At 39.3% G+C, this 144,179-nt stretch overlaps 1 protein-coding gene across 1 annotated transcript; it reads right to left on the bottom strand.

Annotated features, from left to right (window-relative positions):
- Positions 1 to 49,361: 49,361 nt before the first annotated feature.
- On the bottom strand, positions 49,362 to 121,829 carry trps1 (trichorhinophalangeal syndrome I). Its single transcript, XM_059350349.1, has 11 exons — positions 121,790 to 121,829; positions 121,124 to 121,669; positions 120,696 to 120,811; positions 113,567 to 114,179; positions 112,211 to 112,425; positions 111,538 to 111,748; positions 111,186 to 111,423; positions 103,125 to 103,923; positions 101,206 to 101,217; positions 58,199 to 58,321; positions 49,362 to 53,361 (listed from the first exon to the last, which is right to left on the bottom strand). The coding sequence occupies exons 1-11, from the start codon at positions 121,827 to 121,829 to the stop codon at positions 51,748 to 51,750; spliced, it is 4,527 nt and encodes a 1,508-aa protein (XP_059206332.1). The 3' UTR covers positions 49,362 to 51,747.
- Positions 121,830 to 144,179: the final 22,350 nt, after the last annotated feature.

The following is a 144,179-nucleotide window of genomic DNA, read 5'->3' as shown; positions in this document are numbered from 1 at the left end:
GGAAGCGGTATGCAAATAATGCATTGTGTGTATCTGGGAGTTTTTCTGTATTTGTATTTCTGTGTGTGAGAGAGAGATAATCAGATGCCAACTGAGCTGTGAAAGTGATTGCCGTGGAGCACAGTGAAAGAGAGGGAACAATCAAAGAAACAGTGCTTATCACTCACACATCCACACACATACACAACACACAGTGGGACACAAGTAATACAGGAGTTTTGGATCTAAGATTGCAATTTGGAAGTTATTATGGTTTGCTACTTTTTCGGTTTTCTCATGACTATCAGATGTACTGTTATCTCTTTACCAAATATCAACAACATAATTGCAGAAGTAGGAGAAGTAGATCATGACTCATCAGCAGCAGCATCATAGCTACAACTTTATGTAATGTCATGTTTTGCTGGTGTACTTTTAATTCTGGTCTAAATTTGGCTGTCTTTCATTGTGCTGTTTGCACTTGTTTTTTTTTTTTTTGGTTTTTTTGTTTTTCCTACTCCCCATGTAGCTGAATTGTTCAAGATTGCATACATTGTAGCCTTGTTTCCAACCGGGAATTTCTATGAGCAGTTTAGATTTGCATGAGAAAAGCTTGATGGAAACACCAAAATTCAATACAACTTTATAAAATTCGCATACAAGCCTTTATGCTTGTTTGAGGTGTTTTTTGTATTTTTCCAAAAAACAATTGATGTCCTAAATTGGGGAGACGGAAACGCTTTGACCAAATATGTTCTGACATGGCAAACATGTAACTCACATGACTGATCAGCTGTTTACGCTCCAATTCCCTACAAAAATTCTCTCAATTTCTCTCATAGGTGGCCAAAGTTGCCCTTTTAGCAACCCCTTTTTTATTGTATTTTCCTCTCTAGCACAATCTCTACTTCTTCTACTGTTTACTGACAGATTAGCCCACAGCAATACATTACACTGCCGTCTTCTGACCAAAGTTTGTTATGCAGCTTTGTTTATTAGCTTTAAACCAGTTGACAAAAACGTCCCTAATGGGACATTTCAAAATTTTGGTTCAAAATTTGCTTCAACTTTAATAAAAATGCTGCTAGTGATCGATTCCCTTTAGAAAATGAACAAACAGACATGCTCTGCCTTGTAGAGATCATCCACTTTGATTTATGTTGCTGCTTGCAACTGGGGTTGCTGTGTTTTGGCGAACCAATCACGAATAAAACAGCGTTTCTGTAATACAACACATCTCACATCAAATTGGAGCACCTGGTTTGTAATATTTTTCACCTGCAGCTTTGGCAATACTTTAAAATCGAATACAGCTGCCATGTGCCAATAGTGGTACACTTTAGTCTTGGTTTTATGCGCTCTAATGAATTCATAGTTCTCCCCATTGTCTCCCATTCACATTTCTGTCTCTGTCTCCACACCAGCCTCTTACCTGGCTTTTAGTTTCTGTTTTTCCTTCAATCTTCCACTCCATTTATTCCACCACGTTTCTTCCCGTCCTTTGCTTCTACTCTTTGCTCTGATTCTGTCTCTTGGAGTGTGACCTCTTGTTTCCTACCTTTGACATGCGGGGATCTGACTTGACCCGTGCATAATTGCACATTCGTGTGTGGTGCTGAGTGTGTCTGTGTCACTATGTGTCACTGTGTGTGTGTCTAACATGGGTATCTTTGCATATAGATGTGTGTGCAGAGCTTCTAATTCCTTCTCTTTCTGTGTGTGCGTGTGGGCGTGCATGCACTTTAAATAACCCCCAGGGAGCTGCGATGTCATAGGTCCCACCCTTAACACCTCTCCTCTGTTCTTTCTTCCTCTCCTCGTTAAACACTGGTTTAGAGGTCCTCTATTTAGAGGAGATAACGAGCACAGGTCAATTAAGAGGGGAGATAACAAGGCAAAGTGTGATAGGGGGACAACACCTGGGGGCTGTCTCACACATTAATGAGACATCGCAGAGAGACTGACGAAGGGGGGCATGACATTTTAGTTACAGCTTCAAACCTTCTTCTATACAGCTAGTGTATGAAAATAGGCTTAGGCCACCTCTAAGTGTTGACCAGTGCCTACCAAACTTTTCTGAATTGTTACATGAATGCAAAATATCTAAAGAGTTGATATTTGCTGTCTAGCCTCTGAGCCTGTCGCTATCACAAAGACACAATAGCAGCCAGCACAGAGGAAGCTGGATGCTGTTGTGCAGGTGGGGATTATGAAATGCTACATGAAAAGCACCAACAGCACGAAGCAGCAGCAAACGATCACAGTCGTTACAGCATAGCTTTGGGGTGAGCAGTGCAGCAGCAAGCACAGCCGAGCGAACAGTTCATCACAGCGTGAATGCTTTAATATACCGCCCTACTGGAAAGACAATGTTGGATATACAGGTGCGCTGCATAGGGTGGAGTATGTCATTTGAATTTAATGCAGCGCTCGAGTTGTCCGCCTGTCTGCCCGTTTCCTTCACTTCATTTTTGCAGGACCGCTGGCTACGTCTACATCAGCTATGTTGAGAGTTGTTGAACCAAAAGGCACATATAGAAAACACATATCGACCTAAATAAGTTACAACAAGGGCAGTCACATAATTTCAACTCATATTTAACTGTAACTTGGTCAAAGTTGTGAAGACCCCTTTATAACCCCAACTGTTCAAAAACAAGTAAAAGAAATTGCTTTACAAAGACATTAAAAACAGTTAAATATTTCCTGTTGATATGCTTTGCCCTACACTCACACACATCTACGGACCAGCAAAGAAAAAGTGTTTTATCTTTTTACATTTTATCTTTTAAAGAGAGTTTTTATTTAGTTGAGGTCAATCGAAAACCTCCATATGCTGGACAACACGACAGGATTGTGTCTGATTTAGCCAAAATAAGCAAAAAAAGTCAGCTTAAGTTTAACTTACCATATGGTAGAGTGAGGTTGCATCATTTTTTGAAAGGGGAAAGACAGATAGTTGAATTCAGACATACGGATGAATACATCAGAAGAGGTGTTGCACTTCACTCCTCCACACTGCTCTGTTTCTGATTCAATACCTCGCACAGGAACAGTGAAAGTTCCCAGATAATCAGTTCTAGATAAGGAAAAATGCCAAAGCAGAAAGAAAGCGGTTTTGTCCAGTGTGGGCCTACGCTACCTTGATGGTCTGATCACACGTAATCACATATTGCTCCCAAGCTGTCCTCACATTGACATCTGTATCAACCGAGATCTTTTTTTCTTTACTGAGCTGTCTGGTACCCATTTCATGCCGGCCTCTCACAGCCATAGACTTTCACTGTGTGTAAAATCGCATTTTTCTCCATTTCAAACATCTGTGAAAATTGCCACATTTGATGACAACGATCCAATGTAACAGCCTCTGATGAAGAGTCTCAGTGTCAAGTGGCTTTTTCACGGAAACATATCAGTCAAACACAGAACACTGAGCGCAAAATATTCTCTGCGGCTGTCAAGACTTAGATCAGATTTACTCTGATCGCCACATCAAGTTTTCAAATCCCTGCCACTTTTAAGCAATATAGCTGAATATCAAGACACTGCATGACCAATCAGCACTGCATTTGTTGAGTGGCTATTAGAGCCGCTTCTCTGTGTGCCAAGTTTGGGGAGAAACTGGCAGGATGATTATGTCTAAACTGGTAGTGAGCTCTCCAATGCCCCCATATTGTTATTCTGGCCTAAAATGGAGGGTTGGCATAGTAACAGTCACGGAGGTAGCAGTTCCAGCAACCTCATCTAATACATGTAGTACAGTAATTGTCCTGTCTTTTATCCACACTAAAACAGTGGGTGGTGTTTTTAATTGTGTTTGGTGCACAGTTTGGTTCAGTAATCCTGCAGTGAGGACATGCTGTATAAGGTACCAGCACATGTTGAAAATCAGTGGCGATGTGTGCTTTATGATGATTACCTTTAAGTCGATGTGTATGTTCAGGGAACACTGTAAAGCTCATTATCGCATCATTAGTATAAGGCATAAAGCAAAGAATCAGGGTTATAAAAGATTAGCTAGACTGGTTTCATAGCAGGCAGCAGGTTCTAGGTTGGTTGAGAACAAATAATGGGCCTTATTCCCAAACATTTTTTCATTTTCGGGAGGAAAAAGGAATCTATCATCTTGTTCATATCCACATGAAAATCTTTACAGATTTCCTGGAACAAGTATGTAGTTTAAGGACACACTCTCTGGAGACCATGCTAGCCTTGATAATAGGCATCAGAGTATTTTGAAACTTAAATTGCATCTGAGCTGAAAAGTACTGTTTTTAAGTGTGCTTAAAAAAGCTACTGGATGGATTGCCATGACATGTTGTACCGACATTTATGTACCACAGAGGAAGAATCTTTTAGACATACTGATGTTCACTGTAGTGCAACATACAAGGTTCAAATGTGTGATTGTGAGTGTTATTTCCAAGTACTGGATGAATTGCTGAGAAAAGGGTGTGACGCGGTGCAGAAACATGAATTCAACAGTCACTAATTACAAAATACAAAAGTTTCAATGTGAACATTAAATGTATTGTCTTTGTATTTTTCGATTTAACATCAAAAAATATAGTCAAAAACGACTAGCAATTTATTTCACTCTTTGCAGCATCCCAACTTTTCTGGAACCAGGATGTGCTTCCAGCCCCTTCACGCATCCTTGGGTTTCTTGAAAGGCGCTATACAAATAAATTATTATTATTATTATTCACAAAGTCGAAAGTTAAATAATCATCTCCAGGTCAAAATTTCACAATCCTTTGGCATCCCTTTAGACTCTGAGTATTGTTGAATAACACTTGAAAATACTGTCATGGAAATTCTAACAGCACTTTTTCCAATAATAATAAAAAAATATTTAATATCTAGTTGTTAATTTCCTGACATCAATAATATTTTAGTTTGCCATTGTATGCACTAAAATCATAAAATAACCATAATATTACATTTTGGAAATAAAATGAACTCAAATGTTTTTAATTTGTGAATATTACACTCCCTAGTCAAATTAAATCTGTGAATTAATATTTCCTAAATGACTCCCAATATTCCTGTGTATGATTGGTGTAAACCTTGAGTGACTGTCAGGTTTTTAATGTGCAGCCACCATGTCTCTGTAACTGTCCTCCAAAGCACTTTGGTGTTATCGTTGTCATACTTAAATGTTCATACGGGGTTTATGAGACCAGCTTGTGCTCGTCGGCTAATACATCAGAAACAGGGAATTTCAGAGCTCATTATCTCTGCCGTTTCAAAAAGGCCATTTCACCGGTCTTCTCATGCCCACTGAGCTGTTCAGATATCACGACTCCTTGAAATAATTAATATTCAGATTTAAGTCTTTTTAATTGCTCTAACAGCTCAATTTCCACTGTTCAGATTCCTAAGCAACAGCCAAAACATCAGGGTGTGGTTTCTGGGGCCTTCTGGAGTCATTTATTTCTGGCTTTTTACACTTCTCACATGATTGCATGTTTAATTACCTTGAAACCAGGGTGAACATTTCACAAGCATTCTACTAAAGAAAACGGGGAACGACAGAGCACTGGGCTGCAGGTTTCAGACTTAGTGAGGGGAAGCCACTGATACGCTCAAATGTGTGTAAGATTGTGAGTGTGTGCATGGACATGTGTTAAGGGACTGAGATTTAAGACACTAGCCATTAAAAGTCTGTGTGGAAGTGTGTTTCAGGGGTCAATCCTGATGCCACACTGTATATAAGAGAGGGAGAGCCTATGTGTGTATGTCCTAATGTGTTGTTGCTCCCTGAGATACTTGATATTTAATGAGGGCAGGGACAATTTGAAAGAAAAGGCCATCTGGGCTCTGAGTGCTTGTGTTTTCCAGAGTTTTGTGTGTGTAATGTGTAAGTGGATGTTCGATGCATGTATGCGTTTGTATGTGTGTGTGTGTGTATCTGCAATTAAGTCCTATAATCATGAGCGCTTACTGTACATAACTAACTACTCAAGGCCAGTGTGGGATAAAGGATATTAGGTTGGTACAGTACAGTCATGGAAAAATTATTAGACCACCCTTTTTCTTCAACTTCTTGTTTATTTTAATGCCTGGTACAACTAAAGGTGCATTTGCTTGGGCAAATATATTGATAACAACAAAAAATAGCTCATAAGAGTTTAATTTAAGAGCTGATATCTAGCCATTTTCCATGGTAACAAAAATCATTATCAAGAAAACCATGGGAAAAAAATTCTACAATGCAGAAAACGCAGATGTAATTCCAGAGTTGGATAATGAAAATGAAAACAACTGTAAAACACACAATATCATGGCATTTATTAACCATAGGTATAAGTGCAGAAACAGAAAAAAAAATTCCATTACCTGACTCTCCAGAGTGTGATCCAAACTCATATTTTCACAATAAAATGGGTAAATACATTGCATTGTTCACCATGAGGACTCAGGCCATCCTCACACAAAGAGCATAGTGTGAAATTCATGCTGTTTGTGTAATATTATACATGTAAAATGTCCAAATACAACATGTGCCTTTATGTTAATAACTTTATAATTAAATAACATTGTTTTTTGTTGTTTTATAAAAAAAAAATAAAAATAAAATTTGTGTTTATGTGCATAGTGTGTACACACACACACACACACACACACACACACACACACACAAACACACACACAAACACACACACACACACACACACACACACAGAAGTCTATTGACCTATATAACAATGGCGTAAATCCACCATGTTGGAATCTTTGAAGTCAACTGTGCTCGGCTCACACTGCATTCAGCTGTCATTCTGGATCACTCACATATGCGCAAACACACACATGCACACCCATGCAAGCACACACACACACAAACACAGCAGAGGTGAAAATCACCCAATGTCCACATTCACAAAGTGCACACAGCACACATTTTGCAGAAGATGAAGAGAATGTGTTACTTCTTTGTGTGAGAGGAGACTACTAAGGCAGTTAAATTGGCAGAAGATTGAACATTTATTCATTCCATTTGCTCTTATGCAAGGGCAAAAACACACCAAGGCATATAGACAGAAATGTGAAATACAGGTCCTCGCCAACTGTGTACACATCAGTGATGAACATATACAGTAAATGTTCCAAAATAATTTTTTTTTCATAGCAATTATACAGAAATAGTGCCAACCCAGTTGTCTTTCTGAAAAACCTGAGGAACGCTGAAGAAATATAATATAGGCTACACATTTCATTACTAATACATAATCTGTCTCCCTGCTGTCTATATAACATGCGGAAAGTGTGCGCCGTATTGAAAAATAAATGGAGTGGGGTGATGCGTGGGTGCATCTGTCATGATTGTCCTTGAGCAATCAAAATTACTCAACACATAAACAGAACTTATGGCAACTCCAACAAGAATGTTTGAAAGATGTTTGACAGTGTATATCTAGCACATTGTATGAAGCTATTCACCAGGTTTTGCACATTCTTATAAAAAGAAGTTTAAATTCACTTCATAGGATTTTATTCATGTAAGGTCAATTGCCTCTTCCTTTTGATCAGACAGCTCATTGAAAGCCAATAGAATCAGATCTCAGCAGTACAAACAGCATACTGGAGAGCTTGTCCTTGGAAACAGGAGGAGGTGCAGCCATACCAATACCATACTGACTGTGAGGCCTTCAATTGCAACTTACATGACTTAACTTCTTTATATTTTTTTTCATTTTGTTTGTTCCTATTAGCCAAAGACAGGTAAAATGTGCCATGGAGGACAGAGTTTCTGTAGAATTATACATTCCAGTGATCCAAGACTAACCGGTTGTTGCTATCCTCTGCCTTTTGCTACTTCTTTTTCCTCTCTAAGATGTTAATTAAGTGGAATTCCACAGAATTTTTTTCCACATCTATAAACAAAGAAAGTCTTATCAGACCTACAGCTAAAAAGAGAGACAGGAATCCCTGCAATTAACACCAGAGCAACAAACAATGTGAGATGTAGAAGAAGCAGAATAGTAGGGCTGTAACTTTTTCCAATACGCAAGTTTGAAGTTGTTCACGAGTGAGGGTAGAACGGAGCATGACATGGACGGGCGGTTTGATGCGGCGTCAGCAGTGATGCGGACGTTGTACCGGACCGTCGTGGTGAAGAAGGAGCTGAGCCAGAAGGCAAAGCTCTTGATTTACCGGTCCATCTATGTTCCAACCTTCACCTATGATCATGAGCTTTGGGTAGTGACTGAAAGAACGAGATCGCTAATGCAAGCGGCTGAAATGAGCTTCCTACGTAGGGTGGCTGGGCTCAGCCTTAGAGATAGGGTGAGGAGCTCAGACATCTGGAGGATGTAGAGCCACTGCTCCTTCGCGTCAACAGGAGCCAGCTGAGGTGGTTTGGGCATCTGGTAAGGATGCCTCCCGGGCGCCTCCCGTTAGAGGTGTCCCGGGAATGTCCAACTGGTAGGAGGCCCCGGGGAAGACCCAGAACACAGTGGAGGGATTATATCTCTCTCCTGGCCAGGGAACACCTCGGGGTCCCCCAGGAGGAGCTGGACGTTGTGGCTGGGGAGAGGGACGTCTGGAATGCCCTGCTTAGACTGCTGCCCCCGCGACCCGGCCCTGCATAAGCGGAGAAAAATGGATGGATGGATGGATGGAAGTTTGAAGTTTCAAGTATGAAACGCAAACAAATGTGTTCCTAAAGTAATGCTCAATGCATTTGAATTAATTTGAACAAGTTAAATTTCTGTCCATCAGGAAACTACACAAGTCACAGAGAGCCGAGGCAGCTCAGATGCAAAATCAGAAAATTTTTAACTACTTAAAATTGTCTTTTTTTTTGGTATAATTCACATTTTGAATTCAGTTCTATTTTTTCTAATATTAACAACCAACTAATGTTCAAATTTCAAATAAAGGTGACAGCCCCTTAGTAGAGTACGGACTCACACCTCAGCTAAATAATGACCCCAATAATGTCTTTGAGCACATTTATATAAATGTAGGCAAAGTTTGGCTGGTGAAGCTGGAATAAAGGCTATTTATACCTTACAGGTACAAAGAAAAGCTTGAGAAGCAGGTGGCACAAGATAAAAAAAAAGTTCTCCAACCTAAATGACAGAATAGGTCGCGTGTCAGTACCACCCATTACGACACATATGTAATTATCGCGGCTTGTGGTATCGCAGCTCGTAGTATCGCAGCTCGTAGTATAGCGGCGCATTCTTAAAATAGCACACATTAAAAAACGCCATGAAAACATAAACATAAGGTCTGCGGTTGAAAAAAGGCTGCAGTTTCTGTGGATTTATGTTATAAAACCACTGACCTAGGTTTAAGACAAAAAATTTCCTGGTGAGGCGTTATAAAAGACAGTTTAAACAGTAAATAAATGTACATAAATTCCGGAATGAAGTAGTTACAAGGGTCACATGGCTACCGTAAGTTACATAAATGCAAATTACGTTCAAAAACATGATTCACGTCAATTAAGTTAAAAATCTTTTAATTTTTATTTCACACGGGATATCAACCGCTATTCCACCACCCCAGCCTCCTACTGAAGGCAAAAATCCACAGTTTTACGTCAGCAAGATATTGGTGGACGCATCGCAAGGGACAGTGTAATACATAAATATAGCTTGTTTTTCACTGCCTGTACACGCAACCTATATTGATGTTTTTTAGAGGAGAACAGCCTGGCTAAAACTAATATGGTCACCATAATACTTGATAAATGACTGAATGTTGAACCATTCTAGCATTCTCATTCCTTGGATGGTCACAAACACAGATCCGACCAAAACAGATACAGACTGAATTGAAAGAAACATAAAATAAAAACCCAACATACAAATGCACCACAATGTTTAGAGATGACAAGATTTTGCCAGTATATTTATTAATGTTGTGAGCTACTAATTTGAATAAATGGGAACAATTATTTGTGATCTTGAATTAGTGGAAAAGCTGCATGTGGAAAGAATAACTGAGGTATCACAGATGCAGTGGGAGTAGACATAACCTGGACATCTCAATAAATGTTTTACGACAGAATGCATTGCTACTGCAGTTCACACCTTATCAAAGGAAACAAAACCATAAGTCCTTCTAAACAGTTCTCAGTGTTACAAAGTCCATAAAAGTAGAGTTGAAATCTGTTACCAAGATCAAAAGATACAGAATGATTAAAAGGATAAAAGAGACTGAATGATAAAAAAGATTTGGTTTTTAGGCTCAACAGAGTTCAGTTGTTATAGAAATAAACACTGAGGTTCATTTAACTTTAAAGAAAACGTCTCCACAGTGGTCATCGAGTTCAGTGTCAAAACACATTTTACATGGCTTGCACAAGTGACCAAGGTTAATGTTCACATTTGCATCGGTTCAACTATGATTGGACGAAATATCTTCTGCTTATATTCTGCACAAAACCTCAAGGTTATACAGCCCACACAATATCATTATAATTAACTTCTGACCGATGATGAAAGATCAATAAAACTCCAAACTGACCTATGAATAATAAATGGACCCTTGGTTCATCTGATTCACTTCTATTTCAATTTGGGTTGCAAATCATCATTTAAAAACAAAGAGAAAAAGACAAAAGACTAAAACGAATGAACTAATAAAATTCATGTAAATGAGGATTATTATTAGGGTTGCAAGGGGGTAGAAAATTTCTGGCAAATTTCCAGTATATTTCCAGAAACTTTCAATGGGAAGTTAAGCTGAGGGGATTTTGGAAACATTAACAATTTAAAAAACATGAGATTTTAACTAATAAGTTTAATTATTTTATTGAACAATCAGTTATTTCATTGAACAACAAGAACATGAATGTTAAATATTAACTAGAAAATTTCCTCTGGGGAAATTCTCAAAGGGCCACGGAGGCTACTGCCGGTGTGTGTACACTATGATGAGATTCTTCAGAGATTTCAAACTATGCCCTTTAACCTCAAAATATGTGTGTGATTCGCCCCAAGCACTGGTCCTACAGCTATTGCTGTATGGGACCAGTGCTAGGTGCGATTGCCCCGAGGCCCTAATGAGTTAAATATTACTCATCCCCCCGACCCCACCCATTCAAAAATTAAGTAAAATGACCCCCCCACTCACCAAAAATCTCCAATACAACATGTAAATTGTCAAGGCAGTTTTGACAACTGCACTAAGTTAATGGGTGAGCTGGCCAAATAAGACGCACACAATACTCAGTTCTCCAGGTTTTATTAACACATCCGTACTCCTATACACCGCTCAGTCCCAGATGGTTATTTTACAAAGTAACAAAGTCCCGTTCAACGATGGACTTGTGGTTGTTTCACTTTCCAACATTGGCTCTTCAGCAAGAGGCAATGTGGCCCTAACCTTCCTGCCCTATAGATCACATCAGGACATAACTCACTTATTTACACGTTCCCCTCTCACATGGTGTAATCAGAGTTAAGTTAACAGTTTGAGTTCTCACAAGGCCTTGCTTCTTGAATACCAAGTAGGTTGCCACCTACTTCATGCCTCACCATGACAGGAAACACCAAATTTCCTTCACAAAATGCAGGGGGTGTGGTCTCAGTAGCCCTGCAGTAAACAGTGTGCCTTGTGCATGCGATTAAGGAATAGCAGATATTCAAATGTACTTGCATGAAATTTGATTATGCTAACATATTTCCCCAACTATACTAAAGTTCCCTGTTAAAGGGCCAACCTTCAATTTTGTAAATTCACAGTTTATTCCCGTTTATTCCCATAAATTCCTGTGAATTCCCATAATTTCCCTTTAATTCCCATGGAAGGTTTCCAACTTTGAAAAATCCCATAATTTGGCAACCCTATTATACATAAACAAGAGGATAATGGAATTATTCTGTTTAACAGCATCAACTTGGAAAATTTCGGAGTAGTGTTTGTGGTGGTTTAATTGCAGATATTTCTAACATTTTTTAACATTCTTTAATCTACAGATACAGTTAAACTTTCAAGGTTTTAATTTTCCAATCATGCGTTTATTTGGTAGAGTCTACTGAATCACACAGTGGCCCCAAATGTGCCATACAAAACGAATGGGACCACCTACGCTCAACCAACCAATATAATAAAAGTTGTTCAAAACCTGTAAAGAATAAAGGAAGCACAACCTGATCACTGCAGTTTTTCATCACCCATGAGTACTTGAAAGGCATTAAATTTGTAAACCTATACAGATAATAGTAATAGCCCCTCGCATTAAGCCATAGGTCTCCAACCAGCACAATGGAGAGGCTGCAGCCACTGTGGGCTCTTGTTTTTCCCATTGCCAGAATTTCAATTCTACCAGAAGGACCTTTCAGACCTTGTTTTCGAGCGAACAATATTGTTAGGTCAGCACCTCTAACCCAGGTGCAGTGTATGCATGACATCAGTGAACCCTGGTTGGGGCCCAAATATCTGAGCAAGGCTCTGGAATTGCTAGCTCTTCATTGTAACCCAGAGCTAGATGGCAATCAGAAAAGACCAGCTCGTGCTATGTGGCCATTCATTCAAACCCGAAGCTCAGGAGAAATACACTTTTTCTTCCCTGTTGAATTTTCTCTGTGGTTTATACTCACATTGTTCCCTCACCTGGGGCAAACTCCTGTATAATATCACCCATTGAGTTGAATGCTACTTGCAGGCCCTGGATTGTTGAATTTCGTTCTCAGTGGCTGGGCTCTCCTCTGAGCTTATCTAACTGGGTCAAATACAACTCTATGACACAACAGGTCAGGGTGATGGTGGGGTAACATATGTTGTACAAGCCTACAAATCTAGATCAGTTGCACATTTCCACTCATGGGTAACTGTCACTTCCCATTTAATTAAAAAAATGTTCAATTAACCAATTACCCATGACATTGTATTTAACCATGTGAGAAAAAGAGAAATCAGAACATATGATTAAACAGAGCCATTTCACAGTGTAATGTGTCTTGGTCGTTCTTGGTGGAGGAGAAATGTGGACACATTTCGGACTGACTTCAATTAATTGCAACAGAATCACAGCAATCACTGGATTTGTGAACTATGGCATCATTGGCATCACTATGGCATACCAGCTGGCGTCATTGACCAATTGCATATTATTCGGACCTAGTTGACCTTTCGAGGGCTATATCCAGATAGACCAACATAGAGCAAGTTATAAGAGAAGCTTTTATATTTATTGTGCTGCACAACCTTTTCTTCAGGGCCTTTGCTCTCTTCCCATCATATAGAGCTTTTCATGTCAAATCCATTTGCCCCAAGCAAAACAAGCCAAAACCAATAATTCACCTGCATTTCTTTTTAGTGTGACTGAGGATTTACCAACCAAAACATTTGTTGAAGGTCAACATGCCATAGCACCAGAGCCATCTGAGGAAGCAGGACCCCTCAACGAAAACAACGAGACAAGAAAACTCCTCTCAACTAAAGATGGTAAAGGAATACAATTGGTGACATGAATTCATCTTTTGACTATTTATACATTTTCACACCAATTTCTTACTGTCACCCTATGTATGAGTGTGCCTGTTGGTGAAAATGTCAGCTTCACTGGCATGCCATGTGGCCTGCACACAGAAAATATATCATGATTCCATAAACTGTGCCCTAATTTTTTTGTATTCAACATCCTTTAGGAAATTTATTTTTTAATTTGGAAAAAGAGAAATACCTTGGTAACACTTTCTATGAAGACTACATCTATAGTCTATATCACCAACACTACTTAATACGTAGATATAAGGGTTTACATATGAAAACTTTGGTTTTGGGATTTAATTACAGTTTAAGGAATAAAACAAAAAAAAGAGAGAAAAAGACAGTACATTTTTCAAGCTTTATTTCAATAGTCAATCAATTATCAACCCTTATATCTACGTATTAAGTAGTGTTGGTGATTGATTGAGCTCCAAATCTGTGAATCTTAAAAATATACATTTTGTGGACAAAATATGCACGTGGATTTCCTCCTACAGGTTGAAACTGAGCTTTACCGTTACATTCCTAATCTTAGTGTAATTCTCTATATTTGGTATCTGACGAAATGACTTATGATGCAGCATAGCTTCTTTTAAATGCATGAAAATGTGTTACACTTTACTTAACGCCAACAATGAAACATCATGATTAGCTATACTGCATTATAGATGCGTCTGTATGAACCTCACTTTACTTAAAGCATACATTGATCATTTATTTATACTTATGGCATCCTATGAGTCCTTATAACAATTGATTGTTGAGGTGTGTGTATAGAGGGGTATGAATAGTTGTAATGTATTATAAGCCTCATCAGTCAGCCTGTAGTTTATAACCAGTCAAGAGCACTCATAAGACACTTGGATTTATAAGTCATTATAAGCTATATTTATAACTGTTGATATAGTGCATCATGAAGCTTTATATGTGTTTATGAGTGCAGTCATAATGCATTATGATTGATTATAATGAGCATTATAATTCACTATGAATGTGCTCATAATGCACTATAGATGTAGTCTTCATAGAAAGTGTTACCAATACCTTCTATCTGCACATACATATACAATACCTGTGGTGCGACTACCATTTAATGTTAAATGGTGAATGAATCTGTAGGCTTGCCCATGTCAAGTTACTAGTATTGATGTGCCCTAGAACAGGATGATTAACCCCAAATCGCTCCAGTCAGCGGCCATTAAAAGACTGAGTCCACAGGGAAGCTCCGAGAGGTTAATATGTTTAGTATGAAGGTCAACGAGTGTGCTGCTGAAAAAAAGCATGCATGCTTTGATATTAATCCAGGGATTAATAAATTACTACAGCATACACACACACCAGTCAGCCCAGTGCTACCACAGCAGACCTTGTATTTAACCCGGAGCTGGGATTTACTTTGTACTGAGTAAGACCTGGAAATGCACATCATCAAACCTGGGCGACCCTGCTGATCCAGCCTTCGCTTAAATAGCCAGAATATAAAATACTCTCATAACAACTTTGTGTGTTAAACCTTCGGTTCTCTTTGCTTTTGTGGTGAAGAACTGAGGACCAAGGGGAGAGGGAAAATAATACAGAGCTGGATTTTGGGACAAACTGATTTATAATTTAATTCTACCACACAAGCAAATTTTTAAATTTAAAAACCAATTGAGGATACACACAAACTTTAAAGCAAGGACCTGATTTATCGGATTACAATTACACAAATACTGTAAAATTTCAGTTATAAAACATTTAGTTACAAAAAACAGGATACTGTTGAACAAACTGTTTTCAAAATATATCTAATTTTGCAAAAGGGTTTTAAATAACTTATATTCCCCACAGAAACACATAAAGTGGTGTCCTTGCTTTTTTGGTACATGAGCCAAACTAAAAACTCAAAGGGGTAGGGGTCAAATACATTTTTCCCAAAGATGGATTCTGTCATTTTAGGTATGAAGAATAGGTAATATCTTTATACAGTCTGCGCTGTTTAATGTGAGGGACAGCTTGAAAAGAAGACTTTTACTCATGCTTAACAAGCATGTCTGCTAAACCATCTTTTGCCTTTAATGCATTTTACTTCATATACCTTTTTTACTTCATATATTTTACTTCATAACTTCTAGGATTCTCCTGCTGCAACAGGGCATTGCAGTTGAAGAGGATTGTCTAAAAGGATTAAGCAAGCAGCATCTCTCAGTATTCCTTGAACAGAGTGCACCATGACATCTTGGATGGGTCACCAGCCAATCACAGAACCAACAGAGATTGACACAGATCGACTCACTTTCACGCCAAAGGGCAATTTGAAGCGTCTAGTTCACTTGAGTTGCATGCTATTGGAGTGTTTCCACGAAAACATGGTCTATCATGCAAACTCTATTTAGAAAGGACAAGAGGTCAACCTGGTCTTGTTTTATGGCAAGAACTGAAACACTACACTGCCCTCACCAGAGAATTTTAAATCCATCCATTTTTAAGAAAACACACTGTCTCACACATAAATAATGACTTCACAAGTTATCTTTCTCAGTTGTAAATGTGTTTACACCTGACAATTAGACAGGGGTGGAGTGTCAGATTTAACAACACATTTATTGTTGGCTCTACAGATATCCGTTAACATCTAAGGAACATGCGAGTTGCTGTGAGATGTGAACATTAATGTGACACACACATTGTCACACATTGACAAAACTCAAGTTCATCCTGTCCTGCCACACCACATCTGAAGCTCCAAATTAAAATGATGGAAAGAAAGAACATCGGATACCCACACACAATGGGAGTACATATAAAAAAGATGCATTGTAAAGCTTGCTCTATAAACAGTAGATGTAGTTGTATGCCTCCATCAACCATTCCAGTTGCAGTTTACACACATGTCTATGCAGACTCATATGTAGCAACGACAGTTAATAATGATTAAAATATGGATGCCACTAGGGGTGCAACCAATCATAAAACTCAAGGTTTGGATTCAGGTATCGGATGTTTTTTCGGATCGGCAAAATAAATAATAATAATAATAACAATATATATATATATATATATATCTTTGTAATTTATTTGGTCAAATTAAATACACAAAACTCAAACAAACTCAAGATGTCCATCTAATGTTTGATTTCAAGTATAAAGAAAGCAAAGCTGAATTTATATTATAGTGTCAACAATTCAGTATCCTACCAAATGTAAAATATGGTTACAAGTTATGATGTTGAATAGAAATGCTATCACTTCTGCATTTTATCCTACTAAACCTTTGTATTAAATTTTGTGAAAATTACTGCATGAGTTCTTCAGTTAATGTAAAAAATTACTGACCATGACCTTTGACCTTCCAATTATAATTTGTTGATCATTGAGTCCTAATTTGAAGATATTCCCTCAAGGCATTCCTGAGCTATCACGTTCAGTACGGAAACAGGACAGACAAGAGGTCACAATGATTTTGACTTTTAACCTCCACAATCTAATCTTTTCATCCTTGAGTCCAAGTGCACCATACTGCCAAATGTAAAGAAACTGACACACCATTTCTCCAGCCATGGCATCATTGCAGAGGCATAAAACAAAAGACTGGATGAGCACAACTGTGGTATGTACAATAATTTTGTGGTCCTTTCCTCCTCTCACTCATCCGTTTGGAGCACTCTTCTCCCAGGTCCAAACTAAGAGAGACTGAACAGATATGAGCTGAGTCAATACGAGTTTTAGAATTCAAACAGACTCAAGTCTCTTGTTTGAAGACAGTAAACTGGTGCACTTGGCTGAGAAGTCTTTTTCAGTTCGCTTCACACAAGGACAATGAAATATTCAGTTAATCCCAGGACTCTCAAATGCTATCATCCCTGTGGGTGAAGCATTGCTGATGTGATCATTATACATTTTCTGCTGACAGTGTGCCGGTCAACCAAAGCATTAGCACCAATGACAGTCACATCTTAGTGGGAATCAAATATTAGCCCCTTGTGACCAAAGCCGTGTGAACCAAACAACAACTGGGCTACTGATGGATCAACACTGCCATTCTCAGAGCACCACGCTCCAGCACGACCAAAAATAGCTTTAATGTGGCCAACAGATTACTTCCTCTGCGTGCGTGTGTGTGTGAAACATTAATTATGTAACAACCGGAGGTAGATGCATAATCAGGACCTCTGATGCCATGAAATAAATCTTATGCAAAAAGACAAGAATACAAATGCATATGCATGCACACGTCTGCACACACACAGACAAATTACAGTAGCTGCTGGCTCTAGCCTTGAAGATAAAAGATATTTATGACATTGGCCAGAGCAATGGAAATGGATTTGTAATTTGTGATACATTAGGAGTGAACAAAATAATTAAATTAAGCATATTTCAAATCAGAGCTACTCTCAAGTAACCTACTGTGTCTGTGTGCTATAACAATGTATGATTCATATTTTAACAAATAGCAACAGTAATATCCTAATCAGTGATTATCACCATCATAGCTACAGTAGACTGAGTAGGAACTTCTTGTACTAAAACCCATTAACTGTAAGGGGGTCACACCTCATATCCTCCCATCAACCTACCAGGATTAAAAAAAGTTATACAACATGTACCTGTATAATCACTTCTCCTGTGTTTCCTGAGAAAAACAAAATCCAAAACAGCCACTTATATTTTACACTTTTTGGTTGCATAATGGCACCCCCTAATTTTGCATGTGCATATGTAGACCTGTCAATCAAAGAAGTGATTAATAACTTAACTACTGCAGCTCTAATCAGACTGTTTACCTCTACTAGGCTTAATAAAATCTCCTGTGTAGGATCACTGTGCTTAGGACAGAGCAGAGGCAGCTCAGAAGGTCTTGGAAAAACAGCATTCATTTTTAAGCAGCTAAGGTCACAAAACAATTCATTACATAGAAGATCCCCCACTCAACTACAAAGAAACAAAAACAGGAGCAGTCACAGAAATAGCAGGGTGACAACATAGTTTCTGTAATAACAGAATCATGGAAGGATCTTTACCAACTTTTTTAATAATTCTCCCGGAATCTGAAGCTGAAATACAGTCTACGTAGTCCTGAAGTCCCACATTTAAAATCTTAGTTTTTCTACGTTAACAAAAAAAAAAATCTGTGTCAAGAGCAACAGGTTCTAATCTGGCTAGTGGCTCTTCTGTGTGTAGTTTGCATGTTCTCCCTGTGTCGGTGTGGGTTCTCTCCGGGTCCTCCAGCTTCCTCCCACAGTCCAAAGACATGCAGCTTAGGTTTAATTGGTGACTCTAAAATTGCCCATAGGAGTGAATGAGAGCATGAGTGGTTGTCCGTCTCAATATGTCTGCCAGCGTGTACCCAGCCTCCCACCCAATGTCAGCTGAGATCGGCTCCAGTGCCCAGCAACCCAAGTTTGGATAAGCGGTTAAGTATAACTAATGAATGAATGGAGAGTTTATTTACGTATAGTACAAATGACTATGGGGTTTTTTTTGTCTGACATACACAATTCATTCATGACTTGCTGGTTTTTGAGTGATGCTACCAGTCCACTAGTCTCCATGCCTATTTACATTCCAAAGCTATCGGTTTTCTTTTATCAGTTCCCTTTTTCCAGGCTGCTGACAGTTGAGGCAGCAACATGTGTAAGAGCTGACATGGCTGACATCATGACATGCTGACAGAAACATAAAAAGATGTTTAGATGTGGTCTGGATGGAAATCAGCAATGCTTGCGTAGTCCTAGCCAGGCTTCTTGCCCCCACCTTTCCAAGAGGGATCTGCTGACAGTTTTTCCTTCACCTGAGGGTTTGGCATTGCATTTTACATTTCTTCAAAAAACAATTCAACCCTCTTTTAGAAAATGCACATTGCAAAATCTGTGAGCTGTTAAGTCAACAGGCAAGCACATACTGGGAATTATACAGAACCGGAAAGGACAGGTAAGTTATTAGTGTTAATTTATTCAACAATATAAAATATCAAACAGAGGAGAGTGAGAAGGGTAAGCATAATCTCTAACCTTTTTTTAAATAAAAACTAGTTTTGTGATTTTATTTTTAATCACAATGGCCTATACAACCAAGCTACTTGTGAGTCAATTTATGTGATGTGACCATTGACCTTAAGTCTTTGTTGTTTTGCAGTCTTTTGTAAAATTTCTAAATTCTCCTGAACTTTTCCATTTTTTCTTAGAGTAGAAGCCAGCAATTTCTGCAGAGTATAAACTCTAGATTTTGTGTTTGTGTGTATGTGTGTGTGTGTGTGTGTGTGTGTGTGTGTGTGTGTGTGTGTGTGTGTGTGTGTAGAACCCTGTAAATATGCATGTGGATGGCAATTTGCAAACTCAGCAGAAAGGAACAAAGAGGGGAAAACAAAGGTAGAGATTGGCTTTAGGCAATGTTATAGTGTGTATGGCCAGTGATCTCCAGCTGCAGCACTGTGTGTCTTTGAAACTTGTGTTTTCAGCACCATGCAGGGTCCAACTGCCCCCGCAAGAACAACACAAGAAAAAAACAACAACTTTTGTTTGCAATTGCTTTCCCATTATACTGTTTTGGATCCAATATATAAATACATATCGGTGGGAAACAGTCTAATTACTGTTTGCATGGACGGCCAAGGCATGGCATCTTATGTCCTGTTGTGTTTTCTGTACAAATCTAAACTGCTTTCCATAACAAGTGTAAAAGACAGTCTTCCTAGACATCTGCAGTTTACATTGATGGCACCTGCTGCTGTCAGTGCCTTTCTTGTGACATTTATACTTTTTTTATTTATATTATTACACTTCATCTATTCATCCTCTGAAGAGGTTTAATTCCCCATGCTGTTGGGTTGACTCAACAGTTTTCACTAGCATAGAACAGAACACGATAGAATCTTTATGAAATAACTTTTTTCACTAAAACAGGCATTTAGCTTTTGGTTGAAATAGGAAACCTTGGCTTTACTTTAGTGTATATGCCTCACACCTATTGTGTATGCGACTGAAAAAAATAGTAAAATGGTAAATGGACTGCACTTGTTAAGCAAATACCTAGTCATAGTAACCACTCAAAGCACTTATAATGACAAGCCTGCAGAGTTTCCCAGTTATAAACCTGAAAATGCCAGAATAATTAACTTAAAATAGCATTGGTGCCAGGGCAACATGGACTTAATTTAGCTTCCACACTGCAAATGTAACATTAATCATCCGTATGAGATGGTGTTTTCACATGTTATATGTAACGTTAGTTGACAGTAACGTCACATCTCTTACAGCTCATTTAAATGTGTTAGCAATCATCCATAAATAAATTTGCTGGTTCGTTATTCAGTCAGATGAGTAGAAAAAAAATTAAAGGCTATGACTTCATTTCGTGTCCACAGCATAAGAGCTGGTCATAATCTCAGTCTCATCCCATGACTAGCTGAGTTACCTGTTAATAGCAATGTTGCTGTTTTGAAAAATCTGAGAACTTACTACTATTGGTTAATACAAACATGGACCACAGAAGATGTACAATTTCTACTTAACCTTATTTTAAAAAAAGGATGCTTGGAACTTAAAGTTTCAGCTTTGGTTAAATCTAATTAAAACAGTTGTGAATTTGGGGTGAGTTGCATTGGGCTGGAGACTAAAAAAGGCCGTTCGAACCACTAGGATTCAGAGCCATTCTAGCATGGCATGATAAGATTACACACTACACAATTGCCAACTAGAATTTTTTTAACTGCTTTTCCTCATTCCATGTGTACAAGAAAATGTTCTCCAATAACCATATTATAAAATAGAATTTAAATTGACCAAATTACTGAAATGAATGTCAAACTGTAGCATTTTTACAAAAAAAGTAAACAAAAAAGTGTCCAGTGGAGCTTTAAAAACAATGTAATGAAGGCTATTTTTTGGAATGTCACCCAAATTTCACCGCTGTTGAAAGCACTTGTCAAAACGTCAACAATCTCATATGAGGTTTGTGCAGGATTCAGGTGGGGCACCGAATGCCTCGGTGACAAGACAAGCCCCCCCCCCCTCCGACCGCAGAGTCATTATTCCAATCACATCCTGCCTGTAATCAATGACAGAAGGTCACACATGTGCCTCAAACGTGCACATTCATGACACATTGATGCACAGTACATTCACATGTACACAAGCATCAAGACAGAGTTTACAGCCTCGCATCATCGGTATCACACATTTACATTGTAATGCAAAACAGACAGGAAACACACGCTCATGCACGAAGACTCGCACACAGTGCTGGATCGATACTTAAGGTCATAACCCCAGAGATGAACCATATGGAACATCAATAGGCTCATCAATCACACAATCACAGAAAATGGCAGGGTCACCCAGGGTGTGTGTGTGTGACGGAATGAGTTCCTCTTGTGTGTATTGCATGTCGGCTCATATTTAAAAGGTTATGAATACATTTCCTTGATCAGCCATATGTGCGGGTTGGTCCCACTGATGCTCACTGTCATTTTTCTGTCCGTATGTATGTGTGTCTGTACTCCGATCTATAGCCATTGATTACAGCAAGCATCAGTGTGTGTGGGCATGTGTCTCCCAGTGTGTGGGGCCTTATTTGCTCGTATTTAAAGGTTATGAATAGGTCTCAGGTATTGACTGTGTGTCTAAGTAAGTGTTTTTGCATGCATCTGGGGCTGCTGTCGTGTGCGTGTGTGTGTGTGTGTGTGTGTGTGTGTGTTGCCATGGACATCCTACCTACTAATCATGTGAGAGCTGTAAACTTTTATTTTATACATAAAGGTTATAATTAACACTTTGGCACTTCATTATCATTTTGACCCCCTGAAGCCAGCAGTAAATGACCCTTCTATTAAAGGGACATTGGCCCTAATCAAAGTTACACTGCTCCACAATGAGAAATGAAGATGACTGGAAGCATTTCATTGTGAAAGGGAATTTTGCTTGGGAGAGGTCATTGGTGAAGAAAATGAGGAACTGTTGGGGCAAAATGTCATCTTATAATCAAAAATTCTTTTAAAAGGTGCATTAAGGAAAACACTTAATTTCCTTTGGGGAGGCTGAGAGTGGTTTTGAATCATACCAGAGCAGGTAGCTAGATTTCTGACATGACCTTTTTTCCTCTCTTTCTCAGGTCCTATCTAGCAATGCAACTTGAAATTTTCATAGGGAATATTTATTCTGTTATACTGTAAGAAGTGTAATATATATATATATAGTCTTAGGCAGGCGTGACAAAATGCCAAGAATAATGTATGCTGGTTTGAAGGCAAAAGTTGGTCACAGGTTTCTTCATCTTCTTCTGTTCACTCACTTTGCATTTTGTTGACTGATAATATATATATATATATATATATATGTATATATATATATATATATAAAACTAATATGACTAACTAGCTGATAACATGTATTTTTGAAAGCATTTTTATTTTACAGCATTTTTTTAAACCTGCCTTAAAAAAATTGCACAGTACTTATATTTTCTCTTAAATTTAAACATTTAAAAACAAAAATTAATGCCATGAACACCACATAGGGCTAGATGATTTTAGAAAAATAACTGACCATGGATTTTTTTTTCTGCAATATGAAAAAATAGCCTACAACAACTAGGAGGGTCCGAGAGCTTGAACATTTTGTTAAATGCATCAGTCTGTTGGAATTTAAGAGCAAAATTAAGAGACTAGAACTGTAGTAAACAATTTAATCACAAACATACTGGTTTATGTAAATGGTGATGACATGGCTAAAGAGTCAAACCCACGAAGCATAGTGAGTATGTTGGGTGCTTGTTACAAGAGGGCGGCAGATCCTGTTGCAGACCCTGAAGGACTGAGGACAGACTGTCCCGGGTGACAATCGTGCCAGGAGCAGGGGGCCACGTCCCTCCCCACAGGGAGAGAGGGCACAGCGGGCGCCAAGTCAAGCAGCCAGGTCCAAACAAGGGATGCTGTAAAGTTCAAGGCTGGAGCTGCGAGCCACCCAGGCCTTTCCAAGCTGACCTGGAGCCAACTGAAGCACACCACCAGGGGGGGAAATGTGTCTGGCGAGGGCCAGCCAGCACCGGGAAGAGGTCCCACAAGAGGATCTTCCCACACTGAGCAGCCGTTCCTGACCTTCAGGCAAACTGCACAGACTGCCACCCGGTGATTAGTGTAAAATATTTTAGGTTTATTATAAAACATTGGCAGGCCTGCTTCGACTGTAGGTGATTAATGGGAATCATTGAGCCGTGTGAGTTTTCATTTTGTATCAAGCAACAAAAAAGTTGCAGCGTGACATGTTTGACAAACTTTACTTGACAATGCACGTCCTGTGATGTGACTATTGCGCACCTCACAATGTCAATGCTGAAGCGATATATCATGCAGCCCTACCACCATATATAAAAACTGTATTCACAACTAATGTAGTGGGTTGGTTGCAGAAATCTTGGAAAAACTTAAACCTTAAAACCTTAGCTAAATACAACTATGGGTAAGTAAGAAAAATAATATATTATTACAATTAGTATTTATTTCTTCTGTTCAACACGGGTAAACATCAACACAATCTGCTGTTTGCAAACCTTAAATCCAAAGTAACTTTTATTTCTGTTTTTTAAATTTTTTTATAGGAGGTCTACATTCAAAGTTGCAATTTTCTGGTCGCCAAAAAGTCACTGAATATTTAAACTCTGTTTTGCTTCTCCAAACTCCTTTTTTTATGTTAGGTCACACATTTTTAATCAACGTTTATGAACTCCTTCACTGTATTGCTGCTGAGTAATTTGTTCTGTGTGTCTTATTATTAGGAGCAATGCCTTTCCTGGACAGCTCAGGCCCAATTGAACTTCTAATGACAGCAGTGTGTGTGTTAATGAGCCTGAGCCCTGGAGCCACGCTCATTAACACATTCTAGTGTCATTTTTTTCCTCCACGAAACAAACAAATCATGACTCTACAAAACTAAGAGTTCTCTGCTGGCTTGCTTTGTCCTCTGTTACCATCTATCTGGCCCCATCTGGGTTTTGTGAGATTTTCACATGTTGGATGCAGGCGGTGTCGAACACACAGCCAGAAACTCATTTCTCAATTCTCATCCCGACAGTCTGAAGTGGATATCTGTTGTTTTTCACACCTGACACATGTCCTGTCACGGGGTATCACTTGCTGTCCTGTCTTTTTCTTCTTAATGTCTCCATTACTTTTTTCATTCTTTATATAACAGACGCACCTGACAAAAGCTCTGCCATATCACACACACACACGCACGCTCATCATCGATATCTCCTCCAAACAAACACTCGTTGATCATCCATTTCCCATCAAGCGCCTTGGCCGAGCTACAATGCGCGTTGCCATGGCAACTAAATACTCTTCAAATGATGAGTTGTCTGGTAATACCACTTCCAGGGAGAAATCCATTGCATGTTTTTGTGTGTGTGTATCCTGATTATGGGCGCCAGGAATGGCCGGTGCATGTGCACAACCCCTCCCTTTTCTCTATGCTTCTCACACAAATAATGGCTCCTCCAATGCCCCCTCTGTCAAAGTGCTCAAACTCACTGATGACACCCCACTGGCATTGACGCGAGATGGGTCGGCCGGCTGTCATTGTCGAAAGCAGACAAACAAATTGGAGCTTAATGTGCAGAAAACAATAGAGATTCAGGTGTCACACTTTCACAGACACTCGCCTACTCATCCCCTGCTGGAAATTACAGGCAGCAGGGTGGCTCAGTTATTAGAGAGGCATCACTCAAACAGGAGGACACGTTGTTCAGCCCCGTGCTCTGACCTGAATGAAGGTAAGGGCCAGAGGGACCGTATGCTGATCAATGAAGTGCCACATTATTATAAAATAATAGGCACAGCAATGAGCATGAGAGGATTGTTAAAGTTCCCGGGGATCATTATCTCCCAACACTCCAAAGATGTTGCCCACCAACCACCAACAAAAAAAGCACAATTGAGTGTGTTTTTCTCCACACTGCAGCTGAAAAAGCTACACGTGTTATCACTAATACTTATCCAAGACCCCAGATCTGTTTTTACAGGCATCAGCACAACGTCCATCACTGTCTGCTTTGCTCCTGTCTTCTGCTACCCCTTAGAAATATCTGCAGTGTCATCTGTCCTGCTGAGAGGGTCAGCAGCTGTTTGCTTCACTCTATCACAGACCAGCAAAGTGTCAGAAAAGTGTTGCAGAGATTCCCATGACCTTTCTCGCCCAGCCAAAGACCTGCTTGAGACAGCACACTTTGAGAGAAGGTACTTGTTCTTCACTAGTGCTACTAGAAAATCTGTCTCTAAGAGCAGACTACCTCTATAAAAGCTGCCTTAAGACTGTGTCCCATCTCAGCTTTTTCTCATATGCCAGCCTGTCTGGGAAAGTACTCCATTGGCTGATCCTGTCATTCTGTTAGTGGTTAATACTTAATTGTCAAAGCAAGCACATTTTTCACACTTCTATGTGGTTCTTTTCTCATCGGGACATCAGGGCACTATTTCTACCATTTAGAAGTCCTGGATAAAAAAGTTTCTAGTCCAATTCCCACTGTAAATGGTAGCATGGGCCGCTTCACTGATTATTGATTCTCTGTCTGCAGTACCCACACAACCCAGATCATTTTAATCCGTTCTGGGACCAAAGACATTTGTTTTTTGTGTGGGTAGACGATACATCTGAGCACATTGGGTTCAAGAAGCAAAGCTATTGTACAGCACTAACAGTCTGAACTTTCTCCTTCCCACACCCAGACCTGCTGGCTGCTCCATCAGTCAGTGATGCCTCCAAGGTCACAGCCCTTTTAATAATGATTCCACTGCTTGTGTTGCAAGGTTTTTAGACGAGACTAAAACCAATATTCAGCATGATACACATTCTCAGTTTTGTTTTGCTTGTATATATTGTATTTCCATAAAGTTCAACATACTACATTTAAAGAGGATGCATTTCATCCACTGAATTTTCCTGCCAGATCTGGTTTGTAGTAGTAGATTTTTATGTCAAAGTTGCACAAATGTAAACAAACAAAAAAGTGCATTGTCCTTCTACTACTTGTGTACCTTTTCTTCAGTAAAACTCTTTGGCCCTCATTTATCAAGCGAGCGTAGAAACGAGCGCAGATCCGAGTGTATATTTCGTCTTACGACAGGGTCCACGTGTGACTTATCAAACGATCGTATCTCGCCAATCACAGCGTAAGAATGGTCGGCTGTTGATAAATGTGGCGGCTCGAAACATGCGTAATTTAAATACCACGCCGTAATATATACCCGATTCAGATGGCTCGCCTTCAGAGTTTACGACACCGAAGGGCGCAATACGGCCAAAAGGAGGATTTTTTCACCCTCTAAAGCCAGCTTTATTAGCAAAGTGCACCATTACAATTAACAAAAGGGGCAATATAGACATATTAAAGAAATACGTAGCGACGGAGGTTTATGAAATAAAAGTACTTATAGTTATAAACTCAAACAAGTTCAGTGAATATTTTACATTTGGAGCACGGACTTAGAAGTTTTCAGCTTTTTGGTTGAAGGAGGTAAACAATGTTTTAAAGTAAGTTTTAATTCAAAAAGAAGAGGAATTTCTCAGTCAGAAAGTGAAACGCTGACGTCCAACAGCAGCAACACAACAAACTGGTTTTGTTTGGCAGCATAAAAAGTGAAAAGGAAGGAAATCAGTGGTGCTGTCAGCAGAGTAGCGGACTATTAAACTCCCGGTGAGGTTTGAGTAATTACATCGTGATATATAAAGCCCAATAATCTATATAATATCCAAATATTGCTATTATTATGATGGAGATATATTATTCACCTCTTTACATTTACTAAGAATGATGTCCTAGTGAGAGGAGCGTGTGGCAGCGCTGATTGGAAATGTTTCTATTCGGGCAGCACCGCTGGTGAAGGAGACGCTGACGCTCCGGTGTCGGAGCTGGATAACAGTAAACAGCAGAAGACAACAACATTTAATATCCTCGGCTGGTATTCTGTTTAAAGAATTTCACGATCGCAGGGTGTATTTATTTTTGGATTATGTTTTAATGATAAATTATGTAGTCTAAACATGTTTTGCTTTGTCACTATTAAAAATCAAAACACCACAGAGTTTTATCAGCTCCAGGCATCGATACAATACTTCACGCTGACTCAAATTTGCGTACACGAGCTGAGAGCAGACGTGAGATCTGATCGTACCGTCCGCTCACGTCCAAATTGATAAATGCCGAGGTTTGCGTAGAAATCATCTTACGCCCACTTTACGCTCACTTTCTGACGTACGCTCGTTTGATAAATGAGGGCCTTTGTCTTTACATTGTGGTACCCTTAAAATGACTTACCATCCAATTCTGTGCAAGTCTGATACTAATATCTATCCTTAACTGCTTATACTAACTTGGGTTGCGGGGGACTGGAGCCAATCCCAGTACACATTGGGTGAGTGGGCGGGGTACACCGTGGACAGGGGTTGACACAGAGACAGACAACCATTCAGGCTCTCATTCACTCCTACGGGCAAGTAAACCTAAGCTGCATGTCTTTGGATAGCAAGAGGAAGCTGGAGGACCTGGAGAGAACCCACGCTGACATGGGGAGGACACAGAAGAGTTGCAAGCCGGATTTTAACCCACAACCCTCTTGCTGTGAGGCAAAAACCACTACACCACTGTGCAGCCCCTGCATAGTACACACACACACATTTGTGATTTTGTTTTGAAGTCATTTCCATTCTGAATACCATTTGAATTGCTCAGAGACTATTTTAAAGCATCCCATTGCTAAACTTCAACAAATTGTGACATTTTTTATTTGATTTTCATTTAATAGCTTGTCACCTTTGTTGCCCGCCACAGTTTTATAATCCCAAAAAAAACCAATGTTTTAACACATCATAAATGCAGCTTTAAGTCACGCAATCATAAAGCCATTCTGTTTGAAGGCCTATGAGGCCCTCTGCTATGAAAAGGGAAATTCCTCCTTCCCAAGTTTTGTTGTTTTATGACTCAACAACAAGTCAAGCCATTAAAGATTCATTGCTGCAGTATATGTCAAAGAAACATGGGTGTTGTTGTGTATTCATGGTGTGTTTTGGTTTTTGCAGCACCATGCTGCTGTGTGAGCAATAATTTAAACAGCTAGATTTTACGCTCTGGCTAAATTGTTCCTCCGAGACACACGCGCATGCACATACACACACTGAAGGTAATGTATTCAGTAATCATATTTATTTAAATGCCATTTGAGGGAGAAGTATCACAATCCACTTTACACACAGGGCAACAAAGAACCAAGCAGTGAGGGTTTGTGAGAGCTCACAGTCATTAAGCAATTGCAAACAATACCTGATACAGCCCCTATGCAGACAGGTGATGCAACACAGCAACATACAGTACCGAGAAAACGGCAAAGGAAGAGTATAATAAGTGCTGTGTTCGGGGAAAGAAGGGATAAGAGCCCACACAGCATCCTGGGCTATTTGTGTTGTGTTGTGGTTACAGGGAGAAAATTGCAGAGCATTCTGCAAATAATAATGACGATGGAAGTTATTCAGTGGAACAGACCAGCAGGGACTGACTCGGTGTGTCGAGATGAGGCAGGAAATGAGCATCATGCCGGCAGCGAAGAACATTTGTCGAGAGGAAGAGAAGGGAGAAGCATTACAGAGGTGGACTGAGGTTAGAGTCAAATTGGGGAGGAAGTGACTCACCCACCTGTAAGCCTGTCCCTCTATTTATTATTCTTTTTCCACATTCTTCAGTCTGATACCTCTCCATGATGAATGATGTGTTAAAAATAGGGCTTTGGACTGTTACGTCATCTTCACCACAACTCCTTCTTGTTGCAAGTCTCTGGCAGGTTAGGCATCAAGTCATAAGCAATGTTTCCATTAAAGTCGAAACAAATTTTGAAGTGAAATCTTGAAATGACGCATTTAAGAAGATGCAAATTAGTGACCTTTCCATCAACTGGTTTAGGCCAAATAAACAAAACTGCATAAACGTATTACGCCAGAAGATTTCAGTGTAATATATTGCTGTAGTCTAATCAGTCGGTAAACAGTAGAAGAAGTAGAGATTGCGCGACGGAAAAAAAAAAATAAATAAATAAAGACGTTGCTAATCAAACAACTCCCACTAGAGAGTCTTCAGGAATTGGATTCAATTGGGCAATTTATAATTGTTCTTTCATGCCAGAGCGGTAACAGCTGATCAGTCATGTGAGTTAAATGTTCACTACGTCAAAACTTACTGGGAAAAAGCATTTCAATCTACTGTTCAGCACATTAACTATTTTTCAAAAGAGACAAAAACCACCTCAAAATTGAGCGTAAAGACTTTTATGCGCATTCTCAAAAGTTGTATCAAATATTGGTGTACCCATCAATGTTTTCTCATGCAAAAGGAATTTGCTGATTGAAACACGAATATTGTTTTGCAATGTGCAACTGTCACAAAATCATGTCAGCATTGATAAAAGGAATTTTTAAGCTCGGAGGCAAACAATTCCAACGGATCGGACAGTTTGGAAGTTTTTGATTCCCATCCCTTCTCTCTCTCTTTCTTTCTTTCCATCTTCTTCTTCTCACTCTGTCTCTGCAGGGTTCACCGATTCTCTCTGTATTTACTCTTCTGGAAGCACACCCGTACGCAATGCACTCGCACATCCAGAAAGCACATGCTCACAGCCTGAGAGATGCTCTGACACACAAGTACACCTTACACTACCTGGCACAAGAGGCCGGACATAAGCATACAGGTATTCACAGTTTGAGTTAGCCGCAGGTGGGACTAATTGTCTCAGCGTGGGTACACTTCATCCTCGTTTTTTCGCCCTCTCCCCCTCTTTAGCTCCCGCCTTTTCCTCTCTTCCTCATCACTGCATCACACCTCACCTCTCCTGAACTCCTCCCGTCCTTTTCTTTTTCTCTTCTCCCTCTAATCTTCTTCTGTCCTCTATCCTTTTCATCTTGTCTGCCAGTCCATCTACCACCTGGCCTGACCCGGCTGAGGACACACATACACACCTTGGATTAGGATGGTAGACTGCAAACTCAATGTCATTAATTTTTAATGAAGGATTATGGTGGAAGTGGACGCTGCTGAGTCTGACTGCAGCGCAGCAGGGGCTGAAATAATAGTCTGTTTTACAGTTCCAAATTTTAACCATCCTGTGCAACAGTTTGTCCAAGCAGATGTTACAGTGAGATAGTCATTATTTCAGGTTTCGGGAAAATAATTAAAACACATTTACTGAATTGGATGCTCTTTTCTCTGGTGTATGCAAAGCTCATTTTGCAAATATTCAAAGAAAAAATTTAATTAAGAAATAACTAACTGCGTGGTAACTATCTCATCCTCCTGACATTAGCTCTAAATCACACCAGATGTGACTAATGTTGCACACACATTTATTAAAAAAGGTTAAGTTCATTTTCTAACTCTCTGACTAGCTTAAAATTCAGAATAATGTTTCATTTTATATATAAAGTGATTTATATTATAATAAACTTTTTGTGTAGCGGTTTTCTAATCATTATAATTTATTTTAATTTCAACTAAAATGCAAGAGTAGTTAATTAAAGGACATTAAAAAGGACACAAAAAATATTATTATAGACTGATTGAATGATTAAAGAACATAATAGGATCGTGACTTATGACAAAATAAAGATAGTTAACAGTTAAGGTCAAATATGAAATTGGTACTTTATGTGTGATTTCAGTTTTATTAACAGTGTGTAAAAAAAATAATATTTTTCTGGGTTCTTTATTCGTCTAAAGGTAACTTAAGGTGACAGTCTAAAACTGTGAGAGTGTGCTGGTGGACCTGAGGGCAGCAGAGCCTCAGCGGGCAACAAAACAATAACCTCCTCTGTGATATGGTCACCGTTGTGATGAAAGACCTCTGACACCTTACACAGCCGTATCAATAGTGACTAGAAGAACCAACTACTGAGAGGCCACAACAGACAAAGAACACTGTTGCCATACCGACATGCCATTCTATTAAAAATGTAGTGGATTGTGAGACATGGTTAGATGTATTGCTCTTCTGGTCTGGAACAAGGGCCGTGTCCACGTTCTCGGCAGGAAATCAAACGTGCTTTCCGGGGGGTGCTGGACTTTGCCAGGGTTGCCCCTTATCACCGATTCCGTTTGTGATTTTTCAAGGTCAGAATATCAATATGCAGCAAAAGAATGCATATGCACATTTCTGTTTATGAGTGTGCACAGAGTTTTAGATGTGAATTGTATGCATGTGGCCCCAGAACAACCTTGCTTTGCCTGCTGCCACAACCACACAGCCTTGGATAAACCGCAGAAAACCAATGGATGGATGGGATTATAAAAAGATCTTTGAAAAATAATATTGTTGTTTAAAATGTTGAAAATAGAATAAGTGCACGGATATCATTTTTATTTTCTGTACCCTGCAAAGTGGACAAACTTAATTTCCTGCCTTGATAGAAAACACTTTTTTTTTAAAAAATAGGCAAAACTGTGACACTGCTGCATTGATGTCGCAATTCAATTTGCCCTCCAGTGGTTAAAGTTGTGAAGTCATGTTTAAGGCCCATTCGCCTCATCACTTGGTAGAAAACTCTCCAAACCATTCTGTGCTACCGCCATGCACTCCTACAAATCATACAGCCAGCAGAGAGAAGCTTGAACTGATTGCAAACGTACCTTTAAAAGGATTTTCCATCGAGTTCTCTCAAATGCTAAACAGCTCCTATTGATTTGCAGCCTGTGAGAAAATACTTAAAGTTGCCATCTGGTTCATTGTACATTGGAGTGTCTGGGTGTCATCTTTCACTTCTGTGTACACTGCTGCAGGGCTACAAATCGAGGCAAATCTTCGATTAATGAAACCATAAAAGGTGATTTTATTTATGGATATACATGTACTGTGTGTGTGTGTGTGTGTATATATATATATATATATATATATATATAGTGTGCATGTGTGTCTAATTTATGAAAGATTTAATTGCTGCAGTCCAACTCTGCATACTCAGTAAGCTCTCACTGACAGAAGTCTTTACGACCTGCCTCTGTCTGTAAACTACAGCAGAAGCAGCTGATTGCGCTGTTGGCCTGTACAGTGATGGATGGTGTGGACGTCTGGGGGTCCGTTTTTTGGTGGGAAGAGAGGAAATGAAACATGACACACATTAAACATACAGTGTCTGGGAAAACAGAAATGAGATATACACAAACAGATTCACACCTTTGCCAGTAGGAAACTCCGGACCCTGCTGCTCAGGAACTCTAAAGGAACACTTAAAAAATATTTTTAATATTATATTATATATATTTTTAATAACCTATAGCCAAAAAAAAAAAAAAAAATATATATATATATATATATATATATATATATATATATATATATATATATATATATAAAGAATTAAATATCATATTTAGTTCTTTTGTAATGTTCTTTTCTCATATAAATATATTTATCTCAGAAAAAACATTGGCCTATTTTATTTCATAGGCTATTTCCATTTAAGATTGTTTTTTTAAATGTGCACTTTATAGAGCTTAAATTTTTTTTCTTTCTTTTTAAAGGTACTCCTGTTCTTATACAGTATTTATGTTCACTTAAATAAACAGTTTCAATAAAACTACTTGTGACAAGTCATATTTGGCTTTGACTTTGAACTTTGACTGAACATCTGCTCTCACTTTGCGGGATATGACTTTTGGTCCATATCGCCCAGCCCTATAATGAATCATAACCTGACTAATTCTACTTCAACTGTTGTCATTTTTCTAATTTGTTTGCTGTAGTAGGATTATTGGTATTGTTGTTATCCCTTAGACAAAAGGTGATCGCAGCATGTTGATAACCTCAAATTTAAAATGTTCGGCAAAAACAAAAATCCACGTCCTTTGCACAGCTTCATACTAAACAAGTCCTCTAAAAAACTGCATATAAAATGATTAATTCCCCCACACATGTCCTCTTAATACTTTAAGCTGATGCCATTGGGAATGCACCATTAGCCTGATAAGTGCACTCTGACACTTTTTGACATAATAAGTTGGATTTGTTTGCCAATTACATTGTCAAGTTTGTATTTTTACAATTTTTTTTATGTGTAAATGGATTTGTTTTTATATACCTCCACTGACTGAATTTGTCCCTTGAGGGATGATAAAGTGCTTTGAATTTGAATATCATATGCAAAATTAAAGTTACACTGGGGTTTTGCAATCAGATAACCAACACAGCATGCAGACTGTGCTGCAACAGTAGACGTGGCACTATATTGTGGTGAAATCATGGTCTTCAAAGGTGTTTTCAGTCTGTGGTCAACTGTAAACATTGATAGAACAAACTGATTTTTATTCCCTCATTTCCCACTCCTATGCATGTTGTTTCTACATATTTAAATTGGGTTGCTGAGACATGATGGACTACTGGCTAAATTACCAGGAAATTGAAGTCTAAAAACAAAGACGAGAAAAGGAAACACAGCGGCCGACAAAGAAAGAGAGGAGGGATAAAGAAAGCGACTGTAAGGCCGGAGAAAAGACGGCCTTGAATGATGGGATGGCAGTGAGTGATAAAGCATTAGAAAATGAGAGGAGAAGAGAGACAGGGAGAGAAAGACCTCCACCTTTCTATCTCCGTTGTCATCTTGTCCTCACCATTCATTTCCCTCTGTTTCCTTTTTCTCCCGCGCTCCCCTCATCCGTCACTCACTTTATCTCCACCTTGCTCCTTCCTAATGCTCTCCCCCTTAACTCCACAAGGATCATTATCATTCCCTGCTTTCTCTTGCTGCTTCATTTATTCACTCTTTAACTCCCTCCGATGCATTTGTTCCCCATTTCTCTTGCCCTGCCTCTCTTTCCCTGCCTCATTCACCATCTCTCTCTGTCTCATTCACTCATTCTCTCCCCCCCTTCTGCCCTCTTTGTTCCCTTCAGTCATCAGCTTTTTGCTGTATCTCCCTCACTTGTTTAAAATGCCTTTAGTGCTGGAGAGATTCTTCGGTCATTGCGTATCACATGGCGGGAGCTTTCATTTTCTTTACAATTCATGTCCCTCCCTCTCTGTCATGCAAGCTATTCCAATCGCTTCATAATTTATGTTTCCCCTTTGTCTTCCTCTGTCTCTCTCATCTCACCTCTTCATTTTCTGGACTTTCTCCGCTTTTTCCAGCTGAATTTTCTTTTTTTTTTTGCTCACTTACTCAAGTACTCCATTCGTAATCGCTCATTCACTCCACAATTGCTGTCTCTCCTGATTTTCCCTCATCCTACAACACTTCTCCAACTCTCTGAGCATGTTTTATCCACCCGTTTTTCTTTCATTATCTTAATAATTTGAATATTCTATCACACAGCATTCATTCTGTTGGTCATAATCATCCATGCTCTCCCTCTGTCCTCTGGATAAAATTCCAAATTCTCCTGGTGTCACGGCATAATCTTAAAATGCTTTTTCACACAACAAATATTATTACTTCACAATTGATTGACTGAAATCATAAATGCTCTCAACAACTGCTTGTCTTGTGTTTATGGCATTTTAAATGATTTACAACTTGAAATAATTATTTTTAAATCAACGTACAGAGGTTGGGGACACCTCTTAACATAAGACAACAATACTTCATCTATGTTTGGTCACATGCCCACAAAAACAAGAAAAATACCACCAACAATTAAATTGTCAGGATTTTTGTAGATGTAGTGAATGAAGTAAATTAAAAGCTATTAATATGATGCAATTCCGAACTTGTGATGGATATTTATCACATTTTTTGACATTTCATAGCATTAAAGACGGATTAATTAAATTTATTTTAAAGTTTTTGTTATTAAACTATCTGTGTGAAAGCAACTACAGAAATTTGCATTGCATGCCTTTTTTGGTTGAATATGTCTTTTATTTGTGCTGTTTTTTTAATCATATATTGAAAGAATTCCTCAAGCTTATTTATTTTTACCCCGTTACAGAACCACCAGTATAAATATTTTTTATAAAATGTTGTAAAAATGTTCAAAACATCCCTACCATAAAAGGTATGTCACACATCAGTTATACAAAGCTTCATAAAACAAACGCATAAAAAAGGCACTTTTCTCACACATGTCCACTCCAACGACAGCAACTATATGTTGCAAATGTAATCAGTGAGACCAGATAAATAATAGAAACTACTTCAAGGCACCACACAACAATCCCCCACATTTTAGTTGTGATTAAGATTTAAGATCAATTACTTTATTAACACGAACCAGAACTACACAGCAGCCTCACAATACTCAACAAACCAGAAACCAAGTTAAAAGTTTTGGCAACAACAGGCGGTGTATGACGTCACCTGCAGCATGGAACACAATCAATTCACCTATGGCTAAGCCCCGCCCCCTCCACTCACTCGGACAAACTGTCAACATTCGGTGACGGGCGCTATGGTAGCTGTGACAGGAGGCAATTAATCATTTTTGGAGACAGAAAAATGAAATTTCATCTCAAAGTCACCAAAAGGGCCTTCATCAACAGGTTAGATGTTTTCACTTGTCTTTTCACCCCACTGACACTGCTCATTCCGGTGCTTGTTGTAAACAAACAGAGATTGCTAAGTGAACACTTCCTGCAGCAGCAGCACATACACACTGTACTGCTACAGAGCTAACTATAGCTAACTGCCGCTAACGAGGTCGCAGGCTTGTTAACAAGCGGCTCTTGTTAACAAGCCGGCCGACTTCGTTAGCGCTCGTTAAGACGGAGTCGCTGGATTTGTCCTAAGTCATTAATGAGATATTGATTTTGATATTGATAGATATTGATTTCTTACGGCACACTTGTGTGCCGCGGAACAGCGGTTGGGAATCACTGCCATATGGAACCGGGTTACTGCTCCCATATTATTGGGCTATACCTTGTGTCAGAGTTGCATGTACCCCATGCACACCGTTTGACCATTTTAATCTTAAAATCTCAAGAAAAAACACATAAAAACGACTGAAAACGGACTAACTCCAATGCATTTCAATGGATGTGGAAGCAGAGAATGTCCGAGTGTATTGAGTTAGCTATGCGCACTGTGATTGGCTCATCGCGTTTGGGGGTGTGGCTTAGCCATAGGTGAATTCAATCTTCATTTTAGCAATGTTGAATATCATACAAACGCCAAAACTAACAGCTGGTACAGGTATCTTAATATGTGCATGTAACAGCGGTGCTGCCAGTTTATTAGGACTTTGGCAAAGCTTACCTGTTGCTGCTGCTGTCACTGGAGACTCCAACTTGTGTATTGGCACTTTGTCTTTGTTTTGTATCCATGTCGCGCTGCGTGAAAAAATATCCCCTTAGTTCCTCACTTGAAAAAAAAAAGTTCCTCTGAGTTTTAGTGGCAAAAAATCCCCGTACAAGTAAAAGTGAATCCTACAGTAGTCCTTGTATTGTTCAACACCCCGCAGAGGCTGACAGACGCCATTCTGCCAACAAGCGTCAGCCAATGAGAGCTGTCAATCACTCCTCACAGGTGACGCTGCTGACGACAGAGCTGTGATCCACCTGGAGCTTTCCTGTGTGTGAGGAAACAGTAAAACTGTTTACAACAACAAAAAAACAGTGTTTAATTAGGTTAAACAAACAAACACACACACACACACACACACACACACACACAAATGTTAATTCATAAAAAAATTTAAGAAAATTGTTCAAAAATTAAAGAAAATTGTTCAGCAAGCAAGCAACAAACTGTTAGGCATGTCATGGAAAAAGAAACTGGGAGCCAATGACAAGGCTACCAACACAATTAATACATTTAAGCTAGTTTCAAAAGCACCAATTACACTAACAATGGTACTGTTTTATGCAAGTGCTCCAGTAAGGAATGACAGTGAGCCGACATGCACAACACCAACTTCAAATCAAGATAGTTTAATGGAATCAAGCCACAATTAATTAATTTTATTATTTACACCTGTTCTTTTTCTACTGTGTCAAAATATAAGTCTTCAAGGTCTTGGTTTCCTGTTGGCCTACCTATAATTATATACACCTATATGCATCCCCTAGGCCAGAGGTAGGTAACCTGAGGCTCCGGAGCCACATGTGGCTCTTCAGGACGTCTGCAGTGGCTCCCAGTGGCTGTAACAAAAAAATTCTAAATTAAATGATTATATCTTTACATTTTAAATGTTTATTTATCATTGGTGTAGGCCCAGAGCAATTTGTTTTCTTCAATTGTAAAAAAAAAAAAATGTAGCCTATTTATCATTATTATATTGTAGAAAAAAACATTTTTAGAAAGTAAAATGCACATTACAGTTTCTGAAAGTCTACGGCCTGGGACCTTAACCTCTAAATTTTGCCAACTTAAAGTCTAGTTTTGAGTTTTCCATTACTCAGCTAGCTTTTGATTCCACATTTGCATTTTGTTCTTTCCTGCATTCTAACTAAATTTTAATAAATGCTCATTATGACCAACTAGTAATGGTATAGGCTAATTTAGACCTAGTAGGCTATTTCATCTTCATGGCAAGGCTCAAAATAAGGTCCAACACGTTTTCTCTCTTTTTGGCCAACAATGGCTCTTTTGTTAGTAAAGGTTGCCAACCTGCCGTGACAATGTCCCTTCTACAGATTTGTTTGGATACAATAATTCAGGTTATAATTTTTCAGCAGGGTGTGTGCAGCAGTAACTTCATATAGGCCCCACACACTGTATTGTGTATACTTTATGTGCATAATACATGCAGTAATGTATAGCCCATAGCTGTGTGAGTCAGGACTTGGTCACAAATGTTCCCTTTATTCTCCCAAAATAAATGTACCTTTGTAACTATTATGGATAATAAGTAAAGAAGTAGGGGGCCAGGGTGACATGTGAAAGAAAGAAAAATGTGAATTTTACAATTTGAAATGGGAGGGAAATAGATTAATGGTGCATCACATGCAGCATTATGTGTTTGAATGATGATTTAGCTCTCTTTCAACTTGATAATGTTCGAGTGTTTTACCTTCAATTCAGTCCTGAAAAGAAGAAAGAAAACACCTTTTTCAACCAAAATGTATTTTATTTTTAAAGCATAGCTGCCTTGACTTGTAACTGCACAGCATATCACCACATGAGGCAACACACAAAGGCAAATACTGACTAAATACTTCAATAGAAATTTAAAATTAAATGAAAAATGGCTGCTTATGAATAATACCTGATACGTTAAATATTTAGGTGCTTTCGATCTCTTTCTGTGCTTGGGCCTAAAAAGAACTGTTGCTATCAAGCCGTCCATGTTTTCAGAGAGAAGAATATGGAAAAGCAAAAAGAGCAAGTGACAAAAACTTTTCTTGCCAACCAGAAACTTCTGCCCTTCAGAAATGTATGTGAATATGCCTATAATTAAAATCCTAAAAAAAAAAAGAAGAAAATACATCAATAAAGATTTGACATTTCACAGCTAGGTCTCTTACCCCTGAGGTCATTTCTGGGGAATATGAAAGGTGACAGGGAGATGGAAAGAGGAGTGGGAGACACAGTATAGAAGAGAAGGGGAGATGTCAAGATGACGCTGAGAGTTTGACCTGAAGGTATACTGAATAATGGATGGATGAGGTGGAGGGTGGAGGGGAGAAGGAGCTGCCATCACCTCATTCTCTCCTTTTGCTTTTCTTTGTCTTAACTCCTTTTCCTTGTTTATTCTTCTCCATTCTCATCGACACTGCAAAACACAGTTGCTTACTCACAGAGAGATCATTTGCATGCACATTTTTATTAAAATTATCTAGTTAACGCACTCTGATTATTGACATAATTACATTTCTATGCATATAATTAGGGTAAGGTCATAATCACAGCAAACAGATGGTAAAATGTGTGCGCTTTCCCCAGCTATTTAATTTATTAAGAAGTGGTACCTCTTTAGCTTTATCTAACAGTCAAAGTTCAGCTTACTTTGACCCATGTGTTGTATTTAAGCATATCACTTGAGTGCACTGGAGTGATGAGCAGTACACCAGTTATTAAATAAATGTGTGTTAACTGAGTTGTTGCAAAAATTGTGCTACTTTGACCCATGTAAACACTGTAATCCCAATATTGCCTGAGGCTGATAACTCCATAGTAATGGAGGTGGTGCTAAATGTACTCAATTAGTGGAACACAGGAATAAGCTCAAACTCCTGGATTGCCAAGACTACAAGTTAACAGCACTAAAAACACAAAGGTCAGGGCAGAGATGCTCTAGCAGGAAAAATGCAAGCAGTGGGGGTTCTTGGAAAGAAGCCACTGGCAGCTTTGGTAGAGTTTTAAGACCTTTTTCTGTTTTTGTGCTTTTTCAGGTGAACAAGGGAAAGACTGAGGGAGTCAATGAATGGAAGTAATAACGATTTTGCAGCCATTGGGAGCAACTCAAATTGGTATCTCTCGCAAAAAAGATGTCCAAGGGTTTAATCTGTCTGAGCTTTTCCAAGCATAACACAGCTGTAGTTTGTCCCCGAGCGGCTGGTTATGGCTTACATTTTCCAGAATACCAATTCAATTTATTTCTTTATTTCACGAGTAAAAATCACTAATCATGAATACTGCTTTCCTGGGAGTCCTGGGAACATAAATTAGAAACAAATAATGAAGCAATAAGACATCAAACAGTTACTACAGTCTTGATCGAGTGTACTGGTGTACAAAATTTAGTTTATACCTCAAAACCTGTTTGTTTCCTTGTGCAGTAGACCTGTCCAGCTGTTTCCAGATGGTGACACCACAATACTGCAGGCTACTTTTGAATGCAGCATCCTATGGCTACAATGATTTCCAGTCTATGTGGATTTCTATAAACATTTTGAATATTTGCTTCATGCTTCAAACTCTATGGTAGTTTTTGATAAAACCGTTCAAAATATATCCAACAGTTCATACAATATCTTATGAAATATGATTGTTCTGTGTAACATTGTCAAACTGTTGCAGTACAGTTGCTGTTTTAAACATGTGACCACTCTAATTTATTTTATGAAACAGTCACAGTTTTAAACTTGGTTAATGTTGTGAAACAGAACTACTTGGTTAGGTTTAGGAAACAAAAGTACTTGGTTAAGTCTTCAAGAAAAAGTTAATGGTTTGAGTAAGAAGAGTAACTTTTTTGTACATCAGATGTGCACAGTTATGAAGGTGAAATAGATTGTGATGTAGAACCTGATGCACAGAAGTTAAGTTCTGTATGTGAAAATAACAATGCTGACTTTTGGTTCCACCTGCGATTTTTGACCCATCCATCCACCTTTACCTCCTCTGTTGGTGGACTTCGTTGCTCTTTATAGTACATGACTCCCTCCTTTGCTTTCATCAGAATGACTCGAGGTTGCCGCCTGACAGGGGAACTTCAGGGGCAACTGATGCCAAATGGATTTCCATCACAATGGTATAAATTTCTGCTGAAGCAGAATTTTACTCAAGTGTCTGCCCCTGGCCTGGAGCTGAGTGACCCCATCACACACTTATTCATGATCATATCCCCTCTCGAAGTTTCTCCAAGCTATGCAACCTTAGGAGGGAATATATTAATGAATATGAGTCTTTAGTTATCAATAAGCTAAGTAGATCTTCAATATCCCAGAGGACCTTGGTATTTCCATGCTTGAATATATGTTAATGTCCTTCTGTATTAGTATTTGTTGATGTGAAATGTCAGTTGCCTAAAGCCAAGTTAAGATGTATACACAGTATTAGAATCATTATCGAAGACATTTGTGAATCATTAAGTGTAAAAGTGAGATTGCCTTTGGCTGTGGTTTATAGGCCAGAGTTTTTTTTTCTTTTCTGTCAGTGCAGTTAGAAATTTGATGAGCATGAATAGAAGATTAAATCTCCCAATAAGTCGGTCATTACTGTATTTTGCAAGGCTCTCGCAGTGCCGGGGAATAAACACTTGCTCCGCTGGTGTTCTTAGAGGAAAGGTTTGTTTATCTTATTCATGAGGCCACAGTTAGAAACAAACACAAACTTCTGAGTATTCTTCCTTCTATTTGGTTGTAATTGACAGGTATTAATATAGAGTTGTTTTATTGAGGCCAAATACTAAATTAAACACTCTGTTGCACTTTTTGCCTTAGGTTTCATCTTTGCAGCAAACTACAGTTAAACTAATAAAAATGACTATACTCTGGATTGAAGATGTTCACTCACGTTTCATGTATAATTCCTATTTGCCCCCAAAGATACTCCCTCATTTCTACATTTCATCATGCTGTACTTTTGTCTATGTGTGCTACTTTCTTTATTAAAGATATATGAAATGTTTCAGGGCACCTGAATGTTTCTTTAGCTCATATTTCTTTAACACCACTGCCTCAGAACTGATTAACTGCTGCATGCGATAAAAGTTTTAATTATGGTGATACAACACTTTAGTTGGTGCTTTTTCTGGATGTAAGCTGATTTATTCAAATCGTAAAAGTGTAAATACAGTTTGAAAAAGTTTTCTTTTTTTTAATCTATTTTTCAATATCCCTTTTAAATCAAAATAAATGCTTCTATGTTGACTTTTACGATTCTAACTTTGAGTCCTACATTGAACTTGATGAAGAATCCACAAAAGGCAACCTTACCATACTGTCACCAATGCGTGATGCATTCTGTTTTGACTTGTGTTCATAGCACCGCTGCGGCTAATCATTTCAATTTTGAGGACGCCACAATGCAGTGGTGAGACACATCAGTCTCCCAAATTTGATAAAAATTCCAATTGTTGGTGAGACATTGCACGATGAGCAGGCCGATGATTGGACAGGCAGAGACTGTGGGAGACAATAAAGCAGAAAGGAACAGAATCGATGACGCAGCGTGAGCGTACATCAGAGTTCGGAGTGCGCTGAGCACAGAGATAATGTGACTGTGACTTTAACAGGGAGGTGCCTCTTTTCAAACTGTTTGTGGAAAACAAGTCACATACAAAATAATAACAAATAAAGTAAAAAATTTAAAGAAAATCAATCTTTACCAAACACTTCCAGGCTTGAAAAAAAGTGGTTGACAGCCTTCCTGCTTATGACTGTTGAAGAGAAGGACATGTTATTAATGTATAAACTGCATATGTGCACGCACGCACGCACACACAGACACACACAGACACACACACACACACACACACACAAACGAACAAACACACACACACACACACACACACACAGAGAGAGACACACACACACACACACACACACGTGCACACAGCCTTTCTCTCAAACAAAACACACAAAACAGATAAACGCTCTCCCATACACATCAAGAACCTCATTAAAGTTTAATACATAATCATAAGTAGAAACTGTTCAGTCTGAAAATCTGAGTAAAACTGAGAAAAAGAGTCAGAGTGCAACAACGATATAATAAAAACAACTAATAAGGACCAGTGTTAGAAAATCTACCAGAAAAGGAATAGAACAGGTTTCTATAGTCAGCTGTTCTGACTTCTTGTCCTGATGTCCTCTCATGTGATCTGGAGAGAATTAAAAAGCATTATATTAGAAAAGTGAAGGGGAAAGGTTACACAGCGGAGGAGTGGCGGGTTGCAGGTGAGGAAACTTAAGCAAAAGCTTATCAGAGTTTTCCACAGAAATAGAAATAGTGTTTTGAAGCCACACACACACACACACACACACACACACACACACATTCGGGCGCATAGCATTATCAGTGTTTTTATGCGGAGATATTATTAACTGAATTATTATTAAAGAACTCCTGCGCCCTAATGTGAAGGACGGGGCAAGGAAAAGCTATTGATGACGCAATGTGTGGGTGACTTTGTGCACATTTAAGTGTGTGTGGGGATATATATATGCATATATATATGTATGAGTCTGTGCATTTCCCCATAAGTCTGCTTCTGCAGCAAAACACTGTGTATTTGCATAATCTATGTGAGCATGCATGCACAGCCATTTTTGTACATTTGTGTGGTGAAGCATCATCATGTGGGTTTTTTTCTGGGCTTTGATCACAAATATAGAATGAGGCCAAACTTATTATTTAAAGGGACAGTTCACCCCAAAATCAAAACGCTCTATATTTTTTATATATACTGTTACCTATAGTTCTTTTTATTGATTTAGATTATTTTGGTGTGAGTAGAAATGTCTGCGCTCTCTCAAATATAATGGGACTATGTGGCACTTTGCTTGTTATGCTCAAAGCGGCAAAAAAAGTACTTATTTGTTTTGTTTTTTTGCCAAAATCAACAGCAATGTCTCTTTTCAGAAATCATGACCCAGTTACTCAAGATAATCTACAGCAGAATGTTCTTATGAACTGTTCTGAGTTATATAATGAAAATGAATGCACTTAATGTCATGCCTATCCCAAAGAAATATTTGTAACATACAGGCTGTGGAAGTATTAACCAGTTAGGACAGGTGGTGGATGGGATTTTGACCGAGGAGATTGGTGTTCGAGTCTTGACGGAAACTTCTTAACAAATATTCTGTCACTGATATAACTATGTCCAGTAGTTCGGTATGTAAGTAACTCACAAGAGAACAAGTGAGATTTTCCTTTTCTCCTCAATTTTCAGTATTGTTATACTTCAGTGTAAATCATACCTTTTCCATTCTTTGTGCAGAAAAAACTTCCTGCCATGCCAATGATGTGCATCTGAATTTGAAAAAAGAAAAAGAAAAAGAAAAGAGGAGAGCAAAGTAAAGCAGAGAAGGGAGAAAATGTGCTGATATTGTAACAACTGGAGTAAAGAGGAAATAAAAGAAAAGAAGATTACACATCAAATCCCTCTGCAGTGGACCGCGCTGTGAAGCTGATGATACACAGCCGACATACTGAGGCGATGTGTGGCTGTAATTATGCTTTCAGCAGGGACTTGGATAGGTTACAGGCTGAGATTCCTGCTCATATTACAGCAGCCCACTCAGTTATTAATGACTGATTTAATATCTATCTATCTATCTATCTATCTATCTATCTATCTATCTATCTATCTATCTATCTATCTATCTATCTATCTATCTATCTATCTATCTATCTATCCATCTATCTATCTATCTATCCATCTATCGAGAGCTTTATATCCCAAAATGAATATGTAATCAGCCCACAAACCCCACAGCAGTCACTGTTGGAATCATTCAATATTCAATATGCCTAGAAGCTAGATCATCTCTCTCTCTCTCTCTCTCTCTCTCTCTTTTCTCTCTCTCTCCTTATGTTATTGTCTATCTCCATGGTTCTCTTATACTCTCTCACCATCTTCCTTTGTGCACGCTTGTAGACTATCAAACTTCATAGCTGTCAACATGAGCCACATTCATAATTCAAAGAGGCCAAAATCTAGATCATATTTACATCTATCTATCTATCTATCTATCTATCTATCTATCTATCTATCTATCTATCTATCTATCTATCTATCTATCTATCTATCTATCCATCTATCCATCCGACAGAATATGAAATCTATTGCAAAGTACATCTCAATCCACCCGCATGTCGACATGACATCAAGAAAAATGCCGCTTGCACCTGCAGGTGCGTGCGCACACACACACACACACACACACACACACACACACACACAAACCTCCTTACCGTGTTGCTCTCTCAAACCCTCTGTCAACAGTGCAGGTAACTCATACATAAACATGAATTACAATAAACAGAAATTATGTTTGCGAGATGTTTAAACAGAGAGACAGGCTGGCTGACAGACCGACAGACACACAGTTGCAGATGATGCATACAGAGAAGATATGCAAGCATGATGCAGAAATCTAGAAAGATTCAGACATATATCTGCCATCTGATGTGTCGGCAGCTTTTTTAACAACATGTAGTATGCCCGGTAAACAGGTCCGTGATTTGCTGCATCCTTTTATTTATTTTGCCATTTATTCATTTGATAGATTCTTGTCTTTTGCCTTGAACAGGTTCATAATTATGTGCAGCTGCATGTGTCTGTGTGTTGACCTCTCCAGTAGACACCAGGGTGTTTAGTATTCTCGTCTGTCACCGACTTTCTGTGGCCAATCATCACACACTTGTACACTCACACACACACACACAAACACACATATTTAAATGACGCCCCTCCACATAATTTCACTGCTGGCTCTAAAGCAGAGTTAATCAACTCTAATAAATGTTCGTATTATAAACACAAAGATAAATTAATAATGCTAAACATAAAATAGACCAAATATTAGAAGCCTTTGTCGTCTGACTGATAGCACCACTGCACTGATTAAGTTTGTCAAAGTTCCTGACCCATCGGAGAGCTGTGAGAAAATTAAAATAGGCTCATCATTTGAGCCAATTCTGTGTGGTGGGTAGAAATGAGCCTCTGGCTAAGATGCCAATGCTATCTTAGGTCTCTGGCATGAAGTGAACTCCTGTTACTGTAAAAAGATGCTGTGTTCATAATTCCCCAGAACATAAATAACGCTGATCTAAAATTTTCATTTTAACCTCAACAGTGCAGCTAAATATCAGAGGTTTGTCCTCAGGGTAGGTTGGAGGAAAGGTGATGGGGTCGATTAAAATCAACATCATCAAATCTTTCTGTTGTCTGCTGTGGGAATTTTACAATTTGACCTGGCTCAAGAAGAAAGCACAAAGAGTGCATCTTAAATGCACATTAAGTTTCAAGTTTGATATTAAATTGGATATTTCTTATCTGGAAATTAAAACCCTGGCTTGATGATTGTCTTAAAGGTACAGTGGAATATTAGGGCCAAGTTATAAATTTGCAAAAAAGCAAACTTTTCAGTCATAGAACCACATTGCTTGACTTTGCAAGGTTGGATCATGCCTGTGGATAACTTAAAATTATAATTTGCAATCGGCTTTGAAAACCCCAAATTATTTCCAAATCCCCTTATAATCATACAGTAAGCATCAGAATTTTGAAAAGACATTGTCTCATAAGAACACAACACTGTTTTGGATAAATTGGTAGCTTTTGTGCAACTGAAACTATAACACAATTGGATTTGTGAGTGTTTTCTTGCAAATTTACCACTTTAAATTCAGAAATCCTTCAAAAAAGGGCAATTCTTTCAACAAACAGAGACCTGTGCTACATTTTTTATTCAGAACGTCTTTGATTTGTGGACTATGCTTTGTGCATTAAATAATCTAAATGACAAATAAGTAATATGATACTTGCATGAGGAGAAAAGCAAGCTGGTAATATAGAAAAGCAGGCAGGCGGCAGCGAGGAACCAAAGAGAACAGAAATACATGATGTCTGTGGAGCTGCTGGCTACATTCACAGAGCACAGCAGGAGGTGTGTTTGGAGGTTTCACATTTTCTATTCCAAAAAATCTTCACCTGACTTGGTATAAAGGCTTGATGTGGAAAAAAAATCACAAGTGTTAAGCCCACAGCTGCCACACTTGTGCCTTTGTGCTCCCGGAGTCTGCAGTTTGAACCAACTCTTCTATCACATAATGAAGGGGAACAGCTTGTTTGTTTTCTTCCACAACAAAACCATGTCTCTTTCTCACACTAAATCCCTGCACAATGAAACACACGTCGGCCATTTTCAGTATGTTTGTTATTACTTTTATTAATTATTATCATCATCATCATCAACATTATTCTTCAAGTTTAGCTGTGTAACAAACTTTTTCTTGGCTGTCAAAATATGTTGAAATATCATTCTTGCATGAAACAAAACCTAAAAACAATAACGTACAGAAAGGTAGCAGAATAAAATACAACATGAGAAAGAAAATAACCTAAAAAACAAAAAACAAAAGAAAATTCTATAAAAGCCATTCAACTGAATAGAGACAAAATTCTACTAAAATATATTGGTTAAATGTACATTGTTGATGTGTGTTTTGTGTGTGCATGTATGTGTATGTGTGTCTGACCAATAATAAACTGGCCTTTAGCTCCCTTGTCTCCCATGGTTAATACTGTACATCCCAAAATGTACACTCAATCCGTACCACTGCCGGTGTGTGTCTGTGTGTGTACGTGTGTGTGTGTGTGTTGTCCCTTCCTTGGCAATAAGAACATAATAAATGGAGTGCAAGCAACAGCATAATTCTCTATAACACATTCTGACAAAGACAAAAATTAAAACACTTGTTAAGAGACCCCCCCCAACCCTTAATGTAAACGCTGATATGAAATGCCATCAACCTAAAACACTCATTATTTAAGGAACTCATGTCACATGTGTCCTGCAGAACCTCATTTCTTCCCAAATCCTTTTGTCTTAAATAACTAAAATGTTCCTATCGACATTAGATATACATTATCCTAAAGACTCATGGGCGACGTAAATATGAGGCTGGCACATACACAAAACAAGATATTCGGACAAGAAAGGGTTCTGCAGAGCACTTACAAAATAAAAGGTGTGCATGACCAAAGTTTTACTATTATCAAGGCCATCTACTTCAGGGAAAGGCTTTTATTTTAAAAGCTAAACTATTGGAACGTTTTGGCATTACAAATTTGTATCCAGCCCACTGAAAAATCTTTGTGGTTCATCAAGATGAGGTGTTCACCCAGATTTAACACACATACAAAAAAAAAGGCGAAACTAGTTCACCCTTTTATGAAAAACTTATCTTTGTTCTATTGTCTTCGGAAAAAATTAATCCAATGAAAATCTTCACCAAATAACTTTTCAATCGTTTCAAAAGTTGAAAATTCATGTTGAATTTTTTATCAAATCTGAGTCCTGAATGTATTTAAATTTTTAACTGCTGGTGACAATTTATTTCAACAAACCCAAGGCCCATTCAAGTAGGAGGGAAATTCATCCTCAGCAAAGTGAACATTAGCAGAAAGGTCAGCTCTGGGGAGGCGAACACGGAAAGACACAATCACCAAACTCCCATTTAAACCCCCGAGACCCGTCTGACCAGCTGAGAATACCTTCATAAGTACTTTAATCAAAACAAGGGAGGAAAGTGGAGGAATACAGAAGAGATGAGTGGCAGAGGTTAACAAGCGGAAAGTGAAAAAGAAAGAGAGATGAGGGATGTCAAATTAGACAACAGATGAGAAAGATACAAGTGATGTTGAGGGGAGGTAAAGGGACAACAGAGGAGAAGGGATGAATGGATACATTAATCTACAAGTGCCATTTGATCCAATTCTCCCTCTATTCATCCACCTTCTGCCCAGAGATTCTTCAAAGGCACCCATCTATCCATCTCAGCAGGTCTCCCTCAATCCTTCCTTTGTTCTGTCTTTTAAGAAAGCACTGCTTCACTCCCTTGCTTTTTTTTTTGCTACATTTGCAAATGTAAACAGTTTTCTTTATGCTAAGCAGCCCCTTCAGAGATGCATGTTTAAAAAAAAAATCGAAGACAAATTTTACACATCAGCACAAGAGATTTCCTAGAGTAAAGAATTTGTTGAACATGATGCTTTTTGAACTGGCTTCATCGGTGTGATATGGTTATTGGCACACACTTGGCACTGCAGTGTGGCTCATGTTAGTCTGTCTGATTTCTTTGCATTGCCCGTGATAAGCCAGAACTCTACTGTAAATATGTTGCACCAATAGTTTGAAAGGTTTTAATGTGACATTCTGTGTGCAGTGCTGGTTCGATCTGGCTGTTAAGGCCTTGGTGTCTTAAATTTTCTGCAAGAACAGAATCTCATCTCACTGCTGGTTAACCAAAAAAAAAAAAAATGACCCTTTGAGTACAAAACTGTCTGTGTAGCATAATAACACCTAATCTTTCCAATGATATGAGCACTCTGGTGACATGACTGCATGCTCTAATTCAGCTTCCACCTGCCCACACACAGAACATAACATCTTCTTCTTATTACATTTTTTATACAAAAGTCACCAAGGCATATGTGTCGACATTTCTACAGAGTCGTGTACATACATGCAAAAATGATAAACCTAGAGATCGACAGTTAGCATAGCAACCAATTTAATTTTTTTTTAAAGCACATGAGGCTTTTTTTCCTCAACGGCTGAAAATGCCAAGTGTGAGCGGGTATCTGACCAATCAGGATGAAATCAAGCATTATAATAGACAACTGATCTCTTCAATGTAATTAAATCTCACAGTCTCTTTGCTCAACTTCTGCCTGATGTGACTCATAACTTACATAACTTTCCGACACAGACAGATATACTTATTAGAAAAACTGTACAAGTTACCAGGCACTAGGCGGAATATTATTCATTCATGTCTTTTGGATAAGCATAGAAAAATATCTTGTTCTCATTCATTGTCCTTTATTTTCTCTCGGCCTATTATTACTTCCTTCAATGGAGTCCCTTGGTGATTTTTTTGTTTGTTTTCTAGCAACTAAGGCAGCAAGGCAGGAGAAGTGATTTTCTCTTTATAAAAATAAACAAAATGGCCACTATGTTGCTCCATTCTGAAGGGTAGAGGGAATTTCACGGACCTGACTGTCACGACTTGAAAAAAAAAAACGATGGAAATTTGGTTTAAAGACCATAAGGTGTGTAGAGAATGGCAGAGAAGTGGGATGAGTTAGTTGGAGTTGAAAGCAACATGAGTCTTTTTTCTCGAGTGAATTATAAAATGTAACATCATCTTGTTGTTTTTTTTTTTCATTTCGGTCTAACGTGTAACAGTTCCCATCCATTGAAAAGGCATTTTGCAGATTTTATAAGATGCTAACATGCTACATAGAGGTAACCTACTAAACTCTATAGGCTGAATAAAACACTGTAGGCAAGAAGCTCTGTACACTCAATACAGAGCAAAAGTTCATACAGTTAACCCAAATAATTGATCCTTATGATAACATTTAGGGTTGATCTCCCTAAGTCTCTCTATAAAACCATTTAACCTAACAAACATTTGAAAGACATACAGAAAAAAAAGTTACATACTAAGACCATTTTGACCTATTAACACATGATAAAGAACATAAGAGAACGTAAGAGAACATAAAGTAACATGCTAAAACCATTAGAGCACTGAAAATGTAAAAATGATGTGTCACATGCTATGAAACAGGTGGGTTGGTGTGCAACACGTGTGACCCCTGAGGACTGAAATACCGAGCGTAAGCCTTCATTATGTTTACATCATCGTTTGGGGACGGACGCATTCCTTTGATCCTTACACACACAGACGCAATTACACAAATGCACACATACACACAACCCAACTCTTTTGCTGTACCATTTCTGTTAGACGGCGGTTAGAAGTCTCCATAAGAACACAAACAAATAGCTCAAAAGGATTAAAACTCAAATACACTAATTTTTTAAGTACCATTTCCTGCAAAAAAACAAACATTATTTGCCTTTACAAAATAACATATTATATAGGAAAGTGTAGCAAATTGCATGTTTTGTACTATAACATCATAATTATTATTACCATTATTACCATTAATATAAATGTTAAGCAGGTTAATAGATGGTTGTTCTATTAGGCAGGCAGCCAGGCACGTAGCTAGTATCATGGCACGGAGGAAGGTAGAAAATAATGTCACTTGGTTTGATCCAAATGGATGAAGAGAACACTTCGGTCCGGAATCACTCCGGTTTTACCAGTTCAAACTGGTATCAAGCAGTTCAGAAAGTCACAGTCAAGTCAAACCCAACCAGTCTCCCATTGTGGGCTCTTTGCAGCGGTGGAGATCTTACCAGTTCCAAAAACAACAGGGCACAAGTGAGAGAAATTATCTTTTTGTACCGTGGCAACAAACCAGCTGAACTGCAACCAGAACAAACTGGTTTAACTGACCAGTTTCAAAGAGTCAAAGTAAGTTTTGGTTTTGGATCCATTTGCACAGCGGTGAAACAGTCAAAAACACGCTCTGGACCAGAACAAAGTAGTTCTAACCAGATCAGATCTGGTTGTACCTAGATAAAACGGTCTGAATGATGCTTCAGACTAGTTTGGACCAGCTTGGGGTTCAGTTTAGCATAACAGATCAGCTCAGTTCAGTTAAAGTGTTTTGCTTCTAGCATTTTTTTTTGCTCTGCTGTATGGTGGCTGTGCAAGTGCTGAGCTCCTCAAACTCATCCTAAATGAGACCAGTCCAACTTTCAGTCGAGCTTCCAATCCTCTTATTTGGAAAGCACATGAAGTGGCTGTTTATTAAAGGTGATTTCAGCTGCATGCCCGGACTCTGTTGTTGAAGACTTGCCACAGAGCTGTCAAGTGACCGTCACTCAACACAGGATTCGGGCTATTTCTCCAAACTGTCCCTGCAGCATTTCAGCGGGATCCTAAAATGATTCTGACCATTTGACAGCCGAGTGCTTCCAGCATAAGGATGTGTTCCATTTAGTGCCCAGGATAGGCCCATTTTGACATGAGCTAGCCTCCAGGAACAAGGAGGCAGACAGCTTATTCATTCAATAAAACACGTTCTTAAAGGTTTGAGTGAGTCAAAGGCATCGGATTAATTACTCTCTGTGTTGTCATCTGAGTTTTTAGATTCAGCAACAGTCGTGACCTCTGTGGTTTTTGTGACGTCGTCATTACTATCTGACACCGTCTCATCTCCCAGTTCCTGGTCTGATATGTCCTGACCCTCTTCTTTTTCCACCTTTTCCACTTCTGTTTCATTGTCAGAGGCTTCATTGCCTGTAGTTTGATTTGCTTGGTTGTCATTGCAAACTCCTATGACATCATCGCTTTCATCTGCGATCTCTTTATGATCACCTTCATCGTTTTCCTCTGGCGCCGCATTTTGATCCTCGTGCTCCGATGTCGCCGCGGCGCTCTGAATTAGGCCGTCTTGCCTCTTTTGTGACGATTTGTCTGTGTACCTGTGTAAGCCCCTCTGTATGTGTGTGGTGAAGTCGTAGCGATCTGCACACACGTGGAGGCAAAAACTGCATTGGTATGGTCCCTGGTCGCCATGGCAACTCATGTGCAGGGCATACATGACCTCGTCCAGGAAATAGATCCCACAGTGGATGCAGCGGTTGGTCAGGTCGTCCTGCGTGGCCACATCCACCATGGCGCGACTCGACAGGACACTTGACCGACTCTTTGTCAAATGCTCCTTTTCCTCCTCTACCATCTCCTCCCTCTCGTTCCCTCCTTCATCCATCCTCTCCTCCTCCTCCTCTTCTTTCTCTCCTTTCCAGTTCTCTCTTAACCTCTCAGCCAACGGCGACTCTTGCCTTCTCCTCTCCGCACCGTTTGTTGTCATGTGAGCGTTTGCGGCGATTGTATCTCTTTGTCTTATTGCGAGATCCAAAGGAGCGTCGTTTTCTAATGACGGTGAGGAGGTTTGGGAGTGAATAGGAGGAGGAGGGTAGTGAGGAGGAGCTGGAGGAGGGGGGAGAGGAGAGTAGGGAGAGGCGCAGTAAGGCACCGTGTAGCTTTGCTGATGATGCTGTCCTGGAGCCACCATTGCACCGAGATACTGGGCGTTATTTCCGAGGCTACCGGGGCTGCTTAGGTTACTGATGCTACCAGGTACCCCAGAGGCGGCTGCCATCTTATACTTGGTCCAGAATCGGAGCCAATCCGACTCCGGGGTCAGATCAGGCGAGAGGGTTAATGGCAGGGGTAAGGAGAACAGAGGATACTGATACTTTTCAATGGGCGAACCAGGAGGCGAATAACTAGACGGTTTGGATGGACGCATGTACTTTTCAATAGGACTTCCTCTTTCGGACCCCCCTCCTCCTTTACCGCCCTCTACTTTTGATATTATGCCGCCCTCAACGATGCCCCCGTTGCCCTCGGCTACCAGTGAGGAGGGGGGATGTGAAGGAAGCAGCAGAGGAGGCATGCGTCGGTGGATCTCCAACGTTTGATTGGCGAGGAAGGCTTGAGTGGAGCGGGGCGAGCGGGAGCGAGGGGAAGGCTGCTGGTTTTTGATTGACGCACAGCTTCTGTCTGACTCCACCCCGTTCACGCGCTCTTCGCTGGTGATGCGTTGTTGTTTTGGGGCGGGGGTCTCGGACGACAGCGAATCAGGGTTGATGCGTTTTCGGGTTCGGCGCCGGATGATTTGTTCGCCGTTGTTCTGCTTTATGATGTTTAGAGGTCTGGGTGTCTGCAGGATAAAGGAAACAAAGAAGAATATGAAAAAAAGGAGGTGAAATAATATTTAGTCATACAGTACATCCAGTGATGATTCATTGTCCTGTTTTCCCATAAATTATTTAAGGGAACTTATCACACATGACTAGTAATGTCAAACATATCTAACTTTTATTAAATCAGGTCCCACTGAGATCAGGATCTCATTTTTTAAGAGAGACCTTTTTGCAAAAATGCATTAATAAAAAATTAAAACAACATTTAAAATGCACAATAGCAGAGATAAATTGCAATAAAACAATATAATATACATGCATATACCAGCATTATTTGACTGTGATCATATTGAATTATTTTCAATACAAAAAAGAAATAGTAATAGGTTAGTTTATGACCAATAAACTGCCTATTTGGACATAAAGTCATTTGATATTTTTGAAATATACAAACATGTCAATGCTAAGGAAGTGGCACTATGGTTGACAGCTGAAGCTACTGTTTCTAACAATTTACAAAGTTTTAAAAGTTGTATTTTTAAGGACTGTGATTTTTGCCCTAACCACAAGGGGGAGCGGTTACATTTAATGTAAATTGACTTTGCATTGAAGACAAACTTCAACTTCAACTTTACTTTACTGACCGATCCCTTACAAACATGTGATGATAGTTAATGTCTTACATTCATTAAATAATCTCCCACAAGCTTTTTATAATAAATGTGAATGTACTGTATATATTTGTATTCAGTGTTTGGGTTTAAAAAAAAAGCACCACTCAAGCAGAATTCCCAAAAACAAAACTTTTCAGTTACATCTACTACACAATTTCCCTAGCACTTCTGCCTTATTTAATTCCCCAATAGAATTAATAAAATACTTATAAAAGATGTATGAGAGACGATGAAACCTGTTTTGATGTTTCGGTCCTAAACACATGCCAAGAAAAACCAAATAATTTCCAGACAAATTACCGAAAGATTTTCTTTCCTGGAAGTAAAATAAACTGAACAGTTTAAAGTGTCTACACTTCAACTTAAAAGTAATGACTTTGCTATCCTTTCACTATTGAAGGATCGACTGCACTGAGGGCCTGCTCTCTGAAACACTTTTATTATAAGTAGCGACCTCCACACAGCATCAACTGGAAACAAAATCAAATTAAACTGGCACAAAGAGGAGCATTTCAAACAAACTTGAAGGTGTTTTTTAGTTTTTTGCAAAATTTCACTGCCAGGCAGGTTGAAATGATTAGACTTTCTGTACACAAAACATTTTGGGAACAGCTAAGAGCCTTTTTTATTGGAACATGTACAGTATGTAACTCCAAAGAAATCCCAAAACGATGCGTTCAAGATCCAAGCAAGAAGACAGAGAAAGTGAGAAATTATGATGGAGGAAAATGCATAAATGTGAGGTTATTAAGGGGACAAAAAAAACAAAAAGAAGAGTTGTCCGCAACTTAGAATGTGTCTCTCAAAGTATTGGTATAGAAGTCAGGCATCATCAGTCATTGTAGAGCAGCTACCGAAGCTATTTAGGGAGAGTCGAGTGATTTAAAGCATCAATCCAGGGATGTTCTCCTACACTTGTAACATAAACAAATGATGACCACATTTGTTATGACCATCAACAGCCTAGACTCTAATATGTCCAAACGAGGTTCACAAAAAAACTCCAAGAGGAACAACCCTCAGAGTCAATGATCTATTCATACAAACACATTTGGGACAGGTGCCTCCCCTCAGCAGCCAGACTGGTAATAGTTTCTGTTGTTAATCAGACAGCTGTCCTGCTGATGATTTGTCTCCACATTTTAGACACCTTGACCTTAAACAAGAGTCACTGAGAAGAGTCTTCTTCTCTCTAGGCTGACAAAACGATGTCAGACATTTTTCTTATTCTTAAGGGTCCTTAGGTTTTGTGTGACTAGCCAAGAAGAGTGAGGAGAAAGAAAAGTAAAGACAGGAGTAGAGGGAAGACAGGAGGTGAGATAAATAAGAAGAGGGAAAGAGTGATATATGGTCGAGAGAGAGGGCGCCAAAGAAGGAGGGAAATGAAGGAGTGAATAGAAGAGGAGAATGGCTGAGGAACAAAAAGCGGAAAAAATGATGGTGGAAACAGTCCAAAGCTGTGCCCTGATTCCGCACTACAAAAACTAAGTGGTGGAAAAAGTATTCAGATGTTTTACTGGAGTTTAGGAAGCAATACCATGGAGTAAAACAGTGGTTTTCACACACACATATAGCTGTAATGTGGTACACCTTTAGGTTGTAGTGCTGAAGTTCTCCTTTATCTATCTTTCCGTCTCTTCTTGGATATCCTCTCTGTATTTTCTCCTAATCTCTCTTCATCCCTAACTCTCTACACACACCCTCCCCTTCATTATCTAACTCTTTCTCTTAATCTTCCCCCCTTTCTCCATCTTCCTCCCGTGCCTTCCTCCTTGTTTGTCTTTCTTCCTTTCCTTTCCTCTCCCTCCCTTCCATTTATGTCTACCTTTTTCTCCGTCTTTATTCATAACTCTCCCCGTCCCCTCTCTCACTCTGAAGTGTTTTACTAGCTGCTATCCTCTCTAATAATGTGTGTAGAGCATATAAAACTTTTATTATGGGATATAAAATACGGCCGTCGTGAAGATTGTCAAGAGTAGAGGGAGCTGGAACGTGATTGGTGCAGCAGATGAGGGGACGGGTTGACCCAAGGACATCTGCAGGGGCAGGAAAGAGTAAACTGCGATAGCTCGTCATGCTCTGAAGGGTCTTTAAAGCTCCATTCGATAATTGCAGCATAGTGCTCTGGGTTGTAACACGGTCAATCCACTGATGCATTTACTAACACTGATTTATTACACTGAAACACTTTTGTTCACTTTAAAATTTTACAAGCAGAGCTTAAAAAGCCAATATGTGCACATGTTTCTGGCATATATATATACACGTTTAAGCTCTGAAGACTTGTTTCACGAAAATTTTTATAAATCCTTGTGTTAAATGTGTATACTCAAGTGTGAAATTACCTTTTAACCCCTTAAAAAATATGAGGTGAGAAGAGCTCAATATTCTGAAGGCAACTAAATTCCAGCCTGGGTCTTTATCTCATCTGTAATTCATGCAGTCTAATTAAATTTGGGATTTCCATAGACTTTCCCCGGGCTTAGATGGTAAAGTTGATTCATTCCATCATATTTCTCACTCCATGGAGCTGGCTCGCTGCGACTGCTGAAATGGTCTGTAACTCCCAGCTCACACCAAACCAAATATACTTTTTTCCAACAATATTACGTCTTCGCAGTGGGATTTGCAGAATGTATGCAGGAATTTAACTGCATTGTGCATAGTTTAATTTGTGTCGTGTGCTTATCGGCCAGACAGGAGGAATGATAATTAGTCGTCAAAACTACCCCGTGGATGTATTAAAACACAGCACAGAGTCTATAAAATTACCTAAAGTACTGGGTTTCTGGTCCTTTACGAGTATGTAGTTCTCCTATGTGTGGATAGGAGTTCAGTACTGCAAATTAACTTCTGTATTATGATACACCTGAGTTTCAGCTCAATTGTAGGGATTATTTTCTGTCTCTTTATAAGTTAAATGTTTGTGAAATTTATAGGCCCCTTCTTGTCTTTCTTCTAATATGTTTGAAAGAAATGGGAATTAAGGGGATCACAAATATACAGAAAATTCATGTACCACTTCTGGGACAAATATTTCTGCTAACCCTCTGAAACGCAAGCGGTTTCAGGGATTTTTAATAGAGGCACATTTTACTCATCTAAGCTTGTTTTTCAATGCAGTATAAAGGTCCTGCACATATATGTAAACAGCACAATCATGGCTACAAGAAAAAAATCATTTTCAACATACAAATAATATAGGTTAACGTTCATAGAATTGCTTGAATTTTTCAGCATATGTGCCCCTCTGCATCCTTTATAGATAGTATGACCCCTGAGGACCACAGGTGTGATTTTTTCTCTTGATATGAGACCTAATTTTGTATGTTTGACTAAAATTGACCAATAATAATGAAAAAAATATGAAAATTATATGTGTTGATCATGAGTTGACTTAAAAGGTGAAAAAAAAGGTGGTAATCATTTATTTCTACATGTCCTAAAACCAGTCTAATGTCATGGGGTCCTTGAGGACCATGGGTGTTATACTTTCTTTTAGGAGTACACAAGGGTTAATAGAATAAAACATATATAACAAAAACAACAGTTATAATACCATAAATCATAAGAAAGGAAAAAAAATATGCAAGTTTTATTTATTTGATAATTTGTTTGATAGAAATGTCACTAATATTGAAAAAATTGGAGAGTCATGCTAACCATATTGAACTTGACGGACCCTTCTTACAACCTCTCCTGTCCTTTACTCTTAGCTCTGTGTAAACAGCCTATTGTTCAGTCGATGCTTTGTTGACCTGTGGTTGTTTTTCAGGTGGTTTCTGGCTTTCTAGTTGAGTCGATGAGTGCAGAATAAATAAAAGTTTTTTTTACAGAATCTGGTAACTGCGAACAGTTTATTTTTGGCTAAATTTTAAATGGGACATGTAGTACAAGTGATTTTGATTAAATATCCCAATTTCAATCTTAGATTTGATTAATTTTCTGAACAATGTTACACATGATTTGTTTAAGTATCATTGGGAATTTAAAATCCAATGATACTTTGTTTTTACGGTTTCTGGCTGTAATAAATGGTGGAAAGAAAACTTGCCTTCCAAAACTGCCAGCAGGTTGTGGGGTCTAGATGAGTGATCTCACAATTCTATAATTTGAGTATAATCTACAATGTAGAGCAAAGCTGTTTGCATGCACATGTACATGTGTCTGTACGACTTACCGAATGCAGTTTTTGGTATAAACCACATGCGTTGCATACGTAGCCTCCATTAGCGTTCTTCCTCCACAATGATGTCTTGGTGGTCAGACAGTTTGCACAGAAGACCCCACTGCCTCTGCGCCGCTATGGAATGAAAAAAAGAGAGCATTAGACATTAAATCAATACAGAAACTTTGGGTAGATAAATATAGCGAACAGGTGCCAGATTCTAAGCATGCATCCAAGAGGCAGCTAAGAAAATTATGGACATAGTATCAAAGAAAACCAAAATATAGTGAGGCGAAACGCCAAGCTTGTTCCAAAAGAAGAAGAGGGAGGATGGCCAAGTACACACTGCAGCGGACGTTTCCTACTTATTGTGCTTTTAAGTTTTGATACCTTTTTAAAATTCACACCACTTAAATAAGGTTAGGAGGGAGCGAGAAAGCAGATTGCCTTGGTGGCAGAGAGATGATGTGATCTCATTTATCATGCCTAATGTGAAATCCTATTGAGAACATTGTTCTCCTCTGCACTGATTTCCTCTGTATAGAAGAAGGTTAATAAAAACAACCAAATGCACTGCAATGAAAAGAAAATGATCTAGTTGAGCTTGTGTGTTTTAAATGTGGGTATGCGTGTCTGAGAGAGATCTTGGGCTCTTGAAAACTGCAGTAATTTTGTCAAGCACTACTCGACAGATGTGGAAAGAGATGAGTTATGCTTTCACCTTGTAGCATAAAGTGTTTAAGTGTTTATCTGAACTGCAGGAGGTACTTTACAAGCAAGTGTTTGACTTTTACTGTTTTAGTGCGCACACACACACACACACACACACACACACACACACACCTCTGCAGTTCATGAAGCAGTGGTGCATAGAAAAGTAGTGTGTGTAAGGAAGGGTGGGGGTGGAGGGGTGAAAAGGCCAATTGTCGTGGCAACGTGCTCCATCACAGTAATGAGCCAATCACAACGTTTCTCCATCCCATTAAATCTCTGGCCCCATTCACCACCTTTATGACCCTGAGAAGACAGCATACCTCATCTTTCTCCTCCGTGACTCTGTCTGTTTCTCTCTTTATCTGCCTGTCCATCCAACCATTTCTTTCTCTCTCTGATTTAATTTTTATCAGCGTTGTTGCTCATCCTTTCTTCATTTTTCTCCACTCCTTGATTTCTGTTTACATGTTTCTCAATATGTTTTACATAATTTTTGTCTCGGTTTGTGATGTCCTCATTGACAATCTCACTATGATTGTGCTAGTAATGTCTGGGTACTGTATTCTATGTGCCAATGGGTATGGCAGACTAAAATCTATCCTCTTCATGTCTGCCATATTTCCCTCTCACTCTCTTGTATTCTCACTGTTATCCCAATCTTTTCCTCCCTCTCCCTCCATCATGGACTTTACATCCACTGGGACCCTTCTCCTTTCAGCGCTGGTTTCTTGTTGTTTTATGTTCATGACAGTGCTGAGAGCTTAGCATATTTTTTTTTTTTTGGGGCTCAGAGCGGCCCAGCGCTAGAAGTTAAAAACATTTCAACTTTTCACAAAAGAGTGCTGCACTTCAATCAGGCTTTCTGTAGTCTCAGAGCTACAGATGGAGCCACTACGAGCACTTCCACCGAGCATCTGTTTCGTGCTGCCAGCTAAAAGCAGAAGAGCCCAGTGGGCACAGCACTGTTCAGTTTATTTTTTGCAGTCTAATGTACTGCAAGGATCACAGCACAATTAACCACTTTACATTTCTGTGAGAACACGCACCACACACAGATATGCACATACAGTATATGGCCTAAGCACCAAGCTTTTAAATCTAATAGCAAATGTCGTATTGGGTATTTAACCCGTTTAAGCAGTTTCAGGGCGGTTTTTGCTCTTTTTATAACGTACTCACTGTGGCCTTGTATTTCACTCCAATATATATGTCCTGCAGCTCTATGGATTTAGCACAATCATGGCTAGAAGTGGGGGCAACTCAAAAATGTAATTTGTGCAGAACAACACAGTTATAATGACAAACATCAGCGCTAATTGAATTTCTCTTCTAAATATTTTTTTAAAAAGTTGGAATAAAATGGAATATATATATATATATATATATATATATATGACACTTTTCCAAGTGCATGAGTGTGTAATGAATGTTGGAAAATAAAAACAATTAGGTCTTAACATGCTATAGATTTTGTGCTACTTGCATTTCTTACAACCTTGACAACCAAACTCTCATGTCCTCTCCTCTGTGCTCTGTGTAAAAAGCCAGCAATCACTCTGATTTTCATTAAATACTTGTGACGTGACTGCTTGTGTCAGTGCAATCAATCATGGCTTCCCAGTTGCGCTGAGGAGTGCAGAATTTTATGTTTTTAACAGGATCTAGTTATGTCATATGGTGTATTTTTGGTAATGTTTAAATGAGACGGATAAAATAAAATGATTTTGACAGAAATATCACCATTTTTTGCAAACGAAATGTCCATAAAGTTGAAAAAAAAGTTGGGAAGTTCAAACTCTTACAATAATGAATGTTTTTAGACTTTCTTGTTAAGATCAACTGTGCTTTTTTTTGGTGCAAATTTTTTAAGAAAATATGCTTTTCAAACCCAGCGGGTTTGTGGGGTTCAGAGTGTTCAGGCAGGAAGACAAAAGTAATTGCTGCATTTTGCACACACACAGTTAAGTTAGGTTCACTTCAAGGAGATTCATCAAAAATGAATGATCTTAACATTAAAATAGCAACAGATCAGGAACTGATTAAACATTTGTTCTTGACAGTGTAAAGGATTAAGCATCAAATTCTTCTTCCAGTGAAAAGTGTTTAAATAGCTTTTATGTTTCCTCGCTGTAATTTTAGCCCATAAACAGACATTTATGATGACATCCTTCAAACTGTCTGGATCAGGCATAATATATCAGACATAATCAAACGTTTAGATTGTTCAAAGATGGGACACAAAGGAACACCGTAGATGTGTTTATTTATACTGGAAAAACTTTGTCTCCCAGTTTCAATGTGTGTGTATAATAAAGCAGCCTGTTTCTAATGTTGTATGTAATAAACACCTGAGCTAATATTAGAGTCTTTATGGTACATGTGTTTTCGTCCATCTGACATCAGATAGCAGAACACTTACATGACCAAATCCTCTGCTGTGTGTGTGTGTGTGTGTGTGTGCCTGCCAATGTGTGTATGTTGCACACACCATACGGTCACCACATGTAGAGAGACAGAGCCAGGTGATTGATTGATGTACGCTTCCTGTGTCTGTGTGTGTGTGTGTGTGTGTACTGTATGTATGTGTGTGTGTCTAGTGTTGCAAGCCAAACAGTGCATCTGTCATCAGAATTCAGTTTCCCTCCGAGCGCCCAAATCACTCACATATGGCCCCACAGCTGCCCCTCATCGCTACACACACGCGCACACACACGCACACACACACAAAAATATTTGCTTCCACTGGCTAATGAAGGCATGCAAGATTTGGATGAGAGGCCGCAATCCAAGAAGAGTATGTGTGTCTGTGTGTATGTTGGGGGTATCTTGGCTTTTTCGAAACCACGGTACAAGGATAGTGCTGTGTGTGTGTGTATGTGTGTCTGTGTATGTGAGGTTCAAGTGTCAATTACACAGGAAAGTACAGAAATAGCCCCCACCACCATCCAACATGCACATGTGCGCACACGCACACACACACACACAATTTGGCTCATGATGTTTAACTTCCTTTTCAATCATCAGCTGGTTGGCTTGACATGTGTGGAAATGTGCACATGTATGTACAGATGCGCTAACACAAACACACACACATCTATATGAACACACTTCTAAGTGGGTCTAAGTGGGGGACTATGGGTGTATTGGTGTATATCTGCAGAATGCGTGTGTGTCAGTGAATGTTTCTCTGATTGATTACTGATACCTGGCCTCTCCCATTCACCTCGGCCTAGAGAGGAGGGCTGCAGGTAATTAGAGCTCAGGGTCTTAATGACGTCTATTTATCTGCGGCCTATGATACAGTTCAATTAGCACCACCAACAACGCCCTCTGACACACACACACACACACGAAGATGCAAAGGCCGACACACACACACACACACACACACACACACAATCCATTCATTAGGAAGGAAATTAAAGTCTTTATCAACATCCTCCTCATCAAGCCAAGAAATAAACTTTAAAGTTGATGTTTAAATAAAAAGTTTCTTAAGTAGAAAGTGTACTTCAGGAACCAATGTAATGAGGTCTTATTATGAGGGCTGTCCAGGTATCCTTTTTGAATCTTAAAAATAAAAAGACAATCATGTGGAACATTCCTGTGCACTAAAATACATCAGATAAAAAGATCAATATGAACCAGAGACCATCTTGTAATGGATCACACTAGGACTGCACAATTCATCTGAATTTTATCAAAATGTGAGTGTAAAAGTTTTGCCAATGTCACACACACACACACACACACTCACAGAGATTCACAAGGTGAACGCAATGCTGTCGCTGACAGTAACAATGGCTGTGCATCAAAATATATCACTGACATCTTGACAATATTGGCTGACTTCATCAGCCTCATAACGCTCATGAAAAGGCTGCAGAAATTAAGAGTACAATCCACTCAGTGGCAGGCTGCACATAAAACAATGTTTATTGGTTTAATAACTTTTTCAATCAGTGTTGTCTTTCAGCTCTAAAGCACCAACTGCAGATTTCAATGCAGAAATATATAAAGGAGGCCAAAACCAACTGTTTGTTTGGGGAAAATATGCACTTTGAAAATAGGCAAAATTTTAGATTATATGTATATATTCTTCCATTTTGTGCTGTAATACTGCAATTTTTATTTTGTTTTTAGACTTTGATGGGTTTGCAGACTTTCCATTTAATGGGTTAAAGTGATTGCTGCCCTTTGAAACTCAAACAGAAGTTACGAGCTGTTTCTCAGTCACTGTTTCGTGACTGTGCTCATAAAAGACACTAATAAATTATAATTTTATTCTTGACAATCTGATTTTTATTCAACATCAAAACAGATGGTGTAACCACACAGTGGCTGAACCCTTCAGCTGTGGCTTTGAGTCCACTCAGAGATTCTCCTGAAGCCATAAATTTACAGATGTTGTACAAACTGTTTACACTGCACGGTCTTTTAGATCTTAATGGAAGAGCTGGCTGAAATAGATAAGCATCCACTGGTTTCACTTGTGCATTGAGATTGAGTCCCTCAAATTTATTTTAGACTCCATCTGAAACCAATGTGCTGTGGGATCTTTAAACTCTGGTGGCTTCGCTTGAAATAATTTGGCAGAAAGGCGGGCTGCTGGCCTGTGCATGAGCTGCTGTTATTCAAAATGTTCCATTTTGAAAAATAAAATTAAAATTGACTCATTATCTCCCAGCTTATTCAAATATATTATGTCAAAGACAAATTAATACAGCTTTCCCGGTATCAATTTTTTTTTACTCACAAGTGGAAGTACAACCTTTTTCTTTGAATTTGTGAGTCACCTTCTGCACCAAAATATTTTTTCTATTTGCACGCTGAATACGATAAAAGCGATCAAAAACACACACAAAAAATTCAAAATATAAGGGTGCTGCTATCCTTGAAATTATGTGGCTAAATGGAGAGAAATACCTAGAGAGAAACTGGAGGGAGAGAAAAAGTGAGAAAGAGGATAAAGAAATAGATTGAGGCGCCCTGCGGTCTAAAATAAATTCAAAAAGAGGGCTTTCTAAACAAAGTCTTTCAAAATTAAATTACATTTAATTCACTTAAAGAGTAAGTCAGCCCTGCTGTAATGCACACACAGACACACACTTACATTGATACACGCACTGACTTGCATTAAATCAGCGATTATTTAATCAAGCTAGAAGACTAGCTGGAGGAATTAACTAAATTCCATACTGCCAAATCCAATATCCTATACACTGGATCAGTCTCTCTAAGACACACACACACACACACACACACACACACACACACACACACACACACACACACACACACACACACACACACACACACACACACACACACACACACACACACACACACACACACACACACACACACACACACACACACACACACACACACACACACACACACACACACACACACACACACACACACACACACACACACACACACACACACACACACACACACACACACACACACACACACACAGAAATATAGGATAGTTTCAGATAAAGATTCACCAAACACACACATGCTCACAGAGAGAAGCATCTGGAAGCGATCTAACAGCAGAGACCCCCCCCCTCCGTAATAGGTGCTACCAACCATCAACTTTTTTTTGTGTGTGTGTATGTGTGTGTGTGTTTGTGTAGGTCTGTGTACGTGTTATGGCTGCAGAAGCCCATCTGTGTGATTTCTCTCAGACTACTGTGTGCATTTAAATGGCCTCTCCTAATAGAATAATTGAGTTTGAGTTGAATGAATTTAAGTTAAATGGACTCTGAATTTATTCTGCTACTTTATTGTTTTTCAACAAGATAAACAAAAAAACACCTTTATAATAATAATAAGCTATGTATAGCACAGTGGGAAGGTACAGATGGCACTAAAATAGTTAAAAGTGTTCAAATCAGCAGGGAGGAGAAAACAAAACATTACAACCGTCTAACAATCTGCGATTTAGGAGGAAAATAATTAAGATCTGAACCTCTCTGCTTTACTTTAAGCAAACAGCTCTGTTTTTCAGATGGAAACATGGACTGAGTCCAAGCGCGACGTGCAATAGGAGGCTGCGTTTCCTGCTGATTATCTACTCAGATGACATTATCAGTGAGGCGGGGAGGAACTAGTTCAGCAGCAAACTTCCAAAAAAAGTCTCTGAAGGGGTGCAACCAAATGGCTAATTATCCCTCCAGGAATCAACAGACATTTAAAGAAAAAAAAAAGGGGATGATGATTAAATACTGTGGCAAAACATAATGAGAGAGTTACAATGCAACAGGATTTACGGGTTTTAAAGTAACAAAGAAAGTAATTAAAGTAACTGGAAATAATAATTATAAGCAGCTACTATTAACCTTTACATTTTAGCTTACTGCTCAGCACAAAAAAAAAGGAATAAAGGCTGCTGTGTTTCTAAGCACGCAGATTCCTCCTGCTGGATTCTCAATAATATAGTTTAAGGTCAACAACATCAGCAAGTTCTGTAGCTGAATATCAACAACATATCAAAATGTCACAGGGATTTCTGTGGTAGTAAAACTGCAATATCACATGTAAACAAATGAGAAGAGCTTGAAAGACTGTGGACAGAGAGGAAACTGTTGCTGGACAGAAAATGGCCAGTCTGAGTCCTAACACAGCACCTACTGCCCGCTTACACTGAGCATGACCTTCAGCTCAGTGTGTGGCTGCTCCCAGCTCTCCTCCACACACAGCCCGCGGCTCTCCTCTAAAAGTCTGCTCACACTCCCGGCACAACGATACGAGAGCGGCACATTTGTCGGTATCTCCTCTCTTTAGAGGCCGCGCTGACGGAACTTCAAGAAAATCAAATTTCAGGACAAAAAAGCTCAGTGATGATATGAGACCGTTAAAAAGCGAAGGCTGGTGGTTAGGAGCAATCGCGAGCGAGGCTCACTGAATAAAATCTGTCCTCAGACATTAGCTGTACAAAGTGAGCAGCAGCAGAGCAGCAGAGGAGCTGCATGGTTCTTGTGCTGCGTTTATATGTGTATTACACTGCATAAATAAAGTTTATACACGATGATGATGCAATAGTGTTTGAGGTGAAGCAGAGAACTGAGTCTTTAAACAACTAGCCCATAGCTCTCTGGTAGGTATGTCAGTATTTAACAGTTAAACCATTAACCAAAGTAGAGTTTTGACAAATTAATCAGTTTTATTCAAAAATAAAAAGTAAATACAACTCGTGAGTGCAATATGCCTTCCACTGGTGTAGCATGTTGGAACGCTTAAGATCCATATGTATGTTGAGATCCAGCAAGTTGTGTTTTTTGGCTATGTGCCAGCTGTCTGGCATCAGTATCTCCGTATCGCTCCCTTGTAACAACCGTCCAGCCGTCGGTCCTGAGAGCCTCAAACTAAAAGGAAAAGAGGAACTCAACATGCAATGGCAAGAGGAACACAACACGTGCCACTAAATTGAAGACTAGTGGGTTAAATTGGCTGTCCTGCAAACACGGAGTCACCATAGTCATTGCTTTGCGATGCCTGGTCATTCCGACAGACGTAGCTGACAACTAAACCAGCAGTGGAGACTTGGTCGTGGCTGTATTATATATGTCCCAGACAATGACAGTAAGTAAGACAGGTAAAGGGGGACTCAGTTACCTGCTTGTCTGTTATCTAGGTTCAGCTATTGGTCAAGAAAATAAGTAAAAACTGGCATCCCTGGGTACCAAATACATCAGGGTAAATTTACATGATCATTCTTATCACCTGTCACTTTGTTATACCTGTGTGAAAACATAGTGGCATTTGGGGCAGTTCTTTTGATTAAGGGCAATTCACTGAAAGCATTTGTGGAGGGTCCCAAACAACTCTGGAGTGGTTCGTTTGTGGTAGGAATGTCTAACCTCAATCTGGTCCAGCTACCAGATGTTCACCGTAGATTGAGCTAAATGGCTCCTGTAGCCAAGTGTGCTTTGCATTCTGGGATGCCACAATGCTCACAGACTGTAGGAGCTTGCCTAGTTGTAGTACTAGTTGTAGTAGTAGCAGCAATGTTTCTCTCACAGAAAAATGCACTTATCCAGCACAGAAGATCTTTTGCTGCATTTACTTTTTCCTCCCACCCAAACACATCTGACTAAAAGCTGAAAGTGAATATTCTCTCATGGTTTATAGTAATGTATTTTAGCTTTTTTGATTTTTTCTCAGCATGAAAAGAAACCAAACCGAGGGGAAAACAGAAAAGTTTACCAACTCATCACATGATCTGGACCAAAGCAATTTAACTATAGGATTAAAAAAAGCACCATTAAATGCCAGGCCATAGCAGCCACATCTTCCTTCCTCTCCTGCCATCATAATCAGGTGGAAGGACTCCGTTATCCCTCCTGCCTGAGGCCTCTATGTGATGGTTCAAGCAGGAGGGGAGTGATGATTGCTTGTCATTGAGTGCTGTTGATGGCCACGGAGACTGTGATAATGATGACGATGGTAATTTGTCTTATGCTGCTGGCCTGGAACTCTGTATCAGCACCTTGTATCGGTGATTGTCATTCGTTAGTGTTTCACTTTTATGCAAGTTGCTTTTAATAGCTGCTGCAAAACCAATTGCCCACTGGGACAAAATAAAGTCGAACATGAAACTTGATAAGTGTGTTATGTGCTGGGGTGTGATAACAGCAATGAGAATATTGTAAATAGACAGATGCAACTGCTCCATAAATATAAAAAACAGCAATAGTCTCTGCACAGCAGAGGGGCTGGATAAAGGAGCAGAAGACACAACAACCCAGATCCTTTGTTAATAAGACACACACATATCTGCATTCAACTCTTCCTCTCAGAGTGAAACACACAGTGTCAGCTTTCACAGCAGCCTCGTCATTCTAGGTGTGTGTCTACCTATGCATGTGTGTGTGTGTGTGTGTGTGTGTGTGTGTGTGTGTGTGTGTGTGTGTGCAGAAAACTGATGAAAGAGACAAAGAGTGTCAGCTGAGTGTCCAAAGAAAAGCAGCAGAAAACACCGGAACAAGATGACATCACTGTGACACTCACACCTCTATTTGGCACAAAAGGAGAGTGAGGTCAACACAAAACACACACACACACACACACACACACACACACACACACACACACACACACAGACCCACAGACTAACACACACACACACACACACACACACACACACACACACACACACACACACACAGATGTAGGATGTAGGCCACACACTGTGGTCCACTTCCCTCTTTTCAACCTCCTTTTATTCTTTCACTCTCCTTTCCGGCCCTTTTTTCCTCTCCCTGTCATGGTCTTTTCATCCCTCCTGTGTTCAGTCCATACAGTAGTTGCTACCTTTTGTTGCAGAGCAGTGAGAGTCTCAATCTCTGTGCGGAAAACAGTTTCATACACAAACACATACTGGGCCACACTTAAGGAAAATCCTATTTTCATTGATCTAATTTTGATAAACGATTGCGGTTGCATCGACTTCACAGTTATGTGTTCTGGGTAAAAGCCTGATAACCAGTGAACTGTGGGAGAGGGGGGGGGGGGGGGGGAGGACAGAGAGAGAGAGAGAGAGAGAGAGAGAGAGAGAGAGAGAGAGAGAGAGAGAGAGAGAAAGAAGCACATTAGCGAGAGAAATAGAGGAAATCTTTCCACGTTGATCTAATTTTGATAAACAGCCTCAATGCATGCAGACTTGGAGTCCATGGACCTGGAGACCACAGTTCTGTGCGTGTGTGTGTGCGCAGTAATGTGTATTTATGCGTCTCTTTTTTGTGTCTTTGTATCTCGACTACTGATATCCAGTTACGTGGCTTTCTATTTATCAAGCAAACTGATTCTATAAAGCTAAAACATTCATTTTGATAAGATGTCATAAGATACACGGTGTGTGTATATTTTCTTCTCTCGGTAATAAAAGTCTTCCCGGTTCAACCTTGGACTTTCTTTGTGCAGTGATAGAGCATGAAATACACAGGGGAGAATGAGGAACAGAGGGCAAACCCTCAGAGCTGCTTGATTTTCTTTCCAAAGTTCATATAATTAACCTGAAGCAGATACAAACACTGTTTGTGTTTACACCTTATTCACCATGTGGGTATCACTTTGTGTAAAGGAGGATTACTGATCTAAAGCAGAAGTTCCAAATCTAAAAAGATGGGACCCCAGTAGGGGACTTTAGATGACCTGAGGGGTCAGCAGAGAACAAAAAAAGGTTGCTGTTGCCAAAAATTATGTTTATTTTTTTAACATCTTTCCATTTCTGCTTTTTTCTTGTGAAATAAATCCTACTGTCAGTTCCTCAGAAATCTAAAATCCCTACAAAACTAGGGTCATAACCTGTGATGGGGGTCACAAGTTGTCATTTAAATCAGTTTTCTGTCTTTGTGTGTGTGTGTGTGTGTGTGTGTGTGTGTGTGTGTGTGTGTTATTCCATATAGAAATAAAATAACTGAATTTCCATTTGAATAAAAACATTTTGCTTTCTCCACTGTAACGGATAATTTCTAAGTTTTTTATCTACTTCTATGAAATAAATGTTCTTCATTAAAAAGCTACATGTGCGTTTTCTTGGTTAGAAGTTATTTTCCTTATCTAAAATTATATTTCCTTCCTTCCTTCGAAAACTTTAATATTTGTGTCTGGAGAGCAGTGACCCAGTTCACACTGACCACATGTCAGTGTGTGCGTGTGTGTAGGTGTGTGTGTGAGTGAAAGGGAATGTATATGAATGTTTCAGTGAATGTGTGAGTGAAAGTGGGAGAGAGGCAATGAGTCTGTGTGTGTGTGTGTGTGTGTGTGTGTGTGTGTGTGTGTGTGTGTGTGTTTGTGTTTGTCTTCATGGGAAGGCCCTGTAGGTTGACATAAACACACTTTGTTGCAACATGCACACACACATAATTTAAACATAATCTGGTGTGGAAACCAGGACACTGAAATCTTAACTCAGCCCACTGCCCAGAGGAAAAGAGGGAGAGCAGGAGAGAGAGGGAAACATACAAAGAGTGTACAGAGAGAGAGGGAGAGAGTTATTATAATGTGCATTCTTAATACCTGTAGTCTTATCCACTGGTATTAAGTGTCTTATTAACTGTCTTAGACTCCATTTTATTGTTTATCTGAGAATAGTTCAGTGGGCTGATTCCCACACAAGGCAAGACCCACATGACCCATTCAGGTACTGTAGAAACCAACACTGGCAGAATATGAGAGTCCAGCTGCCCACCTCAAACTCTACACTGTGCCATTTAATTAGGAAAAGAGATTCAGACTCTTTTAATGGGAATTTATGAATGGTTGAAGACTGCAATACTGTGTTTTTCTCACAAAGGACATCTGTTTATCTCTTCATTTTCACCTGACAGATAAGATACACAGATACACATTTCATACGATTCAATCAACGATTACAATATCAGTATCAAGCCACTGCTTATGATTTCGTGTATGCACTATTTAAGGCTGTTCCGAATAGTTCCAAGCTTTTACGATTCATCTGTAACATCAGACTCTAAATCAACATTTGGATGCTGCGTTTTTATTTTTTCATTCTGTATTTCTGCAAAGTTACTGATAAAGATTAGGCTATACTAATATTATTAGTATTACACAATTTGTAGAATTGGATTACAGTGATGGCTCATAGGATTGTTTTCGGCTCATGTGATCCAAACATTTTCAATCATTCTAAAGCATTGTTAAGTCCAAAAGTCAAAATTTACTGACAACAAATGTCTTTATCCAAAAAATATTCAGCTTCAGCCCACAATGATTAGCATTTAGGTTTACAAAAACAACATTTGTACTATGGTACTCTTGTGCCAAGAAGCCTTTTCCCATTATAGTGGTTTATATAACCAGAATTAGACAAAAATCAATTTTGCCTCAAACACCACTACGGTTAAAGACGACCTGATTTAATCAGATTAATTACTTATTTAAAAATTTGCATTTTGTCAGAAATGTTAACAGTTTTCTAGGGTGATGATGTCATAAAATACGATGACAGACATCTGAAGCTTCAACCAAGCTCAACAGAACAAAAAAGACATACAGCCCTAATATTATACCAGAACCATGGTGCATTTACCAAAAGTATTATTGCATAACTGTGGACGTGATGTTAGAGCCTCAGCTTAGAGCCAGGTTTGTCATTAATAATTAAAATCCCACTCCCACTTGCATTACTGTAATAACGAGATAATGACTGAGGTTTATGTGAATACATATATTTAAAAAAACAATTTAAAAATGGGTGGATAATGGCCTGAAGACTCATGATACAGCAGGGCTTCCTATCAGGCAGAGCTATATATTTAGTGGGAATTATAGCCAGTTCTGCACTTCCTATTACTGAAATATGCTTCTCTAATAACACAGAGTATTAGTAAAGGAACTTGCTAATGACAAGGTTTCACTTTCTCTGCTGTTCATGCAGAAGTGTTTGAATGTCACTCATGTTTGAATGAGCATAAATATCATGAAGATGCTCCTTTCTTTCCTTTTGAAATCTGTTTAGGGATTAGATAATTACTGTTGTTGAACCAGGGAGAGGAAGAATTAAGTCATGCATTTTTCTAAATAAGACATTAAACTTCACATGCAGTAAGCTGACCTGACAGGGAATAAACCATGCTTGGTAAAAATTACAAACATATGTAAAAAAAAACAAAAAAAAAGCACATTTCTCTCTGTTAACACTGACATGAAAACAACCTGTTTTCTAATTTCTAAAATTTCCAATTTGGATTCACGGCAGCAGCTGGGGCGCTAAATGTCTGATATTGTTTTGATTTAAACAAGGTGAGGATGTGCACGGATACACACACACACACACAATGGCAGTACATCTTAATTGTCAAACGACCTTGGACAGGAGCGATTTCCCTACTTGAGGAGAGAAAGAGGAAGAAAAAGAGTGATGGAAAGATGTGAAAAGGAATAAAGAAAAGTGAGAAAGAGAAGGAGGAGTGTAATTCTAACCAAACTGCATAATGGATGGCACTTTAGAGTATTACACCTCTAAATGACCTCACACACACCAAGTCACACACACACATACTGCTTTGTCAAATGACTTTATCTCCCCAATTAGCCCTAGTGGGGAAAAGCAGGGAGGGGAGAAGAGGAGGAGGAGGAGCAGGAGGAGGAGGAGAGAAGAGGGAAGGGAAAGAATGGTGAATCCACAAGTAGTGCAGGGACTTTTCATTCACAGCATCACTTCCATTTTTAACATTTAAAATTCCACAGGGGTCCTGAAAGAAGCTCTTGATGGCTTTTAATTTATGTCCCTGACAAAGCAGAGTGAATTATTGTCTGTACTTTTACATTCACAAATCACTTTGTCTGCCTGTCACCCAATTTAGCTGTTTGTAGACCTTTTCACCCACCCGCCGACCTGCCTCTCAGTTTCCCCGTGTGTTGTCAATACAGGTATTGACAAGTGAAGTAAACACAGCATTTTTTTAATCAGAAAAAATGAGAGAGACAAAGAATGAGAGTGGGAAATAGGCGTCTGAAGAATCTGCCTCTTCAGTGGAGTGGAACATTTTCAGAGTCTCTCTCGGCCTCAGTCAGATAGGAAATTGTGTATTTTTTTTGTCCTGCTGTATGGGAGCTTCTGTGTGTGTGTGTGTGTGTGTGTGTGTGTGTGTGTGTGTGTGTTACTGTCAGAGGTCATGGTAGTGGGAAATGAGCAACACTGAGTGGGCAAAGAGGTCAAGGTGAACACTGAGCAGAGGAAGACAGGGAAACAAGTACCACAGAAACACACATGCGCACATGCACGCGCACGCACACACACAAACAAACACACACACACACACTTGCATGCAGAGAGGTACAGGTACTGAAATATAAGATGAGCAACAAAATGGACATTTTCTGTAAGCTGCTATTCAGCATTAAAAACATTTTACAAACATTACAGTTACATCTGAACCCATTTTAAGGAACAAACAGTAGCAGTTAGTTGTTCCAAACACAATATTTATTTCAGTTATTAACTTTAAAGCCTTAAAAACATTAACCTTCTGAACCCCACAACTCACCAGCGGATAGGAAGGCATGTTTTATTTTATTTTTTAAAAACATCATGACAACATGATTTTCATTTTTGAAAGTTCTTGAACAAATCATCAGGAAAAATGACCAAACCCAAGCTTAAAGTGCTATATTTTCCTGAAATCACTTGAACATGTAAAATCTTGGCAAAATGGTGAACATTTTGCACTGACCACATCCAGTAAAAAACATCATGTGCCACGTGACAAAGATTCAGCAAAATTTGAGGCGCATGATATTTACACAGAGCAGAGAGGAGAGGACAGGAGAGGCTGCAATATGTAAATAGTTCAATATATATATAGTATGTGGATCCAAATTTATTCAAAAAATGGTTGCACTTGAGGGCACTTGGAATAATGCTGTATAGAAAGATTCTTTCTATTTTTTGTAAAATACATGTTCTTGTTTTTATGTTAAACATGTTTTCTTATGATGTATGGCATTATAAATGTATTATGTGCACAGAAGCAAGACTCCTTCTAGCTGTGATTGTGCTGTATTTTTGCAAAACTTATATTTTGCAGAGAAAAATGAGACCACAGTGATAAATAAGTAACAGGAGCATAAAAATCTCCTCAAATGGTTTGGGGTTCACAAGGTTAAGTCATCAAAGAGCGCTCAACTTTATATTTATACCTATTTAATAAAGATACCAATGGTATAAGTGGTATAAAACTACAGAAAATGCACACAAAATAATATCTATGCTCCAAAGCCCAATGAGCACTTCAGTAACTTCAAAGTGCACCATCAAATTAAAGCCAAAAGGACAAATGATAAGGCTAGCTGGCTCATTAAGGTCCACTCATGAAAATGCAGAAGCCATTCCAGCCAGTCCAAGCAAAACAAATGAACAATATTTACACAGAGCAGAACAAGCTTTGATTTAAATGTGAGTTTATAAAAATGGGTCTTAAAAGAAGATGGATTTAGTCATCAAGGCAATATTTTGACTTTGATAAGAACATGGTATAAACCAACTACATCTTCACCTCGTCGATTCAGTCTGTCTGTTCTCTGATGGCTCCATCTCCATGCACCCGTCCAGTTTTTCCTCCACGTTCACTCAATAGTGGAAGCAATTCACATCAAGAGCACTACTGCCAGTTATAAAGAGGGCCTGAAATTAATGCAGTACTGTGACCTTTAACCATCATTACTGTGGAACTGACAGCACTGTAGCATTTCGTTATGCAAGCCTCAATGTGACTGCACACAACCATCAGCAACCATTCAGAATACTGCGGAGAGCTGTTGACTGTATGCTGACACCGTCCCTGAGCAGTGTCAATGAGGAGGAAAGTCAGTTTGTTGAGTAGGTGCTGCTTTGTATGATCCACCAGGTGCAGGTGTGAGTGTGTGTGTATGTGTGTGTGTGTGTGACTGCGGTACAGATGTGTGTATGCAGTGCTCAGGATAAGGCTATATTATTATTTATGGGGAGGGACTCGGAGCTGGTGACACTACTACACTTGTTACTGGGAGAAAGACGAGCAGACTCTGGAAATGTTCATTATCTTGCTGTATGTTGCAAAGAAAAAGCCTTCTGCATGTTTAAGTAGTTTACGATGCTGACATATGATATGCTGGTCATATTTTCAATTCAAATAAAAGCTTGCCCCTTGCTTGCTTGTTGGTCTGAATTGCTGTCGAACATTTTTGACCAAATATGTGCAGGAAACAAGCTTTTTGCACGATCCACACAGTTGTGTATCGGATATAAAACTAAAGGAGTGTCAAAATATTTAGTCATATTTTAGGAAGAAATGTGAGTTTGAGTAAGGCTGCAACTGCCAATTATTTTCAGTTATCATTATTGATTCGTCTGTTGATTATTTTTTCCAATTAATTATTTATCCTATAACAAGATGAAGAGTGTGCAGCTATGCTTGCAGCCCTGAGAGGTCTGTAATTAGGCGCAGTGGTGCTTTGAGCGAAATACAACAGTCAGCATCCTAACAAATGCATGCTAACAATGCTAACATGCTGATGTTTACCTTGGTCACCATGCTGCCTGCATACTAGCAAGCTAAAATCAGCATTAAAGGGTGTTAATGGACAACACCACAGTCGCTCTTTGCAGTGTAGAAACTAAGAAAGCTGGTTGTTACTTAAAGACGGGTTGCAGCAGGGGAACCTGCACAGACTTGTACGGCGTTCAAGTGCACAGAGCACATTGCGTAATTCTTAGTCGTTTTTACATACATTGCATTAAGTAAATCACATAAAACGGTGACAGACAGGTAAATAACAATCATTTAAATTCAGTACAGCTTCAATGGCGTGAAGTAAGACAGCCAGTAATAGCAAGTAGTCACTAATAACTACACATGTGCCCAAGGCTGAGTCCTTGCCACAGCAGCCACGGGTTCAGCTCCTACCCTATAATTAATGTCTATCCATCCAAAAGTTGCTACGAAGTTTCACTAATAATCATAAATGTAGTCAGGGGTCACCAAAGTTATCAGGCCTCATCGTCTCTAAACCATGAATGTCTGTGCCAGATTTTGCAGAAATGCATCCAATAGCTGTCTTACATTTCAAACAGAATTCGATCGTTTTATTTCATTTTGTTAAACTCTTAAAACACACCTGACTGGCGGAGGATAGAGTTAAGGTTAAGGGAAAAAAAGAGTTATATTTGCACTGATGTAGTTTCGGCTATGTTTAAGCTATATGCTAGACAAGTACATTTTCAGAAACTAGAAGACAATACCTTTAAAATAATAGCCTTACACATGCATTTTGGCCTCACAGTTCTTCGGCTATACAAGTAAATCAATCACTAAACACCAGATATGGGCAAACATGGGAACAGCACAGTGGAAGACTATTCCGCAAAAGATTCGGATATTTTTACGCTGTGAGACCTTGTCAACAAGTGTATCATGCAAATGTTCTCAAGTAAGTGCTCTAGACATCCGTACATTCATATGTGTGTGTGTGTGTGAATTTGAGTGTCCTTCGTGTGCACTTGTTCTGTGTCGCCACCGAGGCTGCAGCCATGCTAAGTGGTGCGACCAGCCCGGGGCCCATTTGACAGGCCCTCAGGGTGGAGTTAGAGCCTAACACATCAATAACTCAAATACTGTAACCCCTTTTCCAGGCCATCCTCTCCTCATCTCTCTCCCTTTTGCTGCAGCAGGGCCCACACACACACACAGACACACATTCACCCTCTAAGAAAAGCCATAGACGCACAAGCACACATTCGGGGTGTTGATGGCCATGCTCTAGCTGTCAAGAGGAACCGAACAGATCAGCTACCCTCCAAGGAGTGTGTGTGCGTATGTGCGAGTGTGTGTGTAATCAATGTCTCATCTTTGTTCCATTTGCTCCAGACAGCACCATGTATGATAACCCTCATGTTATCAGAGAGAGAGAAATGGTTGCTTAGGGAATATCACCTGACGTTCTATTTGTTGAGAGTTTTCATAGTATGCTTCACACAGCCCTCCATCCACTGAGAGGACAGGATAAACACAAAAAAGGTGTCCTATCTCGATTCAAAAACATAGCTGTCACTTTATCTGAGGCCTTAATTGGACCTCAAAAAGTGTGTCTTATCACCAATGGCACACAGCCCCTGCCAAACAGTCAGATCTATCAACAGGTTTGAAACGTGGCCTAGAATCACACTCTGCTCTGACAGCTCTACAGGCAGTGTGTTAAAGATACACTGCAGACCAGAACTGGAAGCCTGAGTTAAACTGAGGCATATTGCTATATTTCTACCCATTATATCTCTGCAATCTGCAGTTTTTAAAATCAATGACATAATTGTCAACAAACCCATAGCTCCTCATCTTTATTGGTTTTAAATTACTTTATATTACTTTTTTTATTTTTATGGCTTTTTGAAGTAAATGAGTCAGATTGTGTATTGTGGTACGACTATACTAGTTTTTTTTTAAATTTCCTCCGACAAGCCATATGTAAAGTGTGGGGGACTACATGCTACATTTGTATGTATTTTTAATGTTAATAACTTAATTTAATGTCCTTAAAGTGCTTTAAGGACATTAAATCTACTTTAAAAATGTATAAATTCAGACTACATGTGGTGAGCTAAATGGTTGTAGTGCTGTAATGATAATTGGTGCTACTATAATGATTATTTTCACTGTTGATTAATCCGCCAATAATATTTTATTGATTAATCACTTGGCTGTTTGGTCCATAAATTGTCAGAAAATGGGGGAAAATGCTGATCAGTGTTTCCCAAAACCCAAAATGATGCCCTCAACTCAAATATATTCAGTTTACTGTCATAAATGAGTAAAAAAAACAACAGAAAACATTCATATTAGAATCTGGAATCAGATCATTTTTCTGGAGGAAAAATTACTTAATTTGTTATCAAAATAGTTGGTGGTTGATTTAAAAATATCTCTGCACCTCTACTTCTAAATGAGCAGATATATAGAAATATTGCCAACCACATGAGACAAAATAGACATTTTCAGAAACATGTGTCAAATTGTATTTACATTACATTACATGTCATTTAGCTGATGCTTTTCTCCAAGAAATGGACCCTTTTACTGCAACTTACATCTTTTGCTTGTCTGAAAGTGGTAACTACGCAAGTCAACATCCTGGATTTATCTCAAACTCCTGGACTCTTCAAGGGAGGTAAAAAGAAAAAAACTGAGCAAAATGTATTAAATTCAAAGAACCAATAACAAAAATCCTTGTAATAGAAACAGTGGTCGAAGAGAACTACAAAGCAGACTTTTTCATTTTCAGTGAGAAATGAAACTGGGTCACTCAAGGACAAGGAATCTCAATTTTTCTCTCTGTCTATCTCTTCTTCTCTACCACCCCTGCAGAAAGCAATCTGTTTGAGAAAGAAACAGAGACAGAGAGATACGGAGAAGGAGAGAACAAGAAGGAAACAGAGAGAAAGAAACTGGGAAAGAGAGAGAACAAATTACTGCTAGTGAATAAGATTTTTTACTAACAGCATGACATTACACACTCACACACACACACATCCAGATAGAGCCTGAGGGCTGACTTATCCTCCTCACACTGCGACACACTCTCATAATGAGACGCACACGGCTGTACACTTGCTAAAGACACCTCGACTGGCAAATACCAAGACCTTCAAAGTGATAGTTAGCACCTAGTAAAGAGAGCGAGGCATGGGATGAGGCAGAGTGTGATCGAAGTAGACGGGAGTCAGAGAGCGAGAGGGAGGAGAAGGACATTAAAGATAGAGGAAAAACACTTAGAGAAAGAGAGGAAGACACAGAGAAGGGGCGATGCTTCTGGTCGGAGTCCACAGCTCGGATTTTATTTTCCCCCTTTCTTTTGTTTTCCTTTCATTATTTTATCTCCTGCTATATCGTTTCTCTCATCTCTTCACAGCGAGAAAACAAATAAAAACAATAGAGACACTACAGGTTGGAGAGGGGTAAACAGAAGGGAGTGGAGAGGAGAGATACGGATCATTTCCAACAGTAGCTGTGCCACAGAAATACAACACAGACACACGAGGAAATATTAAATGTAATGACACCCCAAAATGTGTTTTTACTGCAGCTGAAATCCAAAGCACTTGGGCAGCTGGACTGTGTGTCCATTACTTATAGGTATACTATGCTGAACAAGGGTGGACCGCCAGCATCAGTAAAAGGGTAAAGGATGACAAACAGACAGCTTCCTCTCTCTTTCTCCCTGCTCACACTGTATGTGCACTTTTGTAAACATGGGATATTAGTCTTGTGTGTTTATGCAGTAAGCCACAGCTCGCTGCTCCCTCTAGTGGTTCAAAACTTCCTTTGGAGATGAGCTGTCATAGATGAGGAGCCACCTCCTCCCTCACAGTTACACAAGACCGTGCGGGGTAATTTTTCTGACTTAAATGTGTCTGAGTGACAAAGTCCCTGATTTTCCATGCCCGTAAACATCCAAAACTTTTCACTGCAAGTGTGTTTAAAATCCCACCTTCAAGGTGACATAAAGTTGAGAGTAAGTGCCTCCATTAAAAACAATGTCACCAGTGGATCTACAAGTTTGTACAGCAGCACATTTCTTACGGATTAATTCCTGGCAGAGATTTTCCATTTCTTCCTGCAGGTTTCAGGTGATTGACAGAAAGCTGAATCAGGCAAAAAGGAACTAAAACAAAGACACAGTAAGGCTTCATGCAATGGATTATTAGTAATAATTACAAGCTGTTTATTCATATTGAGCATGAATCAAGGGAGCAAAGTGCTTCTTCTCAAATTAACTGTCATAACTTTAGCTGTGCTAACTGTAGGCAGTTATCAGCAGGTATGAAATAAAGCTGTGGCGAAAACAAGATGCATTCACGAGTTGTCATTTAAATCAAAATGTTTATTTTAATTAAATACAAAGCATTTTTTACCACTTTTGTGCAACCACTTATTTTGTAAAGTATATAATGCTTGATTCACTTGAGGCACTGGACAATTTTAGGAAAATATATTTTTGCAATTTTTCAGATTGATGTTGCAATTCCTTATGGTTGTAAACAGCAGGCAAGTATGTAATGCAATATATGACTGTGCCAAGGTTTTTATTTCTACATATAAAAAAATAACTGAAACCGATTAAATAATGCAGTTACATCTTAACAAAGACCATCCGGGGCCGGCCAGAGAAAAGAAAAATTGCCAATTCTGATCAACAAAGAAACTGAAATCAATTAAAATATTTAATTGGTGGTGTACTTGACATTAATCAATAATATTTAAATATCATTGTTTGATATTGTTTGCCAGTTAAGGTAACTGTATAAGATTTTTTCCGGCAAAGTTTGATATCAGGTTGATTAACTACACTTCAATACTGTTGATAGCTCTGCAATGTAGCTGCTCGAGCTAACGTTAGCCTGACGGGACAGACTGCTACACAGCTCTGAATCCTGCAGGTCTCATTTCACACATTTTAAGGCGATGAGCTTCAAACTTGATCTTGCGGGGCAGCAGGATTCTCGCAGCATAATGAGATCACATGAGAATCGGAGAACACATATGACGAGACAATCCATCCTGTCAGGCTAAGAAATGCGTTTGTGCCTGAACTAGTGGTACGGACCAATCAGTGACCTGTGAGGAGATCATTTTTTCATAGAAAGAACAAAGGAGGGCGCTGAAGGCTTTTTCTCAATGGAAAAGATGCCTTGCTCTTCTTCTGACTGGGTCTGGCAGCCTGTGAGAGACAATGATAGACAGATTGTTGATGCAAGCACCTGCCAGTAGAGTTGGGTCAACTTCTGATTCGGCGTATGAGCTGAAACCAGTTTGATTCTATGCCAACCTGCTGAATCAGCATTTGTTATTATGACATGTTCTGGTAAATTAAAAAGTAGCTGACATCAGCAACCTGTCTTGGTGGCGTTTGGCGCTAAATCCAACTTGTATTTACAGTGTTTTCTACACAAAGACTTTATGTGGTCAGGTCCCTGAGGTATATTAACAGCAAAAATGGAGTCTTCAATTTCGTTCTTCTTTCTTGACTTTATTTTTCTTCTTCTTCTCTTCACACTCTCTCCTCACAACCTACCTGCCAGGTATTCTTTTGAAACTAACTGCCCTTTTCCAAGGAGTTTCTAATGATGCTGTCTCAGATGCTTCCGTGTAACAAACCATCTGCTGCTTCAGGTTACTAAGAACTGTGACATAATTTCCCTTAAAGTTTAACTAGGATTTTCTGATGACTCTGAGCACCATCTGTCATTTATACTTGACAACTGCTGGGCTTCACACTTGCTGCACGACGTGAGGAGATCTTGTTTATGTACAAAATGACTCTCCACTCTGTTGGCCTTTTTTAAGAACAGCAAAGAGACACAGCTCAAGTCATATTTTGAGCATCTTCAACCAGGCAACAGCAAATACTTTTTTGTGGGTTTTGGGCTTAATTCCCCAGTAACATGAATAAACTACAGCTGAGGAAATTCAACTGCCAAAGTTGTCATTATAGCCAGTGAAATAAACACCTAAATAGACACACATTATATTTATAGTCATGTCTTAGTTAGTTATTGTCAAAACTGCAGCTGTTGCAATTTAAAAATGCACTCTTTTCAGGGCAATGTTCATATAAAAAAAGTATTTTTTAGGGGTGAAAAATCACAAGTTTCATCACGACGCGATATCAGAACGATTCATTTGACATTAATACGATATCTGCTGGTTATTACAGTCTTACAGTCCAGTTAGACTTGATTCAGGGGCCAGCGGCCAATATGAGATGATATCATATGCCCATTTAACACAACTTCTTTATATCAACTAACAAAATAATACTAAAATATGATTAACATTTTATTTCTGAGCTCTTCCAGATATGAAATGAAATAAAATCCATTATTTTTTAATACAATGAATAAAAATAGACCTACTGTTCACTATAAAGTGCCACATTACATTTAAGTGTGAATGCTTTTTATGGGTTAACTTAAAGAGTCTGTGATGATCTTTCAATTAAGAACATTCCCAAGATTTGTTCCATCTGTGCTCAGTTTACTTCTCAAAATGAAACCGGGAGATTGTCAAAATAAAAGCACAACATGATAGCATGCATCAATGTTTGGGCATTGCATAGCAGTGGATGCAGTTGGATCGTTCACAGATGAATCAATATATCGATTTATATCGATGTATGGTTACACCCCTAGTATCTTCTTAGCTCTATGACACATGCTGTGTCTCCCTCTATGATGGAGCCATGACGCAAAAAGACAATGTGCTATTGATTCCAAATCCCTGCCAGTTATCTTAAATCTACCAACACAGATGAGCAAATAGACCAGGAGCTGGGCACCCTGGACACAGATGGAGTGAAGAGCTTGTAAATATATAATGGAGCCAATTACACTACAGAAAACTGACTCTTGTGTTTGATCATACAGCTTGTGCATGTGCATGTGTAAAGTCTGCGTGGGTGTGTGACAGAGTGTGTGTCCATATGTTGGCTCTTCATCAGGTTAGTGATAAAGTGTGAGGACGAAGACAGGAAGCAACACACGCCCACTAACCAATCAACACACACACACACACACACACACACACACACACACACACACACACACACACACACACACACACACACACACACACACACACACACACACACACACACACACACACACACACACACACACACACACACACACACACACACACACACACACACACACACACACACACACACACACACACACACACAGTGAGCAACAATGTTATGACAATAACTCTGAGTTTTACAGCCCACTGTAGCTGCACATCTGGATAACATCAGGACACACAGGCACAGATAAAGACACACACACACACAAGCAGAGTAAGCGAGAAGTGCCGAGATGATGTCGAAGAAGAGAGACGGCCAAAAGAGAGAGCACACACTCGCATGCTGCCAAGAAAAAGGCAAAAATCTTGTTTTCTCCCACTTCTCTCTCTCTCTCTCTCTCCCCGTCTTCCTTCCTCCCTCTGTTTTATCCCTCCTTCTATCTATTTCCTTTTCGTTCTCACTCTCTCTCCTTCCTTCTGTTCTCTCTGTCTCTTCTCTAATCCTATACGACAGAGACACAGAACACAAATCTCCCTGTTGGCAGAGGAAGAACTGCGTGTTTCTACTGAGAGAGAGAGAGAGAGAGAGAGAGAGAGAGAGAGAGAGAGAGAGAGAGAGAGCGAGAGAGGGGGGGGGGGGGGGACAGAGATTGACTGTTGAACACCAGTTGAAGTGATTTATGAGGTTGGAATCTGTGCTGGAACATATGTAGACACTCCTTGTCTTTCATTCGTTCTTTCTAGCACAGACACACACGCACAGAGAGATCACACTCTTTAACCAAACTGAGTGTGTCTAGCAAGCTGCAGGTTGTTAGTTGGTGTACAGTAGACAGCTACACATTGTGCAGCCACACACTACATGCTCTGTAAGCTGCAGCCATTACATATGAACTGTACCACACACACACACACACACACACACACACACACACACACTACACTGGCAGGCTAAGGCAGTTACATTCAGCTCTCAGCTCCTCTGGGGAGCCACATTTCTAAATCATTTGAGTTACAATCCAAAAAAACTTTACTGGAAAAGCATCCAACTGAAAATGATCTTAATGACAAAAATCAACCAAGACAAAAGAATACCACAGCTTATAAAAAAAAAAAATCACACAGATAAAAAAAAAAAAAAGACTGACCTAATTCTTTGGTGATTTACTGTTTCTCTTCTTTGATCATCACTGTGTTTTTGTTACATTAAAAAGAACCATGATGACTTAAACTCATCTGCAAAGTTTCTAGTTCACTTGTAAAATGCATTTGCTGGCAGTTTCTGCTAATGATTCTGAAGTGATAAATACAAAATCCAGCCAAAAACAAATGACAAAGCATAAAAACATGTCTGTGTCTGTATCACAAAATACATTATTTATTTACTAAAATATAATACATTCCACTGTGATAGCTGCTGACAATTGCTCGATACTTTTGACCATGCTTGTCATGCATCAGTCTTAACACCTATACAACAAAATAATAGAATTAAACCTCTCCAAGATGACTCCACATTTTTCACTTTCAGTTCCAGTCTGAGTAAAAAGCAAGGTGCATTAAAACACACATCAGTTCTCCCAACCTGGAATTAATGTACCCCAAATATTTATGAACTGGCAGGAATGGGTGCTGACCTTTGTAGGCTGCACTGTAAAGCACAAGAGAGACCCTGAATATTAAATAAGAAGGCCAAACAATAGTCTATCAGCCAGACTTTTGCACTTGACACCTGCTCTTGACATTTAATGCACAATGTGAACTGCAGTAAGTGCTTGTTAATGATAAAGGTATGAATTGATTAGTCAATCAGCAGAAAATTAATACAGCATCATTTCGATTTTGCTGAAGTAGTTTATCAAGCACAATCCATTCATGAAAATGATGCATCTTTTTTATATCACTGAGGATTAAAGTAACAATCCTGAACAGGTCTGTTTGCGCTTTTCTTTGGCAAGTGTTTTTGGATCTCACTTTCACTTGTTTTTCAAGTTTCATCATCTGTAGTCATCACATCTGTCGATCATTGTAGTATTTTGTTCGTCCACCCATAGTAACCATTTCTTTATAACGCTAGCAGAACCGAGAAAATAGTTTTTTAAAAAGTGCCATAAGACACAGAAATCTTTAAAATGATGACTTTGGACTCTGAGCTGTTGGTTGTAGAGCTGCCACAATGAGGCAATTGATTAGCTGACTACCAGAAGAAAAAATCAACTGTTTTTTAATATATTAGTAATTTTTCAAGCAAAATGTACCAATAATTGATGGAACCAGCTTCTTCCATTTTTTTGGCATAAAGCAAATTAATTATTTTTGGACTTTTTTCACCTTGGGCTGTGTAGACAAAACAAAAAAACAATACATCAATCAATAACAAATAAATGTCGGCTAAAACCCGAACAATCATGACACATAATCATGCCATTTTCATGCATCTGATCTCTTTTAAACTAAACAAGATGGAGCTCATGTGAATAAGTATTACCAGTAAATATCCAGGGGCAATATTGTAAAAGCTTAAAAAAAAATAAAAAAACCTGCTGTAATTAATGGCATTATTACAGAAGCACTGGCGCAGAGAGAAATATTGACAGAAACGAGAGAAGCAGAGAGTGGGGTGAGGGGGGCCGAAAGAGGGAAGAAGAGAGGAAAAACTGGTATCCATCTCACAGTGATGAGTAAATAAGCGACTGTACGAACACAAACAAAAGGAGAAAATGAGAGAGAGAAAGAGATCAACAAACAGAAGCAATCATTTCTGTTGTGTAAGAATTAGTTGATTCTGTAATCTAACTTTGTCTCTTTTCCTTCCCTTTCTCTCCCTCCCTATCAGTCTCTCTCCCTCGTTCCCATAGTAATCATTCAGACCTGATTGCTCTGATCCCTCTATTCTATTTGTCATTAAATACAAGGCACACACACGCCTACACCAACACACACACGCGTGTGTGCACGTCACCACGCATGGTCACACATACACACTAAGAGACAGAAACAAATGCCATTTAATCAAAGAGTATAAATAAATAAAAGGTTTTTATTTCCCATAAGTCCATCTGGTCGCCTGTTTCTCATCACACACACAGCCTTCATCTGCTGGTCAATAAAGCCTACACACACACACACATACACACACACACACTCTAAATCAAAGGCACGGATGACCACACACATTGGCCGGTGAATCTAAATGTAGATGAGTTCAGTCTGCTAGAACGACTGGCGGCAAGAAGAAACCTTTATCAAGCAAATCTATTTGTTTTCTGTTATTACACTGACTGTGGCCAACCGTCCTATCAATCGGTTTAACAAAATGTTATCGACTTGTGTTTCGTTGCTTTAATTCCAAAGCAGTTTACTTCAAATGTGACTACAGTTGTGATCCAGCGTTTCATACACACACACACACACACACACACACACACACACACACACACACACACACACACACACACACACACACACACACACACACACACACACACACACACACACACACACACACACACACACACACACACACACACACACACACACACACACACACACACACACACACACACACACACACACACACACACACACACACACACGCTATTGTCAAATTGCAGAGAATAAAAATAGAACTAAACTCAGGGCAGCGCATAAACACAAGCCAGAAAGAAAACTTCTTCATACGTTTATTTGCTGATTCTCCTTTGATGGATTATACCTTTCAAGCAAGTAGCCGTCTCTGTTATTTCTTCCTTTTTTAATGCTGTTAGGAAAAGAATGGGATAATTTGAAGTTTGATGCAACGCAGAGCAGAGACGGTAAAATATGTGTACATGTTGAAGTCACCTGTATTTTATTTTTTCTACCAGACTAAACCCATGTTGGTGGTTAACCCAAAGCAGACATTGCGTCGGGGCTGCTGTTCTTTTTCAGACTTATTCCACAGTTGCAATTTGGGTGACGTGAATCAGCTTCCAGCCCGTTTTGCCTGAATTGTTCCAGATACAGAGGAGCTGAACTCATGAACTAAACAAAGTCCTCTTCACACAAGCTTTTAATAATCTAATCTAATAACAGTAATAATAATAATGTAATAAAGAGTCACGCAGAGGTGAAAAGGACACTAAAAATTCCAGAGCACCTGTCTCCAAAGTAGAGGATCTGTTGAATGTTTGAGGGCTATTCCTGCTAGTGTCGTAAATGCAATGAAACAATGGGATATTTATTCTGATAATGATATATAACTAACTTTTTTACCTTTTATTACGACATGACATAAGCAATAAATCTCGAGACAGATCCTTTCGATTTTTTCAGTTTTTTTTTGTGTGACATATTTGTCAGTGCTCTCTAGTGGACAAGCTATGTAATGGAGAAACTATTCCAAAATTACCTCATTTACTGCACATAGGAGCCAATGTCATCTATCATAAAGAGTATGAAAAAAAGGGGGCTCGTATATAAACGACACTGTGGATTTTTGGGATAATCCATAGCCTGAATATCACTGTGTTTGACATTCCAAAAGTCTGATTAATACTGAAGGGAGAAATGGAGAAATTGTGTCAATCACTGTCTCTCAAATACACATCTACACACACACACACACACTTCTCCCTCCACCCCCTCCTCTCTCTCTCTGTGAATGAATCGTTCCTTGTCTCTGAACTGATGGAGCGATAAAGTTGGTTTAAACAGCCGTAGACACACCGGCACACACTGCCGAGGTAGGAACATGTGTTTTACATCAAGAGCTCCCAGCTATACAAGAGCTAATGTTACCGTCTGTATGCATGTGTGTGTGTGTGTGTGTGTGTGTGTGTGTGTGTCAGAACAGGAGTGCAACATGTCTTTGCAATCTCCTATCAGCTTTTAATCTCCCTTCAGCAGAGAAGGGGAGACAGAGAGAGAGGGGAGAGAGAGAGATAGAAAAGGCACTCAGAGAGAGAAAGTGATAACCACTCAGTAAGGGAGGAGGGACACAAAGTTATCCCCCATCTCTCCATCCTCCCATTCCTCATTTCGTTTTGCAAAGCTCCCATGCTTTTTCCCTGCCGCGGGGAAAAAAGGACAGAGCAAGCAGGAGTTGTCTACTTTGGTTTACTGTACGTGTGTGTGTGTGTGTGTGTGTGTGTTTGTGTGTGTGTGTGAGATTTAATTTTTATTGTCTGAATAATGTGGGAGTTGATGATTTTCATCTTGGCTTCTTAGGTTACTTAGGAGGGCTGTGTCGCAGGCAGCAATGTCAACATTCATTCTTTACTTAGCGCCTGCTATGGACTCAACAGCTATTACTTAGCTTGCAAAGTTTGTTTAGACCATTTACAGTATTGTTGCTGTCCAATTCACTGCTCCAGCCTCTGTGACATTCATGTTCGTTTTATAGTTGAGTTGTCCATCCAAGAAAAACATCATGTGGATGCCAGACTAACATGGAAACATGAAGTCTTGTGTGTCATAAACTCATCATAGTACTGCAGCTAGTAAGGATGCTCCGATCAACATATTTGGATCCCATCATTGATCACCAGTCGAAGCAATATCAACTGTTTACAGGGTCTATTTGAAACCTTGTATTTTATCATGTAGCATTGTTTATTTATTGGAAAAGTCACTTATCATGGTAAAAATTCCAACTTTTAGTTAATAACTGCACTAGTGAATAAAATTGGATGTTATTCTATTGCACCATTTTCTTATCTAATTAAATTATAAAATAAAGTTAAAATATTATAAAATAGTCATCTCCGATTTGTCATAAAAGCTGAGCTTCCCTTTAAAAAAATAAATAAAAAAACGATCAAAAAACTGTACAGCAAAAATACATGAAACTTCACACCGACGTAGAGTAAATGTAAATGTTATAATTCAATTGCACTGCATTGCACGGTTAAATCATATAAACCTGTGTATGGTTAAATGTAGGGACATTTTATCGAACAACCCTTTCTTTGCAAATTGTTAATCTATTTTCTATTTTTCAGACACCTGGCAGAACTGCTGGGTCATTTAAGTAGTGTGTTTTGTGTCATGTGATTAGCTCTTCTGATTGGTCTTTAGGCAAGCCACCAGTCAAATCAACTATGTATAAAATAAATATGTTCCAATAACAATTTTAGTATGATGTCATCCTTTGGCCAATAACAGTCTGTATAATCATTTTACATTTTTAAAAATATGCTAAAGTTAAAAACATTGAAACACAGAGGTGACACAAGCATTAGCTAGCATTACAACATTAAGGAGTTTAAAATAGATTAACAAGTGCCTGATAACCGTGAATCACTGCAAGTTGCATTTGGCCTGAAAACTAGATCACTACTTATTGCTCAGACCAGAAAATGTGATTTGCAGCTGATTATGGAGCTGGTACAGTGTGGTATTCACTTAAGAGTAACAGGTGTAAAATGCTGCTGGGGCTTAATGGTGCTTAAACAGATTGGAAGAACAAAATAGGGGATTTTGAGAACTCAGTAGCAGAGATGCACATTCTTCTTGCTCAAGTCTCCAGTTCTGGTGTAGTTCATATATTTCAGTCAATGATGAAGATAAGGAAAAATCATTGTGAGCTAAATTCAAAATATGCTTCACAAAAATTGAGTTACAATAGTAGTGAGGCAACTGCGCCTTAATCAAGGTCAACCAAGGTTTAGTGCACAATCCAGATGATGTCAGGTATGCTGTAAAAACAGCATGACGCCGTCTCTTAAATACTTTTCTGTGACTCAGTGTGGACAGACATGCTGTAACCAGCACCTGCCAATAACCTGAATACATTGCAACTAAAAAAACAACAAATATAAAAAAAATATCTACTATATTTATACCATTTATATGAATGGAATGACCAATGACTAGTGAAATCAGTGCTTCGTTTCTGCTCCTGAGTCGTTTAAATTGACTAACTCAACTAATGTTCACTGTACATTAGAGGACATTTAACAACTAATAAATGTAATCACTCATATTCAATAACAATCATTCACAAGTCGTAGCTTTATGCCCGACAGACTGGGAATGCTGCATTATAAATCAAACTTTTTTCAGATTTCTACCATGTTCTGTTATCTATTGTGTGTTTTTCTGCAGTGCAATTACATGCAAAGTCAATGCAAAATGCATTTTAAAAGTTGTTGGCTTGATGTCTTGTGAATCAGCATGACAAAGTATTCATTTAGACTTTTTGACATACTGTTAAATGTTTGAATGCAATTAAATCACAAGACATCTGTTTACTTTGGGTTCATTCCGTTGTAGTCATTTCCAGGATAGATGATGAAGCACACTGAGCTGTGCACACATCCATATGATGCAATGAACACAGACACAGTGGTGTTTGTCTCTGCATATTGGAAACTTCCACACAGCAGGTACAAAGCAGTAATATCAGTTATTTCGGTTAATGCCGGAAAGAAATGGTGTCATTGTTAACACTGACGCGTCTCACATGACTGACGCAACTAAAGAGAAATTATCCTTAGTCAAACTCATGCAAGTAATGCAAAAAATGTACAGACTTCCAGTACACAGTCAACAGAAACACTGTGCACAATATAGAAAACAGACCACACACACAACGCGCAGAGAGATAGTAATCTGCAGCTCTGGTGTAGCTTGGTAGATAGCGGGCGAACATACCAAAGCACAGCAGACAGGATACCTGCTGATGTTGCAACACATCCTGTGACCATCAATGTGTGACTTACAATCTCAGTGCAGTCATAACCATTTTCACTCTTTCAGCTGATGCATCTGTAGGTCACACATTCTAACAGACAGAATAGACACTGGTAGGCAGTGGTTGATTGTGTAAACTGAGTGTAAACAGCTTTTGCTCAAGACTATGTTAATATTAAATGTGTTTCATTTTGTCAGAGCAGCAAGATGGAAAAAAGGAAGCAAAGGAAAACATGATGCATCACAACAGTGTTCAGCTTTGGAGGCTGTGGAGGCAGATGTGACTTACTGCTTACTGTTGCTTACTGCAGAAACACTGATTTTGAACACTGGCCAAGTCTGTGTATATGTGTCTGTGTGTGTGCACACTTTCAGACCTTATTAGGTTGTACTTGTGGTGATGCTTAACCCCACTCAGAGCTTGGCAGCTGCTCCCCTTTCTCTCTCTGTCTGCCTTTATTTCTCTCTACCCTGCATCTTCTCTCTCATCTTCCTGTCTTTGTCGTCCCTCTTTGCTCTTTTCTCTTTAGTGCTCTCTTTTCTCTCTCTGTCTCTACCTCTCCCTCTGTCTGCTGCTCACTCTCTCGGTGGTCTTGAGGTAATGTAACACTTGTTCCTGGTTGATCTGCAAATAGGGGGCTTTAAATAATGGTGATCCCTCACATATGTTCATCTGTTTGCAAGGTGTGTGTATTTACATATGTTGTGCTGTGTGTAACTTTTAACTGCCTACAGCATAAAACACATTCACTCACCAAGTCAAACAGCAGCATTTTAATGTTTGCAGTTAATTTAGTTTAACTTCAAATCACAATGTAAATGCAATCAGGGATTAAAGGAACAATGTGACAATATTGACTAGTAGTGCTATAGGGTAATGTTGTTTATCAATGGGTTTTTGTTTATATAGTGCTTATTCACACTTTGCTATTCATTTAACACCATTTGACAGATCAACAGTAGTTGGTGGTAAAGTGCTAATCTGCAACAAAAGCACAAAAAAATAATAATTAAATAACGCATTTAAAATATTCCAAATATCTGCCTTTCAAATGTTTAATTGGGAAATATCACTACATGGTATCTATCATGTTATTATTGAGAGAAGTGGTGACCAAAAATATGAAAATAATAAATAATGAACTAGAATTATCCTTGATCTTCACATGAATGAATTTCCAATATTCCTCTAGGATTTTTTTTTACATCAGCCTACTATTTATTTATTTTATCTATTTATTTATTGCAGCGTACTTCACAAGTCTCTTGGTAGCATCCCACATTAAAGCTGGGACTCTCAGGTCTGTGGCTCTGAGAGAGAGAGAGTTGTTCTTAATCAGTGAGCCATGTAAGATCAAAGGAATAACATGGATCCACTTTCAGAGAGGATATTCTCTCTAAAATGGGTTTGGTTATCTCGGTGACCTGAACCCCAAATACAGGAATAAATGTGGGACTGAAAGCGGATCCTATCAGACTTGGCTTAAAAAAAAACCTGAAGAATATTTTGTTACAGTTAGAAAGATGGATTATGGTTCCAATATTTGTGAGAGGAGAGATAACAGTGTTGTTATCGTGTTGATCTGCTGTGAACGGACACATGAGACTATGTTTGCTATGTTTTCCACTAATGATGAGAAACAAACAGACTACAGGTTCAGCCAGACTCAAGATACTGTGTGTGAGAATGTGTGTGTCTGTAAAATCTTCTTTTATAAGTTATAAGTGTGTAGTTTGATGTTTATGCAGCAAAATCATTATGACTACTTGAAAAAATAAATGCTCAAGGACATGTGAGCACAGCAGTAGCTCAAAGTGACACACACACACAAAAGGGGCAAGCATGCACACACCCATTGTTTGCCTGCACCTGGTCTATTAAGAAACAGGATAGATGGGACTAGGGGACCTAGACTGTGTGAATGTTTTTCAGAGCATGTGTGTGTGTGTGTGTGTGTGTGTGTGTGTGTGTGTGTGTGTGTGCAACCTCAGAAGCCAAACATCTGCAGCAATGACGTACTTCAAGTAACAGTACAAGACACACACACACACATGTGCGCGCGCACACACACACACACACACACACACACACACACACACACACACACACTTAATGTATCTATTCGACTGATACTTGTGTATTTCTCTCTAAATTAAATAATTCCTCTCCACAATTAACATAAACCAATGAAAACAAAGGATATTTAGTAAACAAGACAGTACAGCTTGACTACAGATTTTGTTTGCATACTGCAATCTATATCCACTGTGAGCATTCATTTCTGATAAAGAAAAATTACCTTTTTGAACTTTAACCTCTCCCAGCCCAAAATACAGGCCTGTTTCTAAACAAATATTAAAACAGTGGGAAAATCCCTAAAAACGATCGAAAAAATGCCATAGAATCAAAGCTCTTTTGTCAAAACGGCTGATTTTAGAACAAGAACAAGTGTTTTCTATCAAAAGTGTTTTGCATACCGTTGCACAGTACCATGGCAACAACACATCAACAGGGGGCATTGTAATGCATTAAAGGTTGATTGTGTTAATTTGGTTGTTCCTGCTGTCACACTGTGAATAAAGTTAATCCTGTATCTGTAAATCTAACTTTTGGGTCATTGTTTTCTTGTTTGATTGCTTGTTTTTTAGCACTGCATTACTACTGCGCTACCTTAAATCAGTCCTTTTGAAATGAACAAAACCTTTTTTTTTAGGCCTGGATATTACTGTACAATATGCAGGCTATAATTATTACATGGCTGTGTAATTTGATATGGAGTAAGATTAAGGAAGCTCATATTGCTTTTATAGTTCCATCAGTGTCACCAGTTCTCAAAAGGTTTCTCGATACTGGTCACAGTTTCCATAGAAATCTGAACACTATTCTTTTTAAATCCCAAATTTCTGTTTACACAGCTCTGGAATAGTTTGATATATGTTGTGAGGAACTTTGATCTCGTGGGTTGTAGGTTTGCTTCTATATATGTCCTGGAGAAGCTGAGAAATCAAGATCAAAAAGCATCTTGGACAAACTCGGTCTCTCTATGGCTTTCATCAAAACTTCTTAGACATAAAGACAGAACAAAAACAAAGCTCTAACAGCACTACTGGACTATAATGTCTCAAGCTTTGGCTCTCTCCACTGAGCTACACAGGACCATGGAAACACAATACACATCGATATATGCTCTGGGAGCATACAAGTCTTGAAGCTGTGCTGAGTTGTGTCAGGTCCTGTTGTGTTGTACAGCCGGATAGAGAGAGCGAGACAGAGAAAGGGAACAAAAGAGAAATGGTCTTAAGGGAAATCGAGTATACAAGATGCATCATGCCAGTGGAGCAGAATTCATAAACACACACGCACAGGCACACACACTAGTGGAGAATTCCTAATGAGTGAAGAGCTCACAGGGGACACGCATGCAGGGGGAGACAGACGGAGAGAAACGGAGGAGTTAAGGAAGAGACAGACAGGGGGAGAGAGAGAAAACTGATGCATCCTTCTCGAGATTTCACCCCATATCAAGTATGCATGGCACTGTGAGTGTGTGCGAGTGTGTTAAAAGTTTGAGGGTGGATGTGTGTTTCCACTGAGAGGAGTTAAAAGTGAAAATCTCCACTTTACATTCCTCTCACACATGCACGCACGCACACACACTCGGATGGCAGAGTCTGCTGCACGCACACGTGCCCAGGGCCATCTTACTACCTTGCCAAGAGGGCCTTGGACCGCCAAGGTTGCTATGGCATTGCTTGCTCACAAACACACACACAAACACACTTTCTCACCGTATTTCTTTTTGTCTCTCTTTCTCTCTCACTTTCTTACACACACACCAAAGCAAGGTGTGACTAGATATCCTAAAGAGGAGAGGATTAAAGTGTCAAAATGACTGGTTGAGCTTGTGTGTGTGTGTGTGTGTGTGTGTGTGTACTGTACATGTTTGAGAGTGTGGGTGTGTCCTAGTGTGTGTGCTTGTGAATCTGAATATGGGTACTGCACCTATAGCTTCTTTACTAAATCTACTTTCTCAATGCAGGGAAGGAGGTGTGCTGCTGTGACGATGATTTACATCTTTGATATTTAAAACCTCTCGAATGCATGACACAGTTAAGATGTTAGAAGGGAGGACAGATGATTGGCAATTGACAGCAGATGGGAAACAACTTATCCATTGTGTTGCTGTTGGCAGGTGATCTGCACTGCGTCTCAATAAAAGTTAAAGGTATAATATGCAGTATTTAAGAGACCCTTATCTTTTAAGAGGAAAAAACAATGTATAAACTGTGTGTTTTACTTTTCTTTCATTTGCATTTTGATGTTTCTGGGTGCCTTTGGCACGAAGCCACAAAAATAGTGGACGAAGTGAAAATATTTATGTAACAGGCGTAACACCAAGCAGACAAAGCTCATTTTCAAAATGAGCAAATCTGGGGTTTGTTTTCACCTGTTGCACCAGGGAGGAGGGGCCAAGTTTGAATGCTGTGTTTACAAACAGTATGCAACTACTCCTGCATAGTATGCCTTTAAAAAATTAACTTTCTTTTTTTTCCAAACTTTGCATGCTGTGACACAGCTGTGTTTTAGCACCCCCCTGTCCACCATCATGCTCGGAGATGCATCCTTCAACTGCAATGCAGGTTCAAAAGTGTTTTTCCTACGCATATCAGCCTAATGTACAGAAGTAAATGAACAAAGAATAAGAAATTAAGGAGAAGAAAATAAGGAAAGACATTACAGACAAGAAACTCTTTCAACTGATTTTTTTAACAGATGTACATTTTTCTTCATTAGGTGTTTCTGCTTAGCAGGACATTCTACATTATATTGCCTGGATACACTGATGGATACAAACTGAAAAAAGCCATTTGTAGTCATTTATCAATCTACTTTCGCTCATTTACTGGAAGCAGCTTTATATAAACTATTCATTTTCTCCAGCCTCTTTTTCCTCGTTTGTCAAATTACATCAGTCACTATTACCAAGGCAAAAAGCCTGATTGTGTGAAAGGACTTCAGATTAAAAGAAGAGATGAGGGAAGGAAAGGAAAGAAAAGCCAGGAGAGCCAGGAGACTGAGGAAAGGGGAAGGCAAGCAGGGTTTTCAAATTAACTATTGGTCAGGGGTCAGATGGACATTTAATCTAACCAATCAGCTTCCTAATTACACAAGTGCTGCCAGAATGGTGTATCCAATGCTTTTCTGTGTGTGTGTGTGTGTGTGTGTGTGTGTGTAGTTGGCTAGCGTTGCGTGTAGAGGTCTTGTTGTAGCAAAATGATCATCTGGCCTCAATATTGGTTCCATGTGTGAAGACACACGCATATGCATGCACGCACATATGGACATGCGCGCGCACACACACACACACAGCCTGTAGTGAATTGCTCCCAAATTACACAAAAAGAGAGAGAGGGAGAGAGAGAGAGACAGACAGAGACAGAGAGAGAGAGAGGTGGAGAGAGAGAGAGAGGGAGAGAGAGAGAGAGAGAGAGAGAGAGAGACCAACAAAGAGAAACTTACAAGCACTGAGGGACTGGGTGTGCAAGCTAAGGCAGAAAAAAAACACTGAGAAATATAAAAAGAACGCACACACGCACGTACACACACTTCCAGTAGTGTGTGTGTGTAAGTTGATTGTAACAGTAATTGATGTAAACGTCTAAATTACAGCTAGGAGCTAAAATAACCACTGTGTTTTACTGTTGCCATGTCGACATGATGAAAAACACCTGGCTGGTTCACTGGCAAGGAGGGTGGAACATCTGTGTCATGGGCGCCCGGCTGGACCAATGAAAAGGCTGTGTGTGCAAGCGACATGTGTCTGCACCAATGAAATACTCAGTGGAAAGAGAAGATATCCGAGTAGACGGGATGTTAGGCTCAAGTCAAACTAATCATATCACATTACGTGATATTATGAGATATAAACTACTGCATATTTGTGTAAATGTATTTCAGATCTTGTATAATCATGCTTAATCTAGAGGCTGGTGCAAAAACTTGCTGAATACTTTTAATGGTTTTTCCTACTCTGGAGCCAGATCAGTGCGGTTTGTCAGAAATGGGACAATTCACTGAGTGCCAGTAAAGTTTAGACAATCACAGGAAAGTCTCTTATAATACCCCACTGGTCCCAGAATGAGGAACTCCTCGTCTCGATGTGTCCCATCCACAGGAAGGTCAGACTGCAGGGTCAGCTATCTAGCGGCACCCCTGGAGCAAATAATGGTTCAATGTCTTGCTCAAGGACACTTCAGCAGGGGGGATACATCAGGCACAGGAGACTGAGTCTGAGCTTTCAGCTGAGGGACATATGACTAATCACTACACCACCCTGCTGCCAGAAAGTAACCCAAAGAAAAACCACACTGCCAAATCCTGGGATTTGAAAGTCAATTTAGTGTACTTTTCTATGACTGATGACTGACTTTACACTTTCGGAAGTGGTACGATGCGGTAAAAAGTTAAGTTTCCCAAGCAGGTTGAGAGGGAACACTTGACTTTTTATGCTTTTTCAAACCCGAGTCGGAATCAGTCAATCAGACAATTCAAAGCACACTTGAAAGGAGGATTAACATCCAAAACATGAGCCAAGATAGAGTCAAGCAAATACGCTAATTCTTGATTAGAGTGAGCCAAAAATGCCAAGCTGTCACCTTCCGACTACGCATGTTGTCAGCTGTAATATGTGTGTGGGTAAGCGTGGCATGTGTGGAATAGCCAAAATGGGTCGAAATGTGGTTAAAATGGTGTAATTTGTTTTTCAAGCCAAATGTAATATTCCTTGCAGACAATGAGACTGCTGTGGACTGTCACACAGCGTAAAGCCACACACGGGTCATAACTGACACACACACTCCAACAAGCACATACACACACACGTTTACAAACGAGCCTATCCACCAGTGTTTCCACAGACAGACGCACAAATACACACACAGGTCAAAATTACGGCAAACAGGTTGTCTGATTATGTTTCTGTTACACTAAACACAGCCTGGATTTTATACACTAGGCACATTACCACACACACACATGCTACCACACACACTTTTTTCCTTCCAGCATGGCCGTGTTTATTTGAGTCTGTGTCCTGATGGGAAATGTGACTGCTACACAAACAAACTGAACGGCCCAGAAGTGTGTGTGAATGTGTGTGTGTGTGTGTGTGTGTGTGTGGAGAGAAAGGGAAGGAGCAGTTCGGTGAATATCAGTACATCTTCCCTTTTTCCGACACACACACACACACACACACACACACACACACACACACACACACACACACACACACACACACACACACACAAACTGCACTTCAGTAACTAGAAAGAATAAAGACACCACTTTTTCATGTTTTCCATAAGGGACTGTATATAGGATGCCAACAGGCTTTAGCAAAGCATCTTCATCTCTGAGCTCCATTTATACGGATGTCTGCAGAAATGCACCTTTGAGCTTGGGCTGCTCACAACCATACCATGCTGTATTGATGTGTAATGGCTATTGGAGCAGGAAATAGTGTTGCCTGCATTGTCACAAGTGTTTAAGCTAAAACTTTTCTGATCAGGAACCCGTTTATGTTAGTAATTTGTCACTAAGATATATACTCTGGGACCAAGCACTAACCATCTGAGGCTTAAGGGCCAAAGAGGGCCAAAAGCTGCAGTTCCTACAATGGCCACTTGAGGCTGGTTCCAAAAGCGAGTCAATCCCCATTGACCCCCCAAGTTAAAACGCCCAAATTTACAGAACAAATAAACATGTTTACAGCCTGGTGCAAAAAATAATTTTGGTCTCTATTGCTAATTTTCCCATTCATGACAATTGTACAGGGGTTAAATTGGCATATAACTCACCCCTTTAATTAATTTAAGGCCTAAAGGTATGCATTATTAAGTATGGCTGCTTTAAGTGATGGCGGTGCCAGGAATAAGGCTTCAATCGGCCCACCTCAGCCTCACCTCTTTGCCCATTTTGGGATTAGCTGAGAGTCAGGCTCAGCCAAGATAGTGACAGCCAGAAACACCCACTTTGAGCTGCACAATGGCTCTTTAGAAACCTACGGTTGACGTTGTGGCAACTACGTTCATGCTATATACTGTAGAGGCTGTGCCGGATATTGTACAGTTCGAAAATAAAACTTTTTCAGCCTTTGAAACTAATTGTTTTATCGCTATATTTTATTTCGGACCACTTTCGAGTCTCAAGGAACCTTGCATCAAAAGTAACAAAAGGTCAATCGTAGGAGTACAGAAGAAACTGTACAAAACACAATTATATTTTAAAGGCAATTTAAAGGAATTGGACTTGGGTGTATATTGGGAGTGAAAAAAAATAATGGCAAAGAAGTCCAGGAAATGGAAAGACAATATTCAGATAACATAGCAGTTCAGTTAAGGAACACAATTTATAAGTTAAATCACACACAGTTTTTTCTCCCATTTTTGTCTATAAAAAAGCATTACGCACACAAACACTGTGTGGACGCACCAACACACAGACACACAGACACACACACACACACACACACACACACACACACTTACTTACACACACTCACACACACTTACTTACACAGACTCGGGTATAAGCTCCATAATTTCCTGTAGCGGATATAAAGTGATGTTAAATAATCAGCACGGAAAATAAGTTCAATTCATGCTTTAATTTCCTTACAAAACACACACACACAATCACGCACACACGTTCAGAGAGAATGCAAATGCAGACACATTGCACATAATGAAGTGCACAAGCAATGGAAAGCACACACAGCCGCGCAGATGCACATGTACACTGACACGCATGAATTTACGCACGGAAAGAGGGAAGAAGGGAAATAGAACGCAAAGTAATGAGAACTTTATGGAAATACAGCTGCGTGTGTGTATGTGTGTGTGTCTTTTAAACATAATTAGCTCCGTCGGGCAGAAATGTAAACGAGAGAAACTTTAATGAAACTCTTCTCTGATCTGCTGAAAGCACACATTCCCGTTTATCTCTCTCAGTTCGTCTCTCTATTTTCTCTGTCTGTCTCTCCACTCAAATGGGATTGAATGTCACGCATGGGACTTTTAAAACCCCAAAAGGTTCACATTTCAGTATTGCATTATGACCACAAAAGATGAACACAATTATGTTGTGTTTGTAAGGTCGCATCCACAATTTCTTCCTCTCCCTGCTTGCGTCCATTTATCTCCTCCTCCCTGCTGTCCTTGAGGTGGAATTCCCTTTGAAAACACAGTCTGGAATTTATTAGATGATCTAAGTTTTGGGTCGATTCACATATGTTTGGGTATCTTCACATGTGTTCGCATATGTTTGGCTCAGAAACGGACCTTTCTCAGCCCTACTTAACTCGCAAAACCACCATTACTCAAAGTCTGTCTCCTTCCATTTATGAACTCAAACCTTAACCGAGCTTTTAGTTTAATTTCATCTCTTAACCTCATATGTATTTCATCTTTGCCTCATACAGTCAGTCAAAACTATGAATGCACTTAGATTACTTTTTTAGCCCAGATACTGGTGCTAATATCAGTGCTTTGGGTATCAGCTAATATCGAATACTGATCCAATACCAGACTTTATCTCAGAGAACACTCAGAGACCACAGACCTCCGCCCAAGGCATGGTGGTAATCTTAAAATGTTCCGACTTGAGCGGGCGTTCAAGTGAATTTTTCAAGTTGAAAAGATATTTTCTGATTATTTTAACACTACATGAATGCAGCACAAATTCCTTAAATTGCAGTGTTTGAAAATGAAAAAATATTTGTGTATTTAAGCCCTGTAAGTTTGATCTTCTCCAAGATTTAATGGTTTCTTCCTTGGCCCATGCACCCTTAGACCAAGTTTCATAAAAACTTGTGATAGTAGTTATTTTGCAATCATGCTGACCGACTGAATTGTTATTATTCAATTTATAAATAACTGAATTGAATACCTCGTCCTGTTCTCAGCATTAACCGCGACATTGGTTCTCTTGTCAAAATGTCAGAAAAAAAAAGTTCAGACTGAGAAAATATTTTCAATGCAATAAATCACAATGAAAACAAAGCCAATAGCAGGGCAATGTCTCAACAAAGTAACACTGTGCAGCAATTATAGATCAGGCCTTTCAAAAGAAAATATTCTCTCCTCTCTATAAAGCAGAAAGCCTCCCATACCAGGATCTGTATGTGTGTATGTGTGTGCGCACGCCTAAAAAAGAAGTTGTGTTTGCGAGCCGTGTATCGATCTCCATGTATCAGGTGAGTTGTCGTTTGAGACAAAAAAAAGAAAAGGGAAATGAAAGAAAAAAAGAATGAAAAGAAAAAGGGGAGAGACAGATCGATGCAGGAGAGAATAAGAAAGTACAAGTGAGGTTGAGGGAGACGCACAGAAACGCACACACAGGTACATGAAAACACACACACACACAAGTGTTTTGATTAAATATGAATTTGGCGATCTGTGTCTACTTTTGTCTCTTTTTAATCATTTGCTTCCTCGTGGCATCCTCCCATCATTGCTCTTCCTTCAGCCCTCCCTCACTTCTTCTCACTTGCCATTTACAAAGAGTCAATTTGTATTTTGGGCGGATTCACCTTTTACAATTCAGACTCAGCCCTGTTGCGTCAAAGGCCGCATTTAAATTGAACTAAACGCCTGTGTGTGCGTGTCCTGAAGTGTCAATATATGTGTGTGCGTGTGTGCACTAAGCTATTTCAGATGATCCTTTGCATTAGCGCCCCTCCCTTACCCTGCCCAGTGATGAGTCAACCTCAGCCTGTGTGTGCGTATGTGTGTGTGTGTGTGTGTGTGTGTGTGTGTGTGGTATATGCGTGTGTTAGACGTGTCAGTGCATGCCATGGAAACTGAGAAATAAATATTGTGCAGCGAGAGGAGGGAGAGGGAGAAAGATAGTAGTAGCAAAGGCCATATATTATGAAGCCATTAAAGTAATAAGTCATGTTCAGCTTCTCCTCTAATAAATTGTTAAACTGTTTGTCTCTTCCCTCTCGCTCTTCCCCTTTCTTCTTCTCACCTTCACACAGTCACTCTATTTCTTTTTCTTTTTTCTCATTAAACACAAACTTCTCAAGGCCCTTAAATACTCCAAAAGAGTCACGGATGGAGACAGTGGATGTGGTTTCATACAACATTGGGATGTGGTTTATAATGCACCCAGTGTCTTCGTAGGCGTTTTCACACGTACTGGTGCAATACAGTCCACATGGACCCTGCAGACATGGCAAGTATAGTTTTTGCTTCAACCCGAACCTGAAAATTCCTGATGATCTGGGCTCAAATGTAAAAATTCCCTTGCAATTGAACCAGCCATTAAAAATATTGTATCTTGGGTTTGACTATTTCCCTCAGGGTAAACATCATAAAGCTTTAGGGAAGGTTGGAGTAAAAGGATATCGTCAGACAATAAAAAATGTTCCTTTGCTGTTTTTTTTCCCCAGAGTCAGACATGATCATCCCTGTCAATCTAATGTCTGTGCGTTCAAGTGACACTTCAGACTTTTGAAGTGGGGTTTGTTTTATTACCTTGCCCAGCAGCTGGATCAGAAAAGCACACAGGAACTGCGGAAACACATGACTGCACATCCATATTACCAGGCTTCAAGTAATGTGTTTGTGTCTAAACAGCCAGTTGTTCAGCCAATCAACGTCCTGTGAGGGGCCACTGGCAGCAACAGGTGTGTTTTAGGTGTCTTATCAATAAAAACACAGGGCGATGTTCAAAATGATGGTGGCTGTGGTGACAGATAGTAATTAGTGGCTCATCCAATCACCTCAATCAAGTACTTTTTCTGAAATGGCTGGCCTTTTACCTCACCATCCAACAGCACTGTTTGAGGTAACACAGGGGAAACTGAAGCCATTATCTATGCTCTCATCGAAGCCACCAGACTCCATTGACAAAAACAGTCATTTTAGCTCACAGAACACGAGTTGCTGGCCTCCTGTTGCCTTGATTGGTTCGTTTCTTTGTGTTATTGTGCGACTTTGGTGAATCTTTGCTGCTGCTCCTGTCCAAAGCTGTATATTGCTTAGCTTGCTCTCCTGCTTGCCTCTTCAAACTGGTACGATCGACAGATACTGTATGTAATACACTAACTATAGATGAGAATCTCTTACAAACTTACTTCATAAAATCTGAACATCTTAAAGTACGGAGCTCGAGTAGAGACATTGTTTCCAGCTGCTTCTAATCTTTTTGATAAGCTAAGAATAAAAACGCCTACCAACACTTATAAAGCTTCACATGGTCTAACTTGTTTGTCACTGGGGAACAAAGAGAAAAGCTGGGTGATCTTAAGGGGTTAACTTTATTTGCTACAAACTGTTTTTTATCTTCATCTGACTCTCCCTATCTTCATTTTCCTCCCTTTCTCTCTCACGCATGCAGTCTTCTCTCCCTGTCTCGCTCTCTCACAGACACACACTGCCCCACCCACGATAATGAGTAAACCCTTGCTGCCCCACCCAGCCCGGTCTGCCAAGTTACTGCCAACACCTCGCACACGCACGCGCGCAGTAGACCAACCCACAACTCGTACAAAGAAGCCATACACTCAACTCACACACTGATATGTGCATACACACACCACTCTCACCACTCTCACACTCAATACTACCACTTACACAGACCCATGTCAGTGCCCTGACACTACAAACACACACACACACACACACACATGCACGCACACACACACACGCACACACACACACACACGCACACGCATGCACGCACACACAGTTCAGTCTATTCTGATCTAATGTGATCATAGCCAATAAGCTCTGCGGCGATGGCAAACCACAGTCTGTTCCTACCAGTCCATGACATCACTGTGAAGTGAAAAGCATTGTGGGCTGCAAAGCAGGATGAGGGAACTGACTGACAGGTGGTAACTATGGGAACTGTCAGTTTGCCTCCCCGTTGCTATAGCAACAGGCAAGTTTCAAACTGTTGTGACTTAAAATCTAATTGAAAAAAAAAGATGAATGCACCTTATGGGACAGGAAATTATGTCATGGAATGATACACACATGGGCAAAAGCTCACAGTGATATGAATACTTGCAAGCAATGTGGAGACAGTTGTACACACTTTGCTCGCCAATCTGCATTAGTGCTCTAAATATGATGGAAGAATTACAGATCTCATTGTAGCTGCTCTCTGCATGAGGTCTAATCCTCACATCTGATTCAAAGGAAATGAAGATGAAGGCGTATTAATAGAAGCACTTTGACAACTAATGCTCTCAGCAGGTAGGATCTGACTATAGAGATCTCGCTACAAAAGGATTTTTTTTTTTACCGAGTCAGAGCTAAAAGCTAAAATCAGGGTGTAAATGAGACAAAGGGGAAAGATTAGGCTGAATGAGAAAATGAGGTGAATGTGAAACAGAGGGATATTAAGAATGATAAAAGTAGGAGGGTGTGCAAATGTGGAGCCTTACCCGTAGAAGGGATTGGGACTCCTCTTTCGCTCCTCCTTTTTCCTGTCCTCCTCCACCTCCGCTCCCTCCTCCTCCTCCTGTGTACTGCTGAGGCATCTGGCTCCGTTTCTCCCCTCCACCTCCACCTCCACCCGCAGCGGCTCCTCCTGGCCTTCCTCCTCCGTACAGCTTGGCATCTGCCAAAAACGACTTGGTATCTCCCAAAAACGACTTGGTGTCTCCCAGGTAAACCATGCTTGGTGAGGCCACACCTCTTTTTTGCTGCGAGGCCTCGTGATTGGCTGAAACAAACGACAGTGGCAGGGGGGAGGAGAAAAGAGAGGGGCTCACACCTCCCGCTCCTCTTTCTACTCCTCTTTCGGGTCCCATTTGCTCCTTGGGCACCCAGAGTAAACCGTGGGCCTGCTCACCTCCCCTTTCTCCTAGTCCTCTTGTCTCCCCAAGAACCCAGCCTTTCTCCCGCTCTCTTTCCTTCTCCTCACCTCCCTCACTTTTTACCACCCCTCCTGCCTCTTCTCTGCCTCCTTCTGCCAACCGTCCCTCGGGCGGTGCAAGGGAGTACAGGAGGCGAAGATCCCCCTTGCTTTCTTCTTTAATGGCTAAGGTAGAGGGAGCTGAGCAGCCATTGGCTGAGAGTGTTAACGAAGGCGTCACCGAGGTGGGTAAGGAGTTTGTTGTCAATGAGCTTAATGAGGGAGAGGAGTCGTGACAGTGGGCCGAGTTAAAATGGTCGAGGAGGGCTGATGAATCAGGAGCTGTGAAGTCACAGTGTCTACAACGGCAACACGCATGGACACGCCTGCAGAGAGAGAGAAATAAAGCAGTGAGTGAATTATCCAGGAATAAAAACCATACACCATACTGCTAAAATATATACAGAATTAATATTCTTAGGTTTGTCAGACTAATTCTGGAAAATACCATTAACATGGCCTATGGAAAAATTGATTTTGTCATTGAGGGTTTTCTTTAATGTGACATTGAGTCACTCTGAAGACTCTACACTAATGAGACTCAACTAAAGAATTAGGATTTGAGTGCACGGTTTTCTTTTCTTTTCTTTTCCATCGATTTAAAATGTAAACAGGATTTTTTTCCAATAGCTTTTAATGGCCGTATATGACAGAAACTCAAAAGAACTTTGTCATTGACCACATTTTAAAGAAAATCCACTCCCTGAATTGACTAAATTGCATTTAAAGTGCATTTGTCCCTGCCTGGTTTCCTCCCACCACTCAGGTAGAGTTTCGCTGAGCTTGTGGCCAAAAAGTGACTCAGTGTTCCACTAGATCACAATGAATTAGGACAAAACTGTGAGGAATGTAAATGGATCTGAATGACATGAAATGAATCACCCATCAACAAACCACCTTCATTTCCTGTTGGCAAAGCCCTGACTGACCAGCAATATATACGATACACAACATCAGGTTTTTTCCTGGCTCAGGAAACAGTTTAGATGCTTCTTGTGCGGGCCAACGAGCAAAATCAATCGACCATCTATAGCAAGGACTTGGACTCCTGTGTGCGGTGGCTGGTGGTAGGCCCATTATGGGCAGCTGCTTTATATTTAGGGATATAGGAAAATATTAACTAGAAGCTGTCAAAATATACATAGATGAAGATGTCAACATAGGTTTAATAGTGTAATAGAAAGACTTCCTGTCTGTCTTGACATAATCGAATCATTTGACTGTTTATGCTGTGAACATTCAAGCTTTCCACTTGTAAACAAATAGAAGGATAACAATTCAGACCTTTCCTTAATTATTTCAATAAAGATCAGGCATGCATGACAAGTAAGAGTTGATTAAGACTATTATTTGGCAAATAAGTCAGGTGTGACACATTGACTCAAAATAGGATGATCATTTTTTTCCACTTTGTTCACTCACATCTCATCCCAAAACAGCAATTCTCTCGACACTGCTGTTGTTTTCGCTTGAGTTTTTCTCACCAGTGACTTCTCATTACTGCCACACTCCAACAATGGAATATAATCGTGTTCATCATCTAAGGACTATCAAATTGTCATTGCTCATATATGTGGAAACCTGCCAAAACGATGCTCCATGAAGGGCAAAAAACTTTTTTCAAAAACAAGTTTAAAGGCAGGGTGAGTAGGATTTTCCTTAACAAACAATAGATGCACACATCATTCATCATCTCAATCATCATTTATGACCCACTAGAAGTATGTGTTTAATTTCTGATGTGGGATGTTTCTGGTCGTCAGCCTTCTGGCACTGGGTAGCCCAGCCACAGCATGCAGGGTCTGAGCGCTGGAGGAGGAGAATGTTGCAAAAATGTATAGCGAGGCGAAAAGCCAAGCAGACAAGCTCGTTCCAAAATGAGAGTGAATCTACGTCTTTGAGCCGGGAAGCAGAGGCCAACTTTGAATCTTGTTTATGAATTTAAATGACTTGGACTCGAGTCAGACTTGAATTTAGACAAAATTAAAAAAAGGCGTGCAACTTGAACTTTGGACTTTAATACTAATGGAAGTGAAAGTGACATTTACTCAAGTACATGAGTATATGAGTACAATTTTGAGATACTTGTACTTTACTTGAGTATTTCCATTTTATGTAACTTTATACTTCTACTTCATACATTTTGAGGCAAATATTGTACTTTTTACTCCACTACATTTAGCCGACCGCTTTAGTTACATTTCAGGCCAAAGTTTAACATAAAAAGCATAATCAATTTAAAGTGATTGATTTAAACCTCCCAACAGTATAATAAGTACCGGTAGTTAAAATGAGAAAATTTACCTTGAGAAAATGAAAAAGCTGTTTACATAGATGCAACAATAATAATTATTCAATAATACATTTGTAATATATCATAGGCTGTAAAAAAGGAATATATAAAACAATCTGAGTGAGGATATTCTACATAATGAATACTTTTACTTTTGATAAGTACATTATCATGCTGATACTTTTGTACTTTTACTTAAGTAAGTTTTAAATGCAGGACTTTTACTTGTTGAGTAATTTAAGTAAGGGATCTGATAATTCTTCCACCACTGGTGACTTGAGCACTACTTTTGAATGATTAAGTTCAGTTACATTTGCTTTAACAAATGAACAGGAATTGTTAAAATCATGAATCACTTTTGTTCATTTAATATAAAATTACCCTGTTGGAATTACATTTGGTTTAGAGTGAATTAAGACTTTCAAGTTTAGAACTTGGTACTTGAGTGTAAAGACTCCCACCCATTCTGCCTTTAAAGTTTACATACACAGAACATGTACGCTACCTTTCTTATCTGTGAGCCATTTATCTGACGTTACTACATGATTGATGTGAAATGGTAATGACATGTAGGTTCAAGCTAATAAAACATATCAATTTAAAACAAATGCAGTGCAGATGTGTGCCTCTCCTCTGTCTCCTTCACTCTTCCTCTGTGTACTTAACTGTCTTTGTCTATCTATATCTATCCCTTTATTAATTGCTGAAGAAAATAAACACCCTGGGTAATGACAGATACAAGTTGGGGCTTTAAACAACATCTTGATCAGATCAAGCTAGTGTAGGTATTTGTAGAAATTTGTGAAAATGTGTGTGTGAGTAAAGTACACCTTGTACCTAGTGGACTTAAATGTCTCCAGATGCTGAACAAAGACACAGTGGCCTCTCTGTTTGTCATCACTACACACGCGCACACACACACACACACACACACGCGCACACACACACACACACACACACACACACACACACACACACACACACACACAGACTAGCGCACTTACTGACTCATTTACTCACTTACTTGCTCTGTCACGGTTTCTCCCTCTCACACACAAACATACACACATTTATGAAGTTTATATCATTCATTCTACACATCCACTGATCCAATCCAACTTTACCCTGAAAACTGCCAACAGCTACTTTTTACATAGATTACATAACACTACATCGATATATTGACATAAATAAAACATGAAATATTAAAGCAATCCATCTGCAAGACAAGTCTCAGGTGATTTCATGAGCTGTCCTTGAATAAGATGTTTCTTGGGTTCTTTGTAATTGTTAGATTTGTTTCTTTATTTCTTTAAGAATAGTAAAATATCACAACAAAGGTAGAAGGAGTCCATTGGGAAACTTTTTATTTTACTTTTGGCCTTGGAGGTATTTATTTGTAAAGTGACATGGAAAAATGTAGAGAAAGATTTTTAAAAGATCTGTTTAGAAAGTAAATACCTTAGCGAAGAATGGTGCAAAAATGGTCTGTTATATTCCCTACAAATAAAAGCTTAACAATGGACAGGTCAAAGGATGTATAAATGAATTATATTAGCTGTCTCCAGTACAAAATTCTCTCTAAATGTCTCTTTTTGCAGTGATGGACTATGTAGCACACATTTAACTTTTATATCAATATTAAGTGCAGCTTCATTAAGTTGGTTTTTCCCATGTTCCCAAAGAAAGCTAACCTAAATGCAATCGATATGTGAGCAAAAAGTCTGCTCATCGCTCCCATACATTTGTGCTAGCTTATGTGCACCTTTGGGAGTCTAACAGGTCTACATCAACTACATCTCTCAAATAACAAGCCTGGGTTTAGGGTCACAACCCCTACATCCTCTGAGGTCAACACACACCTGCACATAACAAGTCTGCAGAGACACACACACAATCACACTCACCAAAAGCTAATAATTACAATCAGATCTTGGCAGTGTTTCTGCAATATCAAGAGTTTGAGGGAAAAGCTTTATATGTTTTTAAGAAAGTATAATGGAATGCTCTTTGTGTGCATGGAGCTGCACATTTTGCATCTTATTTTGAAGGCAAAGCACCTTTAATATAAATAGCCATGAGATACTAGCATTGTAATTATATAATGCACAATCTCAGCTGTCACAACAAAGCCATATGTTAGTAAGTACTTGCTGGTTTGTGCCTTCGAGCTGACAGAACCTCAGTGGGTGTTTGGGTGTAGATGTTGTAAGGGAGATTGATTAGTTTGTTTCAGATGGTAACTTTTCTCCCCCCAACACCACATGCCTTTGTTCTGAGCACCCTATAATTAAATCCTGAATTTTGTTGTCTAAAGCTTGGCCTCGGAATCCTTTAAGGTTTGGTTGATTTTTAGTGGTGGTGTGAAACTTTTCTGGCTTTATTTCAGTTTTATTTGATTTGAGCTCCGAGATTCAGAGCTTAGATTTTGTTAAGGACGTGAGTGGACTGTTAAATCCCCTCCACACACGCTCATTCTCCTGCTCACTTTGTCACCCTCTCTCCCTTTTCTCTCCACTTTCCTATGCTTTTCTCTCACTTTCTCTCTCTGTTTACACGTCTTTCATTCTCCTTGCCTCATACAACCTCTTGTTTTGTAAATGTTTCCTTCTTTTTGTCCCTAATTCCATCCCTTCTTTCTCCATCTCTCCCTCATGAGCTCTTTGTTCTCACTCTGAAATGAATCAAACTTTTAGATCTTGCATTGATTTGTAGCAGTAACTTTGATACGATGGCTCTGTCAGACTGTAATTCTGTGTGTGTGAGTGTTTGTGTGTGCAAGAAAACAAGAAAAGTGACTTGTGTGACTTTGCTTTTAAGCATATATCAAGAAGCAATCAAGATTTGCAATCTGGATCAATACTTGCATACCCAAAAAGATTCCACACAATCTTCAGTCCTCTCTCAGTCTCACAGTTTGTCTTCTGCCACAACTTTCCCACACCACCTCTCTCTCTTTTTCCCACACTAACTTGTAACTTTCTCTATCATTTGCTGGCTCCGTCACTAAAAAGCCTGTGAACATGTGTTTAGGTGTATTTCTGTGTGTTTGTGTAGACACAAAATTGGCTTTTAATAGACTGTGAAACTGAGCTGATTGCTTATTTAGCAGGTATAGACAACATTTTACTTTGCAGCATCATATGGAAACGAAAAAATGAATAAAAAAAGATAACTTACAACCAATTTGTAAGTCTACATCAACAAGCTGAACCTCTTTGAAGAAAGCTGCTCCAGGAAGGATAGCCAATAAAATACTATTAATAATCATAAATATAAGACAACCACAGATTTTAAGAATCAAAGTCTGTTTACAAGTCTTTGGGGAATACTTCTGTATATGTGAAACAAGTTTTATAAAGCCTTGTGTTGCTCCAGAGGGAGCTGCGGGAAATCTAATTGCATCAGTTGGGAAAAACTGAAAACTACAAATTTGAAAGAGGAAAAAAAAAAATCTGACCTCTGTAGTCTGTTCCTCATCCCTGCTTGAGGCTAGCAGCTCGAGGCTACATTTGCTGTTACTAATACAACACACCCTCATCTTTGACTGAAATGTAGCCGAGCAAGTTGCATTGTGCGTAATAAAGCCGTCAGGTTTTGACAGGGAAGAAGGTGTGGAAAAGACATCTCTGGTTCTGCTGCATGGGTTTTAATGCTATTTTAAAGACGAACTGTAACTCTTTGGTCTTTGAAGGAGGTATCTGATGTAAAGCCAATGAAAGCGAATACAAATGAAATTATTTTTGATCAGAGTTTGACTTACAGCACATCACTGTCCATCTTGAGTCCTGCAGTAATTTAAAAGTGTGATGCTGAATCAGATTGAGTATTCTTTTATAGGTATTGTATGTGCTGGACATTCAAAATTTGACAGCATATAGCATTGTATTTAAAAGAAAAAGTAGTTTCAGAGCAAAAGCGATGACATAAAAAGGTAGTGATGGAAAGGCCATTTATCTAAATCCTTTCTAAAAGGAACAAAATCTGATTCTCACAGTTTCATGTCTCAGAGTTGAATCAAAGATTAGATTAAGTCCTTGAAAAGTCAGCAGGTAAAAGGACCTGGTGCTAATCTTGTAGTTCAAGAGCACACTTTCATCTCCCGATCAGTTTCCAACTGACAGTATTTGAAACAGACACGATTCACGCTCTGACGATAGGCAGTGTCATAAATCACAGTGAAATGGGCGAAATGAGTGATGAGTTCCAGAGGGAGAAAAACAGAAACTTGGATAATATGTATCAGGAAAGTGGAAACAGTCTCAAAGCATCTAAACTTACAAGTGCCAATAGATTTTTCTACTTAAGTGAAGCTCATCACAGAATGATGATACTCGGGTACGTGATACTGAAACAAATCTGTGAGGTCTGAGTCGCTTCCAGGTGTGAATGTCTAAATGGTGTTTATCAGTGTGTTAATTAGAGTATGATTTTTAAAATTGGTTGTTGCTAAAAATGAGTGTCTTCAGTCAACATGTTCTGTGTAATTGGGTGGAAAAAAGAGAATTACAGGGGTTTGAATCCCAGCATGAGCAATAATTTATCATCCTGACTTGGGGAATTTCCTTTAATTCTCACACTCGTCCAGATACTCCAACATTTAGTCACAGACTCTAACTGAAATATTAACTCTTTGAACAGCATGTAATCATTTGATTTAAAGGGTGATTTTGTTATCAATATTATATTTTACATATTCAAGGTTCCTACAGTTTAAAGCTAAACTTTTTAAGACTTTTTTTTTAAGACTGATTTCACAATAACACAAACTGAAGGCAAAAATAAAATCTGAAGTGGTATCAGTTACTTAGAGTAAGGGGCACATGTTTTTCATAAAATCAAACATGACTGTTTTTGTCTCATGGTGGAGACGACCGAACTGAGAAGTGTGTGGCAATTGTTCGCTTGTGTTTCATACTCTGCATGTGGGATTCCACTACCCTGATAACAATTGTTTTTTTTGTTTAGCATAAAATACACCATGTCTCAGATGGATTGCCACCTTTGAAAGATTTAAGATTTAAGACATTTTAATGCCTTATTCTCACATGAATGAATTCACTGCCTTTTAAGACTTTATGGCTCTGCAGGAACCCTGATGTTATCATTTAAAATGTCACCATATTGACCTAAAGTAGACTTTCTATGTATCTTTAAAACTTTTAATACCCTTTCATGTCCAAGAATAAACTCTATAAAAAAGACTTTTACAAGGAATATGATATAATATCAAATAATAAAAATAAAAATTAGTATTTACTCAAAGCTGTCTCATCCCATCAATCTCTCTCTTACCTGTAGTGTCTAAAAATCTCTTCTTCCACTTCGGTGATGAAGTGACACTTTGTACAAGAGTACTCCCTCTCTCCTCCTCCTTTCCCCCCTTCCTTGTCTCCCCCAGTCTCGTCCTCAGCCTTGACATGTGGCGGTGCCCCCTTAAGGTTAATCAGGGTGTGGCAGCTCTCGTAGTGCTGGAGCAACACGTCGATGTCAGTGGTGGCAAACGCACACTGGTCACACAAATGAGTGACACCTGGGATCAGGAAAAATGAGACGAATCAGGAGAACGTGAATGACAAAAATGATCACTGTGAAGCTACTGACATACATTCTGACAAAATGTGCCTTTGGTTGTGCTTTTGAATACCTTGTGTGACAACAGGATGGGCAGGGTTAGAGGGGTGAAAGGTTGATCCTGAAATCATACCGGGGTTACCTCGAGGATTAGGAGGGGTCATGCTGGGTGAGGTGGCGGTAGCGGGTTTCGATCCGACGGTGTCCTGCTGCTTGGTGGACGGAAGGAACTTGGAACAGCATTTAGGGCAGGTGGGCTTCCGACACGCAAAGGGGTGAGACACCTATTCAGAAGAATCAAATCGAGCTTAGTAAAGAGAAGAATGGATCCTTTAATGCTTTCGTTATTGTTCACAAAACTGTGCAAGTGAGGTGAATTTCCACTTCTGTTGTCATTGTGTTTCGTCTATGCAGGTGATATCAGAGGGCACCAGCATGAATGTGCATCAGTAACTCAACGATGCCACCCCTAATTTTGGCTGTTAACCATCCTTTTTGCATTTTTAACAGCTGCAATGGCACCATTTGGCAGCTGGCACAAAGGAGGGTAGGGAGTGTGCGTGGGCAGATTGGGGGAAGCAAGGGAATTTTAACTAGGCAGGAAATTGGAACAATTAACTTTACACTTGTTCATATATTACATTTTATTTTGCTTTGCTTATAAAACTGCTAAATTCTATGCCTAATTGCCGAGCAAACAGCAATACACCAAGCGAATAAACATTTCAATATTTTATTAATCTCACCTCCCCCAGGTGTTTATGCGGCTGACAGAGCCCCTGCGGACAATACATGCAGTGCTGGATGCAGCATCGGTGGATGGAGTGGTTGTGCTGGTAGTGCAGCAGTAACGGCGCCACTACGATCACATCTGCACTGTGGGCCATCGAGTACCGGAAATCACACAACTGGCAGTTATAACTGGTCACGACTGCTTCAGAATCGCTGCTGTTTGGGTCTCCTAGGAGCAGAAAACAGAGCAAAGGTCTGTTAAATAAAACAGATTGAGTGTTGGAGTAGAAAAACAAGAGCATGTCAAAAATTCAACAAACAAGGAGGGTCAGCTTGTATCAAGCACCAGAAATTATTAACAGAAAGAGGTCAAGCAGCATTGTAGAACTTTTAAGAGCAAATAAGTAAAAGTCAGCAGTGTTGGGAGTCTGGAGGGAGCAGGGCTCTAACCTAAAGTACCAGTATGAGGGTTTTAGGGGGATCTATTGGCAGAAATGGAATATAATATTCATAATGTGTTTTCATCAGTGTGAAATCAGCTGAAAAAAAGAACTGTTGTGTTCTTATTATCTTGGAATGATAACTAAATATCTACATAGGGTGCCCAGGGTGGACAAACAAACACTGGCTCTAGAGAAGCCATCTAGTTTTTATGTTGAAGTGAAGGCCATCATAGGTTCTCCTACATTTTTTGAAGGGGAGGGGTCAAGGGAGGGGTATTGAGTTGATTGCAATCTGCAACTTAATCTCTAAATGCCACTTAATCGTACACATTGGAACTTTTAGGGCGTCCTAACATTCAAGTGGCAGAGAAAAATGATCAGGGATGACAAAAAAGCCAAATCATATAAACCAAATAGCTGACAAAATCATCAATGTAAAATTGTAAGACACACACAGTGAGGGGTTTTACACTTTTTGGTATCATCAGCAGCTTCATTAGGAACAAGTACAACAGAGACAAAGACAGCAACAAACACTATCCCTCCCTTATGTCTCACTGTATGTCTAATATGAATAAATCAATGCATATTTATATAAAGCAAATGTTTTTAAAAATGCTAATTTATGATTAAATCATTTCCACAGAGCTTATTTATGCCGAGCATCACTTTTAATTATGGAACTCATTTTATTGTAGTTTATTTTCATTTTTTTTTGTATTGTATCGGGCAGCATTTGGGATGATTTTAATTGTGTTATGGGACAGTTTGGGATGAAAAAAGTTAAATTAAAGCCTAATAGAAAGAGTATCATAGTACTGGAAGAAGTCAAAATTGTCACTTGAATTGTGTTACACTTGAACATGAATCTTGTGACGTAAAACTATTTACCACCACATTTCACCATACTTTTTTCCATTTCATTACCTTGGCTGGTGCTTGAAGGGTTGGATGATAGATCTTTGCGGCTTTTGGATGACATGTGGCTTCTTTCTCCTCCTTCTCTTCTCCCTCCTCTCTCCCTCTCTCTGTCCATCCCCCCAGGATTAGAGTTGCTGGGGCTCATAGTACCTCCCGTGCTGATCCTATGTCTTTGTTCATAGTGCTCTAAAAGCTTTGCCGTGCCCCCTGACCACTCACAGCTCCAGCTACAGAATTTACACCAATAATATGTCTGCACAGCATCTCGACCTGGCTCGCCTGTCCAGCTTGACGAATCTGAACACGCCCTGACTGGGATCGAGTACCCGACCAAGGAATCGTCTTCCGCTCTCACTGCCACTCGCTCCGCCCCATCTAGGACTTGACTCCTCCCCTTCCCCTGGTTGTCGTGCGTTGCCAGGTTATTGGTGGCCAGCAGGGGTGTGGATGGTGGAGTTTTGACTTTATTTGGATGCGAGGACACAAAGTGTTGTTCAAGTTCTAAGGAATTACTCCCCATGTAGGTGAAGTTGCAGAATTTGCAGCGAAAGTACTTGGTATTCCCCTGGCAGTCAGAGGTTTTACGGCCAATCCCAATCAGCGTGCCACCCAGCGTCACCTGTTCACGAGAAGAAGAGACAGAGAAAGAAGTTACAGGATCAGGAATAAAAACCAATTGCTGTATATCACACAGTCAAATAAATGATTCTTGGGCCGTACCAAAAGTCATTGATATACATTCAAAAGCTTCTATCAAGATTTTTTTATTAAGTTCCCGTTCTGTTATTGTAAATGACCTTTAGCAAGGTTCTTTGTGGTGTATTTATATTATATAGCTTGTTTTTCACGTTTGTACTTTTTCTAGGCATAAGGTGCTGTCCAGCGTTAAATGGTGCTTTTATATTGAAAGGTAGTGACAGGAAATAAAGTGGAACAGTTAAATGAAAAACAAACGGTAAATAATAACGAGTGCTTCGTAATTCGCATAAGTTGATATAAAGTATTAAAAAAATAAAATAATAATAATACATTTTATTTATAGAGCGCTTTACAAGATACTCAAAGACGCTTTACAGTTAAAACAGTGAAAATGCATTACAAAAAGGATCATACATTAAAAAAGATTCTGTAGTGCCTGGCTGATAGGGGCACAAGGTTTGTAAAAGTTTATTTTCTGCTGTCATATATATTTGTGGCTATTTTTGTTGTCTTAACTATTGTAAAAGTGTTTATTTGCTAAGGGGCTAATGCTAATGTTTGCCATTGTTTTCCCCATTTGTTGCTCTTACGGTGAATTCACAACTTGGTCAAGGAATGTCTTATTTTTAAATCATGGTGCTATGGCTGTGAATAAATCTTGTGAACCATCAGTTGACCGTCATTCAGCCAGGGATCCTACAGGTGTGACCTCCCTTTGTGTGCAGTAAGTGGGAAAGCTAACTATGTTTTGACCTCAGAGACAGTTTTAGTACATTGAGTTATTAGATATGTTTGGATCACACAAATCAAAAACAAACAGCCGCTACTGATAATTCCACAAATATTATATTAATGACAATATTAGTTTGGACTAATATTTATATCTGCAACTGTGCAGAAATAGCAGAGGAAACTTCGAAGACACTTTACTTGTGAAGTAAAGGAAGATGACTCAGCAACACCTCTACCACCACCAAGTAATACATTCACTCTTTTTATTTTTAATTTCTATGCAGCAGATATTTAAGCCACACATGACGTGAGCCTTCAAACACAGAGCCACAAATATAGAAATCCATGCTTCAGTTGCTCTTTATACTCAACAACAAACTTAATCCATCATTTTCTATTTGTACCTGTACACAATTAGTGGCTTCTCAAACTCTTAACAGACCAATAACATATCTAGTAGACTCTGCTGTGGTATACAACACATGAGGCCAAGATTTTGCATTACTGAGCGAGCAACCTGACACTGGTCTGTTTTTTATTAGGTTAGCTCCTTGACTGTAAGAGATTACAGTGTGCTGCTAGCTATACTGGTGAGCAGGCAACCTGGCAAGTCTTACATTGACATTAGACTTACTACTGTACAATATGGATTTGTGTCTTTACGGATCTGTGGTTTCATGCTGGCTGCTGGCAGTCTTGTAATGGAGGTTTGGCAAGAAACAAAATGCAACTGGTGAGCTGTATTTTAAGTGAGCGAAGACGTATGGTTTTGTAATTATGTTATATATACACAGTTGCTCATGAAGTTGGAATATTTTGTTTTCGGACACAACCCTATGTTAATCGTGGTTTAATATTCCTTGTAATATGTATGGAAGAGATTGATTCAAACATTTTTGAGAAGAAATACACTTAATCTGTCAAAAATAAATCCCATTGTCGCAATCATTTCATGGAAAGAGGTAAAACAAATATTTTATTCCAACTTTATGGGCGACCTTGTATATATAGGGCATTTATCTTGTCATAACTAGCAAATTATTATATACATTGTATTACATTTTGAAGTATGGATGTATTCTCGCTAGAAATTTTCTATTAATTCATTCATTCTTGTCAACAAGTTCATCATTCTGTACTTTTTGGAGAATAGCACTGTGAAAGTATTCCTTTTGTTTCTCACTCACTTTTAGTGACAAGGACAAGGAAGAGAAAATATTAATTAACCGCTAATGTCTGAGCACAGAACAAAATGTTATGCATGCTACAAAAAAGGGCAAGAAAGAGGTAATATTACAAAAACAAATTAAAAAATGTGAGACGGTACATTTCAGCTTTGAGAAGGGGAATAAATTCAGAAGGCTAAATGAGAGCAATTACTGTGTGTGATCTCATAAAAGCAATCATCCAATCATCACGTCCCACAGAAACTGCCCAGGCAATTAGAGAAGAGCCAAACATCAAGTCATTATAGCAAGCAGAATGGACAGAAAGACACAAAGGGGAACATGAGAGCGAGAGGGAAAGAGAGAGAAAAAAGAGGCAGAGGACATGTGGGACAGGGTGAGGGAAAAGTGTGTAAGTCGAGGAATAAAGAGGTGGAGAAGAAAGAGGTGAGGGATGGATGAAAAGCGAATTAAGAAGCGAGAGATAAAAGTGAAGTAGAGTAAGAAAGAGTGAGTAAAGAAGAAAGAGCAGAGGAGAAGGTGAAGGAAAGACAAAGACGAATGATGAGAGACACAACTGGAGAACAGAGATAGAAAAAGAAAGTTAAATGTGTCTGACAGCTGTTTCATTACAGTGCCTAACAGCCGATTATAACTACTGGTTTCAAAGCCGTTCTCTCTTTCTCTTCCACTCCCTTCTCCCCTTTCCACCTCCATCCCTCGCTCTTTCCTTCTCTCCCATATCCCTCTCCTCCCAGAGTCTTTTTGTTCCCGCAATGTCATTGGTTGACAGGGCATCTCGCCTCAGCAAATGACAACATGGAATTTTCCAAACGTGGGCGGGAGAGAGAAAAAGCGAGCGAGGGATGGAGAGAATAGAGACCCCTTTCATTCGTTTTTTTTTTATACTTTCACTTTTTCTTCATAATGACGACTTAAGCCCACTGGATTTTCTATTTCTGACTGTGTGTGTGTGTGTGTGCTTGACTACTGTGTTGGTGTGTGGTTCTGTGTCCATTACGTGACTTACGGCCATTACAGACTCCTGGTTTAAGTGAATTGAAATTCCTTGACTATTTATAATGCACACACACACACACACACACACACACACACACACACACACACACACACACACACACACACACACACACACACACACACACACACACACACACACACACACACACACACACACACACACACACACACACACACACACACACACACACACACACACACACACACACACACACCTCAAAATATACAGGAACACACACACATTCATTAGATCATCTTGTTTAAACCTTTCAGACAAAACCCTTCTGTTCACACACACTCAAAGTCCTAATCCTTGACCCAATTGTTACCCAAACTGGAGTAGTTCACATGCATAAAAATACAATTAAGTACATTTAGGATCAGATATTCCATTGAATTTGTATGAATATGAAATTCATTTTTAAGAGGACCTAAAACTGTCTGTATATCAACAGTATGGACCAAAATGAAAACAATTTTAGGTTTAGTTTAGTTGAGGCTCTTATTTGACCTAATTGAAATGAACATATTCAGTATTTAATGTCAACTGCAGTTATCTGGAAATTACAATTTTGATTGGCACGTGGCTGAGAAATGGGACCTTTAAAAGACTTGATAAGCATGATTCAATATGGATAAATAGCTTAATAATAAGGCTGCAAGATATGAACAGAACATATTGCAGTTGTCATAAAATATAAAATGATCAAGTCGATAAGTATGCGAAGTTGTTAAATTTGATGAGGTCTACCATTTCTGAATTTGGATTCATTTTCCTGTTAAATTAAAGCAAGTCAGTGGCCTTTAATGTGTCCTACTGACCATCTCATTTACGAATGAAGACCTGATGAAAGTCTGTCTGCCGGACACTTTAACTTTAACTATCAAATTGAAAGCCCATTTTGTTGCTGCCGTTCAAATATTGAAGCATATTATATATATATATATATATATATATATATATATATATATATTCAGCATATATTTTAAAACATGTGTTGAACCCTCTGAACCCTGAGCAGTTTCAGTGCCTCTATGAAATTTAAAAATGTCTTTTGTGCAGAATAACACAGTTATAATGCCATAAATCATGAAAAAGAAAAAAATGTTTTCCAAAAATTTAAATAAAATGCAATCTTTTTATACATTTCTCAAAGTACCAAGAAGTGTTACCTATATTGGAAAAAATGGGGGGTACACATGCTATACACACTGAACTATACATGTTTACAACCTCTACTTAAAAGCATCTCTTGTCCTCTCCTCTCTGATCTGTGTCACTGTGTTTCAGTCAATGTTTGTCACAGGGCTTTAATGTCTTATATACTTTTTCAGGTTTTCCACAGTTATTGATTGCACTGATTAGCACCCCTTAAGTAAAACTAAATCACTGAAGATATTTTTTTATACTCAAATTGATTGTTTGGTTGGTTGATGTCCAGGCTGCAGGAGCAAATTATATCTGACTTTTAAAGTGCTGTGATAGGGTATAATTACAGGGTAAAACTCAATCATCTGTAAGTGAATGGACAACATTTATCTTGAAGGAATAATGAATGACACCTGAAGGTTTGCTGAATGTATTACTTTATCCGACAAAGTTGCTCCCACCAGATACCACCCGTTGTTCATTTTTTTATTGTATTTTTTTTTTAACAAATTGAGTGCTGAATATGAGGGATTAGTACAGGATATGCATTTATTAGACATCTTTTAAACCACAATGATGCATGCAGTGCACTTGCATGTGCACTTTGTTGCCTGTAAGTGATTTCTTGAGCAGACTGTGTACTGTGTGTGTGTGTGTGTGTGTGTGTGTGTGTGTGTGTGTGTGTGTGTGGCCTGCCTGCCTGCCAGGTGCCTTATTTTTCTCCCTCTCTCTGTCTGTCTATCCATCTGTCAGTCTATAAAATTTTATATTGCACCACAATGCCTCACTGTCCAAATCACACACGCCCTATGTTACAAATCAGTTGCAGATTGTTCGACCCAATAAATTACTCAGTTCAGTTATGGCCCTAAATTTAAATTTATGACACCAAGAAATGCTCATAGCGAATTTGATGTGTCACCTGTATTGTGTCAAAGTTTTTAACAGATATTGATAGCTTAAATCTTTTCTGAGACACTGTCAGGTTGCTTCATGTTGCAGTGTGTTTTTATGCTTGTTATTAAAACACAAAGTTAAGCAATCACCGCCGGCTTTATTCATAAAGTTGATATTATTATTTATATTCAGTTGATGTTAGCATTCAATCAGTGTCATTTGTATGTGCTAATGTTTATTCAATTTCATCAGTACTGTCATTTTAATTACAACACTGAAATACATTCTACAGCAAGAATGCAACATTTTCAGGATTTTCTTTCACATTTTTATTTGGTAAATAATGACAAACAGATGCAAAGAAACAGGTGCATTAGTGCTCCATTGAATCAACACCTGTAGATCCCTAATGTACTTAGTTTCAAAGCTTGTCGCCTTCCCTGTTTGATATATTCATAGACCCGACACTCTGTTGCTGTGAGACCAGCATGGTGGCATCAAGTCGGTACAATATCTTTTTTAATCTTATGTCCTCTTGGACTCCAATGACCACAGAAGCTGTTTGCAGCTACTGTAAGCATAAGCATAACACTCACAGGATGAGGTTCACCAAATCTGACAACATCTGGTCCTGGAAAAGGCTGACATAAAAAATCATCTAAAGGGGACAGCCCGTTTCCCATGCTGAACTCTTAAATTATGCTTTTTTTTTTTAAAGAGTGACGGTAAAAAAGGATTGTGAATTTCACTGGTATTAATGGGCATCATGCAGTCTTTTTTTAGACTGAGGAGGTAGCAACTACACACTATAACCCAAAGCTTTACTCAATCAGTAAGTCTTCTAGTTCTACCTGTGGCCTGCTTTACCTGCAGTCCAGTTCATTGAAATGCTTTGAAACCATAAGAAACATTGTGCTACATTTGTTTTTTTTTTATTGCTTTTAAGTTTTCCTGTGTGTTTTATTTTCTTATTTAAAATACTGTTTAAATGCACAGATGCACATAAAGCTGAGAATCACGTCAAAAGCTCAAATTTTAAGCACATTTCTATCCCGTTTTGTGTAATCAGGTTCAGTGGTATATTTCTTTTAAGGGTTCCTATGCATTATTACTGAATATGTGAATGGAATGCATTCATGCATTTATAACACTTTTGAATTGGTGTTCAGACTCTTTTAGTAAGTGGCTCCAGAGCAAAACATAAAAAAGGTGCGCGCATGGAACAGACCCAACATACAAAATTGCAAAGTACCTATTAAGTTGCTCTGCTGCACTTTTATTATCTATATTTTGACTTCCATTTAATATGTTTTAACATGTTAATTTTTATGTATATTCAATGCTAAGCACTTGGTGTCTGTAATGTGTTTGTTGTACAGCAATTTGCACTGCAGTTAATTATAATTTGTAAAAAGGTTAATCGTTATTGCATATGTCACTAAGTGCTTACCTGTACGTCATATGTGCCGTTCATCATAACTGTCCTGTGCTGTTGAATGTGCATATCTGGTCTCGTCTTCCCCAACTCTTTGGCTTGGTTCCTCTGCCCTTGTCCCGTCTGTATATCTTGGAGCACAAAAACAAGGAGGGGTCAGACTTGTAGAAGCAGATAAACAGAGGGGTCACACTGCCAGAGGCTAAAAATCTTAGGACATGTGTGACTGCTGGGAAGAAGGAAAACTTTTCGATAAACAATGAACAAGTTGTAGTTGCAGGAAACCTGTAGTACATATTTAAAAAACATACCACAAAAATCCAAAGTAGCTTTAAAAAAATGGCTCTACAATGTGATGAAACAGGGCTTTGTCTGCTAATAGCTCCATGCTATTTACAGTCATTTTTTACACAATAAGCATCAACACATTCAGCTGCAGTTACCTAGAGGTGTGTGTTGGGGAGCCATGTTGTGGAGGGCCAGGATGTGTGTGTCGAGGGCAGCATCCTGCCGTGTGCGGTTGTGCAGGCCCAGGTGATACTTCCTAAAGTGCTTCACCAGGTCAGCGGGGTCGTTGCCATAGTAACCGTAACCGCACACATTGCACTTGAAGTCCTGGAGTTTAGGAGAGGGGCTGGAGGAAAGTGGAGGGGTGTCAGTTGCCGACTCCTCCCCTCCTTCCTGTCTGGGGAGGAGGTGTGGAGCCGAGAGGAGAGGAGCAGTGAGATGGTCTGCCTCCCCTCTGTCTCTCTCGCTCCTCTCTCCTTCCTCTCCCCCCTTGTCCCCGTCCTCGGGCTCTGACTGGCTCTCGGGTCTGTCAGTCAGCGCCGCTCCTCCTTGTTTGGCTCTCCCCCCTCCTCTTCTCCCCCCTCTCTCCTCATTACTATAGAGCTCACCAACGGATGAGGGAGAGACGGATGATGATACGCACTCGCTCTCTCCCTCCTCCTCTTCCTGCTCCTCATCTCCTCTGATCCGGTCAGAGGATTCTGGTTCAGAGGGTCGGTTTATTCGCTCGGCCTCTGCTCCTACTCTCCCCTCCTCCTCTCCCTCCTCTTCCTCTTCTCCTGCTGGCCTCCTCCCCTCTTCTTCCTCCTCCTCCTCCTCACCTCCCACACTCCGGATAGGGGGATTCTTCTTCCTCACCATCTCTGAAAAAATCAAAAGAGAATAATTTTTTTATTTCATTGTTCAGTTGATGTGTTGAAATTAACTAAAGTACATAGAATGTGTATTGTTTATGCATACATGAAAGGACTGGGGGATGAAAATATCAAGCAGATTTTCATAATCCCTTCAAGACACTAAGAGATACAAGGTGTCTGCAGGACTTGAATAATCTGCTGCGGATTGCACGCACACAAATACATTTTTCTGACAATGATGTATGTGTACAGAACAGCTTTGATTCAATTTACAAACTTCTTTGAACACTGAAATCTGTGACGATTCTCGACCACAAACCTCGTCAAAGAAAAACAGCCCCAGCAAATCAGAAACATCTCAGCTGTGAGAGATTTTTTCAGGGGTGTGTGTGTTGGGATGTTTGTTGCATCCTTAAGTGCAACTTTTTTGCCTTTTTTTTCTCTCTCTCCCTCTCTCTTAAACCAGGGAGTGAATCTTTTTATCGTTATGGAAACCATCCGTGAGAATCTTCAACGCATGACCACATCAAAAGCCAAACCATATCAGAGAGACTGAGAGGGAGGGGTGGTAGAGGAGAAGAGGGTGAGGCAGAAATGGGGGAGACAGAGAGGAGAGAGAGAGTCGGGGAGAATGGCCAACAGACAACCACATCAAACCACACACCCCATATCAGAAAGATGGATGAGGGAGGCGGCAGACTGCAATTCATCCCCTACAGCGCTCCAAATTTCTCTTTCTTTCTTGCATCTCTTTCTGCGTGCCATTCATTCATTTTCTGGCTCCCAAATTCTCTTTTTCTCATCTCTCACTGTCTCTCCCGCGCTATCTGTGTCACCTCCTGTCCTTCAGTTTCCTTTTACTTCTTTATTCACTTTTTTCTTTCTCAGTTCCCCCCCTTTTCCCATTTTCAGCCTTTCACCACCATTAAAATCAGCGCAAAATACCAAAAAAGCTGTTATCGAGGCATTTACCTTGTATTTCAGTCATTTTCTTATTCTCTACTGCCCTCTTTCACACGCAAGAATAATTGCTACAATAATTTGAGTAATTCCATCATTAAAATTTTTCTTTCTATCCCTGCCCTCTCCCTCCCTCTGTCGCCCCTCGTCCCCCCGCCATCCCTCCCCTCCCTCCCTTATAATCACTATACAAAGCCATCAAATAACCAACCATGTGTTTTATGTTAAACCATAATGTTTCTTTTGTTTGAAAAGAGAACAATTGTGGTCGTTCTGTTCACAACAATCATGACAGAGAGATACTGCGTGTGTGTTTTCCGAGCACGAGTGTGTGCGCGAGCGAGCGTGTTTATTTGTGGTCGTTCAGTTCATATTCGGTCGTAAACACAGTCAACCCATTGACCCATAGGCTGTGTTTGTATGTGTGTGTGTTCGGTAATAAACACAGTCGAAGCCAACAGACGCCTGATAGACGCCAACAACTGATCACTTTTAGATCAATGCAATATGAGGGGGAAGATGCAGATTGTCTGTGTGCGTGTAGATGAGATAGCATGCATGCAAGCCAGTGACTAACTCTGCTAGTGTGTGAGATAAAAGCCTGTTGTTATGTACTGATAGCAAACAGTTAAAGCATGAGAGAATCCACACACACACACACACACACACAGAAAGACAAAGGAATGTAGTTGAAAACAGATTATCACATGGCCGCAAACAAACACATGTAGATGAACATAAACATATTAAAAAGAAACATATTTTACAACCCGGTAATGTAATCTAGTGGATTAGGAAGAAAATAAAACACAAAGACAGAAGGAGAAGAAGAAAAAGAAAAAGAGGAAGAGAAATGACAGACAGAGGGCCGCTTTCTTTGTTGAATCCAATTTTCTCTCTGAGGCCTTTCTAGTATTTTACCATTTTTTTCTTTCCCTCTTTCTCTACCATACAACTATTAAAATAAAGCAATTTATGTCTGAAAGGGCCCACGCCTAGACCAGCCCTGGCACTCTCTGTGTGTCTGCTGCATGTGTGTGTGTGTGTGAGAGAGTGAGTGAGTGCAGGGAGCAGAGGAAAATCTCATCTGATGTTCACCACACCCAGTCAAAATTCATCATTCACTCATACACACACACACACACACACACACACACACACAGTGGAAAACTACAGATCGTTGTGGTAAAGCAATGAAGCTGAAATCCCGACCTAAGAAGCACTGACTGACCTAACTGTGTTTCCATCTGCCCCGTATGATTTCAGTGGTAACAACAAAAGTTCATCAAAGTAATGATGAGAAAACTTTTGGTCAAGATAACAGGAATTAGCAATGTTGTCGTGTATTATGTATTTATACTGGCATCACATGTTCATTTGCATACTTCTGGTGCTCCAGGATGTTAGCGAGAAGAAGAAGAAGAGGTGTGTGCGTGTGTGTGTGTGTGTTAAAAGGCTGTACCATATGTGTCTGTTTCTGTGTCGCAGTACGGCCTTTGTCTGCTTCGGGCTGTATACACAGACTGGAACCATTACTATCAACTACAATTAGGTACAACCCACCACAACATACCGCATAACAACTACTGCTACTAGCTACAATTAGCCCCTATACACCACAATGGCCTCAATACCACAGAGAGGATAAATGTGACAGTTAATCATTTCCATCAACTACAATTAGCCCCAACGCAAGTGAGGCTTTTATCTGAAACTGCCAATAATCACCCCAAGACATCCATTGAAGGATGTACCGAGAGGGTGGTGGGATGTTTCTGTATATGGCAGATATCTGGTCAAGGTAGGGGAACTATGTCGGAGAGTTTTGCTTGTATCATATGTGAGAGTTTGGTTTTTCTGTAGCCCGGTGAATGTGAACAAAGTCGCACTCAAAATCATCCCGGCAACAGGTTTTAAAATCTAGTGCTGGGTATCAACAGAAATAACCCAGGATCAAGCATGGAGACTTAAAGTCAAACCATAGCTGCATTCAATCCCTTTATACCCAGATCTAAAAAAAATAATAATAAATTAAAAAAAAAAAATTGTTTTGCTTCACTTGTAGTCAATCATTGCAAGTTTTCTTTGATTTAATGTGACATGTAATTGGCCATTTATCACAGAAGCTACAACCGAGGACAGGATGATAATTCAATCGGTTATGTCTTCTCTTTCAATAGGATCATATCTCTGGATACATAACTGTGTCTTCTAAATACCACACTGTGGTAAGTTTTGACTGCAGAACTTTTACTTGTAGTGGAGAAATTTCAAAATAAAAGTACAAAAGTATCAGCATCAAAATGTACTTAAAGTATCAAAAGTAAAAGTATTCATTATGCAGAATGGACTCACTCAGATTGTTTTATATATTCTAAATGAATAATTAGAGTATTCAAATTGATGCATTTATATAAGTGCTTTAATTTTGTTAAGACAGGGCAAATTTTAACTACTTAATATACTGTTATGAGGTTTAATTTAAAAATATCTAATCATTTTTAACGTATAATGTTTTTTATGTTAAATCTTGACCTGAGAAACTAAAGCTGTCGGCTAGATGTAGTGGAGCAAAAAGTACAATATTTGCCTCTAAATGTAGTGGAGTAGAAGCATAAAGTTCTATAAAATGGAAATAATCAAGAAAAGTACAAGTACCTCAAAATTGTACTTAAGTACAGTACTTGAGTAAATGTACTTAGTTACATTCCACCACTAGAAAATATGATGCATGTACATTTATATGTATTTTTATCAATAATTTCATTTGAAACTTGGTTAATTTTGCACTAAAGTTCTTGTGTTTTTCATTTTTCAAGTATTTAATTCACACAGGAGTATAATAAAGTAGGTTTTATCATGTGGTTATTTCATATGGACTGTTTAGATCTTGGCCATGTCTCCCAACCCTACTAAAACCCATGCAGTCTGTGGTGTGGTGAAGTCAAGCACAGTTGAAAATGATCTTGGCAGCACAAAGTGCCCAGATCCCACCAAAAACGTTCAAAAGTATGGCTGTACTGCACGCCTGTGGGGTCTGTGGTGGCATTTTATCCAAAATGCTGCCATTCACATGACGGATATCAAAAAAATAAGTAATTGAATGAAGTATTCTCCTGGTACTGGTATTGTCTAATCTTTTTTTAAACAATTGGAGTTAAAGTGTTAGCACCTGGGGCTATCATTTAATCAGTCAATATTTAGTCTATAAGAATCAAGTGAAATCATAATTGCATTTGATTTTAATTATTTGATTTGATTCAAATTTGTTTTACATTAGTGCTTAGAAATTACTTAAACTATTACTGGCCATTAATTCTGCATCAATCAAGGATGTTACACCATCATTACCATTTGTTCAGTAGTAAAAAAGGTCTTTGCAATTCATGTAACCTTTAAGTTGCATGAATGTTATGCAACTGAAACACAACCACAAAATGTGTACAAGATCATCACAGAAGACCGCTAAAATGAATGTAACTCATTAGGAATCAAAGACAGTCTTTTTAATTTCGAGAACAAAGTCGGAGCTCGCTAATGGAAAAAATAGATTAGCAGTACATCTCAACTGTCATCACCTAGTGACTCCGAGCTTGTTCTCTAAATGCATATTATGAAGTCACTGTAATGGATGGGTTTGATAGCGAATCTTAACAGTCACATATTTCTGCTGCCTTCAGATAGCCGAGCTCTTCCCCTCCCCGTGGGACAGCTGTAGTTGGCATCTCCATCTTTCATAAACAAAGGATTAATGTGCAACATATGAAGAAATAATGCTAAAGGCAAGGTCTTGTTACACAGAGAGACCCTTCTCAAGCTTTTCTTTCTGTTTCTCTGTGTGCGTCATTCTGTCTCTTCATATTATTGTCTCAAGTCTTTGTCCCCACATTTCATCTGTCCTGACTTTTTTCTATTGCTGCCATCTCTCTTCCATTTATTGTTAAAAAGAGACATGGATGCATGGGGAACAGGGGTAGACTGAGGATGTGTATGGTTCAGATATGAAGGAAAAGAGAAGGGAGAGAGAAGATAAGCAATTCATTAATTAAAATGAAAAACAAAGATAGTAAATGGAAGCAGGACAGGAGCTTGGAGGGGAGGAGAATATATTTTCTTCATTTTATAAAAGAAAAAGGAGAGAGATTGTCTGGGGAAATGGATAGACAGAAAAAGGAGCAAAGGAAGGAGAGAAAAAAAGGCAGGAGGCAAAGAGCAGATGAGCTTCACATACTAATAAGCATCCCCAAAAGGTGGATGACTATCATAACATCTACTTTAAAACTTCCCCTAATCTCCAAAGTGAGTTTAAGTTTTGCCAACAGAAACAGCACGCCGTTTATTAGCCACAGTTGTGCTACAGGATAGGGGCATTTCATAGACAACCTCTTCTCATCCTTCAAAGTTACTGCAGAACAAGTAAAAAAACCCACATCTCATTATTCTAATTTTTTCAACAGACTAGCTCATTTTGGGTTTAATTTGTCCAAAACTTGGAGATGGAGAGGTGCATCAGGTCAGGCGTCCAGCTGTCAGCCCCTCAGACACCTTGAAGTCTAATGGCTGCTTCTGCAACCCACTGTCAGCTTCCTGCTTTACTTGACTGATATAATAAAACGATTCGGTGCCAGATGTTGTGTCCTGTTTTCCTTTTATCTTTAAGGTGATGGGGAAGTTGAAGAAAGAAAGAAAGTCACTGACAGTGAGTGAGTATGTGTGGACATGTGGGGGCGAGTTGTGCTGGCCAAATGGCATACTGAATAAATTAAATGGATTCACTACGGTGAAAAAAAAAATTAATTAGCTGGATTAATGTGAGAGCAAATTGACTTCATGACATATTTCAACATTCCTCCTTACATCCCCCTTAATGAACAGGTTGGATGTGTGAGTGGAAAGAAGAGCAGTTAGCTTTAAGTGAATGAGTGAGTATTTTTAGCATCTGATTTCAGAGCTGCAGCAAATTCATCAAATAACAGGAAAATAATCACCAATTCAATAATCATCAATACTCATTATGCAAAAATAGCAGGAAATGTTGTTTTCATCCTGTTAAATATTATTGCCTGTTTATTTCTCTTTTATATCATATACAACTGAATATCTTTGGGGTTTTGACTGACAAAGACACTTAAAGGCATAACCTCGGACATTGAGGAACTTCAGTGAAATGTTGTATGATATTTTACAGACCAAACTATTAATCATTAGCCTAATAAAAAAAAAAGTTGACCAATTTATTGAGAATAAAAAAAATAATTGTTAGTTGCAGCCCTTGATGATTTTGAAGACTTCTTTGCACTTTCAGATTTGGTATAATCTGCTTGATGAAGGATTTAATATGCAAGAAGCTCCATTAATGTTGTCAAAATGTCAGAAATTACTTATAAAACCTGTCAGTTAGCTAACAACTATTAATCAACAAATTATTTTTTCTATAAAAAGTACATCAACACCACAATTTCGTGAAGCAAAACAGACAAAAAAAACAGCTATCAACAGCATCAAATTGTTTGAAACATCAGTTTTAGCCCAGAATTTCACAGTGCATCCCTAATAGGAGCAAATTGATTTCCTGTCAATTACACAATTACTGAACTTATTGTTTCAGCTCTACAGTTAATGTGTCTTTTATTAGATTTTTCATGAAAGAAATATATGGTATATGTATGAAATTTTCTTGTGGGATCAGTTGTGGCTCGCTCACCGATCTCATATATTGTGTCTCTTCTCCAAATAAATACCAGTGCTGCCAAGTCGCTGCCAGAAAACTGAAACACATCACTTCCTGTCCGTAAAAAGGATTCTCCCTGGAGGGACCTGCCAGACACCAGCTGTTGTTGTTGTTGTTGCGAATGTTATAGCTTTCATGACTGTGTTGCATCACTCAGCAGTCATTTATTTATATAAAAATGTCACAGATTATTACCTCTAGGAAGGCCACTGATGCACAAAATGGCAGTCACGCTGAAATGGCTTGTAGCTTTAGGTTACATGTCAGTGAATGAAAGCAGCTGAAGAAAATATTAATGAAAGCGCACACGTGACCGTTTTTAGTACCCGCACAGACAAAACAGATCAGGCCGTGAAACCGAGCCTATTTAGAGCGGTGGGATAATAATAGGAATCGGCCGCAAGTGCACGCTGCTCCGAGTGGGAGCCCGGGTGGGACCAGGGGAGAGAGTCGGCCGAAAGGAGCATTTCTGGTTTTGGGGGGACGAGTAACAGCTTGGAATTGATTTTGCAGAGGCAGGAGTCTAATTGGAGATAGGGAGGGGGGTCGAGGGAGAAACAGAAGGAGGGAGAGAGAGGAGGACAACATAAAATGACTGCGAGACAGAGTCCACCTGCCATTTTAAGACTAAAAGCTTTCATTTGCCTGCTAGGCCCCTAATCAATGCCAGAACTCTCTCTCTCCTCTGTCTCTCTCACACACACTTCATCTGTTGGGTAGCAGGGGCCCAATTCATTCCTGCCCAGATCAAGCAAATCACACACACACACACACACACACACACACACACACACACAGACACACAGACACACACATACACACCCGGAGTGTAGGACTCATTTGTAATGGGGTAACAGCATGCAAAATATGTCATCTTAAATGTCAAACTTAATCAGAGGTTCACATTTCAATACCTCTCTCTCTTTCCTTACGAGACTCCCTCCCTCTGTAGCTGCTTCTCTCCACTTACACCGCTCTCTTTTTCACTCACACACACATTTACCGGCGTTGTGAGCACACCTCTCCCTCTCTCAGCTCCTCTCCTTATCTGTCCATCTTTCATCTAGCTCTCTCAATTAATCTCCCGCTCCCACCCACTCCTATACATTTCCCTCCTTCCTCTCTGTTGCCGCCTGTCTCTTAATCTCTATTTCTCTACTCCCCTTACTCCTGGGCTATCCTCACACGAACCTTGATGTGTATGTAGGAGCGTGAGTGTGTCAAGTTGTAAGCATCAACAGCACGACAGCTTCAATCACTCTATGGGTCTGATAGAAAGGCAACTATTCATTAAACCATGTCTTGGAGTCTATTTATACCTCTTTTAATCAGGAACCACGTTTTCCTGATTTGTTTTGATATCATGTAATCTTAGCCTTAACATATATAGCTGTCTCTTTGCTGTGATTTTAGTGATTTAAGGCATATACTGGAAAAACATAAGAAGAAAGAACATTGGCAATGCTAACCAATTAGCTGAATGTCACAAGAACGCAAATGAGCAGTGTGGATATTTTAATCAATGTTGTTGCACTTTCTATTTAAAGTGTTTTCATTTGATAAAAGTCATGAAACAATTATGTGCTGCAAAGAGCTCAAGACTGCTCTGAAGAAACACGGATGTAGAAACAAACACTGGAAGACACTACTTAAAGGGACAGTTCTAGTTTCTCAATCTAGATTGTTTTGGTGCGAGTTGCAAATATATAATCGTATATATCAGCTGTGGAGATGTCTGCCTTCTCTCAAGTATAATGGAATCAGATGGCCCTTCACTTGTGGTGCTCAGGCTGCAGCAAACAACTATTTTGATAGTTGATTAGTCATCAATTATTGAAAAAATTAGTCGACAAATCAGATAATTCATTGCAAAATGACTTAATGACACTAATTTAGCCATCAACCTTTTCAATTTAGTTGGATGTTCTTTTAGGATTGGGCAAACTACCAATAAAGACGGTATATCTGACTTCTTCATTCAAAAATATGTCTTTTATTAAACCGCTGCTGATTTAGCCACTATGAATACAAAAAATAAAAAATCTAATAATATAGTAAAATAATAAAAGTAAATAGGAACGGGTTTGGGGGAAGAAATTGTAGAACATAGAACAGTTGCTGTCGTTATCTGTCCTCCTCTGCTCCCTGAGCAGAAGTGGAGAGTAAGTGTGCCCTTACTGACTAGTGGGCGCGCTGACTCACAGGGCAGTAAACAATTGTTAATGTAAGATCAGAAACTGAGCAGCTGAAAACGGCATCAGGTCCCATGAAAAAAACAAGCTTGATGATGTAACGACTAATTGACGACAATTAAAATTGTTGATTATTGCAACATGTGGTGCAAAAAAAATAAATTAAAAAAACTTGGAGATGTCTCAGACTGAAATCATGTCACAGACCTTGTAGTGAGTGAATCTCATGTAGGAACTATAGTACAGAGAAAATAGTTCCTACATGAAATTCCTCACAACAATGTCTGTGGATTATCTTGAGTAACAAGGTCATGATTTTGATTTTGGAGTGAACTGTCCCTTTAACGAGAAAAAAAGAGGCACAGACCCCCAAAAGACATCTGCATCAATCCTTCATGCACAAAAATACACACACTGATACACTCCAAGGTCTAGCCCCCCCACCAAACAAACTTTATTAAAAGTCTATTAGAGGAGCCTGACCTCAAATAAATACATTGGATTACTGCACCACACAGGGTCTGGGAAGCACTGTAATGTGTGTGTGTGTGTGTGTGTGGGTGTGTGTGTGACTCTGTAGGAGGGCTGTTTACCCCTTTGGGGAGTTAAAGGCAGAACACTGGTTAACACCAGTTGCACACAAACATGAACACATAACTGGGAGCTGTCCAGTATAACCATGGTTGTTTGCCGACTGAGCCCCTCTGGGTTTAGCCCATTCAAGTGCACCTCAACAACATACTGAGAGAGAGGAGAGTGGTTCTCATTTCACCGTGGGAGATTCTCTTCACTGGTCTACAAATTGAAACAGCTGAATTTGTGCTTTCAAGCTCAATTAACTCTTTAACTTTACAACACACACAAAAGACAGTGAAACAGAAAATGTTTCAAGTGACAGAAACCCACTTTTCCAACTGTGACTTACTCAGCATGACACAACTAGCTGTTTTCATCTGCAAAGGCAAACACCCTGAGACCCACGGCCTATAAAACTTTATTTTGAAGTGTGTGTGGAGGCCCACAGGTGGGTCGGAGGAGTATAAAAACAGGTTGCTCAGTTTCTCTAAAGGAATAGGAGGGAACTTATTAGGGCTGTCCGAGCGTTCCTATCCAAACTGCTGGAGGTTAGCAGGTTAAAACAAGGTACATTTCGTTAGATAGGCCTACACAATAGACTGCCTGTGTGTATGTGAGACTATTACAATGAAATAGCTGCCAAGAGGTTGCTGGTTCAGATCCCAATGGGGCTATAAATGATGCTGAAATAAATCAGTGTTACAACACACACACACGCACATACACACACAGATCCAGGCTGCTAGTTTAAACACTAGGCACACACACTGCATCCAAATCATTCACACACCTGTTATTTTAAATTGCACACATTTATACAAGGTGTGTGTGTATTTCTGCGTCTTTTCAGCAATTTGTTTGAGTAAAACAGTGAAACAGAAGACACACACAGGCACAGACTATATATCTCTTCTGCTATTTCAATAATCTGTGACCTGAGAGTTTATAAGACTCAATAGTCTGGCCTCTGGAATGGCTGTCTGGATTTTAACTTTATACATACACACACACACTCAGACACAGCTCCCCTGCTATGGTCCTCAGAGCATACTTTGTCTGTGTGTGAATGTGTCTGTGGAGCATACCATGTGTGTGTGGTCACGTCTAAGAAAGCTCCTTTTAAAAATGGATCTCTCTCTGTCTCTCTTTAACCATCACTGATGATGTCACCTTCACCAATTTTTGCGGTAAGCAAATTTGTATTTATATATTGCGCGTGTGTGTGGTATGTGCGTGAAATCACATTAATAACTTTCGAGCTGAATCACACAACTGTTACGGGGGTTTCACACATGCGGGAGTATGGAAAGCACACACACACAAAGGCGTGTGTGCGAGAAGTGTGTGTAATTAATTATTATTAAACTGACTGACTGAGGCATTATGGATCACATGTGCACAAAAAATTACATTTTTATGAGTTTATTTAACCAGAAGGAGGCCTCATATAAATATGTCGTTAGAAAACCTTCAATATGGAGAGAAAAAAATACACACACTCACACACAATAAGGATTGATCAACTGAGCAACAACAATTACATCTAACTGAATTCTACACAATTGTAATTAATGATAAAAAAAACACTGTAATATGACCACATTAAAAGATTAGTTCCACCATTTGAATCTAATCATTTACATTATTTAAAAATAATCCAACTTCATTAAATCCTCATTTAGTTCCTTCCTGCACATCAACTACACACACTGCAAACACACACACACTGCAAACACACACAAACACAAGTTTGAAATCTGTTGCTGCTTTAGAACAGACTGAATAAACAATAAAAGGAGGCGTATTTCTGGTGAAATGCATTGGAAATCTTCAAACCAAAAATAAAGACATTTTTACGCTGTGATAAAGGTATTAAATCGTGGCTTTAATACCAAAGGAGGCAAACTGACAGAATACAGAGATACACAACACAAACACGTCACATTCACACAAAAGAAAAAACATCAAAAGCGGCGTCTGATAAATAATTAAAGAGCATCCTCCAAATCCTAGAAATATTGTATTAAAGAGGTGTCTGTTTTGAAGAGTCTTTTTAAACAAAGAGTAGAAAAGAATAGGTGAAACAGGAAAGAAAATATCCATGGTGATGGCTTGTCTCAAATCCACAACACAAAAAATACTAAATAAAGAACCCACAATATCAACATCATTCAACACAACTGCATGAATATATATTTTACAAAAACATGTGAACACAATGTGACACACAATGTATGATGCATCTAAATCCCACGAGTAACTTGCTATTTCTTAGAGTTTCAAAACAGAGGGTCTGACTTTCTGTGCTTGTGTTCAAAGACAGAATGATGGAGTTCGTCTCAGGATATTGATTTACTGTGCAACTATCAGAAACAGTTTAACTCTGCACGCTGCGGGCACACACACTTAGCAAACACTGGCTGTAACGGGCAAAAGCCAGGAACAATTTGGTTCCACACAAACACACCACGCTGCTCCAGAGCTTCACTGAGAAGCTGCATCTTTTACTTGTGGTGTGGGTTTTTCTGCCTTCAATCACTGGATCTTCAGCCGTGGAAACTGACTTATTTAGGATTTAACTATTTTGGATGTTAGGATGTTTCGTTTCGCAGTAGACTGCTGTCAATGTCATAATTTCCCTTTCCTGGCCTTTCTCTTGTAAAAATGACCACAAATACAGGTTTCTCCAGCAAAAAATACACAGCTTTGTTAACCAAGTTTCTTTTCATCCCTCCCTCCTGTCTCCCTAAAGGTGCACTATAAGATATTTGATTGAGGAGTCTCCCAGATCATCAAATACCAACGTTTTGGATTTGTGTAGCGTGACATATTTGACAACCTGGGAACGACAGATAATGCATAGTGGTTGTGCACATTCAAAAAACATTTAAGACAGGTGAGGGACCAATAAAAAATGGTCATAAAAACATCAAAAAGGTCTGCATATTGTAGCCCCCTTGGGTGAAATTCATTAAGACATCCAATTTTTTTTTTTGATGTTTTCATGACCTGGGAATGAGCCTCATTGAGCCAAAGAATCAATTTTTGACGACCTGGGAGTGATACTCCACAATCTTTCTCCGAAATCACATACTGTCCCTTTACAAAGAGCAGACAATAACCAGGTTACCAAAAATGTAAACACACTTTTTATTGTGTACATACAGATACAAAGCAGTGGACCTGTCATGAAGCTTGTTGTTGTTGTGTGTGTGTGTGTGTGTGTGTGTGTGTGTGTGTGTGTGTGTGTGTGTGTGTGTGTGTGTGTGTGTGGTCAGAGCACGTAATTTACACACTCTGTTTTTACTGGACAGTTGTGTTCTGACAAAGCTTGCATATTACACGCTAGGAAAGTGTCAGTTTCTTGTTGTACAGTTAGTTTCCCTGAGAATAACCTTTTTTTGTAGTTCGCATTTTTGGAGCAGTTTTGACTGATTGCTACTGAAGTCCTGTATCTGCACTGGAAGCGATCCCTAGTATAGTGGTAAACAACTCAGTTCTTCTCTTTTTTTGCATGCACAAGAGTGACAGGCTCTTTCACGACATGCAAAAGAGTGATTGGCACTCACATGATCGTCACTCACAATGCGTGTGAGGGCTTTTGCCCAAAGTATAACTTTTCATTTTCCAACTTTCTCCTGCAGCTATCTTTTAAATCTCAGTGGCTCAGCAAGTGCCGTGCTGCAACACCAGTCCTATTTTCCCTTTTTACAGTGAGTCCAAACGTGTGAACAGTCCGTTAGTTTGCTGAGGAGTGGCAGATGCCTCACAGTGAGGAAGGGACCAAAAAAAGAAGATAAGAGAGTGAGACATGGTATCATTGAAACAGACAGACTTTTCACACAAGAGAGCAGCACATGAAAAAAAGGAACAATCACACCTGAACACTGCCCACTCCCCTTTTCTCTTGCTCCTCTTCAGTCTTTTATTCGCTCACCACGACCATTTCTCCTACCAGTGTGAAAGCGTGGGAGGAGGTAGTAGTGCGCGTATGTGTGTGAGGGTGTGTGTGTATGTAGCGGAGACCCGACAACTTCCTCTCAGCTTCCTGTGATCAGAGTTCGGGGTTGCTGCGGGACGACCAGGAAATTACACACACATACACAAAGTGGGTCGTTGAAATGTGAGCAGACTAAACAATAAACAAATGTGTTTTTTGATTATTGAATAGATAAATGGGTTTCAGTAAAATGCTGTTTGATTAAATAATGATATTTCATTAAAAATACATTAAACTACAGTACATAAAAGACAAAAACCTGTGCACTGAGTCCACAATGTAAGCTACTGTCAGTACTAGGAGATAATTTAAAATTATACATAACACACACACACGCCCACACACGTGCACAAAACATTGCACATGCACGCAAAGAATGAAAAAGAGGAAGGAGGTGGCAGCACTGCCCAATATTTCACAATAAAAGCTGAGATTCAATCGCATGAAACGCAAATGTCTTTTTGTTTCTGGTTTCTGTGTGTGTGTGTGTGTGTGTGTGTGTGTGTGTGTGTGTGTGTCTGTTCATGTAGGTACTTGAGTATAACAGAGAAGTACAGAGACAGGGTATTCTTTCCGCATTTATGGCACTAACCCGTGTTTTAACACAAACTCTTTTATGAGAGCAGATGTGGTCAGAGACACACAGCAACACACAAACACATGCATGTGAAGGACACTGAGACAGTTTAGAGAGCCTTGAGGCTCAGTCTGAGCTTTCATTTCCTCAATCCTGCATAACAACCAACATATACACACACACACACACGCGCACACACACACAGATACACACAGACAGACACAGAGAGCGGATGGCTATGAGACTCTTGGCCTGCCCAGAGGGACTACAGAGGTAGACAACTTGCTCTAAGAGAATTACTACAGAACCCCATTCTGCAATAAAACAAGAGAGACCATTTTCAACAAGACAGACTGAACAATAAACATTTTGCCTGGGATCAAAATTAACTAGAAAAATTGCAGTAATAACAAAATAGGAACTATTTTACAATAATGGCAATTATTGCTAAAACAATTCTCCCAGCCATGGAATGATAATCATGCATCAGTGACCACCAAAAGGCAGAATCACCATCTATTTTTTGTAATATTTTACAGCTTTTGCACAAAAAAGGACAACACCTGAGGCTTTCACTTTTAAATTTCTATTGACTTGTAGGAAACACAGAATACAAGAGCATGGTTAAATGTGCCTGTTTAAGTCTGAAGGCACTTAAATTCTTAAAGTTTTTATTTCAATTTGAGCATACCATTCTTTCTCTCAAAAGCCGGTGTCAGATTTTTCAAAAAGGTGATACCTTGAGAAACTGAGAGAAATATCTTGTTCTTTTTCTTCTTGGAGTTGATAAAAGTTCTTTTATTAATTAAAGCTGCTCATTTGTCGGCTGGCGGTGTAGTGATGGAGAAGGTTTGCCTGGAAAAAAAGATGTCCATGGGCTTTTGTGAGCTCAATTCCATCTCTCCTGTGTTACAGCCACACGTTGCTTTTCTCACTCACTTTCATCTTTACTTTCCTCACACACACACACACACACACACACACACACACACACACACACACACACAGTCAGTGAGCTTTCCTGTGCGAGGGGAAGTTGCAGGTCGTTGCGACATCACTGTTTGAGATAAAAGCTCCTTAACAGACAGACAGACACACACACACACACACACACACACACCCACACACATACACATACACATACACTAGGTTTAGGTGTATTGTGATTCAGTAAATAAACTACCTTTTCTAAGTGTATAAAGAAGCTGCAAGCATACACATAAAAACACACAGATATGGGAACGTGTAGAGTTCAAAAGAGACAATATGTGGCCTTGCTCCCACCCAAAGTCACCCCTTTTTCTGGTTTGGAAAACGGTTATTACTGACGATGTGAATTGTGAAGTTCCTGTTTAATTTAGAGGATCTGGATTCAGCTGAAATAGTGGAATTCACACATACAGTAAATGTAGAGGAGTCACAAGATTGCCTGCAGAGAAAAGATAACTTAGGCTTAGTTCAAACTTGAAATTAACAGTATGTCCAATTCCACCTGACATTGCAGAGACCAGGAACAAAAAAAACTGACATAACAGTGACAGAACACCTCCGAACATGGATTGTTTGATCAGATTTCATTGTGTCCTCAATGTGTCTTGAGTGCAATGTGATCGGATCACTCAGGTACATGTGAATACCAGATCTGAACAGGGCCTTAAAGATGTCTCTGGGTTTCATCCACAGAGCCAAACACATCTGATGTTACCGCTCTTCACTACAAAGGTAAAGAGCAGTCAGGCTCCTCTGTATTGTTAAGATAAAAAGGTCGAAGGGGTCTGATTTCCCAATCAGTAATAAACAGCCAATTCCAAGAATTCGGCCAGAATGGGAAATAAATTATTGAATCTTGTTTTTCTCAGTTTAATGTTCAAGCAGTTACTCTTTGGCTTTAAAAGGGCAGGAAACATTCCCACAACACTCAGTGTTTACAGATTACAGATCACACTTTGTGAAGTACATTTAACAATTTCGGAAAAGCATCTAGTCTGAGATCTCAAAACATGAAATAGGCTTTTGTTGTAAAGTATTGCCCTCTCACTTATGTATCTGATTCACATCCGTCACTGTGATGACAAGCAATAGATCAAATGAAAAACAGCAGACTGACAACATACATATGGCTTCTGATCGTTAATAAATACGATGGTTTGAAAGGATACTCCAAAATGTTCATGTGTCTTGTGTTTCAACTCTTATCTGCCATAAAAACTGCCAATCAAACATATGGAGTTAACCTAAAACAACTTGGTTATTGCAGCCTGTACATCAAACTGCATAGTTGCTTAGACGCACAAAAGGAGGCGGTCGCAATGTACATTGACCTGATTTGATCTAATTCTGCATTCTCAACATGATAAACTGAAATCGATCCCCTGTGATTATGTGTCTCGGGGTGCGCTGGATGATTTTATGGAGGACGGGGGAGCAGCGGCTTTGTAAGTGGAATGAAGGTGATTATTCAGGGAGTGTTGTCTTGACACGGGTCCTCTGACTGAAATATCGACAGAATGTTATCGACCCCTAATCGTGTATTGTGGAGCAGGCGCTGGCATCCTCTCTGCAATGCACTTTGGATAATAACTGAAGAAAAAAGAGCAAGCGGCGCCATGTGAACAAAGCTCCCTGTAAACACCTGCTGTGGAAATTCACTTTGACATCAGTTAGGTTGTTTTTTACCATATTCTGACCGGAGGGCAGGCAGAGCATTACACCTGACTTGTCTAATGTGTGCAGCATGCATAGGATTAGTGGGACTGCGTACTGATACAGATCTTATTCAATGGACAGCTATGCCAGGACCCGTTTTCCTTAATGTAAGGTCAAACCAGCCCTTTATGTATCTGTAACTTTATTCAATATCCATGTGCATTTACTTTACCTGTCAAATGCAGCAATTAGGATTAGTAGAATTAGGATTTTAACCTTTACACTTGATTTCTAAAGATATTAGCAGAATTCTATGGAGGCATTTCTTTTAATATCTAGTATGCGTTCACTATCAGCTCGCCAGCTTGCCTCAAAATAATGACGTTGTCACATTTTAAAAAAAGGCAATGCTCAACACACCCTGGCTTGCCTGTTCTGTCAGAACTTATCAGCCTCTTTTTAAGGGCGTGCTGGGGATAAGTCATGTGACCTCAACTAGATCAGTACACCTTAAGTAGGTCAAAGATTTACAAGAGATTCAGGTGTGGATCAGTTATAAGAGCACAGGCATGTAATATTTAGTTCTCACACCCATCTAACTGCTGGTACATCCTTAAATCAGTTATACACACATACACACAAATACAAGCATGGACGCGCCAAACACACTGAGTTTAGTGCTTAAACCTATCAAGCTGTTACTACACCCTAAATCCTTTCATCTCTTATTTTATGCCCAGCCCCTCCCTCTGCCTTTCCCTTCTTTTCATCTCTTTTTATTCTTCTCTCTAATCTCTCTCCGATCTACGCCGCTGATGAATGACAAAAAAAAACCCTGCATACTCTTGGTGTGCTGCAGAGACTGTATTCCATTGCAATTGACAGTGAAAGTGTCTTCCGCATGTTAGAAAATGTTTCGTAGCCCTCGGGCTGAACCATACATAGTGTATTGTAAAATGTCAAATATACATAGGCTTCAATGGGGAAATTAGCCAGCGGTAGAACTGACTGTTCCCCTCTACCTGCCTTTCGGCTATCTCCCTCTCTGTCAATCACTACCTGTTGACTTTATGCTTGAATTTGCGCCATTACACAAGTTTTGCATGTGTTACACAAAAGAAACCACAATCCTGGCAACAATTCAAAAACTTGGAAGGCTTATGAAACTAAAAACTCTGCAAACGCTTGACAATTCAGAATTGTTTATCCTCTGGGGTTGATTTACACAGAAAGTATCAAGGCTTGACGTAAAGGTCTTCAACATCAGAACCTCTCAAATCTAATCACCCGATCCTGTGGGGGAAAAGCCTATCTGTCCCCAAAATTTCAACAAAACCTGACCAAAGCTTGACATATACTATATGATGTTGACAGAGAATGAGATGGGGCAGAACATAAACTCCTCCTCCCCTTGTTGGCAAAGTTGTTATCTGTTAGCTTTCAACCTGTCAAACCTGCAACTCTGCATGTTTCTGGATACAAATTTACACAGACATAATCTCTACAAAGAATACAAAGAGCCGTAACTGTGAGGGAGAAGGAAGGGTGAACTGAGAGACAGACAGACCGATATTTAGTGCATAGCATTATCAGAGAGAGAGAGAGAGGGAGAGAGGGAGAGAGAGAGAGAGAGAGAGAGAGAGAGAGAGAGAGAGAGAGAGAGAGAGAGAGATTAATATATAAGAAGAGACTTGGAGAGATTTAGAAAGACAGCCCGAAAGGGAAAAGACTGTGAGACAGAAAGAGGACGAGATGTGAATTCATTGCCTTAAAAGCAGCTCTGAGTCAAACAGTGTGATAAGAATCAGACGGCACACGCACACATGCACACACACACGCAGGCACGATCAGTGAATCTTTACTTTGAACCTCTTTGGACAGATAAGCAGACAAGAAGTGTTCAATTACTGTTCAATTATGGAGTGTGTGTGTGTGTGTGTGTGTGTGTGTGTGTGTGTGTGTGTGTGTGTGTGTGTGTGTGTGTGTGTGCACCTTACAATTTGCAAATGTGTCAGAGACGGAGAAAGAGAGAGCCAGTGTGAGACAGGAGCAGGGAAGAGATTCTTTCCACCTATGTGTCATTTCCTCCCTCTCCCTGTCTCAATGCTGTAGCCCTCTTTACTCTCTCAGCATAATTTCACTCTAACAAGGCTTTCCATCAGCCTCTCTTCTTCTCCATTGGCCTACCTTGCTCTACCATCCTGCCATTCATGGCATATGTCCCTCAAGCAATAAATTCAACATTTATCAATAAAAGGAAATGGATTACTGCTGCCAAACACAGTTAACAACAAATATATTGTTGTAGCACTGTCTGATGTCATATCTAAGGTAGAATTGTCTTTTTTTTCCCCACCGCAGAGTAAAAGAAAGGTCAGAGGTCAGGATCAGCTGTTGGGAAAGCTTCTGGAGCTTGTAGGGACTCAGTGACCTACTCAGAGTCATGTCAAGCTGAAACCTACACCTGGTGCAGAAAAAAAGACTCTTTTTGGCAACACAAAACATATGTTGGCTTATTAGTTGCATGGCTCTAGGGCTCAATATCTCAAAAACTATTTGATGGATTGCCATGACATATTGAAGAGACATTCATTGTCCCCAGAGGATAGATTCTAGTGACTTTAGAAATTCTTTCATTTCTTCTAGCAACACCATGAGATAGAGGTTGACATTTTTTTGGTTTTGGGGAACCAAATTTAAAATGCTTCACACATTCAAGTCCAACTCAGGATAAATTGTAAAAACATTAGTGATATTGTGAGGTTATATTTTGCGCCACCATCTGGTGAAAGTTCCAATACAGTTTCGTTTATAAACAAATGCCTGCAAAACTAGCATCCCACATCAGTTTTAGCTGTGCTTTGTGTTTATTGCGAATGAGCAAATATTAGCATGCTAACATGCAAAACTAATATGGCAAACTTTGAAAATCATTTTATCTGCCTAGCATGTAAGCACAATGACATTAGCATTGAGCTCAAACCACTGCCTGACAAAGCTAGTGCACCACTAGCATGGCTGTTATTTACTTTTTTCAAACATTTTCCCAACAACAGTCCAAAACAGAGACATGCAGAAAATTCACACAATTCTACTAAAGCCATTTGGCATTTTTGCTTAAAATAGACTTTAACTTAATTTAATATGAAACTAGTGGATGATGTTTTTGTTTTAGAACATTGCAAGCAGGTTGCAGGTTTTTTCCTCCACTGACCAAATTGCTAGTAAATGTTCGAATTTATCAGCCACTCAGTAAATAACCTCTATTTGGCTGGTGGATGGTGCTAATTTGGTGCTCTGGTTGCGAGCCAAAAAGGTTGGGAACCACTGATTTAACCACCTCTGTGTACAACCCTGGTACCTTTTTCTGTCCTGTCCTACAGAGTGAAGAAGAAAGTGGAGCCACTGGTCCCATAGGTGTTTTTCAGCACTGGAAATTTGTCAAGAGTTGATCAAGATAGGGCAGTGTTCAAGCACACGAGCCAAGGGTAGCAGGACCGGGTGGCACAGTGACTAAAGACTAAGGCATCCTTCAACCAGAAGGCCAAGTTATCTCCCTTGTGGCTGTAAAATCCACCCTGCTAAAGTGTCCTTGAGCAAGATACCAAATCCCAACCAGTCCCAGGGGTGCTGTTCTCTAGTGGAGGCTGCAATCTAAGGGGATCAATGGAGACTCACAAAAAGTCTGTGAGCTAAAGTCACCAAAGTTCCACGCCTCACCTCACCACAAAACACTCTGGTGGCAAATTATCTGCCTCCCCCTCCTTCTGTCTATGTGGCACTCTTTTCTCTTACAGCCTTCCTCTTTCTCTCTCCTCCTGTCCTATTATGGACATAGCAACAGTGTTGCTGTCAGGACGACTAAAGGTTTGATTCACCGTCCGTCCCTGTCTGAATGTGCTTGTGTGTGTGCGTGCGTGTGTGTTAGATAGCAGATAAGAGCCATATATAAACAGCACTTGAAAGCAGAAATGTAAATGTTTAAAAGTCACGGCAGAACACAGACCATATCAAGATACCAGAGAGAGCAACAGAGAGAGGAAGAGAGATTAAAGCAGAGTTCACACCAGGAGAACTAGCAGGAGACTGCAGTCAGGACTCAAGTCAGACTCCAGTTATCAATAAAGCTTAGTGGAACTTACCATCTCAAAGCTATATATCGAAAATCCTTAATCTGATGCTGAATGTAAGAGAAGTTTGACTGACCAGTGAGATGTGTTAGACACCTGCATTACTCCAGAGCTTCACATTGACAGGCTGTATAACTTTTTAATGATAACGCTATCCTCACGGAGGCTGCCAGATTTGTTTTTTAAAGGTATTTCAAAAAGGAGAAACAACATATTTAAGCACTGCTGACATGAAATCACATCAACTTCCTTTTCTGTTACAGTTATTATTGCATCATGTACAAATCAAAAACGGCCCAATTTTGCAACATATCTCAAGACTGCACAAAAATTACATGATGCGTTCCCAGTCTGAATTCACATTTAAAGTGCGGTTACTTTTGAAGATATCCTCAATGTTCCTTAACATTAAAACAAAGAAGTGTCCTGGACAGCACGATAACTGCTACTTTTTAATTACTTCAGTTTTGCCTAAGAAAAATCCCCTTAAGTTTGGCACTGCAGATGACTCTAAAGACTACAATACCCATGAGCCTCTGCCTCCGTAACTATGAAAAAGAAGCCAATCAGAGGTTCAAATCAGAGCTCTAACTAATAAAACTGCTTTGTCATTGCAGTTGTGAAAGACTTTTGTACAACAGTTGCCCATTCCATCAAAATGCCCCCTCTATGCAAAACTGAATAGTTTAATCTTCAGCTTCCACCTGCCAATAGCACTGACTTTGACAGAATGTTCAAGTTTTGTGATTGGATGATTGGAAGTTGTACTTAACTTGTCACCTTGTGTTTTTATGAAAAGACTGCCATCACAGAGAGAGGGCAAGAAGCGATGAATCATACAAATGGGAATTATGACGCACACTTTTGATCTTTCCTGGCAGGCTGTCATAGTGTTACTGGTTCATACACACAAACATTTGTGGTGGAAAGGTGTGTGTGTATGTGTGTGGGATGGAGGGGTTCTGTTTGACTGACAAATTGTTTCTGTGTTTTTATCTAAATATTCCTCATAAAGTACGGCGCAAATGGATTTTTCTCGCATTTTCCATTAACATACATGTGAAACCTCTGAGCTTATTATCAACTACTCCAGTAGACTGCTATTATCTGAACGAATAGGCTCAGCAGCAGACGAGAGTAGCCCACCAACTTCTGTGTACTTACTCAACAGTACCCACTGGACAAAGACACTTTTAGCATCTTCTGTCCACTACACTTTTGGGTTACTTATCCACTCTTTGATTAATACAGATTCGGTTGGTTGTTCCCCAGTCTGCTAGTAGCCATAACTTTGAGTTATGATAATTGAGTCCAATTGGCGAAATAGCCACATCAATCATCTTTTTCCTAAACATGACTCGGGCAGACATTTATAACACAATTAATGTCCATACTTAGCCACGCCTCACTGCAACAGAGTAACAAAGGAAGGGAGAGAGACTTATTTTAAAGATCGTCATAGCTATTTCAAAGACTACATTGTCATACTTTTGTGGTGTTTACTATATGCATATAAGATCCTAAATTACATCATGGGTCAAT

This window comes from Centropristis striata, chromosome 14, assembly GCF_030273125.1.
Source record: "Centropristis striata isolate RG_2023a ecotype Rhode Island chromosome 14, C.striata_1.0, whole genome shotgun sequence".
NCBI classification, from domain to species: domain Eukaryota; kingdom Metazoa; phylum Chordata; class Actinopteri; order Perciformes; family Serranidae; genus Centropristis; species Centropristis striata.
This window is presented reverse-complemented; position numbering and strand designations above follow the sequence as displayed.

Bases quoted from the DNA above. Each gene is read 5' to 3' on its own strand.
- trps1 (XM_059350349.1), bottom strand. From the start codon at position 121,829: ATGGTGAGGAAGAAGAATCCCCCTATCCGGAGTGTGGGAG. The intron at 120,812-121,123 runs GTAACTGCAGCT...TTGTGCTCCAAG, and splicing joins TCCCCAACACACACCTCTAG to ATATACAGACGGGACAAGGG. The intron at 112,426-113,566 runs GTAATGAAATGG...TTCTGCTCCTAG, and splicing joins CCCTTCAAGCACCAGCCAAG to GAGACCCAAACAGCAGCGAT.